The following is a 144,179-nucleotide window of genomic DNA, read 5'->3' as shown; positions in this document are numbered from 1 at the left end:
TTTTTAAAATTAATAGGCAAAATTACATCAGAAAAAAATGTAGGTCTAAATGGTCGTTATTTTTAAAACTCACAACTATAGAGTTAACATATGGAGTCCTCTAGGTTGTCTGTCTCTCTAATGTTTCCTGCCGGCTCTGTATCTGTTTACTTTTCTACTGAGATAAAACTCACTGCATATGGTATTCCAACCAAGATTTTTTTAAACTTTATTTCCATGTTTATTACATGTTTACAACTTGATGTTAAGTACATATTAGAATAGACATAACACACAACTTGGGAGAAAAGCTGACATTCTCCACTGAATGGGTTGAAAAGGAATGTAATACTACAAAATACTTAAGTGTGAGTTTCAAATTATAGCAAACAGAACAATGAATACCTTGTCATTTTTTAAATTTTCCAACATTAATTTCATTATAAAAATTGATAATTTAAGAAGGGAAAATAAGGGATACTCACAAAAGCCATTTTACTTTAGTTATAGGGCACAAATAAGAGTCTTAACACAGAAATCCTACCTCCAATTTAAAATGTAAATACTTGATGATATAATGAATTGAGGAGGATTAATTAATGTGAATTGAAAATCTAATGACTTAAATCCATAAATGCCATTTGTTTTTGTCTGAAAGAGTTAGGCTGATTTAAGGGTGACACACAGCAGAGTTCTATTTGACATTCGTGTTAACCATTTGGTGCTCAGAATGAAGATGGCCAAATACCAAGTGCTTAGTGACAGAAAGTCAGAATTAATCCGTTCCAAGTGACTGAGAGCCAGTAGAATTAATCTCCATCTCCTGATTTATGGTGAACAAATGGATAGCTTTTTTCACTGCAAGTTTCAAAATGAAACTCTGTTCTGCAGCTGGTGAAATTCACAGAACATAGAGAATACTGTCTGTAGTATAATTTCAATGTTTAAATGGTTTAAATACAAAATTATGGGTGATTATCAAAACTATTATTGGTAATAGTTTATTTTGATTCTGTACACACCCCTTAGCACATTTTGTGAAAAAATGTGTTTTTTAAAATACTACTTATGTTTACTCAAATACATTAAAAATCATTTTAAAATTATTTTCTACCATGGATTGCAGAAGACTCTTACTAAAAGTGAATAACGCTTATTGTTCTCACTGTTTATAGAGAATCATCTGAAAAACATATTCTTTCTAATACCACTTAGAAAAAACATTTAATGAAGATAACTCACTTCTAATTACATTATTCTAGCGATAAAACATTTCTTCATGTAGCTATTTGCAACACATGATTTATGGGTTTTCAATTTTTAAATTTCTCATTTAATGTCATGTTAAAACGTTTCTAAATCAGTGTTCCAGTATCAGATGCTTAAATGAGAAAAAAAGGACAAAAGAGAAAATTCCGTATCAATTATTTAGCCTCCTCCCTTCCCTAGAAAACATTTCCCTTTAAATGCAAGGCACACTCCATTTCTTAGAACAGAGATCAGGAAAATTTTGTGTGATTGTTTGTAAAGGGCCAGATGATAAACATTTTGGTCTTTGTGAATCTCATTCGGCTTCTATTGCAGCTGTTTACCTTTGGCTGGTGTAGTGGGAAAGCAGCTGTAGACAGACTGCACTTATTAAAAAAAAAAAAAATCCAAATTTGACCTTCGGGCCAACTGCTGCCTCAGAAGAACAGATCTGCATATATAAAAGAATCATTTGAAAGAAACTGGTCTCTAGTCAGATGCGATGTCTGATTCAGATTCAGAATCTAGTAGCTAATCACTCTAGAACATTTTGATGTCAAGCACTTTGAATTTAGCCAATTTTCTGTTTTAGTTAAGATTCTTCTATTGAAACACATGTCATGCTTTTCAGTGGAGATAATTTATCTTTATTTAAGAATGTGCTTAGGTATTATTTATTGAAGGGATTCTGTTTAAAATTAATAAATAGTGTCCATACAATTTAATATCCAATTTAATTTTTAAAGATAATAAAAATATAATAGAATCAAAACATTTAAAATAAGTACACTCAGTACCCACTCTGATAATTCATTTAAGTCACACCAACTATAGAATATGAAAAATAGGCCGGGCGCGGTGGCTCACGCCTGTAATCCCAGCACTTTGGGAGGCCGAGGTGGGCGGATCACGAGGTCAGGAGATTGAGACCATCCTGGCTAAGACGGTGAAACCCTGTCTCTACTAAAAATACAAAAAATTAGCTGGGCGTGGTGGCGAGTGCCTGTAATCCCAGCTTCTCAGGAGGCTGAGGCAGGAGAATGGTGTGAACCCAGGAGGCGGAGCTTGCAGTGAGCCGAGATCACGCCACTGCACTGCAGCCTGGGTGACAGCGAGACTCCGTCTCAAAAAATAAAAAAATAAAAAAAGGAATATGAAAAATGAATTCAGAAGTGTAATTACTTTAAAGTACACTACTTCCACTTTTGTCAGTATTTTACATTTATGTATATATTCTATAGTGGAAGCAGAAATTCTCTCTAAACACATTATCTCCTAAAAATCTTGAGGTGCCTATTAGAGCCACAGGCAATCTCTGACATACAAAATTGCAGTACAGGCCTTTCAAACTTGGCATTTCACTGATACAATACAACGACCAAGATATTTAATCACTGTAAAGTGCCTAGACATTCCAGTAAGAATCATTATTTTCTTTAATGTGGCATGATTAATATGTATTCCACAAGGGCCACTGCTGTTAGTAATTCTATAGGGTATGTCCTGATATAATTTTCAAATTGTACAATAACATAAACAACTTTGTTAAGGCCATGTTTTATTTGCTGATTAATGGACAAAAGGCAATGTAATTTATTTTCAACTATTTTCTTGAAAGTCTGTGCTCATAAAAATCATGAAATGTTGGAAGGACAGTTAAATTACTAAAACTTTAAATATATCTTACACAATCTTGTTTGTACAAAAATACAAGTTAAATATAAACAAAGCAATCATGAAAATTTTATGCAAATCTGTTTTATGTGAAACAGTTAAATATAAAAGTTATATATGTCAGTTATATATAAAAGTTTCTCAGTTCTGTTATTTGTGAAAAGATCAATACCAGATTGAATGACTATCTATTGGCAAAGGGCCCTAAAAAGCTTACTTTAGCACTAATCTTTTACATGGTTAAGGGCATTTCCTAATTTGAGATCACCTAAACATTGGGGAAAAAAATGAAAGGGCAGTATGTCCATAAACCAACAGATAATTTGGCTGGAGTGTGTCATAAAACACAAAGAAACCCCACACATCTGTACAATAAACATGTATTACACACACACACACGCAACACGCACCCAGTCATAAAACAAAGCCTAATGAGATGCTGCTTCCAGTTCCGTATTCACCTGTGCATTTTTTTTTTCATCAGTTGAGTAGCCTTTTGTCACCTTGCCATTCTTGAAGACAGTGTGGAGATCATGACCATATTCCTCACGGTCTACTTTTCTTTCCTCCAGTGTAGCAAAATTCTCTGCTGGCATCCTATGTAAAGATAACTGTCCCTTTGGGACTTTTGTTGGAATTCCACTCGCAGGAGCCTCAGGCTGTATCTACCTGGCCAAGTTCACCTCGATGGTGGAGGCAACCAGGCCTGCCTTGGGAACCCAGGTTCCTTAGCCTCAGTCTCTTCATATTTAGAAAAGGACTTTTCATATTTTGAAAAAACTGAACACAAGGAGACAGCAGCCCTTAGTGATGAATGAGGGCTGGAGCAGGTTTGGGGTGCAGCAGCTGTGTGCCAGGTGGGCGTGGGCAGGAACCTGTCAGACTCAGTTTCCTCATCCCTGAGTAACAACAAAAACAGTAACAATAAAAGTGTTGACATTTACAAGGTGTTCAAAAGATTATAGAATATTATGTGTAGAAATCAGCTGCACCATCCCTGATAAAGTCAGAACCCAAGAAATTCCAGCTCCTACTTCTTCCATCATCATCTCTAGGAAGTAAGGTTATGAGAGTTTTACTGAGCAACACTTTTTCCTCATTTCTCTTAGCAACATCACTAGTAACTTTTAAACACCAGCAAGCCAAATGTCCGATGCAAATGAAATCCTGCCCTTAAAGAACCATGGCTGGGTAGATGGGCCCAGGTGTGGGCTCCATGATGGTCAGCGGAGGGCAGGAGGCTGGATGGCCCTGGGCACTCTGCCCGGTGGGAAATTGAGCCCTCTCCTCCCAGAGACTCAGACAGGCCAGAAGAAGGCACTGAGGTGGCCTTCCAGGAAGCAGAAGGCTAGAAGGCCTTGCAGGGGACCCTGACTAGCCTTCAGGGCAGCTGAGAGAGCCGGGCCTGTGCCAGCTTCCCTCACTTCCCCCTCTCCACAGGAGAACCTGGCAGCAGGTGGCAGTTGGGTCTGAGGCTGCCAGTCACTCACCAGAGGCTGTGGGTACCTTCAATATGGCCTGTTTTGAAGAAGTGGCTCAAGTAGGAGCTTGCAGTGAGCCGAGATCACGCCACTGCACTGCAGCCTGGGTGAGAGCGAGACTCCGTCTCAAAAAATGAAAAAATAAAAAAAGGAATATGAAAAATGAATTCAGAAGTGTAATTACTTTAAAGTACACTACTTCCACTTTTGTCAGTATTTTACATTTATGTATATATTCTATAGTGGGGAGCAACTTTCTCATTATCTGGAACGTCTCACTCCAGGCCCAGGTGTGGAGGGGAGTGACAGAGGGAGACACGGGCTTGCCTGTGCTTGGGACCTCATCTGTGATGTGTTTTCTTCCACCTCCCCATGGACAGGCCCAGATGCCCTAACGATCAGCCCAGTATGGAGCCTACAGGAGTGTGAACAGAACCATCTGGCACCCAGGAAGGAAGCGGGTGCCTGGTGAACACAGGGCCAGGCCCCAGTCCCCTGTCCAGAAATGTGCTCCTTGCGGCCCAGTCTCGAGGTGGAGGTGTCTTGTGTGCACACGCAGTCCATGGTGTGTTCTCCCTGGGGGTCATCCAGCTGCACATCTAGGACAAGGTGGCCATTACTCTGGACACTGTGACAGGCAGGGGATGGGGAGATGGGGTAGCCCACGAAGCTCAGTGCCCTGCCTTGGGCCCCTTCTGCTCCGAGGCCTCCCTACTCTGGGTTCTCTGCACCCTGAGACACTGCCCTGAAGTCAGACAGAAGCAAATGAGCTCCTCTGCCAAGGCTGCCCTCTCCCATGCTGACTGATGACTCCCTAGAGGGAGACTCAGGCACCAGGGGCTGGGGACAGTTTCTTTGGGTGGATGCCCTGGAGTTCAGGCTGGCCGGTGCATCCCATTCCTCCATGTGCATGAGACAAGGCACGGCAGAAATGACACAGGCACCACCTTTTCTTCTGCATTCCTGTAAAGTGGTTTCTGCAGGTCCTGCTGATACGGTTAAGTAGCTCCACTAGGGAAGGGCTTTGGAAGCGGTGCTGGTAGGTTTGGGGTTGCGGTGAGAGGAACTACAAGGTGTCCAAAAGGTACAAGGTGTCCTACAAGTTTCCAGGGTACACCATGGAACTACAAGGAGAGGGTGGTCACTGAGCAGATGGCTGGGTGTCTGCCTACAGACCCAGAACCGATGACTTATCAGGGAGTCATGGCTGGCTGGCAGGGACTCACTGATTCAGGTGAAAGCCCGGTGTGTATGCGGTGATGCAGCCTTGCAGGTCCTCAGCCATGATCACAAACAAGCAGGTGAGGTTTCCGTGCCTCCTGCAATCTTCAGAAGGTGGGTTTTGGCTGCTTATGGTGAGCACTTTCAAGCACTGCAAGGGATGCAGAAATGGCCCAGGGCGAATGCACCAGGAGTCCTAGAGTGTGGCCCTCCACCCCACCAAAGAGCCTCTTTCTTGCTCCCCCTGGCAGTCCTACATTCCAGTCACAGTTCTGGGACTGCAGGGGACACCATGGCTGCTCCTGGCTCTGTGGATGGATGGATGTACTCAGGTGGTGTGCCACTGAGGGGCTCCATCTTCAAGCCCTTCTGAGGGCCCCAAGGGCACTGTTCAGCACAAGATAAGGACATTCAGGGCCAGCTGTCTTTCTCCCCAAATGTGGTCCTGGACTTGGTACCTCCCCACACCACTCCAGTGGGAAGCCCTGGTCCTCAGCCCCTTCGTCAGTCGCTGGCCTCCATGCTCCCTGCTCTTCTGTCCAATTCCCAGCCCCAGTGCCTCGTTCACCTCCCATGTCACCCCCAGTGAAAATGCTCAGGAAGGACAAAAAGCTACCCTCAGCCCTGTTGGAGGCATCAGATGGGTCCACGTTTGTGCTCTTGTGCAGGTCTCCACCCTGGTCCACTTGGAGGTGGGCCTCACACAGAGTGTTGGGCTCTGTCGGGAAGTGGGGGGTTCCCAGGGCCCTGCACTCTGGAACAACCACCTAGCACAGAGCAGTGTTCAGGTGTGTTATCATGTGTGCTTCAATTTTCAGCTTTAGGCTTTCATTTTCACATTCCACCATGAACACTGAAATCCTGCTTTACACACACACACACACACACACACACACACCCCTGCCTGTAGGTGAGCAGGGATGTTGTTTGCAAAGATCCTTCTATCAAATGCCTTTGGAGGACACCCAGGCCTTGGGAAGCCCACAAGGCCACCTCCTCTGTGTGGGCCCGTGTCTCAGGTGGGCAGGGCCATCAGAGCTTCAGGCCTCCACACCCTCGCCCTGCTCTCCTGGGGCAGCCCCCCATGCAGCGGTGGCCTGAAGACTTCCCAGGGTCCCCAGCTTGAGCACTGCCCCTGCATGTGTTTTGTGGGAATTGGAATGGCAGTTATTTAGGGGGAGGAGAGAGGATCTATGATCAATTGTGTGTGCCGTGGAACTACAGACCTTTTCCACAATTGCTGTTAACAAGCAGAGAGAACCTGGGATCCTGAGTGGCTTCTTCCTGAAAAACCTGACTCCAGTAAGAGCAGAGTTTACAACCAATGCAGTCTCACCAAACCCGCTGACGGTGCTGGATCAGGCTGACTTCTGCGCCAGGAGCTGCGGGGCTTTTTGGTTTTCTTAGGTGACTTGTCATTTGTCTTTACAGAATTCCATCGGGCTGATTTCCAGCCTGGCTTGGTACTCCCTGATATTTTTAGCATCAGGACTGTTTTTTAACCCGTGGGCCATGAATTTGGAAGGGGCAGGTGTGATGGCCTGAGAGGCAGAGCTGTGCTCCAATCCTGCCCCCACGTGCTCATCTGTGACACAGAGACCCCAGCAGGGCGGGGACCTCCAGGAGCCCTCCCCTGAGCAGGCCACCCAACTTCCAGACCAACCGCCACCTTGCACAGCACTGAGCCCTCCTGCAGCTCCTGGACACTGTGCGGAACTGAGAAGTGCTCCAGTGTGTTGTCTTCTGGGTGCAGCAAGAAGCAGGTGTAATGACACGGGACTCCGTGGCCCATGAACGCCTGGTGGATCTCCTGCTTCATCTCCTGGGGGAAGACTTCTGCCAGTGATAAGGCCCCTAGTACCTTGAGGAAGAGGCCATGTGGCAGGGAGAAAGGACATGCTCCCTTGTCCCCAGCCCAAAATACCCAGATCCCAAGAATCAATGCCCAACATACTCAGTTTCCCAGTTTTTGGCTTACATTCCAGGTCTTGGAGGTTCACACCATGCCCACCTGCTCGTGTGTGTGTGCTGGATGGAGCCTGGCCCAGCTGGCTATTCCTGAGGCCAAGTGTAACCTCTGAGCAGAGTAGGGGACATGGAAGAACAAAGGGAGGGAAAAGAACAGCCTTATCTCCTCCCTAGCCCAGTACTCACGGCCCCAGGCAAAATGGCTTTCACCTTCCATTAGAGGAGCTCCAAGGCCCACCCCTGGAGACACAGAGGATATGAGAGGTCTTTGTCTAGTTCCCCTTTGAGTCAAAAGCATGCAAGACCTCTGGGCTGGCTCTGCCCTTGAAGACCACCCAACACCACCTCCCCTCTGGCAGATGGTGAAGTCATGGCCCAGAGAAAGGTGACTTCCCTGAAGGCAAAGAGCAAGAGTCTGGGGAGTCCTGGGACCCCTATCCCACCAGCCAGCCACTCCCACTCCTTTCCCCAAACAGGCCTGGCAGGTCCAGATGGTAGCTGTCCTCTAGCAGTGGGGCAGTGACTTAAGTCTGGACCCCATTCCCAGGTCCAGCACACTGGCTGAATGACCCTGGGCAAGGCACAGGACTCTCAGTTTCCTGCCTTTGATATGGGGTCAGAAGGATCATGGGTAAGACTGGGTATTTTAGCCTCATCCTCCCCAGCAGACTCAGGCCTGGTCTCCAGCATCCCTTCCTCCACCTCACTTGTGAGAGAAGGGCTGTATCCTGAAGGCCAGGGTCTTCACAGAAAAGCCCATGTTCTTAATGACAGTGACTTCCTGTCCTGGGCTCTTATCTCCCAACTTGACCTCATCCAGTCTACCTTTTCTGAGTGACTTGGCTGCCCCAGCCTCCTTCTTTGAGTTCTCTGGGCAGTCCCTGTTCAAAAGCATGACTGATGGTGGCTCTGGGGGTGACAGGGATAGAGCTGAGTCAGATGGGCTTAGTTGGTGAGGGAAGGCAGTCCACCTGTCTCCCCCTCGGGGGGCATGTGCTTTATGGAACAGTGTCTGCATGCCCTCCTGAGTCTCTGCCCCAGAGTCCCACCCCACCCTTCACACCCCTGCAGTCCACTGCCTCCTCCCTCCCACATCCTGAGCCCTCCCTTCCCATCTGCTTCTCCTCCGCGCACCACAGCATGGCTGCCACCTCAGCACACTGCCCAAAGCACTCTCCCCAGGGTCACCAATGCCAGTGTTAGGGCCCAGCCCAAAGCTCTTCTCCAGCCCTGATGTGTGTGACTTCTCAGCAGCACCCCACGCCACTGCACACTCCCTCCTCCTCTTTCCTGACCAATGCAACACCCCTGTCCCTCCCTCTCTGGTTCCATCTCCTTACACCAGTCCTGAGCAGGGGATGGAAGGAGACAGCTGCCTCCCAGGCATCACATGTGGCTGGCATTTACGCATCACTGAAGACTCATCTTGTGGGGATGGGATTTACCTTCCTCCACAAACTGGCCGCTGCTCTGTGTGGGTCCCCCTTCCCTGTTGAATCACTCACCCTAAATCTCCCAAACGACTGATGGGCACCAACCTCTGTGGCCACAGCCCTGGGATGGGCATTTCTCCTGTTTTAAGAGTGCCGCTTGGAACCCCTCTAATAAGCCCACTGCTCTCTAGGTCAAGCTTGTTAAGCCAGCACTCTCAGGCACCAACCTAAAGCCAGCCTCAGTTCCTACCTGCTTCCCACCTAGCTTTAGATGCACCAAAGCACAGAAACCTGAGGACCCTGCCCCTGCCCTCCCACCTCTGTACTTCTGTCCAGGCTGCCCCTTATGTCCCATTCTTTCAGGCACACACACTCATCCTTCTAGGCCTATGGGAAATACTCCCTCTTCTCAAAAGTCCACCCGTATGACCACTGATGGCAGAATTACACCTCATCCCCCAACTTATAGACTGTGAGGAGAACTGGGAGTAGGTGACAAAGCCTTCCAATCTTACCTAGGCACCAGGGGAACAATGACAGCCCCTCCATGCCCTTGGGACTGGGACCTCCTCTCAGAAACCCTCCAGCAAACACAGGCCTGCCTGAATGCCCACTGGGCAAATGGGGACCTGAGCCCCAGGCTGTGCCCGTCAGTCAGGCAGGCCTGCTTGGCTCGGCTGGGAGCTTAAAGTTCCGAGCTCTGAGCAGGGTCCGGGCTTCCTTCCAGACAGAACAGCTCACCTAGCTCCACCCATCCCAGCCAGCCCCACCTCCTCTTCCCTACCCAGCTCTCAGCAGTGGGGTTAGGGTGCTCTTCCCAGAACTGTGTGGGCCCAAACCAGACCCATTGGAAGCATGGAGCAGGAGCCTCGGACAAGGGATTCGCCAGTACAGAAAGGCACACCAGGGACTTGAAGAGAAGCCACTCTCCCTCCGCTGTATCCCATGACATAGAAGAACTAGGACCTCCAGGAGCTCAGATATGGTCCCCTCCCCTCCTCCTCACTCCATAAAAGCGTATTTGAGGCCCAGAAAGGTTCAGAGCCTGGCCCAAGGTCACCGGGCAGAAGAAACCCCAGATTCCCCCCCACAGCCACACCCCCACACTGCTGCACTGCCGGAAACCCTGGCCACTGCGGACCTTCAATAACTGCATCTGCTGTCACCCCTCCATGAAACTCCCAAGAACCAGGAGGATGCACAAGGGACTTCCTCTCCCTTCCGGCGACCGGACAGCCCCAGGCAGGGTAACCCCAAGCTCTTGGCAAGTGAGCAGCCCTGGCCAACAGTGAAAACCTGCCTGACTCTAATGACTGAGCAGACAGGAGGAGAAGGGGCAGCGACAGAACAGACGGGAGGAGGAGGGGCAGCGACAGATCAGACGGGAGGAGTAGGGGCAGCGACAGAGCAGACCGGCGGAGGAGGGGCAGTGACAGGGCAGACGGGAGGAGGAGGGGCAGAGACAGGGCAGACGGAGGAGGAGGGGCAGCGACAGGGCAGACGGGAGGAGGAGGGGCAGCGACAGGGCAGACGGGAGGAGGAGGGGCAGAGACAGGGCAGACACCAGGAGGAGGGGCAGAGACAGGGCAGACGGGAGGAGGAGGGGCAGTGACAGGGCAGACACCAGGAGGAGGGGCAGAGATCGGTTGGCTTTCAAGAAGCAGCAAGAAGAAGGGTAGATAGGAGGAGGAACTTCCCCTACCGGGTCCCCGAGAAAGGCTGCCTGACTGGCACACCCCTGGAACAAAGGGAGAAGCAGGAAGGGCCCCTTCCTGCTTGCAGCAGCGGTTTTGAGCTCTGAGATCCCGGAAGTAGGGAGGCAGAGACCTGGCCCTAGAGAAGCAGCCTGTGCTCCTTGGCCTGTCTAAAATGGGAGGCACAGAGGAGGGGAGGGAAGACAAGGCCAGGTGGCCACAGGCTCCATCCTCCCTCCCCAGGCCTGGGATCCTACCACCTGCAGAGGGCATCCATCCCCTGATCAGATTTCAGAGGCCTCCTTTTGCCCATGAGGGTCTGTGCCGCCTGTCCTCCTTACTTGGAGAGCCCTGAAGGTCTCCTCATCTCTGGGTGAAGGCCTGCGGGCCTCCTCAGTGAGAGAGTAGCCAACTTGTTCAGGAGGCCTCCACTGCTCACCTGGTAGGACCCTCTCCTGGGCCCTGGGGTCTCAGGATGGCCATAGTAGCAAAGTAGCCAGCTCTGTGGCCCAGGACTGGTACCACCTGTGTTCCTCACTACTGTCTCTGCTGCTACCCTTGCCCTAATGCAGCTGGTGGGCCTGGGCTGGAGCTCGAGCTGGCTTTGCGCTTCAGTGGGATCCCACCTGCCAGGACAGCCCCAGGAAGGGTGCACTCCCCTTGCCTTGCATCCAGCTCTAGGTTGGCTAGAAGGATGGCTGTGGGCCAGGAGGCCACAGTGGCTCCAGGATACCAGGAAGGACAGCTATCTGCATTCGGGCCCATCTCCCTATACCCCCAGAAAGGAGCCACTGCTGGCAAGGCCACTGGGGGACAGGAGAACCCAGCGTTTGTGGTACCTGGACCCCTCAAGATTGAGGCCTAGGAGACTGATTGACAGGGCAGGTCCCAGTAGTGGGGTCTTCTGCTCAGCTTCCAACCCAGAGGGTCGGGCAGAACTGCTTTGGCAACAGTTCATGCAGACTGTGGCTCAGGCCCTGAGGGGCTGCCCCAGTCTGCCAGTCACAGGCACTGAGCATCTCCTCTGCCTTATGGGCCTAGTGGCTGACTGGGACCTCTGGTTCCTGCTGCCTCCTGCAGGTGCCCTGACAGTCACCTCCTTCCTGAGAGTCACTGGTGCTGGTGAGAGGGAGGGGGATGGAACCCCCCATCCCTGTCTCCCAGAGGACAACTGCACTGGTCCCCCAGGCCACTGAGCTCCAACTGAGAAGCTGGTGGCTCCACCTTCCCATCTTCGCAGCCCCTTCCCCACCAGGAGGGAACCAAGTCTCTCCCAGGGGGACCACAGCTGGTAGCAAGAGACCAAGGGCAGCTCAGCTGTAGAGAGGGAGCATGCCCAGCTCACCAGGGTGCCTCGCCTGTCCCTCTACTGTGCTGCCAAGCCCCCATCAGGACAGCTCTGGCATTCATCCTAACCAGGTGAAGTGGGAGCCAGGCTCTCCCTCCATCCCTGCCCCTCCAGGCCCAGGGACCCAGGGTCCTCTCTACACTCCCACCAAGGGTTCTGGGCCTCATACAATGACCAGATGGGAAGAAGGGCCAGGCCTAGGCAGAACCCCTTTCCTACCCCTTCCCCAGATTGAAAAAGAAATAGGTCATTTCACATGTCATAATTTTGTATAAATATGTGTAAGAAATTTATTGAAAACCCATATGAATTAATAAGTTAATCAGATACAATCAGATACAACATCAAGATACAAAGTTAAATTGTACTATTGCATAAAATCAGTTATTCTAAACATTAAATGAAGACAAAATTTCCATTGATAAAAGCATCAGAAAGGAAGAAATACTCAGAAATAAATGTAGCAAAATAAATGCAATGACTTTATGGTGAAAAATTATTCCAAAATGCTAAAAGTAATCAAAGAACTGAATATGTTGAGTGACATCAATATTCAAGAATAACAATACTTACTATTAACATCAAAATACTAAAAGCTGCTTCTATAGATTCAATGCAAATTCCCTAGTTTTGTCAATAAAAATTGTAAAGCTTTTCCTAAAATGCATGTGGATATGCAACCAAAATAAAATAAATGCAATTTTTAAAAAAAGAAAACAAAATTTAATGACTTGCCCTGCCAATATCTTTTTATTTTCGTTTTTTAGCAACAGGGTCTTGCTCTGTCACCTTGACTGGAGTTCAGTGACACAATCACAGCTCACTGCATCCTGGAACTCCTGGGCTCAAGCGAGCTTCCCACCTCAGCCTCAGGAGTAGCTGGGACTACAAGTGCATGCCACTCATTCTGCTAACGTTGTTTTTTCTTGTAGAGATGGGATCTTGGTGTGTTGCCCAGGCTAGTCTCAAACTCCTGGGATCAAGCAATTATCCTGCTTCGGCCTCGCAAAATGCTTGGATTACAAGTGTGAGCCACCATGCCTACACAACCAATATCAATCTTTATTGTAGTGTTATAGTCTGGTACTAACATGAGTATAGATTCATGTAGGCGAATAGGACAGAAGGGCAACTAATAAACATTAATTTATGATAAATTGATTGTGTCACAGATGCCAAGAAATTGTAATAGGAAAATAAATATAATTTCAAAAAATTTTGCTGGGAAAACTAAATATTCACTTTGCAATAGGATAAGGTGGACCCCTAACTCAAACCGCAGCTGCCCAAAAATACTCAAAAAGGATAATCTATCAAAATGTAAGAGGTAAAACACAAAATTCTTTGGAGAAATCATACAGTTAATATTTGTATTCTTGGATTACATAAATATGTCTAGATATTATACCAAAGACACATTTTTTTTAAAAAAGATGAATTACACTTTATTGAATGGGAAACTTTTGTTTTTAGAACATCAAAAAGAAGATGAAAAGCTATGCTGCTTAATGGGAGAAAATATTTTAAATTGTATATGTGATTTGGGTATATTAGAGTTTATAAAGAATATTTTTAATACATATATATAATCTCATTTATATATGGAATCTTTTTTTTTTTTTTTTTTTTTTGAGACGGAGTCTCGCTCTGTCACCCAGGCTGGAGTGCAGTGGCACGATCTCGGCTCACTGCAAGCTCCGCCTCCTGGGTTTACGCCATTCTCCTGCCTCAGCCTCCTGAGTAGCTGGGACTACAGGCGCCCGCCACCGCGCCCGGCTAATTTTTTGTATTTTTAGTAGAGACGGGGTTTCACCGTGGTCTCGATCTCCTGACCTTGTGATCCGCCCGCCTCGGCCTCCCAAAGTGCTGGGATTACAGGCGTGAGCCACCGCGCCCGGCCTATATATGGAATCTTAAAAACTAAACCCAGAGAAGCTAGTGTGTCGAGTATATAAAAAACTCTTATTAGTCAACAATGAAACAACTATTGACCAACTAAAAATGGACAAAATATTTGAATAGACATTTTCCATAGAAGATACAAAATTTGCCAATTTGCTCTATTTCATGAATTGCTAAAAAAAATACAAGTCATACCACAATTAATACTAATTGGGACCCACTAGACAGGCTATAGCAAAGATACAATGACAAATGTTAGAAAAGAAGTGGAGAACATGGAACTCACATATGCTCTAAATAGGAATATAAAATATTCTGCCACCTTGAAAACAAAACAATACGAAATGAAATTGTGGCTATCCCTCAAAATGTTGCACATGAAATCACTATGGGACACAGAAATTCTAACCCAAAGTAAGTGTGCAAAGCAAATGAAATTCCTATAATCATACAAAGACTCTTATATGAATGATCATAACATGTGGTTATGTCCATGCAATAGAACGCTACTTGCCATCCAAGAAGAATGATATGATGCAAGCTACAACAGAAGTGAAACCCAAAAATATTAGGCTAAGTGAAGGAAACCAGACCCAAAAGACCACATAATTCATGATCCTGGCTATTAGAAACTCTGATAATAGGCTCATCTATAGAGACATAAAATTGATTGTTGTCTAGATCTGACACAGCAAAGGTGAATGCAAATAGGATGCATTTTCCTCTTAAAAGATACAAATATTCTAAACTTAGGTGGTAATTAAGCTCGGATGGCTCTATAAGTATACTAAACAGCTTGGAGTTGTACTTAAAATATGTGATCATATTATATAAAATGTACCTCAGTAAAGCGTTTTAAAAAATCAACACTAAGGTTGTTTTAGACTTTCAGAAACCCCAATCACAGATTGTGAAAATGAAATCTCTTTCTTGTCCATTTCAAAGCATAATAAAAGGGAGGCAGCAAGCTAACACGCAAAGGTTTGGTCACCGATGCAGGGGTATTAATGGGCAGGAACCATGTGATTCGTTTAACCAGGTCAGAGAAGCAAAATAAATGATAGTAATTTAATGAAGACCACTCTGACTCGCAGATTGTTAGCAATGTAAAAGCTGTACTCATAGGGCTGGGCATATTTCTTATCAAACACAGCTCAAAAGAGCCTTCTCACAGAAAGGTTATCAACGACTCTCCTCTCCGCAGGTGCCTGGAGTTTTACAGTTGTCTACCGCCAGTCCTAAAACTGCATCTAGTCATTCATTCGAAACCCAATGTAACACTCAAATCCAACACCAAACCCCACATTTCATGACTATCACATTCAATAATTTGCCTCTTTTTTTCTTCAATTTTTGGCCAGCCCTCTGCATTCCCTCTGTTTGTAGCCCTACCTGGCGCCGCTGGTTCTGGAGCAAAATTGTCCACCTCGGGAGCTCGGGCTGCTGGTCCGTGTTCTGCACCGGGCGCCCTCGTTGGCCCGCGCAGGAGCTGTGGGGCTGGCTTGGCCCTCGCAGGGACCTCGCAGGGATGGTCCCTGACAGTCCCAGGAGCCCACGGTCGCGCCCCAGGGGCTCGGATCTGCGCGGAAACTGCGCTTGGCAGAGAAGGAGGAGGGGGACGCCCATCCCACCCTCCGCTCTGCACTGTCGGCCAAGAAAACCCAATTCCAATTCCGAAATAAAAGGATGCAGAGGTGTGCCACTAGCTCTGTCCCTTCCTGCTGCAGGCCCTAAAGGGGTGGCCCCGCTATCCCCAAGGCTCTAGGAGCTTCCCCACCCAGGAGTCCCGAGACTCCCCCAAACTGCATTTGCCAAGCTCCAGGTGAGGCAGGCGGGAGCCCAGGCCTCCTGGCCGAGTGGAGCATGGCGGTGGAGAGCGGGGAGCCGGTTTCATTTCCTTCCTCCGGGACCCAGGAAGGTCTGGCGCCAGGAGAATACCCGGCCCCGGGTAGAGGCGACCTCAGGAGCTCCAAGCATCTGTCTCCCAGAAGCCCTACAGAAGGGCCCTGCAAGACCTGACCTGCTGAGGTCCCTTCCTTCCACCCTTTACCCTTCGGGGGACCCGTTATTCCCCCGCGAGCCCCACTAGGTTATTCCTGGGCACCCCGCATTGGCCTCCGGCCTTAGAGCACCCTCGAGTTTTCCCAGCCCAGAACGTGGGGACTCCACAATTATTCCCCTCCAAAGACTCCTCCCATACCTGTCTCCTGGCATCAGCGACGCTGACACACCACGGAGACCGCCCAGGCTGCCCCCTTCCCGGCCCCAGCCACCTCGGAGTCTCCACAATGACTTCCCCAGGTCAAGGACTGTGCTGAGACCCTGCACAGCGACCCCGACGCAGAGGATAACCCTCCAGCACTCCCTCAGACATCCCGCCCACCCTACAGGGGAGACCAGGCCCCACCCTCCACTCAGGCGATGGCTTCCCCCAACCACCCCTACAAAAATGCTTTTCCGGAGACCCCGCACAGGGCGGGTCACACAGGGGCGACCCTATGAATCCCTCCCCAGACATCCTCGGGCCCTCTCCACAGGGAGACCGCACAAGCGGAGAACTCCCCTGGAGAGGATCCCCAGACACCGTCCTCACAGCCACCACAACCAGAAAGACCCAAGGGAGAATCGTGGCCACCAAACCCGTGTCCACACACGCACTCCTCAAGGCCGCCATCTCCAGGACCCCCACTCATGGCCACCTCACCCCATGGTGACCTCAAAATGCTCTCCCTGCATTGCAGGGAAAAGAAAGGGAGAGTCCAGCCAAACTTCTCAAAGGAGAATCTATTTTCCTTTCATTTGTTATGCGCTGGAGCTCAAGTGCAGAGCAAGAAGGGTTTCATAGAAAATTTCAAGTTCTTATGTATAGGTTTGCATGGAAATTTAAACATTTAATGATAGGGATAATAGATAATAAACCCATCCTAAACACATTATCACCAGGCTTCAGTAATTCTTATTTTGCCATTTATTTTCAACTATCAACTCCAAATATCCTAGCAGTACTTTAAATCATATCATTAATTTTGGAAGAATTAAAGTAAGTATATCTAACAGGTGAAGATAAGCAAGAAAATATCATTATCACATCTAATACAATTTTTAACAGATCAATTTGTGTATTCACCAAAGAGTAGACTCTACAATCACTGAAGGCTTTGCATGAAGTGTTTTCATAGGTTTAGTCTAATATTTCATCTTCAGAGACAAAATGTCAATATATGAAAATATTCAATTACATATAAAGGGCCATAGATTATGGTTGGAAGAGGAAGTCACAAATCGATAGTGGGATATTCCAAACCACTGCACTGTGAAAGTAAACACAAGAAAGAAAATAAGGATTCCTATTGTTCCTGATAAAAGGAAAGGAAAGGTAACTCCCAGAGAGCCACTCCCTCACTTTGCCATATTCAAAAGTCTAGAACAAGCCACAGGTTTGGCCGTACCCAAGGAAAGATGAGGATTCAGGTTGTAACAAAAGACAGCAGGGATCATGGGGCATCTTAGATTTCTGCCCCCAACATCTACCCTTGCACTAAAACTTGATCTAACATCTCACATTGGTGGGGATCTGGTGTTCTTGTAAGAAAAAAAAATAGTCTCAGAAAGTGTTTCCCTTGTAGTCTCTGAGGCAGTTGATCCTCAGCACTTTCTATTTTGGAAGCCAGAAAATTCTTTCTTGATTGAAAAGGGGGGCAGTCCTTTGCACCACAGGATTCCCATTGTGGACTGCATGTCAGTGGGTGCCACCAGTTATTACAACCAATGTCTGGGCAAACTTCCTCAGGATGCAGAAGCCACTCCCATGAGAACCGCTGCTCCTCTCCATATTTGAACTGACTGACAGATGCAGGCAGCACCAGCAATCTCTTGAACCACTGTGGTGCACTGGAAAATGTGAGTTGTGGTGTTTCCCTGTGTTAAAATTATTGAGGGGCTTTTGTTTTGTTGACAAGTGCTGAGACCATACAATGCACCAGGGCAAGATTAGCTGGGAAAATGATCTTCTGATAACATTTTGAACCCAGATGCTCCTCCTCCTTTGTTGTTTTCCTGGAACTGGGTAAATTCGGTTTTCACTTCCGTAGCTCCCCTAACAATCCCAAGGTCAGGTCTTCTGCTGCTTCCCTAGGTGGTGTGACCATTATCGGCCTGGGGGAAGACGAGCTGATTTCATCTCTTCCTTCATAACCATGATATGGGGGCCTCATTTCACACACACAGATTCCCTCCAAAGACTAGATGAGCAGGCCTGAGCTACCCTGGTGCTTGGCATAATGAGAGCCTTGCCCCGATGCCATTCTCTCTTCCCACAATTGTTTTTTGGGCCCTCATGCATTCAGTGCCTCAGTGGACAGAGAACCAAACCCAGGTACTTTCACAAATGTGGAGCCAATTCTAAAGTTTTTTGAGCTCCAGCTCAGCTCAGACCACTGACACCTGCTTGAGACTGTGGGTGACTGTGGACACCACTGGCACCTGCTTAAGACTGTGGGTGACTGTAGACTCTGAGCTGGGATGTGCTGTGTCCATGTGACACTCTTCCTCCCCAAGAGTTGTTCAGGAAGGTGGTGCCCTAGGAATGCCATCTGGAACCAGTGGAAGAGGAAGGGCAGGAAGCACCTGGCACCCACTGTTCATACCACCATGACCCATCCACACTGTGGTAACTGAGAGATGTTTCCTCTTGATGGAAGATGTTTCCTCTTGATGAAAATCCTAAACACTAACAATAACAACAAAAAACAAAAAAGAAAAAAAATAAAATCCTAATTTTTTTTTTTCTGGCAGGACAAGTATTTTCTCGTCTTTATAGTTGAGAAGTTCAGGATCTTATAAGGCTAATTTCTCTCTTTAAGATAAGATGGCATTAGGGCACCGAATACCAATGAAATTCATGCTGACAGCCCTTTTCATAGCAGCGGCATCTTGATGTAAGTCTTTGTATTCACATGGCGGTGACATAGCCTAGGAAAGTCATTCAAAGAGAAAACAGGTACAATGTTAAAAAGGGTTCCAACATGTTTTAAAAGGCATTGCTGATGAGAAGCCACACATACAGATTTCTTTAGATGCTTCCTTCACAGCTGCTTTGGCTGAGGTTTACACTGCCAGGTCCTGAGGATGCTACTCCCTGCCCATTCACTAAGGTGAGCTCCTTTAAGGGCTATGAATAGATTGCCAGAACCAAGAGGAATTTATTTTATTAAGTTATTTTAAAATTGTGCTCATCGCTTGATGACACTGTCACAAAAAAATAAAATAGGACTCCCAAAGATTTCAAGAGTATTGTGACAAGCACCTAACAACAATATCTTCTGTTACCTGTGCACTTGTTCCTTCGACATAATAAACATGCACTTGTGCCTAAACATCCATTTACTCAGCGATTCAAAATCTACCCAATCCTGATTAGTTACCAAATACTCAAAGCAAATTTTTTTTTTTTTTTTTTTTGAAACGGAGTCTCGCTCTGTCACCCGAGCTGGAGTACAGTGGCCGGATCTCAGCTCACTGCAAGCTCCGCCTCCCGGGTTTATGCCATTCTCCTGCCTCAGTCTCCCAAGTAGCTGGGACTACAGGCGCCCGCCACCTCGCCCGGCTAGTTTTTTGTATTTTTTAGTAGAGACGGGGTTCAAAGCAAATTTTAATGAGGCAGGTGTGCTCTGGGCTGTCTTGGAACATCTAAGAAGTCTCATGAGTGGAACACCAAAAGGTGCTACTTTACTTGCACATTGTGGTAGAAAAGTGTATTATTCTAAAGTACCACCAAGATACCAGAGAAAGTGGCAATTTTAAATGTGTCGATTTCAGTGGTAATTTTCCTGTATACTCACCAAGAGTCATAAGCCATAAATCATATGTTGCCCCATGAAAGTTACCATTTTCATTAAAAACCTATGTCCTTCCTACCCAGTATTTGAAACACTGGCACCTTATACAGTCTCAGTACAAGTCTCTCAGCCACTTCTGCTTTGTCTAATAAACTCATGGGACTGCACTGTGCTATATACAGTAGATGATAACATGAATTTGCAAACTGCATAAGTAAAAGACAGTCAAGAGTGGTTAAGTGTACTGTGTATGTAGATATAATTAGGAATACAATTGCATTTATTCACATATTGTTATGTGAATGGGTAGAGGTTAAAAATAAAACCCATTAAGAACAGACTAAATTTAATTAACAATGTGGTCACAGCAGAAAGGATATCAATAAATTTTTAAGAATATGGATCCTTGACTGGGCCTGGTGGCTCATGCCTGTATTCCCAGCACTTTGGGAGACTGATGCGGGTGAATCACCTGAGGTCAGAAGTTAGAGACCAGCCTGACCAACATGGAGAAACCCTGTCTCTACTAAAAATACAAAATTAGCCAGTGGTGGCACATGCCTGTAACCCCAGCTACTCAGGAGGCTGAGGCAGGAGAATCACTGGAACCTGGGAGGCGGAGGTTGCAGTGAGCTGAGATCTCACCATTGCACTCCAGCTTGGGCAACAAAAGTGAAACTCTGTCTCAATAAACAAACAAATAAATAAAAGAATATGGATCCTTGTATAAACCATAAAAGGAAAGAAATATGTTGCCTAAGAAATAAGTTTTTTGGTCTGTTAATTTTAAGCCTTTCATTTTCCTAAACGCTACTTAATATGATTTTGTCACAGATGTTGGCTTCTGTGGCTGATGGTAAACTCTGCTAAGTGACTTCACATCCTTACCTTCAGTCTCTGGGCTTTATCTTTGTGAAGAAAATGAAATAGAAAATACACGTCATGGTCATTTGCCAAGGCACGCAGGTCAAAGTAATATTTTACATAAACACTGGCAGACACATGAATATTAAACTCAAGTAGCTCCAAAAAACACTTCTCCATCTTGCTCCTGGGGTAGAAGAAACACAATTAAACCAACATAGGACAGTTCTAGTCAAGCGGGTTATCTTTAAAAATATCCTTCTGAGCTACTGGGATGCTCTAAATTCTGTTTTGAAACAAACAAAGGCTGCCTGGTTGGGTTCCCACACTAATGTCCAAGCAAGACACAGCTGCTTGGGGTCTCTTCTGCCTCCCAGCACCCCAAGTTTGGGATGAGGGAAAGGTGGAAGCCTCTTCTGCATTCATGCTGCAGACTCGGGGCTCATTCTTCAGAGTTCCCTTAGGGCAGCTGCACAACTCAAACTCCGTGCTCAATCACAAGCCCCGCAATAGCAATCCCATGACAGGAATGACGGGTGCCATTTATCAGCTCTGAAGGACCTCCAGGCATTTTTACCAGGATGACAACAGGAAGGGGCTTACTGAAGAAGAGAAGCACCAACAAGAGGACTGGGCACATCTCCATGGCCACAAGTGGACCCATGGAGAACCAGCCTATTATTTCAGAGGGGGAAAAAATCTAAGGCTACAGGGAGGATTCATCCCAAATACATACATAAGCAAGCTACATTCCATGGCAACAAGAATCCCCTTCCCTCTGCTCCAGCACACAAGGCTATGTCAAGGGGGCATAACGCAAGATTTTGCTCATCTTAGTACTATGAAGAGGTGAAACTGCCACTATGACGGGGCAAGGATAATCTTTAATCTTCAAAGTCTGAAAGGCAGAAAAATCAAGGAGAGACATTTTGGCTAGACTAAACCCATTTTATGATGTGATTTCTAGTAGGGCCCTGGCCTTGTACACGCAGTGTTGCTCCTGAGTTGGGAATGCAACCCTGAAGTGCTCAGCATCTGTCACCCCTGGACAGAATGGGTTGTGGGGAGTTGAATGCAGTGGGAGAGGAAAGGGTTGGGAGCCGTCCTCTGCCATATGGTCATCCAGCCATCCTCACCAAGGCTAAATTAATAGGCACACAGAGTAAATCTGGTTGCTTTCAGAGTAACCTGTGTCATGAGTTAATTGCTTAAAAATAATCAGTATCTGAATAATACATTTAGTTTCTTGGTTTGAAAGCTTTGATATTTTACCCACTGGCTAAGTCAACAAATGCCTGATGTTTTCCTGTAAGGGGGACAGTTAGACCATGAGCCAAGATGTGGTGATCTCATTTGCTGAACTTAAAACCCAGCTGAACCTAATTCCAAAATTAATTTCCTGTTCACATGTCCATAAGTCTATAGAAATGTAAATCAAATAATACTTGAATAGACAGCTGATCAGGATCTGACTTACTACAGGAATTAATAGCACTTCATAATTCCTTTTTATTTTCTCCACCAGTACATTGTAACTGTGTAGAAATACAGTACTTTACAGAATTAACATGTCTCTTAATAGAGGTTTACTCACTGAAGAAAAGCATTCTGTACATAGAACATGCATCTTCTGGGCTTTGTGGTTTTTTATAATGGCTAGATGATTGAAGAGCATAACCTTTACAGACACAGCAAACTTTCTGAATAATGGCTACTCAGTTTAACTTACTCTTTAGAAAGGAAACATATTCTAGGAAGACATATAGATGTTGGAAATTTTTAAGAAAAATCTGACAGACACCAATTTTTAACTACTAAATTTACACTCAAAATGGGACCATTGCAAACAGTCAACAGCAGGGGCTGAGACAAATGTCTATTAAATGCTTTGACATATGCTTTTCTATGTCCTAAGATCATAAACAGAAGCAGCCTGCTCGAAGCATAGCTCCTGGTGTTTCTCCATTCACACAGCAACAGCACTGTTGGGAACTGGTCTTCTTGGAGCTGGGCTCTGCCCCCACTGCTCCTGGAGCTCACTTCTGTGGAAACCTGCACAGATCCCTGCATGCGCTCTGATCCTGTGACTAGAACTCAGAGCCCCAGCCGGCTGAGGTGCAGGTTTTGAGAACAATTCAGCTGTTCATGATTATAAATTTGAAACCACCTTTGCAAAAATTGTAACTGAGAAAATCATGACAGTGAAAGAGAGCTGATTTAACTGACTTTATCTTGCTTCTAACCTCCAAGCTGTCCTTGTTCATTCCTAGGCAGAGGCCAAACTAACTTCAGGAGAAACATAGTTTATAGTTTAGCTTGGAAACAAAGACAGTAACACCCCTTTCCCAAAACAAATCTGCTTCCTGCCTGGGGACTGGACTGCCTTTCCAGAACTAACAAATTAGCCACAAGATTAGAAAGTATGGTTGAGGAGTCATGCAGCTGAAGCCTGCAAGAGTCTGAACCTCCCCATATTGCTCCTGGGAATCACATCACTATTGTGAAACCTAAGACCAGAACTTGAGATATTTTGCAGAACCTGCACTGGGATCAGGTGGCACCACCTCAATCAATAAACTTGGCCCATCCGGTTTTGTGGCCCCCACCCAGGAGCCGACTCAGTGCAGGAGGACAGCTTCAACTCCCTCTGATTCCATCTCTGATCTGACCAATCAGCACTCCCCTCTTTCTGACCCCCTACCCACCAAATTATTCTTTAACAAAACATCCCAGAGTTTCTAGGAGACTAATTTGAGTAATAGTAGAATGCTGGACTCCCATACAGCTGCCTCTGTGTGAATTAAACTATTTATTGCAATTCCCTTGTCTTAATCAGTTCTGGCTAGGCAGCAGGCAAGGAGAACTCAGGCAGTCACAAATCTTGCTTTCTTCAAGGGACCAGTTTACAAAAGGATGACTATGATCAAAGCCACTTTAGCGTTTGGAACTTCCAAAGTACTTCTGTTTGTTTCAAATTCATTTGCTGTCACACTCTTTGTTAAAACGGCTATCAGAAATATCACCATGATCACTTGGTTTACACTATTAGCAAAGTGGTGGCAAAAATGGTTTTTTGATTTTCTTTTTGAGACAAGGTCTGGCTCCTTCACCCAGGGCTAGAGTGCCGTGATGTGAACACAGTTAACTACAGCCTCAACTTCCCAGGCTCAGGCAATTCTCCTGCCTCAGACTCCCAAGTAGCTGGGACTACTACAGGAGCCTGCCGCCATGCCCAGCTAATTTTTTAAAAAAACATTTGGTACAGACAGGGTTCACTGTGTCACCCAGCAGGACTTCAACTCCTGAGCTTAAGTGATCCACTCACCTCAGCCTCACGAAGTGCTGGGATTACAGGCATGAGCCACTGAGCTCAGCCGCAAAGGGGTGATTTTTAAACATAGATATACCCTGAGGTATATCTACAATAGACACCATATCTTCAATTGTAGACGTACACTGAGGTGATTGTGAATGACAGTCTTATCTGGAGTCATAAGTAAAAGTCACAACACTAACTCGTGCCAATACCTGGCATGATCTTGATCTGCTGCTGCTGCTCAATGTAAACAAAACTGCTCCCTTGTCTTGCACAGATGCAGCCCACACAGCTGACTTGACTGTTTAGTGGGCATCCACGAAGGCTCTGCTAGAAATGCCTCCCTGCTCACCCTGCCTCCCAGCTCCAGGGCCCTTCCCTTCACAGCAGTCATGAGGCCGGATTGGAAGGGAGCCCTGGTGAAGCTGTGTTTCAGTGTCATGTTGGTGCATCTGGGAGGAACCCCATGACTCTGCAAGGCTCCTCACATGGTCATGGGCAATTCCAGGCCCAAAGAGTGCTGCTGCAGATGTCTGAGTACCCATGGAGACTTGAGAGTGTGGTGGGCATGTGGTGATGCCCCAGAATGCTTCTCAAGCTGCGTGGCGAACGCTGGAGCTTCTAACTCATCAGATCAATTTCAAAACACATGTAACACTCTCAATGGGTAGGGGCCAGGGCACAGGAATCTGTGGCTATTTAACTTCATATCTCAAAGATCCTATGAAAATAGATCTTCAGATAAAAGGGGGAAGAAAGGACCAGCAAAAGCAAATACCCAATGGGTGATTGAAGTTGAAGCCATAACTTCCCCATAGTCCAGAGGCCATATGACCTTAACAGTGGCCAATTATTTCAAAGGCCAGATGTTTTCCCCTTAAAAAGGGACTGAAACTAGCAGGCAGCTTCTCAAAAGCTATAAAGATATTTACTCTACCTTATCATTCTGATAGTACACTTGTAAGAGGTTTGCCAAAAAACAACCAGAAAAATACTTTTCAGTTTATCAAGCAGGTTATTACAACAATAACACATCAAGACCTACTCATTAATGCTGGAAAATGCAAACTGTTACACTAAAGCTGGATAGAGAGAAGTCTGTGGTCTTATGCTGATTTCATCTGCACAATGAAACCTATAAAGATATTTCTTAGAGTGTTAATTTGGAGAACAAACGAGGCATGGAAAATGGTTACAAAGATCGCCACAATCTGACAAACTCACATGTTCTCAACTGCAACGTCCTGGGGATTCTGGCTGTCATCCTCACTCCACAGACCACGGTTTCTCCAAACCTTGGAGGCAAGACGCATGGCTCCGAGGACAATCTTTTTCCAATTAGTAGGACAAAGATCGATGTTAGCACTAGTTAAAAGTCGTTCAATGTACACCTGCAAAATAAAGCACTGGTCTTTGATTTCAGTTCAGTGTAAGTGTGGTGATAAGAACATTTAAGAATGATAGATTTCTTCTGGTTTTGACCAGAAAGTAAGTGCCTTTTATTCTTATGTTCTGCAGAGACTTTGCTCAAAGTAAGAGGCCAAATCACAGTCATAATCAGATACCTCTGCAGCCTACTCTGCCCATAGACATTTCCAGGCCAACTTTGGTCACAGGGATGACTGGACATTCCTGGGCATGAAGAGAGGCACCATCAGCACCTTCACACTCATGAAAGGCAGCACAAACTCAGGCCCAGTGCAGATTAAGGTTGTTCAGGAAACGCTCCAGCGCCGTCTGTGTGCTGGGTCACACGTGGCTGGCAGGTAGATAGGAATTTTACAGGTGTGCCATGCTTGAATGTGTAACACCCAAGTGATACTGAGGACACTGCTGTCTTCTCCTTTTCACAATAACTAACCCACTCTTGGGACACCCACTGAGCAACGGTGGTCAAGAGCGCTTCCCAATGCCTGCTGTGCAGACAGCATGACAAGTGCAGGTCTCTGTGGCTGAGAAATAATCTCCATATTCAGTGCTTCATAAGGAACGCATGTGTATGAAAGGAGGGTCCTGCTCACAGCCCCTATTTTCCACATCTCTGCAATCATTTCTTGAAAACTCATTTCTTGTCCTACAGTAACTGCATTCAGTCAATTTGGTTGACTTGAAGGCAGAGACAGCTGTTGGCCTCTGCATCCCTGGAGTTCCTCTAAACCTGCAAGCAGTTTGTGAGACAATCTCAGGAAGTATTTTCTATCTATCCAATCTCTATCCTATAAAGAACTGGGTGAGGGACCAGCTGAGTGAAGGTGACAGAGGTGAGCTGGGAGGCGTTCCTATCCCAGAGGGTGCTCTGCAGAACAGTATGTCTCCATGCTACTTGACGTCTTTGTATCAAGACCAAAGGAAAACAGTTCATTTTAAGAGAGTTCATTTCTTGTCTGAAGGTTATCAGATTGACGGCTCAGATCTGGCAAAGTTCTCCGAACTCAACTGTGTTTTCAAAATCAAATGGATCTTGAACATGATACGTTCTTATGAGAGATTCTGCTCTCTTTCCTCCTAACTCTGCTCTATCGAGTATCCTGGGAATGACCCTCCCTCCCAGGGTTCAACTCCACAGCACTCACTAGAGAGCACTTAAACAGCATTGGCGAGCCCTCAACTTCCTGTCACCTTTACTGGTAAGCTGGACCTGCTGATACCGATACCACTTGTCCTCCTGGGTCAGTGAGGAATTTCATTTTTTAACACCAGCTCTTCTATCAGCATGGTGGATCCCATCCCACTATTGCAGAACACTGTTCCCCAAATCACCTCTTCTTGAAGACTTTCTCGCTCTCTGCCAGAGATTTCCCCCAATACAAATGTGTTTCCTGTTCCCATCCTGCTCCCCGCAGCTCCCCAGAGGCATCCTCTCATTTGCTCACAGCATCAGGCCCTGTTGCCAGCTCCTCACCTCCCATCTCTCCTTAACCCACCTCACCCACCCCCAACACTTGCCTGAGACTCCTTTTGCCAAGGTCCTCAGAGTCTTGACACCTACAAACCAGAGCCCTTCACCCCAAGGCTCCACTCCCCAAGCTGGCCCTCATCTTGTCCAGGGAATTGTCATTGGCCTAGCTCCTGGGGACTAATACTTACATGTGAGTTACCCTGCTCCAATCTGGGTGCAAACACTCTGTGCCCACCTTCACTGGTAGGCTGCCTGCTTCAGATTCTGAGCTGCCATGGGTCACGGCTCACCTGTATCACCCTAGTTGTTTCTTGGTCTTCTTCTCTGTCCCAACCTTCCTCCCACCGGTGGTCTACTCTCCCCAAAGCAGTCACCATAACCTCTTAAATTAAGAACACTGCACTCCGCTGCTCAAGATCTACCATGAGTCCCCTCATCAAACTGGAATAAAACCTGAACTTCTTCCCATGGCCTGCAAGCCAAAGGGCTCTGTGAGCTGTGGCACTGCCTGTGCGGCCTCACCTCTTCCATTCTTTCCTTCATTCGTGTCACCATGCGGGCCCCTGCTGTTTGTTCCTTGAACACCCATGAAACATGTTCCTATCTCAGTCTTCGCTCTCGTTCCACTGCCTGTCATGCCAGAACTCTTTATCATCCTCGCTTTATAGTCATGTCACTGTTCAAATGTGACCTCTCTAGAGAGGCTCTTCCTCATCATTCTCAATTAGTGAGCCCCTCCCATCCCTCTCTCTTTATCCTGCTTTATTGTTTTGCTATTTCCTATTACCTGAAAAAAATACTTTCCTCATTACAACATAAGCTCATAAAGACAAGGACCATTTTCAACCTGTCATCTTCTCCACTCCAGCACTTAGAAGAGTGGCACAGGGTCAGCATCCAGGGCATGTTTATGGAACAGACAACTTCTTGGCAGCATTTAGCACTGTGACCACAGCCTTTCCTATCTTGAACCCTTTGTTCTTCTTTTATTATTCTCTCCTGCTCGTCCTCCTCCCCCTCTAGCCACTTTACTGGGGGCTTGTCCCTTACATGCTGGTAGCCCTTACAGAGCTATGTTCTGTCCACCTTCTTTTCTTTTCCTTTTTAGAGATGGGGACTTGCTATGCTGCCCAGGCTAGACACAAACTCCTAATCTCAAGTGATTCTCTTGCCTCAGCCTCCCAAGTAGATGGGACTTTAGGTGTATCCCACCATGCCCGGCTTCTCCACTTTCATTCTTTTTTTTTTTTTTTTTTTGAGACGGAGTCTCGCTCTGTCGCCCAGGCTGGAGTGCAGTGGCCTGATCTCAGCTCACTGCAAGCTCCGCCTCCCGGGTTCACGCCATTCTCCTGCCTCAGCCTCCCGAGTAGCTGGGACTACAGGCGCCCGCCACCTCGCCCGGCTAGTTTTTTGTAGTTTTAGTAGAGACGGGGTTTCACTGTGTTCACCAGGATGGTCTCGATCTCCTGACCTCGTGATCCGCCCGTCTCGGCCTCCCAAAGTGCTGGGATTACAGGCTTGAGCCACCGCGCCCGGCCTTCTCCACTTTCATTCTAAACACTTTCTCTGCATTTGAGCAGCCACACTATTTTTTTTTTTTTTTTTTTTTGAGAGAGAGTTTCACTCTTGTTGTCCAGGCTGGAGTGCAGTGGTGTGATCTTGGCTCACTGCAATCTTCGCCTCCTGGGTTCAAGCAATTCTCCTGCCTCAGCCACCCAACTGGCTGGGATTATAGGTGTCCACCACCATGCCCACCTAATTTTTTAGTAGAGACAGGGTTTCACCATGTTGGTCAGGTTGGTCTTGAACTCCTGATCTCAGGTGATCCACCTGCTTTAGCCTCCCAGAGTGCTGAGATTACAGGTGTGAGCCACCATGCCTGGACTTGAGCAGCTACTCTTACTCCTCATTTCTTATTTCCAGCTCAGACTCATGCTCCAGTCCTATAGATCCAAATAATGACTGCACACGGCCACTCTCCTATCTCACAGGCACACCAAATTTAGCCTGTCTACAGGGAACTCCCCCTTCTTTCAATCCAGCTTTCCCTCCTCCATCAGCTCTCTCTCTCTCCAGCTGGAAGTTCCATTCCTGCTTCCCACCAGCATGTGCTGAGCATTCCAATGGGCCTGCAGCTCCGTGAAAAGGCCTGCCTCTGATCCACTGCCCACAGTGGGGTTTCCATGCAGGTGCCCAGCAAAAGCCTTCTCTTCAAAGTTCTAGCCAGATGCTAAAGGAGAGGGTACTGCTCTAAGTATCTTTTCTCTCCTGGCTGTATGGTTGACATTCCTCTACAGGTTAGTGTGGGGAGGGGTAAACCAATCCCAGCCATCTGAAGAGAACTTCATATTCAGAATGAGTCTCACCACAGGAATTCTGTGAGAACGATGTAGAGGTGAGGACACCGCTAAGGCCTAGCAGCTCACTAGCAAAGCCCATGTCCAAGTATTAACCGGTAGCACATTCCTGGGCAATTTCCTGAGCAGGCACAAGAGGTCAGCAGGAATAAGGAAACATTCAGAGCAGCAGCTCCCAGTCACAGCGTGCATCAGAAATGCCCGGGGAATATGGCCTCGGACTCAGCTTAGACCTACATTGGAATCTGTTGAAGGAGAAACCAGAAATCTCTCCTGCTGCCTTTAATAGTAATTATTCTGTGATAAGAAAAACAATGGCATCATTTTAAACCATACTGATGATTAAATTCAGATATGTGTATTTACTTTGCTTGCACAGGTTTCTCTTGAAAGATCTGATGATAATTTCAGGAATCTACTTTTGGTTAGAAACATGGCCATACCCTGAGTAGGAGACCAGTTGTTAAAGATGCTTTATAGATAAGAAATATCTTACCAAAGCTACGATTGCACATGGAGCTGTTAGTTTTGTGACTTGAAAAAGAGTACAGAAATATCTGAAAATACAGTTGCGTTTGGGATCATCCTCGAAGGATTTCCCTGGAGAATTTTGTTGCTGAAAGAACAAAAAAAAGGCAATATAAATATCCACACAAGAAAACTTTTTAAGTGCTCTTAAGATGGCAGTGTTCCCATTTGTGCCAACGTGCTCCTTAAAATAATTTTGATGGGATAAAATGTCTTTTAGTTTTCAAAAATATAAACAGCGGGATCTTAAAATATTTTTGGTTTCCTGTAAACAGAGATGCTAAGGTGGTCCTGTGGCTAGCATATGTCTGAAGAAGGAGATTTTAAATTTTTTATAGCATTTAAACTGATTTAAATTTAAACTGTTTTCTAATTCTATTCACAGAGATTGTGCATATTTGTCAGGACTATTTACAAACATTTATATGGTTTGCTGCTATAGAAAATTATCTTTTAAAATGACACATTTTGTTATCTGGATGGTATATTTACTCCCCTTAGCGCACTAATTAAACAAAGCTGCAAGTCAGCTCTTACTCCAGCATGCCCACTTGACAACACTCCTTATATAAGATGATTAGACACAACAGAGGCGAGACTTAAAGGTGGGTGATTTTGACTTCAGCATGAACTAAACACAACTCTATGAGACAAAAGTAGAACCTCAAAGAAAGTGTCACTTACTGAAAGTGGATGTATTGGTTCGTCAAAAATAGCCAGAGATCTATTTGCGTATCTATAAAATAAGAATGTGCATTTAAGAAATTAATTTGGGAATTGTCAACATCTTAGTAAAGTATCTGCTGGGAGTAGGGCATGGAGGGTGGAGGGAGATACATCTTGTTTGCTTTGGTGAAATTTGTTCACCAAAATAGTTTTTGCAAATTTTTCTCCCGGATCCTGGCCTTCAGAGGGTTTCTTGACCTCTTTTTCTTCAGCACATGATGTCCTGAACTGTGAAGTCTTTTCTACATTGATGATCCAGATTTGCCTTTAAATATTGACCCCCGCTAACAGGCAATGGTAATAAACTACATCTGTTTTGACCCCTCTACCCTCATGCTGGAACACAAGAACATTTTATAAAGCAGTAGTGGTTGGCAATAAAGTTTTAGAGCTTTTATTAAATGTGAATGAGATTCAGATTTCCCAACTATTTCTTTATTATACTTTTATCATGTTTGTTTAAGTAGTTTGAGTTACAGAATTAATTGCCTTTTTATTTTAAAAGAGGCCAGTCTTTAATGAACTTTAAAAATGTAATATATTGTGTGCTCACTTAGGAAACCAGTGGTTCTCCAAATGTGGTTTGTGGACCCTGAGATTCCCTAGGAGGCCCATGATGTCAAAACTTTTTTTTTTTTTTTTTTGAGACAAGGTTTTTCTCTTTCACCCAGGATGGAGCACAGAGGTACAAATATTGCTCACTGCAGGCTTGACTCCCTGGGCTCAAGCGATCCTCCTGCCTCAGCCTCCCAAGTAGCTGGAATGAAATGTGCACACCACGATGCTCAGCTAATTTTTAATTCTTTTTTGATACAGATGGGGTCTTGTCACATTACCCAGGCTAGTCTCAAACTCCTGGTCCCAAGTAATTCTCCCATCTTGGCTTCCCAAAGTGCTGGGGTTACAGGTGTCAACCACCACCTATGGCCCAAAATGTTCTTATAAGAATACTAATTAAACCTTAGAAGCTGCTTGAAAATAAAACATAAAAATAATTTATTACTTTCTAAAAGTAGTAAGACATCGCTTGCTTTCTCACTGTTCAACACTTGTAATAATTGCATAAAAGCAAAAGTGGGTAAAACTGCTGGTTTCTCAGTATGAATAAGGGCCGTGGTACTGAATTATACTAGTATTCATTCCACTCTTCACCGCCCCTTGCAGTTTTTATTAAAGTAGCCAGCTTCGCTTAAGAATGTCCTTGATGAAACAGTAAAAATTAATGGTGCTATTAAATCTTGACCTCTCTTTTTAGTACTCTAAGTAGAACGTTCACATAAAGCACTTCTGCATACTGAAGTATGGTTATGTTAAAGAAAAGCACTTGTGATTTAACTGCGAGCTGAACAAGCCAATTTTTCACAGAGCACAATTTCTATTGAAAGTATGACTGACTGTCATTCTCAAAAAGAAGCCAAGTGAGTCTGTCATTTCAAGAAAAATAACAAGTATTTGTTGTCCATAATAAATCTAATGCTTTCAAGCTAAAAATCAGGAGTTGGAAGACTTATACCTACTACTGTGAGCTTGGCAGCATCTCAATCTGTGAAGACGTGTTTATAATCGTGGTGATGCTAATGAAAGTGAGTTTTTACACTATACATAAACATGAATTAATATTTTCCAAATAGCCAACGCATAATATAAAAGCCAGCAAGGGGAAAGATCCATTCAGTGTACACGAAAGATCAGTGAGTATTAGTGGAATGAATTCATTGATAGGTACAATCCCACTATAGCTATTTTAATAAATCAGCACTTGTGGAGCTTTGGTGTGGTTAAAAATACTCACAATTACCTGAAAGCTTTAAAAATACATCTTTTTTGTACTATATATTTGCATGAGGCTAGGTCATCTTTTTATTGTTTCTTTACAATAATAAAGTGATGAGCTGGAGTAACAAGGTAGGTTTTCAAAGAGCTCACCTGTGCTTTATGTTGTAATATATTGCCAAAGTCACACTGTGGAGGGAAAAAAAAATATTTTTAACTACTGATTTTGTCACTTGTTTGGCCTGAAGATATGTTTTAAAAGGGGGAGGAAGGAACCTTCTCAGCAGCCCTGAAATCCTCTCATTCAAAGCAGTACTATAGGAGCACTTTTCTTTTGTTTTAGCTCTCTGGCTTTATAGCGAAAATAGGAGAACCAAAGTGCTAGGCAATGTGCTGTTAGAAGACGTTTCTGCTGATGGTTAGTACATATACATAATGACATATTTTCCCTGTCATTTGCTCTCCTACCCATAGAACCTGTAATCTTGTGCAAGTCACTTACATCCATGTGTACATATGCTTATATTTAGACCATACAGTAATGTTTTGCTTTTTAAGTGGCTAGGCCCTGCATTTCAACTGATTTAGTTCACCACCACCTACTTACCCGTTTGTCATTATTTCCCTAAAAGCACATCATCAGTGTGCTTTATACCAATTAAGGTAATTTAAAATCACCTATGCATAATTATTAGCAGGAAATTTATTAGTAAAGATAATGCACAAAAAAATGAATGACACTAGTAACTATCCTGAAATAAGTGGCACTAAACACACAGTGTAACACTGCATCATACAATATTTATGACAGATATTTCCATGTTAGTTTAAACAAAATATTAGTGAACAAATACAACTCTTCAGATGTATGTTACTGTGGTCCTAAGTCATCCTCAATGTTGTATGTCGGCAAACAGGAGCTTCTCCTGGATAAGTTCTGTGCTTCCATTTGCCCTCAGCATTTAAAATGAGGCTCAGAATAATTTGAGGAGGCAAACTTGAGTTGTAAAAAGTAGGCCCTACAACATTATTAGCATCTAAGATGGATATTTCTATAGTGCCTCAAACAGTTTCCTCTCCAAATTGATTTTAAAATCACAGAATTGGAAGTTACATGCTGAAAAGACCACTGAACCTTACATGACACTCCATGAATTATCACCCATTTTACAAATAAGAGAACTAAGGCTTCAAACTGATTTGCCCAAGGTCCCCACATAGTGTTTTTGTGAACTGCAGGTGTTCACAAAATCCTATGGTATGGTTTCAACTGAAGCATACACACACATACATAGAAATGACTCACACAGAAGAAAGGCTCTATGGTTAGAAAGAAGAGCAAATGACAGGGAAAACGTGTAATTTATATGTTAGAACCATCACTCCTCCATGCAAAGGAACCAGTGGCCCCCATGTTTGCTGCACACTGGATCACCCAAGGAGCTTTAAAAACAGCCTCACCACCAGATGGAGACATTGTGATTTAGTTGGCGTTGGACATGATTCGGGCATCAGGGTTGTTGGTAAAGTTCCCCAAGTGTGCAACAAAGTTTGGGAATGACTGAGTTAGGGTTAAGGTCAGAATCATCTGGGATGCTTTTATTCATATAATGATGCCTCACATACTTAAGCATTTTTCTAAAAGGCTTGTGAGTGCCCAGAGATGGAGGAGATGTGGAGCTGGGAAGACGCATGTGTTTGCAGACACATCTTTTGAAGAAACAGGTATACATGATTCTAATATGGCCCAATCATCCCTTTGAGAACAATGGACTAGTAACCATGAAAAACATTCTTCAGCCGGGCGCGGTGGCTCAAGCCTGTAATCCCAGCACTTTGGGAGGCTGAGACGGGCGGATCACAAGGTCAGGAGATCGAGACCATCCTGGCTAACACGGTGAAACCCCGTCTCTACTAAAAAATACAAAAAAAGCTAGCCGGGCAAGGTGGCGGGCGCCTGTAGTCCCAGCTACTCGGGAGGCTGAGGCAGGAGAATGGCGTGAACCCGGGAGGCGGAGCTTGCAGTGAGCTGAGATCCGGCCACTGCACTCCAGCCCGGGTGACAGAGCGAGACTCCGTCTCAAAAAAAAAAAAAAAAAAAAAAAATTCTTCAAAATCTTTCGAATAAGCCAATTTGCTGTATTAATTTGCTTAGTAAACCTTTATTTCATCAAAAGTAAATATACCAAATGATCCCTTCTAAAATTTGAGAGCAAATTAAAACTAACTGTACTTCAAAAATAGACTTCTAGGCCAGGTGTGGTAGCTCATGCCTGTAATCATAGGACTTTGGGAGGCTGAGTTGGGTGGATTGCTTGAGCCCAGGAGTTTGAAACCAGCCTGGTCAACACAGCAAAACCCTGTCTCTAAAAAAGAAAAGAAAATTCTATTTTAAAAACACTTGTAGGAATTAGGCTATGCTGGAAGAAAAAGCAGAACCTCTACTTGTTTGAGCAAGGTGAAGCTTAAAACTCCTTTTGAATGGCATACTGAAACATCAGAATCTTTTGAAATCAGAAGAAACCAGGGACTCTAGCCAAAACAGAGTGGGTTTTTACTTAAGGCTGAATACAAACATTAAGTGATGTTTTGGCCATAGAGGCCAAAGTTCAGGACTTTAGACATTGGTGGAGTCCAGTTCCTGCTGAAACACAATTTGATCTCAATAATTGTTATACATGAGAGAGGAAAGTGATATTATTATGAGTGTAAATTTACCATTTATAATTAAAGTAGAAGTTACTGACAAATTAGCTTAAAAAGGTAGTACAGTGGAAACAAAATTAAGCTTGTAAGCTAGTCATGGTTATAGACAGGAAATTTGCTAGGGATAAGGACATTAATATTCTGAGGGAGTACCTCTCAAACTGTTTTCCCAAAAATCAACACTCATAATCTAAGGAGATGTTAATAATGTTCCTTGGACACATCCAATGGAACTGGGCTTTGTTGTGGTTTTTTAAATAAACTCGAACCCTTCGTTCGAGGGTGCTTTGAAAAGACATGTCTGATTGTGGTCTATGAAGTGCTCATGCATGATGGGAACAGTTAAATGCAGATACACTGTGCACCACTGGAGGACAAGCCGTTCTTTCTTCCAAGAGTAGTTTCCAAAGTAGCACCCATGGTCTTAGGCCTGTAGCCCATAAAGAACTAATAATTTTTCCCAGAAACATCCAATAAAAGGCACCTCTCCTTCCCATTGCGTTCAACACTGTCATAACATAAATGCATCAAATGAATAGCTATGGATTTTCTGGGGTTGATTCTTTGGTAACTGGCTTTCTCTTCTACCACACAGTGTCTAAGATTAAAAGAGAAACAGAAAATTCATATTTAGGTCCTGGAAATCCATATATCATTGAAATCAGTTTCTTAAACTGCTTGCTGAAAAGGGCAACCAAATGGCTGAAATGATAGAGGATGGCCGGGATGCTTTTAGCATATGGGGGTTTGTCACTCAGTCCTCGGCAACCTCATTGTACTCACCTTTCCAGTGTGTGTCTAAGACCAGGTTTGCTGACTGTGCTGTTATCTAGCAATATGGTGGAACATGAGCTGTATTTTCTATCAAGATGCCATGGAGGTATCTGAAGGAGAAGGAAGATAGAGGAAAATGCTTACAGCAGGCTGAACCTACAAAAGTATGGGCTTTTTACCTTAGTAAAAATGTCAAACAATAAAGCATTAAGGTATTTCTTATGTCCTGTGACCTGCCTGAGTGTGGTATCATGAGCAGCTCTATGGGACACTCATTGGAGGTGCGTAACTTCTGCAGATGATGTTTGAGGACTGGGTTATGAAATTCTGCCCTTGTTATGATACCAATCATCAAATCTGGAAAGCCTCCATTATGAATTCCCTTTATAAATAATGGGAAAAGTTTAAAATAAGATTTCCTGCTTTTTTTTCTATTATGCAGTAAAAAGCAGCTATTTTCTATTTCTTTTATTCATTAACTACAATGAAATGTCGTACATTAAATAATACTGGCACAGGAGCATTTTTAGTGCAGTAAATAAAGACCTCATACTACATTCACTAAATTACTAATCCTAAGTCACTCATTCAAGAGACAGTGTGATGGAACCAGCGTTTTAGAGTCAGAGACTCTGTGTCCCAGGGCGGCTAGTGACCAAACAAGTCAGTGGCCATAGATTTCTCTGGGCCTGCTTCCTTGGCGGAAGATAGAAAAAATACTGCTTTAAGATGCTCTCACATCTAAAAATCAGATGATGGAAACAACTTTGAGAATTTAACTTTCACTTCATGTTTACATAAGACTGCTGTTACATTACTCGAATGAGAACTTCAGAGAATACTTTGCATTCATTTCAAAAGTTGATTAATTTTATTCTGTAAGTTATTTGACACACATCATGGCACTATCCTGCCTCACTCATGCTGCTCTCTGCCCAGAATGCCAATTTCTTTCCCCCTTGTCCCAGCAGGTTTCACCTCCTCTGCCTTCTGGGATCCCTCTGCCAGCAGCCACACCACAATATTTCCAATTTTGTGTACTCGTCGGTCTAATGCACTGTGTGTTACATGATCGCAATTGTCTGCAGAGCATCCTCCTGGTGAGAAAGTAAGCCTCTCCAGGGGAGGGAGAGCCCTTCCTCTCCTACCTGCAGCTGCTGAGCACAGGATGTGGGAGAAATTAAGGAGTTCAATAAGTGCTTGGCAAATTATTTAAATCAGTTACAATTTGGAAGGTAAATCTTCCTACAGTTACAAATCAATGAAAATTTATCTGCAGTGCTATCAGAGAGATGACAGTGAATCTTTTGAGCCTTCTAGAAAATAAACTATCTCTAAAACACTTTAAAAGTATCTATTCACTTGTCAAGAGTGCAATAGTCAATATGGAAACTGCCTCATCTATGTTAAGAAAATGCATTTCTTGGCCAGGCATGGTGGCTCACTCCTGTAATCCCAGGACTTTGGGAGGCTGAGGCGTGTGGACCATGAGGTCCAGAGTTCAAAACTAGCCTGGCCAAGATGATGAAATCCCGTCTCTACTAAAAATACAAAAATGAGCCAGGCATGGTGGTGGGCGTGCCTGCAATCCCAGCTACACAGGAGGTTGAGGCAGAGAATTGCTTGAACCCGGGAGGCAGGGTAGCAGTGACCCTAGATCATACCACTGCACTCCAGCCTGGGCAACAGAGCAAGACTCCATCTAAAAAGTAAAAAAATTAAAAAATAAAACTCTCTTAATAATAATACCAGTAACCAAATCCCAGGCACCAAATAGTTGAAAAGATCAACAGCATTATTTAAAACCACAAAATACCTATTATTTTAACTTAAAAAAAAAAAAACTCAGATGAGCCTTCTTCCCTCCTGGTGGGATATGCTTGTCTGCATCATGTTATCACCCTCTTCCGTCAGGGTCTCCCACAGGTACGTGAAAGACAGGGTAGGGAGAAAATCTAGTGGTTGTTTATAAAAGTACACAGCATTTGAAAACTGCCTGTAGCCAATAATCAGAAATATCCATACAGTCTAACACCATTTTGCTTGTTTCAGATGCTTCTTACTGTAAATTCACTTATTTCTTAACAAAAATTCCAGATGTTTTTGAGCAATATTACTATTTGAAGGACCAAATTCTCCTTCAAGGTAGAAATGTTTTAACTGTAGCTAAACTCTTGTGTCTCTTAAGCTACTCTATTAATGTATATACTTTATATTAACAGTGTATTTGTGTCAATGAATATACTTCGATTGTCTCAAAAAACAAATATAGCATGAAAAATGAAAATGGACTCATTCAGATACTTCTATTCAAAGTGAAAGAAGGTATCCCTTAAGGTCACTACTATTAGGGATAACAGAGCATAATACTACATGATAACAAAACTCAATTCTGAGAAAAAATCCATTTATGAGAATAAAAAGAAGAGCAAAATAATACATCAAAACACAAACTAATTGGTATAGCTTTAGGTGATATAGGTCCACATTTTCTTCTATTTAACATTTCTTACAATGAACGTATATTGAATTGTGGATTTTTTTGAGAGGAAGTCTTGCTCTGTTTCCTAGGCTGGAGTGCAGTGGCCTGATCTCAGCTCACTGCAACCTCTGCCTCCCACGTTCAAGCAATTCTCCTTCCTCGGCCTCCCGTGTAGCTGGAATTATAGGCATGTGCCACCATGCCAGGCTAATTTTTGTATTTTTAGTAGAGACAGGGTTTCACCATATCGGCCAGGCTGCTCTCAAACTCCTGGCCTCAAGTGATCCCCCAAAGTGCTGGGATTATAGGTATGAGCCACCGACATGGTGGCTCTCAAGATCACTTTTTTCTCCCCACTTTTTTACAAGACGTGTTTCAGGTATTTTTTAAATAATTAATGACTTTTAGCTAACTTAAAAATTTCTAACACTTTGTGCACTAACAAAAACAGCTCCATCTATGCTGCACAGCAATGGGACCACATGGCATGTATGGAGTTTGGATAGAATTCTTACACAAGGCCTGAGTGGAAAAGTGTAATATGCTTATTATAGGTATAAGCAGAAATTGTCTGAATTAATGTCATAATTGTGTCAAATTTAAACTTAGATTTACACTTATATATAGGTTCTAAATTTGGATTAAATATGATGTATTGACCAGAAATTTATTTTCTCTTCTTTCTGAAATCTCATTAGCATTAGTCATAAAATAAACATTATACACAGGACCAGGAGACAGGATTGACGGCAGATGATTCTGAGTCAATGCTGCAAGGTGAAAAGCAGACAGAGGAGTGGCAACTGACATGGAAGCACAACTTTGGAGCTGACAGGGAGTGACTTGAACAGAAACAAGCAATATTGTTTGTTTTAAAGAACACAACCCAGGCTCCAAACTCAGAGGCACATGGTACCTGGGAAGGTAGGGTGAAACATACAACAGAAGCCAGCAAGGTCAACTGTAAATCTGTGCTTAGAGCCATAAGTCCACCTCTCCTCTCATAAGGAATTTGGATGTGTATTATCTGGATATATTATACCTGAGGATATCTGGGCTCAGAGCTTTTATTCCCAGGACTAAAACCTGGGAAATGGGAACAAATTGCACACACAAAGTGAAACTGCACCTTCCTTCCCAAACCTGCTTCTGGAAAGCCAGCAGCCAGGCTTGCACTGCCAAGGCAGAAAATTGGGAGACCCTTCTTGGAAGAAAACTGAAACATCATACCCTCACATAATACACTGATGTCCCCCAAATGAAAAGCTGGCTCGACTTCCAAATCCCCACAGTGAGACCCCTCGGGGAACAAAGGTCCTGCTTCCAATTAGAGAAAGTCAAAGACCACCACACATTTGAGAGAAGCCTCCAGTGAGAGATCAAAACAATAGGAGAAAGGAATTCCTGGGACCAGTAAAAATTCAGGAGCAAAACTATTTTAAAAAATCTTAAAATGTCCTTAAGGAGTTAAAAAAAATCAATAGAACAGTTAGTGAAGAAAGTCAAAGAATCTCTAAGAAGCAGAACAAAAGACAAATTGGAAAATAGGAGGGGAAGAAATTAAAGATCAATACAGAAATACTGGACTAGGAGGCCCAACATCTGAATCATAAGAATACTAAAATAATAATAATAATAAAACAGAGAAAATAGGAAAATTCTCTAAAAGAGATAGTCTGCACACTTAGTGGCCACAATAAAATGTCCCCTCCAGGCTTTATTATACAATTTCAGAATCCCAGAGATAGAGAAGGTCCAAAAAAGCTTGAGAAATGTAAAACTTGGTTACGTATGATGTACCACACAATGGTAACATTTTCAAGAACAGTATAATGAAAACACAATAGAAAATTTCTTCTGAGCTATGAAATTTAGTTTTCACTCTAGAATTTTATACTCTATAACAAAGGAGGGGTTTTGAGAGAGGCTAGATCTCTATACATGTGTGTTCATGAGCCTTTCCTCGGAAACTGTGCTCCAGCATCACTGGGGAGTAACACAAGACAGAGGGCAAGGCACAGTCTAGGACTCAGTGATCCAACAAGAGTGGTGGCAGAAGAGTTTGTAGAGGGCTCCCAGGCAAACAGGCCCAGGACAGCCTAGGGAAACATAGACTATCCTGGAGGAGGATAACCAAAGGCCAAGGAAAGTTGCTTCAAGAAAAAACATGGAACATATGTTTTAGTAGGTAAAATATTATTTTTTGATAGGCATGTAACAAATGTCACAACACTTGGGGAAGAAAAGCTGTTTTTTAAAAACGGAAAAGGAACATATTCAGAAAATGAATTCCACACACAAAATAATGAAGGATGTGAAAACAAGGAGGCCAGTTGGGGTCTAATGGTCGCATTTGGCTTTATGAGCTGTCACGGGCTAGGAAAAAGGGGGTTATCTGGGAGAAGTGCAGAAGTGCTTGAATTTAAGAGAAAGAATGAAGCATGTACAAAGATGAGGCACAGTCAGAATACTCTATGACTCAGCAGTGAATAATATGTGCTTAGTCATAATCATGTAAATACCAATTAATTATTTAATAAAAAATGTGTTAGAGGTGGGAGAAAGAAACAGGGAGGTAAATAAGATTACAGTGGAGTGAGGAAGTTACGCTTTCACCTGCTATGACAAGAAGTCAGCAGAAAGTGTTGAAGAAAATGGACTCAGCTATTTTTTATTTGATTTGATTTAAAAAGATTAATTTTTTTTTGAGACAGAGTCTCACTCTGTCACCCAGGCTGGAGTGCAGTAGCACAATCTCAGCTCATTGAAACCTCCGCATCCTGGGTTCAAGCAATCCTTTTGCCTTAGCCTCCCAAGTAGCTGGGATTACAGGCATGCACCACCACACTTGGCTAATCTTTGTATTTTTAGTAGAGGCGGGGTTTCACCATCTTGGCCAGGCTGGTCTTGAACTCCTGACCTCGTGATCCACCAGCCTCGGCCTGCCAAGGTGCTCGGATTATAGGCGTGAGACACCGTGTCCAGCCAAAAGATTAAATATTTAAGGCAGATCTTTATATCACAACCAAATTATGTAACTTAAATGTCACATACCCTTAAAAATGGGCACAATAAACCAATGACTTTCCTGTATAAATCTGATGCTTAGGAAAATAGAAGAGATTTAGAAAATCCACCAAAAAAGGATCATGCTAACAGCACTGGCTCCCTGTTAAATTTTTAAGGAATCTTGACAGAATTTTAATTCAAACAAATGATTTCTTCACTTTTCAAAAGCTTACTTACATGATATAGGCGAGAGGTCCTCTTTTCTTGCACTAAGAATGAAAAAATAACAAATCAATTCTGGTGAAAATACCATAGAATAAACATAGTTGCTAATCATCTGATTATCACTATAGAAAATGCAACAAAATTCCATTTTAAAAAATTCTTACCAACAAAATTTATAATTTAAATAATGTAGCATGATTAATCTCATAAGGTAAAATCTAAAAACATAGTTTTATTTTTGACCTAACAGATATTCTATTACATAAAACTGAAAGAATCCCCATGTACACAAGGAAAGGCAAAACAAATTAGGCAACGTGTGTGCCCTGCAAATCTCATGTTGAAATGTAGTCTCCAGTGTTGGAGGTGAGGAAGTGTTTGGATCATGGGGGCAGATCCTTCATGAATGGCTTAGCGTCATCCCCTTGGTGATGAGTGAGTTCCTGCTCTGAATTCGTGCATAGTCTTCTTGGGTTTTTGTTGTTGTTGCTGTTGTTCTGAGACAGGGTCTCACTCTGATGCCCAGGCTGGCGTGATTATGGTTCACTGCAACCTTTACCTCCTGGGCTAAAGTAATCCTCTCACCTTAGGCTCAAGAATAGGAGGGCTGCAGGCATGCACCACCACACCTGGCTAATTTTTAAATTTTCTGTAGAGACAAGGTTTCACTATGTTGGCCCAGGCTGGTCTCAGACTCCAGCCTCAAGTGATCTGCCTGCCTCAGCCTCCCAAATACTGGGGTTACAGGCATGAGCTGCTGCACCAGCCTGATCTGCTTATTTAAAGCATGCAGCACCTCTCACTCTCTTTTGCTCCTTCTCTCACCGTGTGAAAAATGACTTCTTCACCTTCCACAGTGATTATTAGCTTCTTGAGGCCCTTGCCAGAAGCAGATGCTAGCACCACACTTTCTGTACAGCCTGTAGAACTGTGAGCCAATAAACCCTCTTTTCTTTGTAAATTATCCAGTCTCAAGTATTCCTTCACAGAAATGCCAAAATACAGGACAGATGAGAAATTCAGCTAATAAAAAATTTACCTATTGTACATCTGAACCCCTAAGTAGTAGTGTTTTCTGATTCTACATTTACACACAGTTTACTTTCATCACCAGGATCTAATAGCTGACAGCTCTAAGAACCAGTTTCTGACCAGGAGCCAATCTCCAGATGCACTAGAATCCCTGCAAGCATCCCAAATGACTTATCGCTCATCTATTAATGTGTTACTGAAAAAACAAATGGGTCTTTACATAACTGGAAAGTAGCCTATCTTAAACTCAAATGTTAAAATGAGTGTGTCAACCTAATTGAACACGGCATCCTTAGCACACAAAATCATTTTGTTCTAACACAGGTCCGAAGAATAAAAGCTACAAGGGGGAATTGGGCCACGCTTTGTTCCCTACAACGCCTCCTCCTTTGAAGTTGAACTGGTCTCACGGACACACATTTCTCACTGCTGAAGAGACGGCGACATGGGGTAGGTTTTCTTCCACTTCCATATACTCCATGTGTGAGAAGCCCATGGCTCTGGAAGAAACTGAGAAATACAACAATCCTAACCGGAAGTTACCAGCTCAAGACAAGCAAAGTCCACACAAACTATGAAAATGCAGGGGAGAAACCCATTTTTTATTGTGCGACATTCCTTCAGATGTTATTATAGAACCCCCACTTCTTCTATTCCTACTGTTGAAATTAACTGAAAAACATGGTGTATGGCTTTTTTGAAAATAAACTAAGATTTAGCAGAATGTTACAAAAATAAGCAGTAGTGCAGAAAAATCCTACAGTTCTAATTCTCTTCCTAAAACAAGTAGGATGTGGAAACTTTACACTACTTTCACACACTAAGGCTAACCTGGAAAACAGCACAGGCCATGTGTACATTTCCATTACATTCGAGTGAAAAAGTTCTGAGTAGTATGAACATGGATGTGATAGGCTCGTGCGGTTAGAGCATTGTGCAAAAAGGAGGCCAATAGCACAGATCCAATCTAGAACAACAAATTCTTTCGATTTGTTCAAGTGAAATCCAAGCTGTAGCCTAAATCCTATCACTCATCATCAAAATGTACTCTTTGGAACAAGGGAAAAACAGCAAAGACCTATGAAGAAAAAGGCATAAATCCATAACTACTACACTAAATCATGTGGCCAATTAATTGCATTGATAAAAATGTTGCCAACTGTGTAAACACAAAGTCTGCAAGTTTCCATGAACAGTGACAAGTAAATTATGTCACATATTAAAATAAGACAAGTAAATATATTAAACATTAAAAAATTGTAACTGCTATCTGAGTTCCTCTAAATACTTTCTGTAATACACAAAACAGAAAGTTTGTAGTTTTTTGCTTGGAGGAAGAAGCAATATTGTCTTACCACTCATTTGATATTTTCTCAGGAAGAGTGTGCTTTCCCTTGGATGGTCAGAAGCAAAATCTGTACAGGAAGAAGAAGGAGCAATGTAATAATTAGATGAGTAGAAAAGATTCTTTTTAAAGCTGCACATGCATTTTAATCACCTTTAACAGTCTTGAGAAAAGTTTTTAGTAATAAATGTAAAGAAAATAAATGCCACAATGTCCCAATTCTACTGGAGAATGCAAAAATCACAGAAGTTCTCCACATATGGGGAATAAAACCAGGCTGTGTCTGGGACTTCTTTTTAAAATTTGCACCTAAATAAACTGATGCAACTTATAGATGAATCATACACATGCCCTCCTCCTTCTTCTTATCAAATATGCCCACCCTCCTCTATGCTGCTATTACCAGTACATTTCAGGGAAAGTCTCAAGCAGCAAGTGAGGATGTGGTCAATTACTGTCAGACACTGGCTCAATATGTCAAATATGTCAAAACAAAGAGCTATTTTGGGCAAGAAACAGTTTTTTAAAGAGACAGGGTCTCACTCTGTTGCCCGGGCTGGCGATGGAGCCAGCACAGCTCACTGAAGCCTCACACTCCTGGGCTCAAGAGATCCTCTTGCAGCTGAGACTATTGGTGCAAGTTACCACATCTGGCTAATTTTTGACCATTTTTTTTTTTTTTTGTAGAGACAGAGTGAAATGAGACGTACATGGAAATGTGCTGTAATCCTAAAGAATGATATAGTCTATTTTGGACTCTCATCCAACACTACCCATCTATCACCTAGTGTGTAAAACCACTGAGAAGCTTACCTTACACCACCAAACAAGGAACAACATTCACAAGTACTTGCATGCTTTGTGTATAAAGGTACAATTCATTCACATACTATTTTTGTTCATTCTTTCACATTTTTTGAATATTCCGAGAGTACAGTACTTTCCAGTTACAAAGGCATATCTCTCATGAAGCTTAATTATTCTAACGTTTAAATTAAGAGGCCAACCAAAGTTGGAGAAGAGCTGTGAGACACTTACTCTACAGAAATGAAATCTGTAGCATACATTTTCTATTTTGAAAACTTAGTTTTCTGCCAGCCTGGGGGGATGAGAAAGGGGCCAGAACTGGGCACTGGGGCAGGGAGGAGGAGAGAAACCTCTAGATGCTGCAGGGAAAAAGAATGAGGGAGAGGGTGGGCAGGCACGAAGCAAGGCCAGTCCTCTTGCCTGGTCTCTGGGCCTAGGAAAGCTGGCTAGAGGCAGAAGGCAGGAGCCCAAGGCTGTGGATGCCTCTAGTGGGGACCTTGGGTCAGCAGCAGCCAGAGGCGCGCCTGAGGGCAAACAGTATCAGTCGCCTCCTTACCTTTGGGCATCTCCTGGTCGCCGATGTGCTGCAGGTCATGGCCCTCTTGGGCTCCGAAATCAGACCGGACAGGCTCCACAGCAGGGGGGTGTGGTGCTAGTGCCACCTCCGCCTCCGTGATGTTACAGCTGCAGGGCGGTTCTGTCCACTGCACCCGGGGCTGGCTTTGCTTGGGGCTGGCATTGGGGAACAGCAAGTTCCATCTGCTGTGCCTCCGCTCCTCTCTGCCTTGGCCTGCACCTCTGCTTGCCACCGCCTCATAGATGTCAGAACCGCAGTACAGCTCCGCAGACCCCCTGGACAGACCCTGCCTGGGGCTAGGGTTGGTGCCCAAGCAACAGCTCAGCGTGTTCCCCATGGGGTAGCCCCGCTCCTCTCCAGCAGCTTGGGCCTTCCCTTGCTTCCAAGTCTGCAGAGCTCAGCACTACCACCTCTTCCCAAAAACGGCACGCTGGCAGGGCCAGCCCCTGGCTATGGGGCTGCACCCCACTAGCAGCCCGCACCCCGCCTCTGCCGCCTCCCCTGAGCTGACTTGTCTGCAAGGGTCCTTTGGGAACCTGCTTGCTTTATTTAGAATGGGTCTAGATGCAACAAGCCTGAGAGCTGTGATTGCGAAGAGAGCACATAGGAAGCTCCTCCTCCTTCCACTGCTTCCCACCAACTGAACAAGGTTGCCCTGCCAACCGCCAGAGCTCCCTCCTGGTTCCCAGGAACCAATCAGGCCCAGAGTCCCCTCCACGCGCCCGCGCCCCCATTGTGATGTGGGAGCCTAGGCCCCTGGCTCACTAGGCCCCGCCCTGCTGGCAGCCCCGCCCCCACCTTTCATTCATTGCTGGCTGCTGGGAGCTTTCAGGTTGCTCCACTGTGAGGAAGTTCCTAGAGATCATCACTTTACAATGAATTACGCTAAAATTACTGTAACCAAATATGCTTCATGCATTATCTGGCATCCAAAGAACGCCCTTTCCCCTGTGGCCTGTGAGGTTTTTAGAAACTAGAGAGACCCAGGTGCTTTCAGAAAAAGCATTGCCATGAACTAAGTCTACTCTGTGATGTCAACTTATATTTTCAATACATATATGGATTCAACACATATATATTCAATTTACATTTTTGGAAAATAACACACATATTCAACCAAAGAAGAGTAATAGGGGAAATTTCCTAAAATTTATGCACTAAGTATATCACATTTTTCTAATTATCACTTTGATAGAACAACTTAGAATCTATGGTTTCAGCAAACGAAGAGGCTTATATAAAAGAAAACCAGGCCAGACGCGGTGGCTCATGCCTGTAATCCCAGCACTTTGGGAGGCTGAGGAGGGTAGATCATGAGGTCAGGAGATCGAGACCATCCTGACTAACATGGTGAAACCCTGTCCCTACTAAAAATACAAAAAATTAGCTGGATGTGGTGGCACATGCCTGTAGTTCCAGCGACTCGGGAGCTGAGGCAGGAGAATCTCTTGAACCCAGGAGGCGGAGGTTGCAATGAGCCCGGACTGCACCACTGCACTCCAGCCTGGGCAACAGAGTGAGATGCCATCTCAAAGAAAAGAAAAGAAAAGAAACGCACTACGTAATACAATCTTTTAAATGTCATTATCATTGCTAATTTTTTTTTTTTTTTTTGGACAGAATCTCACTCTTGTTGCCCAGGCTGGAGTGCAATGGCACCATCTTGGCTCACCACAACCTCCACCTCCTGGGTTCAAATGATTCCCCTGCCTCAGCCTCCTGAGTAGCTGGGGTTACAGGCATGTGCCACCATGCCCAACTAATTTTGTATTTTTAGTACAGACAGGGTTTATCCATGTTTGTTAGGCTGCTCTCCAACTCCTGACCTCAGGTGATCCACCTGCTTCGGCCTCCCAAAGTGCTGGGATTAAAGGCGTGAGCCACCGTGCCTGGCCATTGCTCCTTTTAATTAGCAATTATTAAGTAAATGTACTGGGGACTGCTTTGTGACTATGGTAATTTATGTAATCTTTCTCATCCTTGGTTGTTCTAAAAATATGAATAACACAAATTTTATAAACTTTCTCAAAAAATTAAATGAGGGGACTAGAATACTCCTCCCTCCATATATTGAACACTTACAAAATTACAGGCATTGTGTCTAGATTTATACACATGTACCATATGTAAGCCTCATAACAACCCCATCTTTTGTAGGTGAGAAAACTGAGACTCAGAGAAGTTGAAAACACATTCACGATAGTATATTAATGAGCGATGGAACTGGCATTCAATCCAGTTCTGTGTGACTCCAAAAGTGGTAGATCATCTTAACAAAGACCAAGTTATACTGGGCACATGTAGGTACTCAAAATATGTGGATTGCCTTTTTCTATCCCCTTATGTGTGAATTTCAGTGGCTTTCACAACCTCAGAACAACCCCACACACCCTCCCAGGTTGCCTTTCAGTGGCTCCCTTCTTCTTGGGGATGATTAGGAATCTGCATATTTTGACTACTTCTTCAATCATCTCCTTATAAACATGTGTGGATGAAGTAATGAAATTTTCCAGGCCTTAGGTTACTAACTGAATTAATTGTCTAGCTTATTCATTGCAAATTTGTTTGTAATACAATTTATTACATGAAAAAAATCACAGGATCCACTGAATTTGTGCAGAAAGATCCCAAACTAAACTGCAGGAACATCTTACTGATTACATAGGAAGACCAGCCCAAACACACAAAGCAAGAGTCCATCCAAAGGCCAGGTGTGGGTGGTTCTTGCCTGTAATCCCAGCAACTGAAAGGCCGAAGTTGTGGATCGCTTAAGGCCAGGAGTTCGAGTCCAGGCTGGCCAACACAGTGAGACCCTCTAGGGAAGAGTGAGGATTGCCTGGGCTCTTTGTGTTCCTGAGGCCACTTTCCAATCAACTTTTTTTTTTTTTTTTTTACTTAAAAGGTTGCAGAATTCTCAAGAACAGTCAGGTTCACTGTGGAAGGACCTGAGTCCCCTGTGTTCAGCCAGTTTAGACCATCTCCTTGTTCTTCTGGGTGACCTGGCCAATGGATACTGCCTGCTGTGCAGGCTGCTGCAGTGCTTTGTCCAGGCTGACAATGGGAGGACTATTTTGAGCTTTTTTGCATCCCAGGGTACCCAGAGGGGCGGTGCAGCAGCCAAAATTTCCTGGGATGTGGGAAAAGCCTGTGTTCTGAATGATGGAAATCTCATTCTTTACGGCAAGCTCCTGCGAGCAAGCAGCATGCTGGTTCCAAATATTGGGGTCGCCATTCATTATTCGGGCTGTCAGATCCTTCTGGAATGTTTCAGAGAACTTCAGGCCATCACTCCCTAGCAGAGCCATGGACTGTTCCACTGAGGCAACTCGCCTTGGGGGAGGATGTAGGGGTCATTATTCCACATGTGAGTGCCAAGTGTACCTGGAAGTTGCCTTTGCTGGTGCAAGCTCTGCTGCAGATGGCACCGCTGAATCGCTTCTCCCCAGTGTGGGTGCCCTCCTGGATCTGCAGGGCACCAGATCCAGACGGGTGAGGGGGCAGCACCGGCGCGAAGCCCGGGCCCACCCCTCTCTTAAGTCCAGCGGTGTCCTGGACTCCCCCCGCAGCAGCGGGTCCTGCCCGGCCTGATGGCCTTGCGGTGACCTTGAGTTCCATCTGTGATCATGGTGGGCGCGGCGCTGGAGACCCGGCGAGGGTCTGTGGAGGGCCCTCCTCTTCGCTGAGGAACTGCAAGCTGAAAGGGGACCGTCCCTGCCAACCGGCGGAGGTGGCCGGGACGGTGGTCAGGTCCCGGGCGCCTAGTGGCCAGCGGCGGGCGGGCAGGCTGTCCAGCCTGTGGGTCCTGAGCGCTATTCCCTGGGCTCCTCCAGGTTGCCCAGGCCGGGGACTTAAAGAACAAGCGCTTGCCCGGCACCAGGGCAGGTTCTGTGCCCAGGTCTTCCGCAGCGACAGGTTGGGCGCTGGCCCTTGCAGCGCTTCGCCAAGGAGACAGCTACAGCAGGCATTGGCTGTGGCGCGATGTCGAACAGCGGGCGAGGAAGACGTTGCCAGGAGAGCTGAGGAAGAAGAGGGCTTGGCGGGCTTGGCAAGCTTGGCGGCGAGCTCAAGAGGGACCCTGGCCCCAGCGCTGAGGCGCAGACGCCAAAGAGGCTGCAAAGAGGCGCGACCCGCGAGGTTGGAGGCAGGGGAGGGGGTCGGTTCCGCGCTGGAAGCAGCCAAGGCTAGAAGTAGGGAGGAGCCGCTGGGGAGTCGGGGGCGCTGGAGCAGGCGCAGGCTGGGACAGGAACCAGGATCGCGAGCCTGCGGGATCCACAGGGGCCCCTGCGGAGAGCCGGAGCGCCGGGCGCGGGTTCACTGGGGGCAGCTGGCTCGGCCAGGGCGGACGTGCTCAGGGCTGAGGGAGGGCGGCAGCGGCGGCGGTGCCTGAGGGCCCCGGGACTGTGGATCCCCTACACGAGCTGTCTCTGGGGACCCTGCCTGCGTGGGGCCAGGAGCCGCTCCAGGTTCCCGGCACAGCCACTCTGCCGCCTGCCTGCAGGCGCCCTGGAGGAACCGGGCCGTCATCTGGTGCTCAGCGCTGTCTCCAGCTCCTGCTGTGCTGGGCACTGGGGCCGCCGCCCCGCGCAGGTCCCCCTGAAGTCTCTGCTTCTACAGGCTAGGCATCCTTTTCCGCGGGCGTCGCCTTGCCTTCCTGCGCGGGCTCCTCAGAGACCACTCTGTTGGCCTGGTCGCTAGGCGAGCTGGTAGGAGAAGGTTCCGGATTCCTTGGCGAGTGGAGCCCTAGGCTGTGTGCAGTGAGATCATCAGGGGCGGGGTGCCCAGGCTCTTCTGCTCTAAGAAGTCCAGGGGCTGGAGCTCCGCACAGTTTCTCGCTGTAGTTCTTCTCTGGCCGGTTGCTGCTCGCCACCTGCTGTCTGGGCCCTGGGGCTTCCCCCAGTGGCCTACTGGGGAGTCCCCGCAGGGGGCAACAGCTCCTCCTCCATCTTGAGGAGTGGGGCTTGGCCTGTTTGCACCCAGACAGGCTGTCATTGGTGCCTCTCAGCCATCTACACACACACACATATGCACACACAACAGCTCACCCTGTGACATGTGCATGTGTCACACACACACACATATGTTCAGACACAAGCTGGTTGTCTGAAAGATTAAATGGCTCAGAAAACTACCAAGAAAAAAACAGTAGCCAGGGGACATCTCTGAGTTAACAGAAGGGAAGATAAGAAATCAGGTTGCTAGAATTGTTTACATAATAAATATAAACCAAAAGATACATATTGTAATACATCCAATGTTACAGCAAAATTCTACCTTATGCTCCAGCATCCCTGCCTGCAGGCCATCATTTAGAGCATAGTGACTCTCCGTTTACACTGAATTCCAATAGTACTGGAAATTTCTCATTCACGGCAAATTGGAAGCAGCGATCACAAATCTCTATCTATATTAGATAGTCACACTGTCAGGAGATTGACCTTCAGTAGAGACGGAACTATTTAATGTCAGAATATGGTATACTTCTGACATGATTTTAGTTTATAGTGTTTAAGAAGCAAAGAAAAGCCAACAGTTACAATTCTTTAAATTTGATTACTTCAAAAAATACATTCATCCTAGAAATTTCCCTTGTATGAGTTTCCTCAAAATGCTGAATATGTGAGACATTGCTTCATTTAATTCTCCTTCTTTCTCTATGTAATATATTTTAGAATTCTACCTGTTAATTTATTACTGTTTTATGTTTTTTAAATTACAAAGAGCTATCTGTAACCAGTATTAAAGAGTATTCCCCAAAAGGCTACAACGCCATCACTAATCTTTTAAAGAGCAATAATTCACTAACAGATGGTATTTTGACATTCCTGTTGTTCTATGATAAATACCTTAAAGATACATTTCTGGGCATCTCATTATCATCATGGATAAATAGTTCCAATTTTTAGTTGAATTACTCCACCTTATCAAAAAGTGAAAGATAAATGAGGAAAACTATTTCATTTTAAGAAGCGTACTGTCAATAATATTAATAAGAAAAGGAGTCAACCAAAGGTTAAAGAGGTTATTTGTATTTTTAAAGTCATTTGTGCTTTATATTCATATGTTGAAACCTAACACCCAGTGTGATGGTATTTGGAGGTGGGTATTATAAGGTGATTAAGTAATGAAGGTGGAGTTATCTAAAGTAATGAAGGTGGAGTTATCTAATGTTATATAACAAATTTCCCTAAAATTCAATAACTCAGTTGAATAATTTTATTATCTATCATGGTTGCCATGGGTCAGAAATTTGAGATCAATTTGGCTGTAGAATTATGGCTTGAGATCTCTCATGAGTTTTAAATCAGATATTAGTCAAGGGTGACATCACTGAAAGACTTGGCTGGGGTTGGAGGATCCCCTTGTAAGATGACTCAGTTACATGGCTGTTAGCAGGAGTTCCTTTCCACCTGGACCCCTCCACAGGACCGCTTGAGTATCCTGCCTGAATTTCCCCCAGAGCTGGGAACCCAACACTCCTACTCAATTTTTTGAAATAGTTTTAGTAGGAATCTTACTAGATCTTCTTTATACACCTGGTAAAATTTGGTTGTGAATTCATGTGGTCCTGGGCTTTTTCTAGTTGGTAGGCTTTTTATTACTGATCAATATCAGAACTCATTATAAGTCTGTGAAGGAATTCAATTTCTTCCTAGTTAAATCTTGAGAGGTTGTAGGCTTCCAAGAAATTTATCAAATTCTTCTATGTTTTCTAGTTATGTTTGCATAAGGGGTGTGTGTGTGTGTGTGTGTGTGTGTGTGTGTGTATGTTTTTAAATTTCAGGATTTTTGTATTTCTGTGGGGTAGGTGGTAATGTCCCCTTTGTCATTTCTTATCGTGTTTATTTAGATCTTCTTTTGAATCTTGGATTTTTTTCATTGGTCCAACTGGCAGTCTATTAATCTTATTTATTCTTTTAAATTATTTCCCGTTATTTTCAAAGATTTTCTAGATTTATTCCTTAATTTTATTCTTTACCCTAAAGTCATTCAGGAGCAGGTTGTTTAATTTCCATGTAATGGTATGGTTGTTAGAGATTTTCTTAGTACTCATTTCTGTTTTTATTGCACTATGTTTTCAGAGTGTGCTTTTGGTTTTTAAAAATTTACTAAGGATTGTTTTATGGCTGGATGTCTGTTCAATTTTAGATTATGTGCCATGTGCAGATGAGAAGAAGGTATATTCTGTTGTTTTGGGGTGGACAGATCTCTAGAAGTCTATTAGGACCATTAGGTAGGTGTTCAGGTCCCAAATATCTTTGTTAGCTTTCTGCCTCGATGATCTAATATTGTCAATGGGGTATTGAAGTCTCCCACTATTTTTGTGTGATTATCTAAGTCTCTTTGTAAGGCTGTAAGATCTTGGTTTATGAATCTGGGTGCTCCTGTGTTGGGTCCATATATATTAAGGATAGGTTTTTTTCATTATGTAATGTCCTTTTTTGTCTTTTTTGTTCTTTGTTGGTTTGAAGTCTGTTTTGATTGAAATTTGATTAGCAACTGATTTATTAGTTTTCCGTTTGCTAGGTAGATTTTTTTCTCCATCCCTTTATTTCAAGCCTATCGGTGTTATTGTATCTGAGATGGGTCTCTTGAAGATAGAGTTGGATCTTGCTTCTTTACCCAACTTGTTACTCTGCCTTTTAGTTGGGGGACATTTAGTCTGTTTATATTCAAGTCTGTTTTGTGAGGTTGAAAGTAACATCCAGCATTCTCAAGTTTAACATAGGAGGATTCACTTAGCCATGAGTTTGCTTATGTTTACAATTCAACCATTTTTCATTTACAATCACTGTGCGCACAAATACAAATGTAAATGTAAGTCATTTATGTGGAAAATAGCTCCTGTTAGCTATGCAGTCTGAAGCCAGTTATTCAAGCTGCCATACTTGAATTTTGTCATTGGTAATTTAGGAGCACAGTACCTACCCCCACTGGCTGCTGAGAGATTAAATGAGATGTGTCTAAACTGCCCAGCAGATGGGGAGTCTCAAATGATAGCTCTAAGACAGTAAGAGGAAAGAGAGTGGGAGGGACCCTGGTTGTGGTCCACTCACTCAGACGTGTGGGCAGGCTGCCTCCCACGACTCCCTCTCCCTCTGTACATCCCTGGCTGCAAGTGGTCCCCAGTTGGGTCCCTCTGCTTGTCCCCTGGGACCTGACTGCAGAGACTATTGTCCCTTGCCCCTTGTGAACTCTAGGAGTTTGGCAGATCTAATGAAGACCTGGTTTTCAGTTCTGCCAGCTCTAAACCTTGATTTCCTTGCATGATGTAAACCTTGATTTACCACAAGTTAAAACTGAGTCATCAAATCTGAAGCTGTGCTGTGACTGCCAGCCAGAGTTCTTAGAAGATTTCACAGCAACGTGAAAGCTCTTCCAACCTACTCCTGCTTCTTAAAGTGTCTGCTAGACACAGTGACTTCCTTTCAAAGTCCATGCCACATTCTGCTTTTCCCTGCACAGCCAGCCAGAAAAACCCAAATTAAAAGACCCTCAGGAGAACGACAGTGTGGATACATCGCTGTTTGGGGAACATGGTCAATCTGCCCTATTCACAGAGTGGCACATTCAGCATGTCAGACACACACGTGCTGCTGCGTTCACTTGATGATGATTACATGAGGAGCAGCATTCTGAAGGAAGGGTCTGCCCAGCCACCTGCAGCTTATTTATATACAATTAAAGGTCAGGGTTCAAATGGATGCTGGCATATGGGAAAAGTCATTATTCATGTACAGATCAGACTGAATATTTGTCATTTCTCTGGTAACTTCACATACTACCTGTGGCTTGAGACTCAAATTATATTAAGCAGAAGAGATGCTTTAACTCTTTTATTTAGTTTAATTGTTGATCTTATTCCACTTTTTCAGATTATCTGAGCTCTTTTTAAATTAGCCCTTGCTTCTTCTTCATGTATTAAAATAGGAAAGGAGGGAAATTTCCTTTTAGAGCGTACTGCATGCTAAAGATGAATGCAAATGGTTCGACTATGATTCTTAATGACCCACTATTACCATAGTAGAAAACTCAGTACATTAATGCAATACCTCTTTTCACATCATTACTCCTAATGGAACTGTTACCAGGATAATAGCTTGACCTGTAGCTATAGATTTAGGTAGCAAAAATGCATTCTGTCTCCCCAGTACCTCTATTCACATAGCATATTGACTGCAGATCAATGCAATGACAGTCTTTTGGCCTTGTTCTTGAGGTCTCATCTGCTGTCATAATGGAGAGAATAAGATTTCGTCTTCAGTAGGTAAATTCCAGTTAAAAGTCTCTTTTACGTTTAGATGTAATCCATGAACTAGAATGTCAATTATGTGTCCGGTGGAAATATTTATTTGTATAGGTATGTTTTGAAAAGCCTATTGCTGCACCTTCAAAGATCTTAGACACAGACCCAGGAGACAGTGATTTTCTTGACTTCTTTCTATTGAAACTAAGTAAGTTTTCATTGAAACTAGAAAAAAATAAGCAGACATGGCTGCCCTTTTAGTGACTGAGAGAATATTTGAGCTCAAGGTTGGCGTAGAAAGGTCTGATCTGAACCTCCTCACGATGTAGGAGCAGAGAGCCCACAGTCTCCTTTGGCTTATCTTGAACTTGCTTGTCCACATGGGAATCATTCAGTGTGGTGTAGTACAAATCCACTTCATTAATTTGGAGCCACGACTTTCTAATGTGTGCTAATTTGGACACATGCATTTCACAACCCAAGAAAAGCAGGATTGCTATGGAAATTAACTATAAATAATATTACAAGGGGGGGGGGCAAGATGTTTACCTGCTAAGACAGTGGATTGAGCCACTTTGAAGCACACATTTTTATGTACATAAATAGGATGCTAAATGGAAATATTTTGTTCTGTTTATTAAAACATGACTTCAAGAACGTTTTGGAAATTATCTGATTAGTAAATGTTCTTGTGGACATTTGAAGTCAATAAGACCTTGCTTCTTTAAGTAGATCCTATTAATTAAATACTTCCCCCAATTAGTCAAAATTTGTAAGCTAATGTATTTGCTTCCATTAGAAACAAAACTGGAAAATATGTTTGCTTATTTATCAAATGCTTGAATTCTTCTTCAGAAAAAGGCACTATAGTAGGTGTTTGAGGGAGACAAAAGAGATGAAGACCCTGAAGTTACTTAGAATCTAGTGGCAGAGATTTGAAAGCATGCACACCCCCAGGGATAGCCTCTCCTCAGCACCTCCACACCTTGCTCTCCCGGTCCTCCCATATCATACATTGGGCAGCCTCGTTGATTTTCTCCCTAGTCATTAATTCTGCTTTCTAAGCATCACTGCCCCTCTTCTGCAGGTGGGGCTTCAATGGAACTTTTCCACTAAGACTCTTATCATAGCCCTACATCTTCATCTCTCTCCCCAGTCACACTGTCATCCTGATCACTTCTCTGTCCACATGACAGATGGCCTAGCCTATGTAGTCACTGGACCTCATCCACAGTGACATTCACCTCTGCTGCATTTCAGCCCTGCACTGTTGGCCACATCTTAGCATCCTCACACGTGGCTGCTCCTCAGCTGCTGATGCTCCGGTATCTCAGGGGACAATTCTTCCAGCTCTGTGACCCCTGCTTGCCAACCCATTGACATCTGCATTCCCTGATCTCTATAGATATCTCCAAGTCCACAAGCCTTTTTCTGTCTTCACATCCTTCCATCCTTCCTAGATTTGGGGGGTGAAGGAGATGGGAGGGAGTGGAGAGGTGAGTTCATTCATGCTAGGTCACACCTTCAGCATCTTCAAGGGATTATATCTTTGTTCTTCTGCCAAAACTGCCCAGCAACATCCTGAGCCTAGACCAGCCCTGTCATCCATTGTCCTAAAGGAGCTGCAGGCGACCGAGGTGGAAAGCCTGTAGCCTGTGGCCACAATGCATAGCCCTACCCCATAGCTCATCTGCAGCTTGGCAGCCGTATTAGTTGTCTGTGGTCCGCTCCCTCTCCGATTCTTCTGAGAAGATCCCTCACCTCCCCCACACCCTCCATCCTCCAGAGCTCCTCACCCCTGAACCCACTGAGGCCTCAGGAGTGTTTGCTCCAGCCTAGAACCACTTCTGAATCGACCATCTTCCCTTCCCATGGGTTCAGAAAAGGACGTTTCCCTCCTTCTGTTAGAGGAAGCCCCTCCAGATCGATTCCAGATCCATCAGCCCCAGCCCCCCAGGCTGGTGCCTTTGACCATCTCCTCTTTTTCCCTTTATCCTGTTCTCTTCTGCCACACCGCTGCTCCCTCAGCCTGCACCCCACGCCCAAGTCCCCATCCCTCAGCACTCCTGTCTCCCCTCTTCTTCTGCCCTCCCCTCTGGGCCAGGTGTCCTGAGAGTGGCCACCCTTCCTGGCCCTTACTGACCTTCAGAGGGCACCAAGCCGTCTCTCCAACCCTCCTACCCCTCTTCTGCCCTGCAGCCTGCTGGTCCCTCCTTTTTATTAGAACCACTCACTGGCCTTCCCACCACTCTCCCCGCCCCTCCTGCCTGGCCAGCCACGCTTGAGCCCTTCAATGGACTCTTCTGCCTCCACCTTCTCCTTGGCAGCGTAGCATGCCCCAGGGTTCCCAACCCAGCCTATGCCCTTTCCACTCTCTGTGTTCTTGCTGGTGAGCATTCTCTCTCTCACTGTTTTGTTTTGTTGTTGCTGTTGTTGTTTTTTGAGTCAGAGCCTTGCTCTGTTGCCCAGGCTGGAGTTCAGTCGTGCAATTTTGGCTCACTGCAACCTCCTTCTCTCAGGTTCAAATGATTCTTCTACCTCAACCTCCTGAGTAGCTGGGACTGCAGACGCATGCCACCACGCCTGGGTAATGTTTTGTATTTTTGGCTGAGATGGGGTTTTATCATGTTGGCCTGGCTGGTATCAAACTCCTGACCTCAAGTGATCCACCCACCTTGGCCTCCCAAAGTACTGGGATTACAGGTGTGAGCCACCATGCCCAACCTCTCTCAGTTTTAACCACCACATGTATGTCTGTGCCTCTTAAAGCAGTGTGTTCAGTTTGGCCCCTTCTCTGAACTTTAGATTTCTCTGTCTAAATACACTTGGCCTCCTTGTCTGCAGGTTCCGCATCCACAGATTCAACCAGCTGCAGATTGAAAATGTTCAGAAAAAAAAAAAAATTCAATACAACAATAAAAAATAATGCAAATAGGCTGGGCACCCCTCCACTGCTGTTGTATGCTCCAGAGTCTCAGGGCACAATTGTACAAGTTGCTTAAGGTGTCGCTTGATTGTCCAGGCTGGAGTGTAATGGTGTGACCATAGCTCACTGCAGCCTTGAACTCCTAGGCTCAAGTGATCCTCCTGCCTCAGTCTCCTGAGTAGCTGGAACCACAGGCTTGTACCACCACTCCTGGATTTATCTATTTATTTATTGATTGATTGACTGGTTGATTGATTAGCTGAGACAGGGTCTCACTGTGTTGGCCAGGCTGGTCTCAAACTCCTGGCCTCAAGCAACCCTCACATTTTAACCTCCTAAAGTGTTGAAATTACAGGTATTACCCACCATGCCTGGCCTATATCAGGGATTTGAAGATCTGCAGGTTTTGGTACCTGCTGGGGGTCCTGTAACCAAGTCTATATCTGCCATCTCCATGTGGGTGCTCCACAGACACCCCAAACTCAGCATGCTCCAAACCAAGCCTGCGATGTTCTTTCAGCTCACATACCATCCGTTTCTTCTCTCTTTACCACATCATGTGATTAACCAAACAATGCCGGTTCTCTGAGAGGCCCTAGATGCTTCAGACTTTCACAGTAGCTTCCTGAAGGGGAGCCCCCACTTCACTCTGGGCTCCCTGAAATGTATCCGCCACACTACTGACATTGATCTTACTGCACAATTGGATTGTTTCCATGTGTTTGACAGTAGAGATCACATATAGCTGCTTTTCTTTTTCAAGTTATTTCCTTAAGATAAATTTCCAGGAGTAAGATTACCAGTCCAAAGGTATAATAGTTTTATGTCTTCCATTAAATATTACTTTTATTTCTCAAAAGAGTTTTGCCTGTTTGCATCAACAGTAATGTTTAAATGTACCAACTTTATCAGTATCAAGTATTAGCTTTCTAAATTGTTTTTCTAATTTTAGTAGGTATAAAATGTGTTTTGCAGTTCTTTGGTTTATGTATTAATTGGACATTTTTCCTAATATGTTTTATTAAATATTTTTTGCCCATTTATCTATAGGGACTTTTGAAGTTACTCTTTTATTTGAATGAGCTCTTTATCTGACAGTAGATAGTGAACCTTTCTGGTCACATTTAGTACAACTAGCTTTTCTCATTCTGACGAAATGTCTTATTTTTCATTCAATAGAAATTTTACCTTTTTCTGTAGTTGAATCTGTCAATATTTTCTTTTGCCTTTTTGTTTTCTAAGAGAAACTTTTTAAAACATTGAAATTACCAATATTTTAAATGCCAAGGAGGCAACGTGATGTGATGGCCTACCAGATCTTGACCTTACAAAAAACAAGTTGAAAAGACGAGTTGAAAAGTGCTCAGGAGTGAGTGTGAGGCAGAAATGTCAACCCCAGCGCTGCATGTGCAGCCACAGACTGTGCACAGCCTTCCCATGATCATCGTCCTGCCTCCCTTGTGTGCTACCATGGGGTTCTCCCTTAGTTCCCTTTGTGCTCAATCGGGTAGTTCTTTCCTGGGAGCTCATGTGATGTACAAGGGGTTGACATGAAGTAGAATTCGGACTTTCATCATGACACCAACTGCATTATTATTTGAGTACTGATTGAGTTAGTAGAAATCACCATGAGAAATATCATCTTTCCATGTAATTTTGCATGCAATTTTGAATTGACAACAAAAAAAGTGAACTCTCTTAATACATTTGCTAAACCTTGTCATAACATCAGTAGACCCTTAGGAAACATTTTCTTCTCTGCTTATAAGACACATACACATGGATGTAGAACCAGTAAAAAGAGCAGCTTCCTTACAAACTACTTAGTGATTATCACCAGTTTCATTTTGAAGCACAACGCATTGGACCTAGCCAGACCTGCCAATCTCCATCTTTACCAAAGAAATATAATAGAGACACTGAAGATATATCATGCAGAACTCACATCATTTAGAAATATACTTTTTTCTTTTTAGAATATGTTTGTTTCATATCTGCATGTTTTACTTGTTAAGGTATTTAACAATATTTTACATTTTGTTTTTCAGTCTTCACAGAAAGTACTGTAGAGCTAACCATGTGGATAAACTTCCTGGCCCAAGAGATTGGGCACAGATTCTACAGGATCAAATTGAACTGGCCACAAGGAGGTTTAAAACAGGCTCAGGTATGACTAAGGTGCAAAAAAACATTGGAGAAGCACTTATGAATTCTTAGACTTTATAAAGTATAATACTTGGCCTAGGTTATTTCAGTGTCCTGTCTTTTGAAGGAAATACTGTGTATAATATGCTGTGATTTGATCTCTTAACGTCTTATTCATATATGAAAAGATCTCTTTTATGGTTTGCTTCTGTTTGCCTATTGATTTTTATTTGTTTGGATCTGCATGACTTTATAAAAGTACAAGTTGCTTAAGGTTAAAAAAGAAGACGACGACGAAGAAGAAAGAATCTCTTCTACCAGCGACACCACATCAAGTAAAAGGGATTTTAAGGTGCGGGGGGAGGGGATGTGCATGCGTGCATGCACAGATTGTGTATGTGGCTTTAAAATTCTGGGCTTGGAGCTTCTGGGATTATTCTTCCAGGAAAAGTCAGCGCCAGTTGAATTGTGACTGTTCAGATTTGGTCATTGAAGTCTCAGCTTCCCCAAAGTGACAGTGGGGGCCAATGTACTAGTGAAGAATCCCTGTGTAGTCAGCTTTCTCCCATCAAATAAGAATGATTATATCTAAGAGGCCACAAATCTCTAATTTCATCTAAATTAGTGCAGCCATTATGAAAAGCAGTATGGAGCTTCCTCAAAAATTAAAAATAGTTGGGAGGTTGAGGCAGGAGGATTGCTTGAGTCCAGCAGTTCAAGACCAGCCTGGGCAACACCTCCAGATGTTTTGTGGAGATGGAGACCCTATCTACACACACACACACACACACACACACACACACACACACACACCCCTTAAAAATTAGCCAGGCAAGACGGCACACACCTGTTGTTCAACCTACTTGGGAGGCTAAGGTGGGACGATTGCTTGAGCCTAGGAGTTAGAGGCTGCAGTGAGCTGTGATTGGCCACTACACTGCAGTCTGGGTGACAGCGAGACACTGTTTCTTAAAAACAAAAATAATGGGGAAATTCTGTAGAAGGCTGTTCTCAGGGACCCAGAAAGACCTTGCTGGCAGTGGATCACATGACTAAGAAACACAGTTTAAATGTTGTTCTGGTGCCTTCATTATGCTGCATATTTTAGACATAAACACACCTTATTTTCCTTCTGTCATCAGATACTGAGAGCATTTATTTTGAGTTCTGGTCTCTATTCCCTTTCCCTGTCCCACCAGCAAAGAGGCACGCACCCAGTAGGGATATGCCGCCACATCCCTCTTCTCTTTTCCACAAGCAGACTGGCCAGGGAACACATCCCGTAACCACGTCACATTTCTATTAATAATTCATATCACAATGCCCATTCCTCCCCCACCCCGAGGTTTGTCCATTTCTACAGGATGAGATCCCAGCCATAGCCTGCTCCCCACCCCTCCCTGAGGAGCCTCCACTCACTTGGAAAACTGCCCATTCCTGCCCCTTAGACATCACAATATTTGATGTCGAACATTGTAACTGTTGACCGCTGGTTTAGATGATCCACCCAGATACTTGCGATTGGCACCTTGGCCCTTCTCTTCTGCGTTCCTAGCAAAAGTGTCACATAGATATTGCACAACTTCAACCTTATTTATCATATCTAGCTCCATTCCTGGAATGAGGTAGAGACTCTGACTCCACAAGCTAATTGGCTACCACTTAAGGAAGCCTGCACTGCCTCTAAAAAAAAAAAGAAGTGCCCCACACAGATTTGAAAGGCCATTAGTGACTCCAAATAGAAATTCATTTGGGGCTCTCATCACATGGAATAATCTTTATTCTATAACTCCAATGATTCCTTTCCTGGTATACATTTTTATCATTTTAATTAGATTTTTCTCACAGCTGAAATAATAATATATTAATTTTGTTAGATCTCAGAGTAAAGATGTCACTGCTGTTAAATGTTTACTGGACTTGCTCAATCTTTTCCAAACTTAACAACCTGATTGTCACCAGGGAAGAAGGTTGTGAGCTCGTTGTTGCAGATAGATGTTATAATTAACTTTGAATAATACAACAATGCTTTTCCTCCTTGACTCTCGGCCCCTATTCGTGCAGCTAGCATGTTCTAATTTATATAAAATCATCTATGTTTTTTGTTACATTTTTTTTCTTACTAAAGCACATAATAGCATAGGCCTGTTTTTTCAAAGGGAAGGTAGCTGAATTACAAATGGAAGATCAGTTTATACCCCAAACTGATCTTGTTATAACTAATGGAAAGCAATTATACATGTAAATAAAGTGGCTGAAATACAAAATGAACTAGAACTCGAAGATTTAAGAAATTAGCTCATATTCATGCATGTGGTATATTTGGACTATTAATAGCAAAGAGATGAATAGCCCAGACATTAACCCGATTCATGTCCTTGGCATTGTTATTTACTAGCTGTGTTACCTGGAGTGAGCTTCCTAACCTCTGTCTCATGCTCCTTATTTGTTAAGATGGGCAGAACAACAGACCCACTTTGTAGAGTTTCCTAAGGATTCAATGACACATTGCATGTCAAGTGCTCAGCAAGCATTTAATAAATGGTGGATATTTTCATGATGATGATGATTATTGAAGGATTTTTAAAATCCTAGGCAATGAGAGAACTACCATGCAGACCATCTGTCTATTCCAACCCACTCAAATCAATCAGAAGAAAATAATGTCTTCTAAATACAAACACGTTCATTATTGTCATATATAAAATAATTTCTAAAAGCCATAGAACAAAATTTAAAACTAAAGCCTTTCATCCAGAGGGAAACACAGTTCACATTTTAATATGGCCTGTATTTTTTTTTTGTAAACTTGTTCCCAGAATTTTAATCACACTATTTATCCCATGGTTTGACTGAATATTTTTATGTTATTAAATATTCACCTACAACATCATTTTTGGTGGTTGCTAATCTTCTTCAACCTAGATTGGTCTTGCATATTTCGTCCCTTCTTAGTGATTTCTTTTTGTGGTGGTTCTAGCAGGTCAGCAGACAAGGCATCTTTCACTAATGCCAGTGAGTGTTCATCTGAGGACAAGATGTTGGAGGATGAAGGAGACAGGGGAACTTTACAATGTTTCTAGCTATAGCTAAGCCCTGATTGTGTTTAAAGCAACAACAATAAAAACAAATATGTAGTACTGGTTTAGCCTTCTACCGACTCAGTGTTACAACATGGTGCCAAGACTGACGTCATTCAACAGCCTCACAAGGGCTGCCCACACACATTATGCAGTCAGCATGGGCCTTCCTGTGGGGACCACAGACAATGGGTCTTGGAGGGCACCACCAAAACTATCCCAGCGACCATAGTGTTTTCCCCTCTCCCCACATGTTAGGGGAAACTAACAAGCCCATCCATTATCAGGAGACACATGAGGAACTTATTATTATTATTTTTTTTAACAGAAGGTTTTGCGTGACTGAAGGATCTAATTTTGCATAACTACCAAGGAGATGGATACATCAGAGATGAGGGAAGGGTTGCATTTTAAGATGTAGAAATGGAGAATGTTCTGAAGCAACGCCTGTTCCTTTTTCATGACCACATTGATGCCAGAGTTAGATTGGCAGCTCTAGGATCTGAATCAGTCATCTCCAAAGAAAGGTTAATTTCAAGATTTCCTAAGCTGCCCCCCAGGAGTGGTTCCGGCGATGCCAAGTACATGTCTACAGCAGGAATTCACCGACACATCCCCTTGGCCACCCTATTTAGACAATTCACCCTACATGCTGGTTCGATATTTAAGCCTATGTAAATAAGTAAAAATAAACAGAAATCATCAGTGATTACTAGAATAAGGTTCATAAGATTAAAAAAATTGTAATACAGGAAAGTTTATTTTATATCACTATTATCAAAAAATATTGTATTCAAATAATGATATTAACATCTATAAAATAAACCAACGATAGCTGAAAAGGGAGAAGAATGGTGAAAACTTTCTAGCTGCGCTTCCCAAGTGCCCCACCGCCCTGGGCATCTGCACTGCCTGTCCTCCCCATGTCATGTGACACAGTGAGCTCTTATTTGAAAACCACTCCCTTTGAAGTTTATATTCACCTCAAGCGGTGAGTACAGAATGCCTTTGTATTTTCCTCTCTGAAGATGGAGATATGTTTCCAATGAGAAAACTGAGCACAGAGGGTGCTAGAAGAGCCTCATGGAACTGAAAAAAGAAGTCAAAGAATCTGAGAATGAGAAGGAACTTGAGAGATCATCTAGTCCCATCCCTTCCTTTTATCCAGTCCTTTTATTTTACAGGAAAAAAGCCTGAGGCCCAGAAACATTAAGTGACTTTCCCAAGGTCTCACAGCTGGTTGATGGCCTGGCCAGAACCCAGGTCCCTCGACTCCCAGCCATGATACCGTAGAGATTTCTCACACCTAAGCCAAAGCCAGCTTTTCTCTGCATATTTCTTAAGAGATCACAAGAGATGATGGATGTGCTAATGCCTTTAGGAGTCCACTTCACTGTCTCAGTCTTCACAGTTAAAATGTTCGTCGTCAGTTGGCCTGGTTCACTGCAGCTCAAACTCAGTTCTTCCAGTCTTTTCTCAAACTTTACCCAAGGCTGTGAGGTCATAATGAAGACAATAGTAAAACACAGTTGCAGGTCTTTTTACTAAACTATTGATAGATATTTGATACAAATCACTGAGCAGCATGATAGATAAAAACGTTTATCCCTTTAAGAATTCCACCTTTCTTGCACATGTGGTTTCATCCTTGAACTTGAGCCTCATTGGTCAGAACCACAGGAGTGACCAAGGGCTCTGATACAGATTCTCATTACCCAGTTTATCTGAGCTAGCAACAGTTAGTTCTTTCTAAAGATTCAACAATGCTTTCATTGCTTTTTTAAGGTTTTTTTTCCTCCTTCCAAATTTGTGTGTTTGGGGGAAGGGCAGGGAAAGGTGTTTAAGTCCTTAAGTGTTTCTATGAACCAGAAGTGACTAGGGCAGTGTTACAGGCAGAAAGTCAGATGACATTTGTTTGGATGCATTATATGTAAGCAACCTTCTATTCATCATGTTTTAACAAAAATGGATCCACTTCTATAGTGCATCCATTTTATTTTCCCTTAACCCTCTTCACTAAGCCTTTTGGAGCAACTACCAGGAATCAGCCTTGTGTTGGGTGCTGGTGTACAAATGCCCTCAGACTAGTGTGAGAGGCAGAAGGAATTACATAAATGCTATAGCACAGACGTGTGGAAAGGACCTGGGGCTCAAGAAAAGCCACCCAGGAGCTAGGGACAATTCACATAAAAAAACTATAGAGAAAGTGAAATCAAAACAATGCTTTCTAAAATTTAAAATGGGGCTTCCAAATTTGAAATGGGGGATGTTCATCTGGACTTAGCAATTGTCATAAATTGGCATTTTACATACTTTTCTTTTAAAAAGTTAATAAAAGTGTAAGGAAGAACATTTCAATTGCTGTTACCACCCACCGACAACCATTATTGGGTGATTTTTGGCAAATGTTTCTCCATTTTATTTATTTATATAGTGGAGATCAAACGTAAAATTTTGTTTCCTAAGTTTTTGTTTTTACTTAACAAGCATTTTCCACTTCAGGGCAAATCTTCATATGCATTATTATTACTATTATTACTACTACTATTTTGAGATGGAGTCTCGCTCTCACCCAGCCTGGACTGCAGTGGTGCCCTGTGCATTATTTTAATAGCTGCATGATACTCTGCTTTGTGGGTAAATTATATTTTATTAGGCAATTTTCTATTACTGGATAGCATGTGGATATACTCTAATAGTAACACACATTCATGGGCTTTCTCATAAAACATCATCATTACAAATTTCAAATTTCTACAATTTTTCATGGGAGGACAACTAAAGCCTTGGGTAGAAACTTAGCAACTTAACTGGGAAACACAGACACCTCCCCAGTAAGTTCTTTACTTGTCCAGAACACCCACCTCCAGCCATGTCACAGACACATGGACAACTCTTGCTTAGAGAAGCAGCTCTCCCCCTTCATTTTCTTGACTCTGTTGTGCTAATATATTTGACACCAGGGGAGAAAACACGGAAGACACAGAACCAGGTTTCATTGCCTAGACTTTGATTTTAGTGACATTGTTCAGTGGCATATGTAACTTCCGTTTGAAATTCCACAAAGATCCACGTAGCACTTCAGGCTCCTGCAAGGTGTGGGTGTTCTGTCAAGCTTACCTGTCATGTTTGAATCATTTCACATACTTTCTTTGTAATGTGTGATAATCAAGCCTCCAATTTGATATAAGATTTTAAAAATCATTTTTAGGTTTGATTCCTTACCCTTTAAAAGTTCAGCATACGATTCAGTTAGTTCATTGTCCATTAAAAAGAAGTAGTTCTCTCTTCCCCATTTTCATTCAGTACCTCAGTGTGAATAGAGTTTTGAAACGTATTTATTTTAATGTAAATTGTTTAGATGTAGTATAAGGGAACATGGCTCTTTCCAGTGCTGAGAGAGCAGTTGTGAAGGCCAAGATTAATTAGACCTTCATCATTTTAGAAGATGAAGAAGATGAAAAAGTGATTTTGGGAGAAGGATAGCTCTGACCCATTAGATGAAATCATTCATGACATCAGTGCCCCCCAGATAGACATTTGTAACTAAGTGCAAATGACCTATGAGTTCTTAGGAAAGAAAAACCTTTCACATAAGTTGCATCAATACAATGACAAAATAACTAATTAAAAGGTGAGAAAATTAATCAGTTATCTATATGATACCTAATAGCCATTTTAACAGATCGTTTCAACTGAGTGGTACAGGGTTTTGGCACCATGTGGCAACTAGCTAAAAATGTACTTAATATTATATCATTTATTTGGTTCCTAGTATACTTGTCCTTCACTTTATATAAAACTAATATATGAAAATCTGTATTTTAAAAAGATATCTTGTCACGAAAGTATTTGTTTTATAGATATATTTACCTCGATTTCTTTCTCTAATAAGATGGTGAATTTAAAATATTGTGTTATTTAGAAACATTGTATTTACACTTCATTTATTGTATAAAGAAAATTGCATTGAATCTTGCCACTTGACCCAAAGGCCAAAAATTGGCAGGAAAAGAGTTTGGACTGCAGATCACCAAACCCGGGGATCACACCTGCCTACTGGCAATTCCAATGTCTTCCCCTAGCCCTGGATTTAGGAAAGTGCAGAATGTTGAGAGCTAAAAGTTATTGTAGAGGCTACTCAGTCCCACCCCTCGTTCTGCAGGTGGGGCAACTGAGCATGAATGAGGGTAAGCGGTTGCCCAGTCTGTTAACCCCTCTGTAGTCAGGGCCCTGCCTAGAACCCAGATTTCCTGACTGCCCTGTCCAAAGTACTCATATCACATCACACTGAAATGCTAAACCTAGAGATAGGAGGGGCGCTCTGGGATAAATTCCTATTCCACCAAAGGCCTGCCAGTCATCAAAGATAAGATAAGGCATCCCTGTACTGTGACAAAAAGCTGGCTTTAGGCATGGCTCATGGAATCAACGTAACTACTACACAAGTTACATCTCGTATATGTCTGGCTAATTTTTCTTCTTTTTGGGGCTACAACGAAGGTTTGGAGAAATTATTTCCATCATACCTTTTTGTTAGCCTTTTTCCATTTCTGCCCAGTAAGTAATCCCTTACTGGGCAGAATGAATCCCTTACTGGGCAGTCCCTTACTGGGCAGGGACTGAAAACGGTCCCTTTGTTTTATCAAGTGGTCTCATGAAGTACTGCGAACCGTGGCTCTTGTGTTTTTTGCACCATGGGTTTTAGAATCTGTCCTCTGCCTCCAAGAAGGAAATATTACCCAAGGGAAGGGAAAAGATTAATTAGTGACCTTTCACTCTGTTAAAATAGGATGAGTATGTTGCTGGTAAAGGCAGAAACACTAACTTCCAACTGTGGTCTGTTAGAGATTCGCCGGGAGCCTTGAGAAGAACTGCCTTCCAAGGCGGGGCCACGGCTTGGAGTGTTTAGCACTTGGGGACAGGTGGGGCTTGTTCAACCCAAATATATGTGCGATGAATGGATCCACACATTGAAAATACGTTATCAAAACTGCAACGGTAAAATCATAGTGCAGGGCGTGATGACTCACGCCTGTAATCCCAGCACTTTGGAAGGCCAAGGCAGGCTGATCACGAGATCAGGAGTTTGAGACCAGCCTGGCCAATATGGTGAAACCCCGTCTCTACTAAAAATACAAAAATTAGCCAGGCGTGCTGGCATGCGCCTGTAGTCCCAGCTACTCAGGAGGCTGAGGCAGAAGAATTGCTTGAACCCTGGAGGCGGAGGTTGCAGTGAGCTGAGACTGGGCCACTGCACTCCAGCCTGGGCAACAGAGTGAGACTCCACCTTAAAAAAAAAAAAAACCTTATTTTATAAATTAAAATTTTGTTTACTTACTGTGACTACTGTTCAGACTTTATTTGGAAATCCTTTTCATACACTTCCTCAGCAAAAACAAAACAAAACAACTAGGGATAACATCTCAATCTTCCGTACATGTGTGTTATTAATATGTAAATATTTAATTTTTAAAAATTACTATGTTCTTTTAAAAAGAATTCAATACAAGCCTGATTTTGAAAATGATGTAAACACTGTGTTGTGATCTCAATTCCCAAGATGCTTTTTATGTCCGATCTGGAAGAACATAATAAATTGAAAGTGTGCAGATCTTGCCTGTGTGCCGGTCTTCCTGTGTTTATGAAGAGAAGTCAGTGCTCTTCACTAATTAAAAGGTATTATTAATACTCTGATGATCTCCCACAGAAGTTGTATTTCTTGATGAATTTCAAAAAATAAATAACCTAGATTGCTGCCGGAGTGAGAGCCTTCAGATGCTGGAAAGGCTGTGCCTGGCTGTTAGATGAATGGCTACAGCAAGTCCCACAGAAACACTTCAGCGTTGAGTACTGAGATGCTTGAAGCCTAATCCGAAATGAATTAGATAGCTTTTTAATCTTCACTTAAAAGGTTAAGCCCTGCTTCTATGGAAACAACACGTCAGATGGACAAATCAATCTTCTCTGATGCAGAGCGGCTCCTGCCACAGAATCGCTCGCTGCCCCTCTTGGGACACCGGATGGCGCCACTCCTCGTTGGGCATCTGCTCCCACAGCCTCCCTGCTCTGAGCTGGCTGCATCCACGGGTTGGACTCTGGCTCCACTGGAGGTTCAATTTAGGGTTTGATTCTGCGCCCCTGGTTTTAGAGGGGCCTGGAACAGCTGTGAGGAGAGGCAGGCGGGTAGGGGCAGAGCTGCTGCCTAGGAAGGCACCCACACTTGGGCTGGGAGCCCCAGGGCGAGCTGTTGCAAAAACAGATGTAGTCTCCAGCTCGCGAGTCTTGCCAATGTCCACGCTGCTCTGAAGCTGGAGCCTGGCTCCTGTCCTCGCCTCTGCCCTGACACCCCCAGCTTCCTGGGGTCCCTTGTGTCAGGAGCCTATGTCATATCTCTTGGCCTAAGGCCTCTGGGATGCCCCTGATCCCACAGGGCTGGCAGGGTGGGTGCTTGGTAGGTATCCTGGCAGAACAGCCCAAAGACCCCTCTAACCCAATAGCCAGGGGACCCCATTTCACCACAGTAGGCTCCCCTGGAATATGCTTGCACACCTGTCTCAGCTGTCACCTCTCCTGTCCTCTCTCCCCACAACTCCCCCCGACTCCCTCCAGAGATCTGGGGACACAGTTGGCTCATTTCCCAGCAGCACCTGAGATCAGCTGCACCATTTACTGAACACCAACTGGGCAGACACTGTGGGTGTTTAGGGCGACCGGTTTCAGGATAAAAGAGAAAAGGAGGTGAGAGGGGAGGCGGGGGCATGTCCTGGCACTGAACTGTTCCAGGCTTACACCATCCCGAGGGTCTGGGACAGCATGGGCAGCCGCGGAGCACCTGAAGAGAAAGGTCTTGATCGGAGTCCTATCTTATGTTGATCTGCCCGGCTGAAGCCGGAAGCATTCGCAAGAGAGAGCGAGCTGAAGACGGGATCCCATGAAGAGGCTGTTGGAAGAGGCCCAAAACCCACAAAGCCAGGCCTGAGAAAGAATCAGCTCAGGCTTGAGGAGGGAGAACGTGTCAGAGCTGACACCAGGTTTCTGGCTTGGGAACTGGAGGGTGTCACTTGCACTCACTAAGGTAAGGAACACAGGGGCCTGACGATTTGGAGGAGACGGGGGAACTACTCCATTTCTTCATTTGTTCGTTCATTCATTCATGCCACAGGTGCTTATGGTGGGCCCTGCACTGTTCTGCCCAGTGGAGTGCAGCGGTGAACCAAAGTCCCTACTCTTGCAGAGCTCACCTCAGACAATGTCACAAGAAAAGAGACAGATGGTAGAACCCTGGGAAGAGCAGCAGCTCGTGTTCCTGAACAACCTTACCAGGGAGAGAGCTGAAATGGGAGCTTTGTCCCAAACCAGCCAAGACTTCAAGCACCATCATTCCTCATAACTCAGGTCTCAGCTACACTTCATCATCAGAGAGGGATTCACAACTGTCCCACGCCAAGCTCAATTAAGTCACAGCCTCTGACTCTTCAGTCGCTTGGCTCTCTCTGAAATTATCTTGCTTATTTATGTGTGTGTTTCTCACCCATCTTTCCACTGGAATCTAAGCCTTGTGATGTCAGGTGTTAAGATTTCAGGCCCTGGTGAAAACATGTTCAGGATGCCCTTTCTCCCCTTTGCCCAGCAAGAGTGGACTGATTAAAGTTGGACCTGAGGTTTCTAGGAATATGAAACTGAGTTGTTCTGAATAGAGGGAGCCGTGGCCTCCCAGTGCTGCCAGTTACAGGAAGTGACTTCCCTTCTCCCATCAGCCCAAACCAGGAGCCTTCATCACAGAACCCAAGAGTGAGGGGAGGGTCAGTGGCCGTATCACAGGATGGATCAGGAACCTTTTGCTGCACTCTCCTTTCCCCTGTATCCCATTGTCTTAGATCACCTGGACTTGCCTTTTCCCCTAATGCCGCCCCCTCACCGCTCTTCATAATTGAAGAAATTGTGTCAATAAATCGACCAAAGAGATGCAGGTTGTGCTCCATGATAATTTAATAAATGCTAGTGATTCAGACCAAATTGAATTTACACGGATCAACTCCTACTGTGTTTTGTAACCTCAAATGCATGAAATTGATTATCTCCCCTAAAATTATATATACAGATATGTGTATATGCATATTTATTTCTATTTTGTTATTTGTGAAATTTAAAAAAGTTTAAATGAATCACAGTTTAAAAAATATGTTCTAGAAATGGAGCTTGGAGTGGGCAGTGCCCTACATGCTTTACACACATTGATATTCCAAATAGACCTAATAATTAAAGGCCTTTTTGTTTTATTTTTGGTCATTTTGGACTTTTGACTGAAAAATGGAAAGACATTTTAAACCTAAACTCTGAAACAAAGCTACTTTATCATTCCTTTAAAATGCTTTCCGAAAATGAAGCTGATGTAAGCACAATCAAGGGAGGAGTGGTCAGGAACCAGCTGTCTAGACTTCCATTTGAGCCTATCCTCTAACACGGTGCGGAAACATTCAAAACATGGAGAGCCCTCCCTGCGAACATGGAGTGAAAATCAATTTTACAAGGGAAATTAAGCATCCTGAGTTGTTTCAATGAAGTGGTGGCCCAGTTGCATATTCAGTTAGAAAAGCTATATTCTGTTATACTCTAGCAATGGAGGGAGAAAGAGAATACATTAAAATAGAGAACACTTACTCTGTATATTATTAAATTAAGTATCCTACACACACACACACACACACACACACACACACACACACACACACACACACACATATATATATTCATTAAGTATAAACTCACATGATCACAAGGTCCCACAATAGGCCATCTGCAAGCTGAGCAGCAAGGAAAGCCAGTTTGAGTCCCAAAACTGAAGAACCCGGAGTCTGATGTTCAAGGGCAAGCAGCATCCAGCACAGAAGAAAGAGGCTGGGAGGCCAGGCCAGTGTAGCCTTTTCACATTTTTCTGCCTGCTTTACATCCTGGCCATGCTGGCAGATGATTAGGTGGTGCCCACCCAGATTAAGGGCGGGTCTGCCTTTCCCAGCCCACAGACTCAAATGTTCATCTCCTTTGGCAACACCCTCACAGACACACCCAGGATCAATACTTTGCATCCCTCAGTCCAATCAAGTTGGCACTCAGTGTTAACCATCACACCATCCTATGATGCAGATACCACTGCTGTCCCCACTTAACAGATGAAAGAGGTGAGGCACCTTGTTCTAGCTCACATAAGGAGGTTTTTCACCAGGATTGAACCGAGGGAGTATGACTCCCACTCACATTCTTAGCATCTGTTTTGCCTGTCAAGTAGCCTTATTAGTGGAGAGAAGCATCCAGAATAACCCCAGTGGGGGCCCAGCCCACGGGATTTGCCTTTACAGTGATCTTTATACTTCAGTTTGCACAAAAGCATTGAACCAGGAATGATAGCCCATGTTGATTAAATGCTTATGAGCCAGGCATTGTCATAAGTATATTTTACAGATAATTCCATTATCCATTATAAGCCTGGCAGTACTGTTATCCCTATCCCCACTTCACAGGTGAGAAGACTGAGTTACAGAGAGCTTAAGTAACTTGCCCAAAGTCACATAGTTAACAAGTAGCAGAGCCAGGATCCAATCCCAGGCCTTCTGATCTGGAGCCTATACTGCTGATCTCTATGCTGTGGGTTGTACTTCTACGGAATTGTATTGTAAACTGGTTCTATGTCAGGACTTGTTTAAAGTGTGTTATTTGAATCATCTCATTGGAAATGTCCCTAATACACTGCCAGAAAGTGGCTGGGAAGTAATTTCTTCAACCTAACAGCTGGTTCTCTATTAAAATGTTATGGGGCTGAGTGCAGTGGCTCACCCCTGTAATCCCAGCACTTTGGAAGGCCAAGGCGGGTAGATCATGAAGTCAAGAGATCAAGACCATCTTGGCCAACATGGTAAAGCCCCGTCTCTACTAAAAATACAAAAAATTAGCTGGGCATGGTGGCGTACACCTGTAGTCCCAGCTACTCGGGAGGCTGAGGCAGGAGAATCACATGACCCTAGGAGGCAGAGACTGCAGTGAGCCAAGATTGAGCCACTGCACTCCAGCATGGCAACAGAGCAAGACTGTCTCAAAAAAAAAAAAAAAAAGTTTCCAAGGGAACCTAGTAGAATGATTCCAAGAGGGAGCTTTGTGATCAGAATGACTAGCATGCAAATAAATACCGGCTATACCTTTTTTTTTTTTTTTTTTTTTTTTTTAAAACAGGGTATTTATTGCTCTGTGGCCCAGGCTGGATTGCGGTGGTGCAATTTTGGCTCACTGCAACCTCCGTCTCCCCGGTTCAAGAGATTCTGCTGGCTCAGCCTCCCCAGTAGCTGGAATTACAGGCACACGCCACCATATCTGGCTAATTTTTGTATTTTTAGTAGAGACAGGGCTTAACTATGTTGGCCAGGCTGTTCTCAAACTCCTGACCTCGAGTGATCTGCCCACCTTGGCCTCTCAATCTACCATTTATTAATAAAGTTCTGGTGCCTTTTTTCCCTTCATCCTCACCCCTCACTTCCTACCCTCTCCATCATCCATCCATCCACCAAAAGAATTAGAGGAGATTGAAATGGCAAACTATTCCCAGAATGGTGAAAGCCACCAAAATCACTGGGAGCCCCCACTTTAGTGGGGAGACATTTGCTGCAGATGGCTGGGGTAGCAGGAAAGAGGTGAGGCTGCTGAATGGTGCGCCTTGAAATGGGATTCCCTAGACCAGCAACATCAGCGTCACCTGGAAACGTACTAGAAATGCAGTGTCTCCAGCCCCAGCCCAGACCATGAGCTCACAGGCTCTGGGAGTGGTGCTGGTGTGTTTCATGACGCCCTCCAGGTGATCCTGGTGCACATTCAAGTTTGGGAACCACAGCCTGAGGAGATGTGGAAGAAAAGACAAGGCCCCAACCTCAGAGCCCTGAGTGGGATACCAGTAACTTGGAAGTAGTAATAATCAGGTGGGAACGCTCTCCCTTAGTGAATTGAAGCAAGTTCAGTTTTCCCTGAAATAGCATCATTGTCCCTTTCCTTCTGATGGATGCATTTAGATGGCATGACAGAAGCATCTGGAAGAGCTAGTCCCCAGGGTGAACCTCTGGAGGTGGGTCAAGCCTGGGAGCACGGACGGTTGGTGTTGCTGTTGGGAAAAGTTTAACACTCGGTCCCCTCTTTTAGAGCTGTTGGAATTGAGGCCCACTAAGGGCAAGGAAGAGGGAGAGCTGGGACCTGACACCGGAACCTCTGGCCACATAATTTGCCTGTCAGCGCCCTTCCCCAACTCCTTCTTGGGCCCAGTTGTGTGTTCCTTGGACCTCGATCTCTCCCTTCCCCTGGCATGCATGCTCTGGAGTGTACGTGCCCACCTAACTCTGCTGGTCTTGACCTTCACTCTGCCCTCCAGAAGCACCCTGAGTCCCACAAACCTCATGCTCCAGAAGGCTTCAGTTCCCCTCGGTTCCTCTAGTAGCTCTGGAAGGGGCTCAGGGGAGACAGAGGCACTGAGGGGAGGTAGAAGTGCCAAAGGGAGGTGGAGCAGATGAACTTGGAAAGTTCTCCTGGAGAAGAGAGTAGGGAAGAGGATCATGGCTTGGCAGAGAAATGTGGGAAGGCAAGACATTTGAGACGACATAGAGGTGAAACCCACTGATACTTAGAAAGACTATTTCTTAATGCAGAGGAAAAGTACTAGCAATATAAATACAAAACTTTCACTAAAGCATATGGGCTATATGATCCCACTTTATTTTCCAAAGATGTTTAGATTTACATAAGAGTCTGGAAATCTGCATCAAAACATTTGCAGTGATTATCTCCGGATGCTGCAATTGCAATTTCTGTTTCCTTCTTTTTTTATTTTCTGCATTAAGCATTCGCTGACTTTTTTTTCAATATAATTCACATACCATAAAATTCACTACTTTATTTTAAAGCATGCAATTCACTGGTTTTTAGTTTAATCACAAAGTTGCACAACCGTCATCACCATCTAATTCCAGAACATTTTCATAACCCCAAGAAGAAACCCTGCACCCATGAGCAGTCACTCCCCAACATTGTTCCGTTCCCAGCCCGAGGCAACCACTAATTACTTTCTCTCCCTTTGGATTGGTCTCTTCTGGACATTTCATATAAATGGACTCATACAATGTGTGGTCTGTTGTGACTGGTCTCTCTCACTGAGCATGTTTTCAGGGTTCACCCAGGTTATACCAGGTATCAGCACTTCGTCACTTCTTATTGTCAAATCATATTCCATTACATGGGTAGACCACATTTTATTTATCCATTTATCAGGCGATAGAGCTTTGAGTTGTTTCCAGTTGGGGGCTATTATAAATAATGCTGCTCTAAACATTTGTGTACTAGTTTTTGTGAGACATATGTTCAGTTCTCGGGTATATGCCTGGGTGTGGGATTGCCTACATGTGGGGTAACTCTATGTTAATTTTTTTTTTGAGACGGTCTTGCTCTGTCACCCAGGCTGGAATGTAGTGGCACAATCATACCTCACTGCAGCCTTGACCTCCTGGGTTCATGCAATCCTCCCACCTTAACCCCCAGAGTAGTTGGGACTACAGACACATGCCACTCCCTTTTTCTTTTTTAGAGACTGAGTCTATGTTGCCCAGGCTAGTCTGACCCTTGGGGTCAGCCCATCCTCCTGCCCCAGCTCCCCAAACTGCTGGGATCACAGATGTGGGCCACCATGCCTGTCCTGTGTTGAACTTTTTGAGGAAACACCTGTTTTCCAAAGAATTTGAACCATTTTACATTCTTCCCAACAATGTGTGAAGGATCTGATGTTTCCACACACTTGCTAATACTTGTGATTGTGTGTTTTATTATAGCCGTCCTAGTGAGTGTGAAGTGGTATCTCATTGTGGTTGTAATGTGCATCTCTCTGATGATTAATAATGCTGAGCATCTTTTTAAAAATATATTTTTACATATTTTTTATTTCTGACAAATAACAATTGTATGTAACTATGGAGTATGATGTGGCATTTTGATATATGTGTACATTAGGGAATGATCAAATCTAGCTAATTTACCTATTTATCACCTCACACACATCATTTTCTGTGATGAGAATATTTGAAATACATTCTCTTAACAGTTTTGAAATATACTATATGTTATTTTTAACTACAGTCACCATGCTGTGCAATAGATCTCAAAAGATTATTCTTTCTATCTAACTGAAACTTTGTTTGTATCCTTTGACTAACATCTGATTCCCTCCCCACTCCACCACTCCCCATTCCCAGCCCCTGGCAACCACTATTCTACTTTCTAGGTCTAAGCGTTCAACGCTTTTAGGTTCCACATAGAAGTGAGATCACCCAGGGCTGGGCGAGGTGGCTTGTGCCTCTAATCTCAGCACTTTGGGAGGCCGAGGCGGGTGGATCTCCTGAGGTCAGGAGTTCGAGACTAGCCTGGCCAACATGGTGAAACCCTGTCTCTACTAAAAATACAAAAATTAGCCGGGCACAATGGAAAGGCTGAGCACAGTTCCAGGCTGAGCCTTAACATACTGAAGACAGGAGGAATCTGGGAGATCCTAGCCTCATCTCTTACTTTACTGCTGATCTCAATCAATAGAGGCCCGGCACAGTGGCTGACACCTGTAATCCCAACACTTTGGGAGGCTGAGGCAGGTGGGTCACTTGAGGCCAGGAGTTTGAGACCAACCTGGTCATCTCTACTAAAAACACACAAATTAGCTGGGCATGGTGGCAGGTGCCTGTAATCCCAGCTACTCAGGAGGCTGAGACACAAGAATCACTTGATCCCAGGAGGCAGAGGTTGCAGTAAGCCAACATCACATGACTGCACTCCAGCCTGGGTGACAGAACAAAATTTCATCTCAACAAAAAAAAAAAAAAAAAAAAAAAGAGAGAGAGAGGGAGAGAATTAACAGATTCTAATGTAGTTTTCCTTGCATTGCATAAATAAAGCAATGTTGTTATGAAGACACTGCAATCTTGTCTTCTCTTGTTGGTCTGAAAGCTTGTTTGTTGTTGTTGTTGATCAGTCTTTGGTCAGTCTGCCCTGAGAACTAATTTGCTTCGTTCTGCAGAAGTCAGTAGGGTTAGGGGCTGTTACAGACTGGATTATGTGCCCCCCTCAATCTCCTAGAATTCATATGTTGAAATTCCAAGTCCTAGTGCCTCAGAATGCAAGCAGGTTTAGACGTAGGGTCTTTGCAGAAATCATTAAGTTAAAATGAAGACCTTAGAGTGGGCCCTAATCCTAATTCTAAAACCTGGTGTTCCAATTACAAGAGGAAGATTTTGACACAGATACTCACGGAGGGAAGAGAATTGAGAAGTCACGGAGAAAAGACGGCCATCTGCAAGCCCAGGAGAGAGGCCTAGAGCAGACCCTTCCCCGACATCCTCAGAGGGATCAGCCCTGCAGACACCTTGACCTGGACTTCCAGCCTCCAGAACTGTGAGAAAATACATTCTGTTGCTTTAAGTGACTGCAGCCTGAACATACTAATACCTGGGCCATTGCAGCTCCCTTACCCATGATGATTCAGAGGCCTGAGGTGTCCTGATGCTGAGCTCTGCACCCCAAGATGGTGTGTCTGAAGCTAACAGTGCCAAATCCAGAAACCACAGGCTGACAAGTTGTTTGGTGGTCACACACCCCACATCTGTCCTAGATACCCTGAAGACACAGCACCAGGCTTCCTCTCCAGCAAATCTCAGTGGAAGGTGTGAAATTGGAGCCTTCTTGGCCAACTGGTCTGAGGTTGAGTTGACCTCCTGCCTTTCTCTCAACAATTCTCTGGCCGGGGGAAGGTTTTCCTAGGAAATCCTCACTCATGTATAGACTTGTGGAGGCTGTGCCCACCCAGACCCTCTGTTCTGACATTTTGTTCAAGAGGGCCACGTTGTTCTTATAAGACTCACAGCCATGCTGCCCTCTCCCCCAGAGTCCCACCTGTTCCCAGTGGCCCTAACTCAAGTCTTTTTGTGGACAAAGAGAAACAAAGAGTAACAAGGCGCTATGCTAAGCACTTTACAGGCATGATCGCATCTCACCTACACTGTCTCCCTGAGCGGAAGGCATCGTCCTCTCCATCTGCCAGATGGAGAAACTGAAGCACAGATGGGTTAGGAACTTGCCCCGAGTTCACACAGCTCACGAGTGAGGGGAATGGATTTGCTTTTGAGTTTCTAAGGCCTGCGCTTTGCTGCTACACAATGCAAGAGAAGCGACCAGATGGCCTTGAGCTCCTTTCCCTGCAAGGTAACCATGGGGAAAGGCCCAGCCAGGACCTAGCCAGGTTAGTGCTCCTGACATTTTGTCTCTGGGAGTATCAGAATCTGTCACTGCAGAGGCTGGCAGGGATGTGCCTTTTACAGGGCACAGTGGCTCATGCCCATAATTCCAGTGCTTTGGAAGGCCAAGGTGGGAGGATAGCTAGAGGCCACGAGTATGAGACCAGCCTGGACAACATAGCAAGACCCCATCTCTACAAAAAAATTAATTAAAAAAAAAACTGTGCCACTCAAAGAGATCCAAAAGATTGCTTCTGTCTCCATAATGAGGCAAACACAGAAAGTGAGAGTAAGCATTCAGGAGCATCCACACACATTTAACAGAGCAATGCTATGTTGCAAGAATCTAGTAATTAAAAAGAAACGAACTTGTATTGTGTATGTTTTTTAACATAAAAATTGCCATTTCCCATCATGTATTAGACTCCACTGCAAATAAAAACCTGGGTCCTTACCACTGATAGTTTGAGAAGCCCTGCTGAGACAGAGGCCTCAGTCACTGAGGATAAAAAGACATGGAAAAATCTGAAGCCCAGGAAATGCAGGAATTCTCTCCAGCTGCCACAGACACACGGGGGATGCCCAGCCACCAGGAAGTCCAATGTGAGCCCCTCAGCTACCAACTGTGCCCTCAGTAAGGGGCTTCCTGGAATAGTCAAACAGACAGTGGCCCGGAAGTTGAGAATTTGGCTTTCAGTCCTGGGTTTGGGTTTTTTGTTTGTTTTTGAGACAGGATCTGGCTCTGTCACTCAGGCTGGAGTGCAGAGGCATGGTCTTGGCTCACTGCAGCCTCAATCTGCCATAGCCCTGGTTTAGTGGTGTGACCTTGGGCCAATCATTTGTTCCTCTGTCCACTGATTTTCTGATCTGTAAGCTAGAGATCATAATACTACTGCCTGCCGCTTAGGGTTATTCTGTGGAATAAATGTGTTAATTTGTGAGCATTCAGAGCAGTGCCTGGCATACAGTAAGTGCTATGTATGTGTTCACCATTATTACAGTTAGGTAGAAGTCATTTTACCTTCTCTAGCCTGTGTTCTACTGAAACAGTTTTAAGCTACGTTTTTGGGAATATTCCTTTGCGGAGGAGGTATTTTAAGACTTTCATAAGCTTCTGATTTACATTTATTACTTTTTTTTTTTCTGAGAAAGAGTCTCGCTCTGGTGCCCAGGCTGGAGTGGAGTGGTGTGATCTCAGCTCACTGCAACCTCTGCCTCCTGGGTTCGAGCAATTCTCCTGCTTCAGCCTCCCAAGCAGGGAAGGTGCACACCAGCATGCCTGGCTAATTTTTGTATTTTTAGGAAAGACAGGGTTTTGCTATGTTGGCCAGTGTGGTCTCAAACTCCTGACTTCAAGTGACCCACCCACCTCCACCTCCCAAAGCGCTGGGATTACAGGCGTGAGCCGCTGTGACCAGGCTGTTCCGACTGTTTACCACAAAACTAAGCTTGCAGCTCCGGCCATTCATTTCTCAATTATCTGGGGAGACATAGGGATGAGGCTGGGGGTATAGGAGAAGGACCTCCTGACTGGACAGCAGGAAACCAGCCCTGCCATTAACCACCCACTGACCTCAGGCAAGTGCATGAACCTCCCTACTCTGAGGGTTTGGGGCTCTGCCACCCTCTGGATCTTGAGGCAGGTGCTTTTGAAAGCGGCTCCTGCTGTCCTTTAGATGAGTGGTTCCCAACTTTTTGGCACCAGGGACCAGTTTCAAGGAAGACAATTGTTCCATTGACCTGGTGTGGGGGAAGGTTTCAAGATGATTCAAGCATCTTACATTTATTGTTCACCTTATTTCTATTATCATTACGTTGTAATATATAATGAAATAATTATACAACTCACCATAATGTAGAATCTGTGGGAACCCTGAGCTTGCTTTCCTGCAACTAGACGGTCCCATCCAGGGTTGATGGGAGATAGTGACAGATCATCAGGCATTAGATTCTCATAAGGAGTGTGCAACCTACATCCCTGGCATACGCAGTTCACAATAGGGTTTGTGCTCCTATGAGAATCTAACGCTGCTGGGCCGGGCGCGGTGGCTCAAGCCTGTAATCCCAGCACTTTGGGAGGCCGAGGCGGGTGGATCACGAGGTCAGGAGATCGAGACTATCCTGGCTAACATGGTGAAACCCCGTCTCTACTAAAAATACAAAAAAAAAAAAAAAACTAGCCGGGCGTGGTGGCGGGCGCCTGTAGTCTCAGCTACTTGGGAGGCTGAGGCGGGAGAATGGCGTGAACCCGGGAGGCGGAGCTTGCAGTGAGCCGAGATCACGCCACTGCACTCCAGCCTGGGAGACACAGCGAGACTCCGTCTCAAAAAAAAAAAAAAAAAAAAAAAAAAAAAAAAGAATCTAACGCTGCTGCAGAACTGAGAGGAGGCAGAGCTTAGGCAGTAATGTGAACAATGGGGAGCAGCTGTAAATACAGATGAAGCTTTGCTTGCTCACCCGCCACTCACCTCTGGCTGTGCGGCCCGGTTCCTAACAGGCCACAGACCAGTACCAGTCCATGGCCCAGGTGTTGGGGAACCCCACTTTAGATAACCAAACAAGCAGCCAGGGCCTGAAATAGACTCATGTAGAGCCTCACCCTCTTCCCACTCCATTTTTAAGGCCATCCTAACCCAAAGACAGCAGAGAGAAGGAAGAGGCCCTGTGTGAACAGTCAGTCCCTAAAGAGGATGTCATCTTGGGGCCAGGCAAACTGTGGTTTTGGGCTCCTGTCATTTGCCTGGGAAGACTGAGTGTGTCTTTGTGGTTGTTCCCATCCACAGGCCTCTGTCCGACTGGCTTTCATCCCAGCCCACTTAACTTTCCTGCCCAACAAACACCTGTGGTTTCCACCAGCCGCATGCTACTCCCCTTCCTGAAATGCTCTTACTCCTTCCTGCCCTCAGGGACCAACCAGACCCAGCCTGAAGGCTCAGCTCAGTCCCTCATGCCTCCCTGCACAACCCTTCTCCCTGGCCCTGTTTCACTCCTGCCCCTGTGCTCTCCCACAGACCCGATATTTGCACAACATTCATGGTTGCCAGTGCTTCACTGAACCCTCAAAATACATTAATTTGTCAGCTTCTGAAACAAATCACCAGCTCTGGCATCTTAGGGCTACTATAACAAAATGTCATATGCTAGGTGGTTTCTCAATATAGAAATCGAGTAGTTCTGGAGGCTGGGAAGTCCAAGATCAAGGTGGATTTGGTGTCTGGTGAGGGTGTGCTCTCTGGTTCATACACAGTGCCTTTATGCTGTGTCCTCGCAATGTGGAAGGGGTGACAGGGTTCCCTTGGGCCCGTTTTATAAGGACACTAATTCCATTCACGAAGCCTCCACCCTTGTGACCTAATCACTTCCCAAAGACCCCACCTCCTAATACCATCACCTCAGGGGTTAAGATTTTAACACAGAAATTTGGAAGGGACACAAACATTCCAACCACACATCCGGGAGTGGAGTGGGATTTTTGCCCCCAGCTGCCTGTCCAGTGTCACTGGATAGCTGCCTGCAGTAGAAAGCTGGCTAGGGACTATTGTGCACTTTATGTACACACACCACCTCCTGTGAGCTTGGCATAACCCCCGTGAGGTGGGTGGCTGCTGCTTTTTTAGAAACTTCAAACGTGAAGCTCACTTTCAGTCTGGGCTCTGACTGGATATCTTGTATATCAAACTCTTATAAAGAAATAAGCACAAACTGATCACATGCTGAAGCTCAGAGCCAATGCAGAACTTGTAAGAGTCAAAGCTAGGTCCAGCCCTGGGTCTATATGATGCCAAAGCCCCTCTCCTCCACCTCAGTCTCAGCCAGGCCTTGCCAGTCTGCCCCTCTCCCTCCTCTACCACCCCAGACCTTGACCCTCAGTGGCTGAGGCTCTACAAAGCCCCTGGCAGTGAGGGAACATGGAACCCTAGAATCCTGCAAGGACGGTCTGGACAAGGCAAGTTAGCTGTCCACCTGGGAGGCATACAAGTCCTCCTCTCCACCTAGAGAGCAAATCAGAGGCGAGGCTATTGGGTATCAAGAGTGCATGTGTCCACTAGGAAATGTGCAGAGACACTGCTTTTGTGCAGAGACACTGCTTTTGTTTAGGGTTGGGTTTGATTAGTCAGCACAGTGGCCTGGATCCAGAGCCACTCATATTTGATGGGGTTGAGAACAGCACTGCCTGCCGAAAATCTTACACTGAGCAAATCAGTCCTGCAGAAGGAAGGTCTGCCCGAGTTACTAGTACAGTCCCATGAGGAATCACTGAGTCCCATCAGCTAGCTTTTCCGTTTGTATCCTCTCCTTATTGTTATCATCTTGACATTGACCCAAGGGGCTCAGTCCAGCACTCTGGACTCCATTGCCTGCTCTCAGGCTGCTGGAGGAGGCAGGCATCCAGAAACATGTGTCTGAGCCTCTGTGCACTCCAGATTTTTAATCTCCTTATTTGAAATTGATTGGCCTCTTGGCAGACAGCTCTGCATTGGCCCTCAGCTTCAGCATGTGATCAACTTTTGCTTATTTCTTTTAAAGACCAATTGACACACCATGGTATCCAATCTTCTCCCTCAACACCAGGTCTATTTGCCAACTAGAAGCAAAACCAGGAACACACACACTTACGAAAATAGCTCAGGAAACAAAAGCAAACAAAACCCGATAAAAATAAGGAGAGAAATATTCTGTCTCATGGCGACTTAGCATTATACAAAAGGTCAATCAAAACTTCATTACCAAGGAAAGATGAAATCACAAGAGAAAGGAGAAATTGGAGGGGCTGGGGGAAGAGTAAGCTGCCTGAAGCTTAGAAGATAAATAAGCTGGGCTGGAGTATATCTAAGAACTAGTTGCAAAAAAGACAAAAAGGGAAGAAAAGTGAAACACCTTTTTTTCTTTTCTTGGAGACAAAGTTTTTCTCTGTCACCCAGACTGGAGTGCAGTGGTGCAATCTTGGCTCACTGCAACCTCCACCTCCTGGGCTCAAGCTATTTTCCTGCCTCAGCCTCACGAGTAGCTGGGATTACAGGCAGGCACCCCCACGTCCAGCTAATTTTTGTATTTCTAGTAGAGACGGAGTTTCACCATGTTGTCCAGGTTGGTCTTGAACTCCTGACCTCAAGTGATCTGCCCACCTTGGCCTCCCAAAGTGCTGTGATTAAATTGAAAGAAAATCGAACATCAAGAGATTTGAGCACCCAGATTTGTGTTCATCTAGATACACCACGATCACTCTGAAGCAGCTAGAGCTGGTTTACAAACCAGCTTGGCGGGTCATATCTCTGAGTAAAGCCTCTGATAGGGCCCCTTACCTACCAGACTGATCATATATCCTGGACATGTCTCCCTGTGGGCTCTCCTGTGCAATGCTGGTGGGTCACTTCACCAACTGGACAGTGGGCTTCAAAAAAACAGTCCTAATTGGAGGGTGGGGCTGCCTTGTGACTTCCAAGTTCTTGGTTCTGTTTCTGCACCAGCTGCATGGGGGTAACACTAGGGTAAAAGAAGCAAGAAGCAGGACTGGCCAGGTGCAGTGGTTCATACCTGTAATCCCAGCACTTTGGGAGGCTAAGGTGGGCGGATCATGCGGTCAAGAGATCAAGACCATCCTGGCCAAGATGGTGAAACCCCATCTGTACTAAAACGTACAAAAACTAGCTGGGCATCATGGTGCACATGTGTAGTTCCAGCCACTCAAGAGGCTGAGGCAGGAGAATCGCTTGAACCCAGGAGGCGGGCGTTGCAGTGGGCTGAGGTTGCACCACTGCACTCTAGCCTAGTGACAGACCAAGACTCTGCCTCAAAAAAACAAACAAACAAACAAAAAAAACAACAAAAAAAAGAGGGGGCAGGACCGTAGAGGAAAGGAAGAACAGCACAGACAAGTCAATTGATCACTATTGTGCATGACAAACTCATTGCAAACACCTTGCTTCCTGACTTTCTAAAGATCAAGTCCAGAGTCCAGATTTTATAAGTGCAAAGATCCAGCTTTTTTGCTGTTGGAAAGCTCTACTTTCAAAGTAATTCAAGGAGAAAGTACTTCTTAATCTCCATGTTCCCTACACAGAGGAACAAAAACATTTTGTCTACTCTCTTATGTTCAGTTACTGAAACCTGCAAATTAAATGGACAAAAGCCAGATTAACAAGAGAAATACATAAAAATTGTATTTGATGCTAATATTTTTTCTTGCACAGGAGGCCTCACAGAAAAGACCTCAGGCTGGGCGCATTAGATTTCACCTGTAATCCCAGCACTTTGGAAGGCCAAGGCGGTGGATCACTTGAGGTCAGTTGTTCAAGACTAACCTGGCCAACATGGCAAAATCCTGTCTCTACTAAAAATGCAAAAATTAGCTGGGTGTGGTGACATGCATCTGTAAGTCCCAGCTACTTGACTTGGGAGGCTAAGGCAGGAGAATTGCTTGAACCTGGGAAGCAGAGGTTGCGGTGAGCCAAGATTGTGCCACTGCACTCCAACCTCGGCAACAGAGTGAGACTCTATCTCAAAATTAACAGAAAAAAGAAAAAAAAGACCCGTAAAAAGTGGTCAGACTCAGGGGCTTATATATCATTTTAACAAAGGGTGATAAATTGTGAAGTGACTAGACAAAGGAAAGCAGATCATCTGGGCTTCTAGGAGTGGTAAATTGTGGAACTATAACTAGGAAATATACAGTACATAAGGGATGAATAGCAGGATTTATCATGCAGACTCACCTTGGCACTGTCTCTAGTGATAAGTCATTTCTGTGATTCAGCATTATTCTCCTCTTCTGGTACTGGACAGAGGCATCCCTTCACAAATCCTTTACAAATGGAAATTCATGTTACCTTTACCAAGGGAAACATGGCCTGCTTTTAGGCAGAAAGGAGAAGGACAGAGAGCTTTTCCTGTGTCTGTATTTTCCCAATTGTCTTCAACTCAAAATAATTCTTAAACCAAAGTGGCATATTCTGGGCCCCTTAACCTAGCAGCAGGAAAGTGACATAATGATGGAGAGGGTGAATGCTATAAAGACAAGGGCTGTAACATTACCCATCATTACTGAACCAGGGTCTAAGGGTGCTGAACGCATAGTAGGCACTCAACAAATATATGTTGAATGAATAAATAAATCAGTGGATTGATGGATGGATTGGATATTGGATAAAATAGGATTGAAGCAACCACATAGTGTGGAAAAGAAAACTGCAGCTTATTGAATTCTGGCTCCCATAAAATACCACCAAGACAATATGTTGATAAAGGAAAGATCACGGCAGTAAGAGACAGCACTACCCTGGCAGTCATAATGTCTGAGTGGGACAGGTAAATTCAGGGTGTTTATGATGTTTAAGAGTCTGGTTTAAGGCAGCTCTTTAAGTGTGGGGCACACTAAGATTGAATAGGATAATGATATCATCCAGGATCATGGAGACAGCAAGGTGAGTTAAGTTATTGGATACAATCTACCACAGTTAAGCAGTTTTAAGTAAGTTTGAAGGAAATTCCTAAAACAAACACCAAAGTTATTTGCAATGTTTGTATTTCTGGGAAAGTGTTTCCTGCCATTGTGAAATCATGTTGGTTGATACAGTTTGGATCTGTGTCCCCACCCAAATCTCATGTCGAATTGTAATCCCCAGTGTTGGAAGTGGGCCCAATGGGAGGTGATTGAATCATGGGGTTGATCCTTCATGAATGGCTTAGCACCTTCCCCTCCATGCTGTTCTCATGATGGTGAGTTCTTACGAGATCTGGTTGTTTAAAAGTGTTTGGCAGCTCCTCCATCAGTTCCTCCTGCTCCAGTCATGTAAGAAGTGCCTGCTTCTCCTTCACCCTGCATCATGATTGTAAGTTTTCTGAGGCCTCCCCAGAAGCAGAAGCCACTAGGCTTCCTATACAGCCTGTGGAACCATGAACCAATTAAATATCTTTTCTTCATAAGTTGCCCCATCTCAGGCATTTTTTATAGCAATGTGAGAACAGACAAATACATTGGTAAAGACAGTGGAATAGTAAAGTCATGTTGTGAGGACTGCAGCATAGTAGTCATGTAATGCAGACATGAGGAAGCATATATAGGTTTCAGTGGCTTCAGTCCTCAAGCTAATGGCCTTAAGTAAACTCTTCTCCTTCCACAGTGTGGCACATACAGAAGAGTAAACCACATTTGTCCATAGAAAGCCAAGCAAACAAGCAGAGGTTACAGTGAGCTGAGATTGCGCCACTGCACTCTGGCCTAGGTGACAAGAGCGAGACTCCGTCTCAAAAAAAAAAACAAAAACAAACAAACAAACAAACAAAAACAAAAAACATATATTAGTAACAATGAGAGGTGGGGAAGGGAATGAAAAGGTAGGCAAGGCATAGCCCTGTCCCAAGAAACCTAATGAGATTGCTTGCCACCTTGGCCACTTGCACCTTTGGTGATCAACCCTTGATCTGGGCTTTACTGAGCAAAAAGAGTTGCAAGCCAAACCAAACCAGTGACCTCAAGATGAGCTTCCAGAGCCTGGAGTTACCTCTTGTTTGCAGCAAAAATATACACATTCACTTGTGGCGTTCAGCTCTTTCACCTCTGGGTTGTCACTCAACAGGAGGGTGGAGACTCTGCCTGCTGGCAGAGACCAGATCCCAAACAAAACATCCCCCATTAAAGTTGTAAGAAACAGTTCTCTAGCTCCATCCCTCTCTACCACTGTTGGTTTCCCCAGCCACCCAAAAGCTTCTCCCATCATTTCTGGGACATTTCATGGATATTTGTGATTCTCTCAACAACCCCATGGTATGCACTACTTCCTCCAATTCTAACACCGGTTTTCTGAAAGGACAGGCACTGCCCCTACCTCTGAAAGCCTGGAAGCCCCAGGAAGGTGCTTCACCCCAGTCCTGCCTCCTACGCACATGTCTGTGGCCAAGCAGGACAGCAATCCAGTCCCCTTGCTATGCACTTCTTCCCTAAAGAAGAGAGAAGCCTGAAGCACCCCCAGCACCCTAATGTGGGGGCATGGCCTAGGTTCTCAGGCACTGCTAAGATCCCAGAGGAAGGTCCGGGAGGATGACGTGTGGCCTTGCTACGCTAAAAGTTGCCTTTCAGGGTTGGTGCCAGGCCTGGAATCTGCCCCAACAGCCCTCCACGCAAACCCAGATGGGGCCTGAATCCTGGAGATTTCAGTTTGATCTGCAGTTCCTGACATACCTGAAGTGCATGGCCTGGGGTGCTGCAGCCAAGAAATCACCATATACTTCCAGTCCTGATCCCTTCTCCTCTAACATGCTAGGACTACTGATATCAGAGGCCTGAGCACCACCCCCAAGACTCAATTCCCCAGGAGATTCTCTGCCTCCCCAGCCCCCAAACTGCCCAATATAAGATATTCTACCCACTTCCACCTAAGCTGGGGCCAAAAAGGAAAAGGATTCGTCAGGCAGGAGCTCCTTGCCCACAGTTAATTACTCATTTCCTCAACCTCTGATTGTGGGCAAATAGCCCCAGATGCATTAACAAAACAGTTGACAAAACACTCATGATGACTAATGACTGAACAGATCCTGTCCTCGCCTGCGGGTTACAAGTGTGCAAAGGGACAGGAGATCAACAGTAGGACCTGTTTGGACTCAGGGTGAAGACGGGAGGGGGACAGAGGGGTGGCAAGAAAACCCAGAGATGAATAAAGTCAGACCAGGGTTGTCACAGCCACCAACCACCAGAGAGAAGAAATTTGAATACAGCACCATCATTCCCCTCCGCATCCTGGAGGCTGTGCTTTCAGTTTTGTAGCCCAGGGAGCCTCTTTCTTGTTTCAAAGGGGCTTTATGTGAGGAGGAGACCTGCAGGGAGAGTCCCCACAATGAGATACACACATGGGTGAAACAGGGTCCTTCTGGCACCCTATTCTGCAGCCCCAGACACAGATGGGGGAAGAAAATACACCTGGAGTGACACAGCCTTCCTCCATCCCTTACCCCCAGTGAGCTGCAGACCCAAGGGTGGCCCCCACCTAGGCTACACCAGCCCCTTACCTTCTGCTCTGCACATTGCAAAGGCACATGGCTGGGCTTTCCCCACTCAGAGACTGGGGAAGGAGGAATTCATTTCAAAGACAAGGGAAGGAACTTCTCTTCCCCCAGAGCCCTCTCCTCTCACTGTGGGTTTTGAGGAAATTATCAGGGGAAGAGGGCTCTGCACAGGCCCATATACACTCTGTACACAGGCCCAAAAACACCTGAGGACATGCTGCCTGCCCCATCTCACACGCTCACACTCACGCTCGCGTGTCAGACACTCATGCTCCTGCCTCTGCACGCCAGGTCTTGAAGACATAGTGGTCCCTGCCGACTTTGTGCCTCTGCAAGTCCACTTGGCATTGGGCCGGGGAGAGGAGGCCATGGAAGGCCCATGGCATCTTCCCAGCAGGAGTAGGGAGGGGCGGCCACCTAACGCAGATCCCAGAAACTGGGGGAGCTGGGGGTGCTACACACCCATAGACCCCAGGTGTCTTTGCTCTCCCCTCAGACCATGGCTTCTGGCTTCCTCTGAGGCTCAATGGGTCCCTAGAGACTGGGGGTGGGCTGGGGAAAAGGGGCTGCAAGAAAACGCCCTGTTCTCCTCCCCTTCCTGCAACTGTCCTACAATGAAGAAAGACGAACTTGACCCAAACTCTGCTTCCTGGTGCGCCCTTTGTTCACTGCAGGCCTGCGTGGGCAGGAGGCAGAATCAGGGAATGCGGGGAACTCACGGGGAGGGGAGGGAGCGTTCACCCCGCAGCAGGAGCCCCACGCTCCTGTCCTCGCCCTGGAAGAGGGAGGAGGTGGAGAGGGAGACCCCGGTGGGCCAGCAGCCCCCGCTTTGAGAACAGCAGAGCCCCTGGCACCGGTTCCTACACAACGTGGAGCCCCGTCCCCATCCCAGTGACAGGGAGTAGCTCCCACTGTGGGGACTATGTGGAGCCCCTGCCTGGGGGTCCTGGAGTCTCTGCCTCCCCCAGCCACGGCATGTGCGGATGTGTGAGGATCTGGGCGAGAGGATGTGAGGAGAGAAGGGAAGCATGGAGGCCGGGACAGGTCTCACATTCCAGCCCCCGAGAGGCCCAGGCCCCTCCATCAGGAGAGACACCCAAGGGGTCCGCCCAAGACCAAGGGTTAGCCTCCGGGGAAGGAACTCCAAGGTGGCAGAAGACGGCTTCCGTCAGCAAAAGCAGCTGGAGCAGGGAACGGATCTCAAGATGTGGCAGAATTTAAAGAACAGAGGCACCGAGGACCGGCGGGGGCGCCCGGGCCCCGAGGCCTGCATGCTCTCGGCAGCCGTCCCCCCCGGGTTTCCAGTGCGCACCCTGCCCGCACTTGTGGCCACGGGGATCGGCTGCAGGGCAGCCCCCTCCTGAGGGAGCGCGGTCCTTGCAGGCGGCGCTGCAGTCGCGAGGGGTCGCGCTGCCTGGAGAGCAGGGCTGCGGCTCCAGCCAGCCAGTCAGGCCTAGACCCCCTGCTGCTGCGGGCTGTGGCGAGGCTGCCTTTCTGGGAACCTCGGTGCTCTGGATCGCGCCCTGCGCCGCTGGACCACCCAGTCCTCCCCTGCTCTTCCCGGCGTCCTGGCTCCGGACCCCCTGCTGGTTAGTCACTCTCGGAACTCCGGGCGTGTCCCTGCCGCGCCTGAGCCTCTGCCTGGCTGTCAGAAGCCCGAGGCCGCCGACCACTGAGCGCACTGGGCTGCTGGAGGCTCCGCCACGCCCGTTCACAGCTCCCAGGAGGCCAGCTGGAGTTCCTTCCCGTCCGCCTGCGCCTGTCCGCGCTTGCCCGACTTTATTCCACACTTTAGTTTTAAACTTAGAGCTTTTCCAAAAAATATTCTCTCCCATTCTGTGGAGTTTTTTTGTTTTGAGACAGGGTCTCACCCTGTCGCCCAAGTTGCAGTGCAGTGGCGCGATCTCGGCTCACTCACTGCAACCTCCACCTCCCAGGTTCACGCGATTCTCCTGCCTCAGCCTCCCGAGTAGCTGGGATTACAGGCACCCACCACCACGCCCGGCAAATTTTTTTTTTATTTTTTGTAGGGATGGGGTCTCCCTATGTTACCCAGGCTGGTCTCAAGTTATCCTGGGCTCAAGCAATCCTCCCGCCTTGACCTTTCAAAGTGCTGAGGTTACAGGTGACAGCCACTGCGCCCAGCCTCATTTCTGAAATAAAAGATCCTCTTCTCACTGAAGTATATCCAGTCCCTTGTCCATCATTAATGACCCATTTTAATCCTGTGATTTGTTTATTTCAGTTCATCTCTTCCACGGATGTGTCCCATATGCGTTTCACATAAGTATTTTAAAATACTCACTCTTACGTTTTCCTTCCTGTCATATATACATATATGAAAAAAAGAATGCAGCAGTATCTGGCGTTCCATAAGAAAGAAAATTAAGCCATAAATTTTACTTCTTAGTATGTTATATAGGTTAAATAAAATATTTTAGAAAGGAAATGCTTTTGCAAAAAATTACTTTATGATCCTAAACCTTTGAAAACAGGTGTAGCACAATTACATTAATCTTGGAGAAGTGCTCAGTTAGATGCATCTCTATAGACATGCGTAGATATATAGGCACAGAGAAATACCAACTTTTCTTACAGCATGAAAAGGGAAGACATTTCAACAATGGTGAAACCAAGGAAAACATATCTCATTTAAACTGCTTAGACTAATAAAAATTTAAATGAATATTTAATATGATGATGAATACAGACAGAATTCTCATACATTCCATATTAGGATTATAAAGTGTTCCACATTTAGGAGTTGGCAACCAGACAATATCTATTAACATTTAAAACACAGAAAAGGGGCCGTGCGCGGTGGCTCACACCTGTAATCCCAGCACTTTGGGAGGCTGAGGCAGGCAGATCACGACGGCAGGAGTTTGAGAGCAGCCTGGCAAGCATGGTGGAACCCTGTCTCTACTAAAAATACATTTAAAAAGAAGTCAGGCATGGTGGCATGTGCCTGTAATTTCAGATACCCAGGAGGCCAAGGCAAGAGAATTGCTTGAACCCGGCAGGCGGAGGTTGCAGTAAACCAAGATTGTGCCACTGCACTCCAGCCTGGGCAACAGAGCGAGACTCCATCTCAAATAAATAAATAAATAAATAAATAAATAAATAAATAAATAAAATACAGAAAAGCAGCAAGTAGTAATGCTAGTCCTGAGAATCTCCCCTCAGGGCCAAAAATGCAGGCGATAAGACAAGAGCACAGTGCTGGACCCCAGTGCTTCCACAGGGTGGCCTGTATCTGCCAGGATTTACAGAGGTTCCCCCCCTTTCATGTATGCACTTTTTGTACATTTTCTGAGATTCCAACTTTATAATAAAATCAACAGTAAAACAAATTTAATTTTGATATATCATTTTTCAAAATAAGATGTTCCAAAAGAGACCCTTTTTTGTTTTTTGTTTTTGTTTTTTTTTTGAGACAAAGTCTCACTCTGTCACCCGTGCTGGAGTGCAGTGGCACAATCACAGCTCACTGCAACCTATGACTCCTGGGTTCAAGCAATTCTCCTGACTCAGCCTCCCGAGTAACTGGGATTACAGGCACCTGCCACCATGCCTGGCTAATTTTTTGTATTTTTTTTTTTCTTTTTTTTTTTTTTTAATTTATTTATTATTATTATACTTTAAGTTGTAGGGTACATGTGCATAACGTGCAGGTTTGTTACATATGTATACTTGTGCCATGTTGCTGTGCTGCACCCATCAACTCGTCATTTACATCAGGTATAACTCCCAATGCAATCCCTCCCCCCTCCCCCCTCCCCATGATAGGCCCCGGTGTGTGATGTTCCCCTTCCTGAGTCCGAGTGATCTCATTGTTCAGTTCCCACCTATGAGTGAGAACATGCGGTGTTTGGTTTTCTGTTCTTGTGATAGTTTGCTAAGAATGATGGATTCCAGCTGCATCCAAGTCCCTACAAAGGACTCAAACTCATCCTTTTTTATGGCTGCATAGTATTCCATGGTGTATATGTGCCACATTTTCTTAATCCAATCTGTCACTGATGGACATTTGGGTTGATTCCAAGTCTTTGCTATTGTGAATAGTGCTGCAATAAACATACGTGTGCATGTGTCTTTATAGCAGCATAATTTATAATCCTTTGGGTATATACCCAGTAATGGGATGGCTGGGTCATATGGTACATCTAGTTCTAGATCCTTGAGGAATCGCCATACTGTTTTCCATAATGGTTGAACTAGTTTACAATCCCACCAACAGTGTAAAAGTGTTCCTATTTCTCCACATCCTCTCCAGCACCTGTTGTTTCCTGACTTTTTAATGATTGCCATTCTAACTGGTGTGAGATGGTATCTCATTGTGGTTTTGATTTGCATTTCTCTGATGGCCAGTGATGATGAGCATTTTTTCATGTGTCTGTTGGCTGTATGAATGTCTTCTTTTGAGAAATGTCTGTTCATATCCTTTGCCCACTTTTTGATGGGGTTGTTTGTTTTTTTCTTGTAAATTTGTTTGAGTTCTTTGTAGGTTCTGGATATTAGCCCTTTGTCAGATGAGTAGATTGCAAAAATTTTCTCCCATTCTGTAGGTTGCCTGTTCACTCTGATGGTAGTTTCTTTTGCTGTGCAGAAGCTCTTTAATTTAATGAGATCCCATTTGTCAATTTTGGTTTTTGCTGCCGTTGCTTTTGGTGTTTTAGACATGAAGTCTTTGCCCATGCCTATGTCCTGAATGGTACTACCTAGGTTTTCCTCTAGGATTTTTATGGTATTAGGTCTAACATTTAAGTCTCTAATCCATCTTGAATTAATTTTCGTATAAGGAGTAAGGAAAGGATCCAGTTTCAGCTTTCTACTTATGGCTAGCCAATTTTCCCAGCACCATTTATTAAATAGGGAATCCTTTCCCCATTTCTTGTTTCTCTCAGGTTTGTCAAAGATCAAATGGCTGTAGATGTGTGGTATTATTTCTGAGGACTCTGTTCTGTTCCATTGGTCTATATCTCTGTTTTGGTACCAGTACCATGCTGTTTTGGTTACTGTAGCCTTGTAGTATAGTTTGAAGTCAGGTAGCGTGATGCCTTCAGCTTTGTTCTTTTGACTTAGGATTGTCTTGGAGATGTGGGCTCTTTTTTGGTTCCATATGAACTTTAAAGCAGTTTTTTCCAATTCTGTGAAGAAACTCATTGGTAGCTTGATGGGGATGGCATTGAATCTATAAATTACCTTGGGCAGTATGGCCATTTTCACAATATTGATTCTTCCTATCCATGAGCATGGTATGTTCTTCCATTTGTTTGTGTCCTCTTTGATTTCACTGAGCAGTGGTTTGTAGTTCTCCTTGAAGAGGTCCTTTACATCCCTTGTAAGTTGGATTCCTAGGTATTTGATTCTCTTTGAAGCAATTGTGAATGGAAGTTCATTCCTGATTTGGCTCTCTGTTTGTCTGTTACTGGTGTATAAGAATGCTTGTGATTTTTGCACATTAATTTTGTATCCTGAGACTTTGCTGAAGTTGCTTATCAGCTTAAGGAGATTTTGGGCTGAGACAATGGGGTTTTCTAAATATACAATCATGTCATCTGCAAACAGGGACAATTTGACTTCTTCTTTTCCTAACTGAATACCCTTGATTTCTTTCTCTTGCCTGATTGCCCTAGCCAGAACTTCCAACACTATGTTGAATAGGAGTGGTGAGAGAGGGCATCCCTGTCTTGTGCCAGTTTTCAAAGGGAATTTTTCCAGTTTTTGCCCATTCAGTATGATATTGGCTGTGGGTTTGTCATAAATAGCTCTTATTATTTTGAGGTTCGTTCCATCAATACCGAATTTATTGAGCGTTTTTAGCATGAAGGGCTGTTGAATTTTGTCAAAAGCCTTTTCTGCATCTATTGAGATAATCATGTGGTTCTTGTCTTTGGTTCTGTTTATATGCTGGATTATGTTTATTGATTTGCGAATGTTGAACCAGCCTTGCATCCCAGGGATGAAGCCCACTTGATCATGGTGGATAAGCTTTTTGATGTGTTGCTGAATCCGGTTTGCCAGTATTTTATTGAGGATTTTTGCATCGATGTTCATCAGGGATATTGGTCTAAAATTCTCTTTTTTTGTTGTGTCTCTGCCAGGCTTTGGTATCAGGATGATGTTGGCCTCATAAAATGAGTTAGGGAGGATTCCCTCTTTTTCTATTGATTGGAATAGTTTCAGAAGGAATGGTACCAACTCCTCTTTGTACCTCTGGTAGAATTCAGCTGTGAATCCATCTGGTCCTGGACTTTTTTTGGTTGGTAGGCTATTAATTGTTGCCTCAATTTCAGAGCCTGCTATTGGTCTATTCAGGGATTCAACTTCTTCCTGGTTTAGTCTTGGAAGAGTGTAAGTGTCCAGGAAATTATCCATTTCTTCTAGATTTTCCAGTTTATTTGCGTAGAGGTGTTTATAGTATTCTCTGATGGTAGTTTGTATTTCTGTGGGGTCGGTGGTGATATCCCCTTGATCATTTTTAATTGCGTCAATTTGATTCTTCTCTCTTTTCTTCTTTATTAGTCTTGCTAGTGGTCTGTCAATTTTGTTGATCTTTTCAAAAAACCAACTCCTGGATTCATTGATTTTTTGGAGGGTTTTTTGTGTTTCATTCTCCTTCAGTTCTGCTCTGATCTTAGTTATTTCTTGCCTTCTGCTAGCTTTCGAATGTGTTTGCTCTTGCTTCTCTAGTTCTTTTAATTGCGATGTTAGAGTGTCAATTTTACATCTTTCCTGCTTTCTCTTGTGGGCATTTAGTGCTATAAATTTCCCTCTACACACTGCTTTAAATGTGTCCCAGAGATTCTGGTATGTTGTATCTTTGTTCTCATTGGTTTCAAAGAACATCTTTATTTCTGCCTTCATTTCGTTATGTACCCAGTAGTCATTCAGGAGCAGGTTGTTCAGTTTCCATGTAGTTGAGCGGTTTTGATTGAGTTTCTTAGTCCTGAGTTCTAGTTTGATTGCACTGTGGTCTGAGAGACAGTTTGTTATAATTTCTGTTCTTGTACATTTGCTGAGGAGTGCTTTACTTCCAATTACGTGGTCAATTTTGGAGTAAGTATGATGTGGTGCTGAGAAGAATGTATATTCTGTTGATTTGGGGTGCAGAGTTCTATAGATGTCTATTAGGTCTGCTTGCTGCAGAGATGAGTTCAATTCCTGGATATCCTTGTTAACTTTCTGTCTCGTTGATCTGTCTAATGTTGACAGTGGAGTGTTGAAGTCTCCCATTATTATTGTATGGGAGTCTAAGTCTCTTTGTAAGTCTCTAAGGACTTTCTTTATGAATCTGGGTGCTCCTGTATTGGGTGCATATATATTTAGGATAGTTAGCTCTTCCTGTTGAATTGATCCCTTTACCATTATGTAATGGCTTTCTTTGTCTCTTTTGATCTTTGGTGGTTTAAAGTCTGTTTTATCAGAGACTAGTATTGCAACCCCTGCTTTTTTTTGTTCTCCATTTGCTTGGTAAATCTTCCTCCATCCCTTTATTTTGAGCCTATGTATGTCTCTGCGTGTGAGATGGGTCTCCTGAATACAGCAGACTGATGGGTCTTGACTCTTTATCCAGTTTGCCAGTCTGTGTCTTTTAATTGGAGCATTTAGTCCATTTACATTTAAGGTTAATATTGTTATGTGTGAACTTGATCCTGCCATTATGATATTAACTGGTTATTTTGCTCATTAGTTGATGCAGTTTCTTCCTAGCCTCAATGGTCTTTACATTTTGGCATGTTTTTGCAATGGCTGGTACCGGTTGTTCCTTTCCATGTTTAGTGCTTCCTTCAGGATCTCTTGTAAGGCAGGCCTAGTGGTGACAAAATCTCTAAGCATTTGCTTATCTGTAAAGGATTTTATTTCTCCTTCACTTATGAAACTTAGTTTGGCTGGATATGAAATTCTGGGTTTAAAATTCTTTTCTTTAAGATTGTTGAATATTGGCCCCCACTCTCTTCTGGCTTGGAGAGTTTCTGCCGAGAGATCTGCTGTGAGTCTGATGGGCTTCCCTTTGTGGGTAACCCGACCTTTCTCTCTGGCTGCCCTTAAGATTTTTTCCTTCATTTCAACTTTGGTGAATCTGGCAATTTGTGTCTTGGAGTTGCTCTTCTCGAGGAGTATCTTTGTGGCGTTCTCTGTATTTCCTGGATTTGAATGTTGGCCTGCCCTACTAGGTTGGGGAAGTTCTCCTGGATGATATCCTGAAGAGTGTTTTCCAACTTGGTTCCATCTTCCCCCTCACTTTCAGGCACCCCAATCAGACGTAGATTTGGTCTTTTTACATAATCCCATACTTCTTGCAGGCTTTGTTCATTTCTTTTTCTTCTTTGTTCTTTTGGTTTCTCTTCTCGCTTCATTTCATTCATTTGATCCTCAATGGCTGATACTCTTTCTTCCAGTTGATCGAGTCAGTTACTGAAGCTTGTGCATTTGTCACGTATTTCTCGTGTCATGGTTTTCATCTCTTTCATTTCGTTTATGACCTTCTCTGCATTAATTACTCTAGCCATCAATTCTTCCACCTTTTTTCAAGATTTTTAGTTTCTTTGCGCTGGGTACGTAATTCCTCCTTTAGCTCTGAGAAGTTTGATGGACTGAAGCCTTCTTCTCTCATCTCGTCAAAGTCATTCTCCGTCCAGCTTTGATCCATTGCTGGCGATGAGCTGCGCTCCTTTTCCGGGGGAGATGCGCTCTTATTTTTTGAATTTCCAGCTTTTCTGCCCTGCTTTTTCCTCATCTTTGTGGTTTTATCTGCCTCTGGTCTTTGATGATGGTGATGTACTGATGGGGTTTTGGTGTAGGTGTCCTTCCTGTTTGATAGGTTTCCTTCTAACAGTCAGGACCCTCAGCTGTAGGTCTCTTGGAGATTGCTTGAGGTCCACTCCAGACCCTGTTTGCCTGGGTATCAGCAGCAGAGGCTGCAGAAGATAGAATATTTCTGAACAGCGAGTGTACCTGTCTGATTCTTGCTTTGGAAGCTTCCTCTCAGGGGTGTACTCCACCCTGTGAGGTGTGGGGTGTCAGACTGCCCCTAGTGGGGGATGTCTCCCAGTTAGGCTACTCAGGGGTCAGGGACCCGCTTGAGCAGGGAGTCTGTCCCTTCTCAGATCTCAACCTCCGTGTTGGGAGATCCACTGCTCTCTTCAAAGCTGTCAGACAGAGTCGTTTGCGTCTGTGCAGAGGTGTCTGTGTGTCTTAGTTTACTGTGCCCTGTCCCCAGAGGTGGAGTCTACAGAGACAGGCAGGTTTCCTTGAGCTGCTGTGAGCTCCACCCAGTTCGAGCTTCCCAGCAGCTTTGTTTACCTACTTAAGCCTCAGCAATGGCGGGCGCCCCTCCCCCAGCCTCGCTGCTGCCTTGCCGGTAGATCACAGACTGCTGCGCTAGCAACGAGGGAGGCTCCGTGGGTGTGGGACCCTCCCGGCCAGGTGTGGGATATGATCTCCTGGTGTGCCTGTTTCCTAAAGCGCAGTATTGGGGTGGGAGTTACCCGATTTTCCAGGTGTTGTGTGTCTCAGTTCCCCTGGCTAGGAAAAGGGACTCCCTTCCCCCTTGCGCTTCCCAGGTGAGGCAATGCCTCGCCCTGCTTCAGCTCTCGCTGGTCGGGCTGCAGCAGCTGACCAGCTCTGATCGTCTGGCACTCCCCAGTGAGATGAACCCAGTACCTCAGTTGAAAATGCAGAAATCACCGGTCTTCTGTGTCGCTGGCGCTGGGAGTTGGAGACTGGAGCTGCTCCTATTCGGCCATCTTGCTCCGCCCCTAATTTTTTGTATTTTTAGTAGTGACGGGGTTTCTCCATGTTGGCCAGGCTGGTCTTGAACTCCTGACCTCATAAACCGCCCACCTTGACCTCCCAAGGTGCTGGGATTACAGGCATGAGCCACACGCCCAGCTGAGGCCCTTTCAAGTCTCTGTGCAGCTGAAGGGTATTCCTGAGGCCACCCAGGAAAAAAGTCATTAATAAAGGCATGGCAAAGCACTACTCTGTTTTTTTTGGTCTGTTTACACCACAGTGGAGAAATAGCCTGAGCTGAGCCCTGCTGACTTCTTCCCCAGCAGTGAGCCGGACCTTAAAGCAGCATTGTTCCGTCCTCTCCACCAACACCTCCCAATCTGCCAGGCTGTGTTCACTGACCCCAACTGCATCTGAGGGTCACTGAGGCCAGTGGATCTAGGGGAGCTTTCTGCTGGGCCAGAATTCTTCCACTGTCACATGCTGGACACAGCAGTGGACACAGCAGTCGGCTCCTACACAGTTGATTCTTACACATTAAAAGAATATTAAGAGATTTGGAAACACACCAAGAAACATGGGACTTAATGTAACAGTGAAACAGCAAAATAATTCACATAACTAATTTCATTTCCATTTAAGGTGCCTTCTTCTATTCCTGCATGTAGGCGAGGATAATTTTACAGCACTGAGATAAAATGATAAGTAGCAATCATATAGTTTTTGAAACTAACTCTTAGCTAAGTTAAAGGAGAAGTATATAAACAACTATGCTTTGGTGGAGATTTATAGGAACATTGTGACCTGGCCAAGGACAAGGAAGTTCCCAACCTCCTCAGACCCTCGCTGGCTCCCAGATGTCTGCCAGCCTCAGCCCCCTCTGCATCTCAACCCCTTCCCCTTTGCCAGCCCTTTACATAAAAAGAGCCTGACATTTGTACTGACTTAAGCTGCTTCTTTAGAACATTAGTCCACCATCTTCTTCGTTTTCTGGCTCTTCAAACTAAAGTCACCTTCCTTGCCCTAACTCCTTGTCTCCTGACGTATTGAATGGTGTGTGGGAGCAGAATGAGGTTGGACTTGGTTACATTATTTTCTCTTCACAGAAAGTTTGGATTTTCTTTTGCAATGAAAGTACTGCTGTACTTGAGCGCTTCATTTTTTCTTCTAATTGAAACACTATCAAACTACATTTCTCAAAACAATTCACTGTAAATATCATTTATATGTTAATGTAAGTGAATAAACTGATATTTTATTCTCTACGTGCTAATTATACTTTGAAAATATATGTACTTTACAGTAAAGACTTTCAGTACTCTGTAGCAATAGTTTTTGTAGAGTTATATTCCAATAGTCATAAATTAAACCCACCATTTTTTGCTTGAATATGTATACATTAAAAAACAAAAGGCGACTGTGTGTGATGGCTCACGCCTATAATTCTGAGGCTGAGGCCAGCGATCACTTCAGGTCAGGAAGTCGAGACCAGCCTGGCCTACATGGTGAAACCCCATCTGTACTAAATACACAAATGTAAGCCGGGTGTGGTGGCACATGCCTGTAACCCCAGCTACTCGGGAGGCTGAGGCAGGAGAATCAGTAAACGTAATCCATCATATAAACAGAACCAAAGACAAAAACCACGATTATCTCATAGATGCAGAAAAGGCCTTTGACAAAATTCAACGCTCTTCACATGAAAAATTCTCAATAAACTAGGTATTGATGGGATGTATCTCAAAATAATAAGAGCTATTTATGACAAACCCACAGCCAATATCATACTGAATGGGCAAAAACTGGAAACACTCCCTTTGAAAACTGGCACAAGACAGGGATGCCCTTTCTCACCACTCCTATTCAACATAGTGTTGGAAGTTCTGGCCAGGGCAATCACGCAGGAGAAAGAAATAGAGGGTATTCGATTAGGAAAAGAGGAAGTCAAATTGTCCCTGTTTGCAGATGACATGATTGGATATTTAGAAAAACCCATTGTCACAGCCCAAAATCTCCTTAAGCTGATAAGCAACTTCAGCAAAGTCTTAGGATACAAAATCAATTAAAGACTTAAATGTTAGACCTAAAACCATAAAAATCCTAGAAAAAAACCTAGGCAATACCATTCAGGACATAGGCATGGGCAAGGACTTCATGACTAAAACACCAAAAGCAATGGCAACAAAAGCCAAAAGTGACAAATGAGATTTAATTAAACTAAAGGGCTTCCGCACAGCAAAAGAAACTACCATCAAAGTGAACAGGCAACCTACAGAATGGGAGAAAATTTTTACAATCTATCCATCTGACAATGGACTAATATCCAGAATCTACAAAGAACTTAAATTTAGAAGAAAAAATGAAACCACCCCATCAAAAAGTGGGCAAAGGATATGAACAGGCACTTCTCAAAAGAAGACATTCATGCAGCCAATGGACACATGAAAAAATGCTCATCACCACCGGCCGTCAGAGAAATGCACAGAGACCACAATAAGATACCATCTCACACCAGTTAGAATGGCAATCACTAAAAAGTCAGGAAACAAGGGCTGGAGAGGATGTGGAGAAATAGGACAACTTTTACACTGTTGGTGGGACTGTAAACTAGTTCAACCATTGTGGAAGAAAGTGTGGCAATTCCTCAAGGATCTAGAACTAGAGATAGCATTTGACCCAGCCATCCCTTTACTGGGTATATACCCAAAGGATTATAAATCATGCTGCTATAAAGACACATGCACACGTATGTTTATTGTGGCACTATTCACAATAGCAAAGACTTTGAACCAACCAAAATGTCCATCAATAATAGACTGGATTAAGAAAATGTGGCACATATGCACCATGGAATACTATGCAGCCATAAAAAAGGATGAGTTAATATCCTTTTTAGGGACATGGAAGAAGCTGGAAACCATCATTCTGAGCAAACTATCGCAAGGAAAGAAAACCAACACTGCATGTTCTTACTCATAGGTGGGAATTGAACAATGAGATCACTTGTACACAGGGTGAGGAACATCACACACCGGGGCTTGTTGTGGGGTTGGGGGAGGGGGGAGGAATAGCATTAGGAGATATACCTAATGTAAATGATGAGTTAATGTGTGCAACACACCAACATGGCACATGTATATGTATGTAACAAACATGCACGCTGTGCACATGTACCCTAGAATTTAAAGTATAATTAAACAAATAGAAAAAGGCGTATTATGTGAACAATAATCAAAGGAAAAGCAAGTGTGGCTATATTAATATCAGATAAAGTAGACTTTGGAGCAAAAAAATTACCAGAGACAGACATAAAGTAATCATAAACATGCTGACTCACCAAAAAGACACAGCAATCCTAAATGAGCATACACCAAATAACAGAATTGCAAAATATGTGAAGCAAAAACTAATAGTACTGAAAAGCAAACAAACAAATTCAGTTATAGTTAGAGACTTCAACACCCCTCTCTCAACAACTGACAGAAGAAAAAATTAGAAAGAAGACAAAAAAACTCAACACCACCAACCAATTTGAACTAGTTGACATTTTATAGAATATACCACCCAGTGACAGCAGAATACAGATTCTTTTCATTTGCTCACAGAATATGTATCCAGATAGACCATATCCTGAGCCATAAAAGAAACCTCTAGAAATTTAAAAGAATTAAAATCATATAGTGTGTTTTCTATTCAATGGAATGAAACTGGAAATAAACAACAGAAAGATAATAGTAAAACTCCAAATATTTAGAAACTAAACAACACACTTCTAAATTCTGCATGAACTGAAGGATGAAAATAAAATACATCACAACTTACAAAACAGCTACAGCAATGCTGAGAGACAAGTTTATACCATTAAATGCTTACATTACAAAAGAGAAAAAGTCTCAAATCAATAATCTAATCTCTCAGGTGGAAAACCCAAAACAAGTAAAATAAACCCAATACAAGCAGAAGGAATGAAATCATAAAAAGAACATAAAAAAGTAAAACTAAAAATTAAAATTAAATTAAAAAAAAGATCTAAAATAAATGAAATTCAAAACAGAACAATTATCAAAAAGAAAAAAAAACACAGAACAATGAAACAAAGAGTTAGTTGTTAAAAGAGAGAAGACACAAACTGCCATCATCAAGTATGAAACAGGGATCATTACCATATACCCTATAGATATCAGAAGAATAAGGAAATACTACAAACAATTCTATACATATAAATCTGACAACTTAGAAGTAGTAGTTCAGTATCACAAAAAGCACAAACTACCAAAATATACTCAGTATGAAATAGGTCATTTGAATACCCTTTTAAAACTATTAATGAAATTGAATTCATAATTTTAAAAATTCCAAAAGAGCAATCTCCAGGCCCAGGTGATTGCATTGGAGAAATCCATCAAACATCTGAATAATAAACAGCAATTCTCCACAATCTCCTCTACAAAATGGAAGAAAAGGGAACACCTCAGTATTCATTTTATGACGCTATTATCATCAATAATAAAACCACACAAAGACAGTGGTACAGAAAACCAAAACTAGAGTCCAATATTCATGAATATAGATGCAAAATTTCCCAACAAAAGATTAGCAAATATAATCTTTATGCCACAGAGGGAGGCTGGCTCAAAATCTGAAAATCAACCAATGTAACCCACCATTTTCTGTTTTCCAATAAGAAAAATCATCTGATCATATCAATCTATCCAGAAAAACATTAGAAGTCAGCCTATTCCTGAGACAGGAACTCAGAAAAAAAGAAGTCAAAATCCACTTATGATAAAAATTCTCAAAAAAGAGCAGAAATTCTTCAACTTCATAAAGATGATCTAAAAACCTGATCAACCTTGTTCTTTTTGATGGAACACTAAATATATTCTCTCTAATATCAAAACCAAGGTAAGGATGTCTACTTTCATAGTGCTGGAAATTCTAGCCAGCACAATAAGGCAAGGGGGGAAAAGTCATAAAGATTAGAAAAGAAAAAAAAGAACCTGCCTTTATTTGCAGATAACGTTACTCTGTATGTAGAAAATCCCAAGGAATCTACAAAAACGTTCCTGTAAGTACAGTTCAACAAAGTCATAGGATATAGCGTAAACATATAAAAATAAATTATATTTCTATATACTAGCAATGAACATACGGATACTGAAATAAAAAATACCACTTACAATCACTCAAAAAAGTGAAATAATTAGGTACAAATCTAACAAAACACATACATTTGTATACTGCAGAGTACACAATGCTGATGAAAGAAAACAAAGATTTGGCTGGGTGTGGTGGCTCATGTTTATAATTCCAGCACTTCGGGAGACTGAAGCAGGGGCACTGTTTGAGCCCAGGAGTTGGAGAACAGCCTGGGCAACATGGCAAGACCCCATCTCTACAAAAAATAAAGTAAAAAATATTAGCTCGGTGTAGTGGCATGCACCCGTGGTCCCAGCTACTTGAGAGGCAGAGTGGGAAGATGACTTGAGCCCAGGAGACTGAAGCTATGCCATGAACCATGTTCATGCCACTGTACTCCAGCCTGGGCGCCAGAACAAGACCTTATCTCAAAAAAAAAAAAAAAAAAAAAAAAAAAAAGAAAAAAGAAATCAGGAGTTTTAAATAAATGGAGAAATACATTGTGTTCAAAGATTGGAAGGCGTTAGTCCTTCCCAAATTGACATAGGGGTTTAATTCCTACCAAAATCTCAGCATGATCTTTTGTGGATATAGACAAAATTATTTTAACATTTGTATTAAAAAGTGAAGGAACAAGAGTAGCTGAAACAATTTTGAAAAAAGCAAACTAGGCGAAATCACTCTACCTGATTTTAAGACTTAAAGTATAGCTACAGGTATTGGTGGAAGGATGGCTACACAGATTAGTGAAACAGAATAGGAAAATAAATGAACCTAAACCTCACACCTTATGCCAAAATTAACTAGAAAATGGATGACAACCTTATGTAATATATAAAGCTGTAAAAGTTTTAGAAAAAAAAATAGAAGAAAAGCAGGATCTGTGGCTAGGCAAAGAGTTCTTATCACCAAAACCTCGACTCATAAAAGGAAAAATTGATCCACTGGGCTTCATCAAAATTAAATACTTTGCTCCATAAAAGCCCATATGAAGAAGGCGAAAAGACAAGCTACGGAGTGGCAAAAAATGTCTCCAAACCACATACCTGACAACGGACTAGTATCTAAAATATACAGAGAACTCTCAAACCTCTACAGTAAAGAATAAACAATCCAATTAGAAAATGGGGCAAAAGTCACAGATATTTCAATACAGAAGATATAAGGATGGTAAATAAGCATATGAGAAAATGCTCGACAGCAGTAACAAGTGGGGAAATGGCAATTAAAACCACAATGAGATATCACCACACACTTACCAGAATGGCTAAAACAAAAATAGTCAAAACACCAAATGCTCTTGAGGACATGGAGAAACTGGACCACTCAAACATTGCTAGTGGGAATGTAAAACGGTACAACTATTCTGAAAAACATTTTAGCAGTTTCTTAAAAAAAAAAAAAAAACACAAAAAACTAAACGTGCAACTACTATATGACCTACAATTGCATCCATTGGCATTTATTGCTTAAAAAATGAAAACTGTGTTCACACAAAAACCTGTACCCGAACGTTTACAGCAACTTTACCGACAATAGGCAAAAACCAGAGACAATCTAGACATCCTCCCACAAGTTCTACACGAACTGTGGAACAATCACACATTGGACTATTCCTCCACAGTAAAAAGGAGCAAGCTATCGGTACATAAAACGACCTAGGTGAAGCTCCACAGAACCGCACTAAGTGAGAAAAGCCAATCCCAAAAGAGCCACGTACTGTGTGATTCCATTTCTACATTTTTGAAATGATGAAATAAATAGAAATGAACAACAGCTTAATAGGTGTGCCTGCAGTTAAGGAAGAGGTTGGTGGGAGAGGCAGGTGAGTTTGGCTCTAGGAGGGCAGCATGAGGGGTCCCTGTGGTGATGGGAATATTCTTCCACTTGACTGGATCGATGCCAGTATTCTGGTTGTGATGCACACGACAGTTTCACAAGATGTTACCATTAGGGGACACTGGTGAAGGGCATAATGCAGGACCTCTCCCTGTTATTTCTTACAACACTGTAAGAGATGGAGCTTCTCTCTGTTGCCTGGGCTGGAGTGCAGTGGTGTGATCTTGGCTCACGGCAACCTCTGCTTCCCGGGTTCAAGGAATTCTCCTGCCTCCGCTTCCAGAGTAGATGGGATCACAGGCATGTACCACCACACCTGGCTAATTTTTGTATTTTTAGTAGATTCGGGGTTCCACCATGTTCCACCATGTTCGCAAGGCTGGTCTCAACTCCTGACCTCAGGTGATCCACCCTTCTCCTTGGCCTCCCAAAGTACTCGGATTGCAGGCGGCAGCCACCATGCCCAGCTTCATAAATAATCAGCCTTCCATACACACTCATACCCCAGAGACATTGCAGTTTGAGTTCCAAACCACCACAATAAAGGAAATATCACAATTAAAGTGAGTCACACAATTTTTTTTGTTTCCCAGTGCATACAAAAGTTATGTTTATGGGAGTCTGAAGCAGGTGGGTCGCTTGAGGCAAGGCGTCTGAGACCAGCCTGGGCAACATGACGAAACCCCATCTCTACAAAATACAAAAATTAGCCAGATGTGGTGGCACACACCTGTAGTCCCAGCTACTTGCGGGGCAGAGACAGAATTGCTTGAGCCCAGGAGTTTGAGGCTACAGTGAGCTATGATCATGCTATTGCACTCTAGCCTACATGACAGTGAGACTGTCTCTAAAAACAAACAAAAAAAAATATAAGTTGTGTTTATACTAATGAGCATTTGAGTTTATACTAATAAATGCTATGTTTATAATACATCTATTAAGTATACAAAAGCATTATGTTTTTAAAAAAATGTATACATCTTAAAACACTTTATTTTGCTAAAACATGCTAACAATCCTCTGAGCCTTCAGCAAGATATAATCTTTTTGCTGGTGGAGGGTCTTACACCTCAGTGTTGATGGCTGCTTACTGATCAGAATGGTGTTTGCTGAAGGTTAAGGTGGCTGTGACAATTTTTAAAAATAAGACAACAATGACGTTTGCCACATTGACTGACTCTTCCTTTCATGAAAGGATTTCTCTGTAGCATGTGATTTTGTTTGATAGCACTTTACCCACAGTAGAAAGTTATTCAAAATTGGAGTCAATCCCTTCAAAGTCTGCCTCTGCTTTACCAAGTTTACATAATACTCTAAATCATTTGTTGTCATTCAACCATGTTCACAGCATCCTCCCCAGGAGATTCCATCTCAGGAACTCACCTTCTTCGCTCATCCATAAGAAGCAACTCCTTGTCTGTTCCAATTTTGTTATAAGATTGTAGCAATTCAGTCACACTTGAGGTTCTACTTGTTATTATCAGGCTCTAGTTCTCTTGCTATTTCCACATCTGCAGTTACTTCCTCCATTCAAGTCTTGAACCCCTCAATCATCCATGAGGGCTGGAATCAACCTCTCCAGAACCCAGGTTAATGTTGAAATTTTAACCTCCTCCCATGAATCATAAATGTTCTTAATGACATCTAGAATGATGATCTCTTCCCAGAAAGTTTTCAGTTGACTTTGCCCAGACCCATCAGAGGAATCACTATCAATAGCTGGTAGAGCCTTATGAAGTGTATTACTCAAATAGTAAGATTTGAAAGTCGAAATTACTCCTTGATCCATGGGCTGCAGAATGGATGTTATTAGCAGACATGAAAACAACATTAATCTCCTGGTACACCTCCATCATTAGTTCTCTGATGAACAGGTACATTGTCAATAAGTAATCATATTTTTAAATGAATCTTTTTTCTTTTTCAGTAGTAAATCTCAATAATGGGCCTAAAATATTCAGTAAACCACACTATAAACAGATGTGCTACCATTCAGGCTTTGTTGTTCCATTTCTAGGGCGCAGGCAGAGTAGATGTGGCATAATTCTTAAGGGCTCTAGGATTTTCAGAATGTTAAATGAGCACTAGCTTCAACTTAAAGTCGCTCCGAACAAGAGAGTCAGCCTGTCCTTTGAAGCTGTGAAGCCAAGCATTGACTTCTCCTCTCTAGCTATGAAAAGTACTAGATGGCATCTTCTTCCAATAGGAGGTTATTTCATCTACATTGAAAATGTGTTGTTTAGTGTATCCACCTTCATCAGTTACCTTAGCTAGATCTTCTGGTTAACTTGCTGTAGCTTGCATCAGCACCTGCTGCTTCACCTTGCACTTTCATGCTACAGAGATGGCTTCTTTCCTTAAACCTCATGAACCAACCTCTGCTAGCTTCAAACTCTTCTTCTACAGCTTTCTCACCTCCCTCTGCCTTCATAGAATTGAACGAAGTTAGGGCTCTGCTCTGCAATAGGCTCTGATTTAAGGAATGTGGTGGCTGATTTGATCTTCTATCCAAACTACAGAAACTTTCTCCATATGAACAATAAAGCTGTTTCATTTTCTTATCATTCATGTGTTCACTAGAGTAGTGCTTTTAATTTCCTTTATGAACTTTTCCTTTACATGCAAAACTTGGCCAAATGACCCAAGAGACCTAGGTGTCAGTCTGTCTCAGCTTTCTACATGCCTTCCTCACTAAGTTAAACATTTCTAGTTTTTAAATTTAACGTGAGAGACATGCCACTCTTCCTCTCACTTGAACACATAGATGCCATTGTAGGGTTATTAAGTGGCCTAATCTCAATATTGCTGTGTCTCAAGGAATAGGGTAGCCCAAAGAGAAGAAGAGAGATAGGAGAATGGCTGATTGGTGGAATAGTCAGAACCCATACAATTATCAGTTAAGTTCACCATATGGATGTGGTTCATGGCACCCCAAAACAATTACAGTAGTAACATCAAGATCACTGCTCACAAATCAGCATATTATCTATAGTTTTTTAAAAAAAGGCTTGCAATATTGTGAGAGTTACGAAAATGTGACACAGGCACACAAGGTGAGCACACGCTCTTGGGAAAATGGTGCCAACAGACTGGCTTGAAACAGGGTTGCCACAACCTTCAATCTGTAAAAAAGAAAACTCAGTATCTGTGAAGTGCAATAAAACAAGGTATGCCTGTACTCAAGAGTGACATTTCATTAAATTCTATCTTCCATAGAAAGTACAGTTTTCCTTCAAATCTTAGAACAAACGATAAACCAAACATTCAGATATTTACTTAAGATTCCCTCTACAGCATCGTGCTGAGCAAATTTTATGCCTGCGATTTTAATATCAGCACCGGTGCAGTCCACAAAAGTGTCCCCTTTGCCCCTCTTTTCTATCACAATGTCATCTGGTAGGCCCTATCATAAGGAAGAGAGAGCAAGAACACTCAAGATGGGTGAGGAAAAACATCTAAACATGAACACTCTAGAACACGTTTCTCTAGTTCAAATGTCTGCAGGTGATAATAAGACCAGTCAACCATGTTGCATTTAAATAAAATATATTTCCCCACATATCCTGTTTAATTTAAACCAGGGTATCCAACTTTTAATAACTCCTCTCTGACTAGTCCTTGTATCAGGAAGACTACCCTATCAACTATCCCACATCAGCTCAGCACTAAATTCACTTACAAAAGTGCTACAAAAAATAAATAATGTTCGAGACTAGTCCAGGTAACATAGTCAGACTCCATCTCTACAAAAAAACAAAAAAAAATTCATCAGGCATGGTGGCATGCACCAATCACTCACCTCACAAGGAGGCTAAGGTGGGAGGGTCACTTGACCCCAGAATTTTAAGGCTGCAGTAAGCTACGATCATGCCATTGCACGGCAGCCTTCATTCTTGGAGACAGAATGAGACCCCATCTCAAATAATAATAATAAGGACTTATGGTTGAGTCAAAGAACTTTAAAGCACTCACCCTTAGAAGTTTGTTTCTAACTCTAACATTCTATGATTCTAATATAAATTACATTTGAATAAACCTAAGCAGTTCTCAAGATGATCTAATTTTAATATTCTCTTAAACAGTTGGCTTAAAATCTGACAAACTGACTAGTTACTAGAAAAAAAAAACAAACAGTCCACCTCATTAGCAAATAAAAAGCATTAGATCAAGGCTGGGTGCAGTGGCTCATGCCTGTAATCCCAGCACTTTGGGAGGCTAAGGTCGGGGGATCACTTGAGGTCAGGAGGTCGATGGCAACCTGGCCAACATGGTGAAACTCTACCTTTACTAAAAATACAAAAATTAGCTGTGTATGGCATGTGCCTGTAATCCCAGCTTCTCAGGAGGCTGAGGTGGGAGAATTGCTTGAACCTGGGAGGCATAGATTGCAGTGAGCCAAGATCATGCCACTGCACTCCAGCCTGGGTGACGGAGTGAAACTCCATCTCAAAAATAAAGCATCAGATCTCAGGTGCAGTGGCTCACGCCTATAATCCCAGCACTTTCGGAGACCAAGGCAGGCAGATCACTTGAGGTCAGGAGTTTCAGACCAGCCTGGCCAACATGGAGAAAACCTGTCTCTACTAAAACTACAAAATTAGCCAGGCATGATGGCAGACACCAGTAATCCCAGCAACTCAGGAGGCTGAGCCAGGAGAATCGCTTGAACCCAGGAGGCAGAGGTTGCAATGAGCTGAGATCACACCACTCCACTCCATCCGGCGTGACAGAGCAGACTCTGTCTCAAAAAAAGCAAAAACAAAAAACCCATCACATTGGTATAAATCTTGCTCAAACCATTAATGCAAGTCAAACACCTGAGTGGGCTTACAAAAAACTGGAGTATCAGAAAACTAAAGAATTCACTTGACTTCCATTATAAAACAGAAGCACATAGACAAAGCTGTAAGAAGTAACTCTCATTGTCTAAAGACGAGTCTGAGTAAATGAAAGCAGCAGCTGTTTTTAACAAGCAAAGCCACTCACTGTATCTACACTGGAAGAGGACAAAGGCTTTGGGGGCCCTAGAGAATGCAAGGGGACTCCACACACTGGAATGCTACCAGGGGTGGACTCTGGATGCCTGAATTATGAATAATTTTGTTTCTGACTATTTTATGTATCTGCCTGTGCTTTGCAAATTTTCTACAATAACCATTGCTTTCTATCATCAGAAAAATTAAAAGTACAAAAAGAATTGCATATTGAGAAAAAAGATTTTGACACAAATTTTTATATAATGATGCATTTCTTTCCACTTAAAACATAAAACCATCACCTAAAGGAATGGATTTTCAAAACAAGAAAGAAAAACCCTATTGTAAGTACTACTGACACCCTGCACACAGTAGGTACTCAATATGTATCTCTTGTTATACGGGCTAACTACAGATCACTATCAGATGAGCTTGAATCTAACTCATGAACACTCCATACATGCACACTAGAGATACCATCTGATTCCCCAATTCTCCGACCTATACTGTTAGTCAATATACAGCCATTTTTATATCTAATCTATCAGCATTCTATATGTCTGTTTACAACACTCTAGCAATTACATTAAAATTTCCTCACCCATCTAGGAGGAATTCTTATCTACCTTACAAACTATAGTATCAGTGTATTTGGCATACAAACTATGCCAAAAAAAGTGTTTTTATCACAGTGATTTATCTTGCAGATGTGTTATTTATATACACATATATATTATACATCAAAAATTGGAGAGTAGAAAGAACAAAAATTACACACATAAAACAAAAAAGGGGGTAAGACGATGTACTAGGAACAAGAGAAAACTAAACTTCCAGCCTCGCTTCCGTTTAGAAGTTTTGACAAGATAAAGAGCATAGCTTAAGCAGTTTCTGAACAGCTGCACAAGTCCCAAAATGATATATGATTCTTTGCATTACAAGCTTCACTGCTAACTTGAAGCTATTTTGGTAAATAGTTGAACAGGTGTAACTAAATTTGACACATTATGAAAATATATAGGACCAAGATGAACAATTGTAAAGTAACCTAAATTTAGAAATCACTCTAAATGAACAATAAGATTATAACTGTCAAAAAGTTATTATTATTATTTTTTTTAGACAAAGTCTTGCTCTGTCGCCCAGGCTGGAGCATAGTGGTATCATCTTGACTCATTACAACCTTCTCCTCCCAGGTTCAAACAATTCCTCTGCCTCAGCCTCCCGAGTAGCTGGGATTACAGGGTGCAACAACACGCCCGGCTAATTTTTGTATTTTTAGTACAGACGGGGTTTCACCATGTTAGCCAGACTGGTCTCTAACTCCTGGCCTCAAGTGATCTGCCCACCTTGGCCTCCCAAAGTGCTGGGATTACAGGCATGAGCCACTGCACCTAGCCCAAAGAGTTATTTTTAATGGAATCTTTCAACATTAATCTTTTCTAAAGTATACTTTGGACAAGACACAAAGTGTAGCATTTGTGACATTCAGCAAGCATTTAGAGAATTAAGATAATTGGTACCAATTTCAAGTTAAGTGGCCTTCATTATACCTCTCACAAAAACAAGCTAAGTGTAAAGCAAAAAACAAAAAGCTATGTAGTAATATATCTGTAACATCTATGAGATAAGAGCAAGGAACAAATTTTTAAAATATTAAAAATTTTTTAAATATTGCTAGAATTTTTTTTTTAATTCTAAAAATTAGATTTCCTTTCCATAAACCACCTACAATCTGGAAAGTATGTTTCTTCCTAATGGTCTTTTTTCTATATGAGCCTGTGAATATCCCCCCAACATATACACTGCTACAAAGAACTACAACTCAAGTTGCTGAAACACTGGGTCAACCTCTTTCAAGCTTTCCCTGTCCTTAATGTTTCAAGGTAGCTAACTAGAAATCAAATGGGTTCAAATCATATTCTTGGAGTTTCAACAAGATCGGTGATTTATTGTTTACTTAAACATTTCAGGTGTGAGAGTTTGGCTGTGTGTCTTCCACATTCACCTTCCAACTCAATGGAGTGAGCAATGGAGAACGTGCCATGTACCACATAATGGCCAGGACAAACAGTAACAGTGTCACCTTCGAAGCAGACATTTATAGCAGACAGTGGATCACTACGGAACTAGAAAACAATAAGAATACATTTGTAAATATACACTCCCAAAAAACTAACCTGAGTATTAGTCTAGGTGCCTTCATGTCTAACTTTGAAAATGGAAGCCAAAAACCGCATATTGAAGCATCTCCTTTGATAGTGCACTGACCTAACACATGCCTGGTAAGTGACTACTGAGGACTAAAGGCAGGACTGTCACTACTTCCCACTGTACAGAAAACCATCTTGGGAAAGCTCCTGTAAATACTTTGTGGGATTTGTGAAAATCTGTGGTGAATGAGAAGAAAAAAAAAGCCACCTGGAGCGAGAAACTCTGTTTACCTGAATTTCTCTTCCTTCCTCACCAGGTTCCTGGCAAAGCCCGTCCATGAGCAGGGACTGCAGGATACCAGCCATCATAGTGGAGGAGACCACGTGAGTGATCTTCTGACCGCTGGAATGGACACCCTTTGCTGGGATATTAGAATTCTTCTGATAACCAAACACATACCTTAAAAAAACAAAACAGTCCTATCAATAAGACAACAAGTAAGAAAAGATGCTAAGAATTACAAAGACACACATACCTCAACATAGGATTCTCAATGAGTTTCAGCTTTTGTTTCAACTGTTTCATTTCTGAATAAAAGTTTAATCCTTCCACCACAGAGATATTTTCCTGCTGGGAATCAGAGTTACAATTTGACAAACTGCTTCTCAGATTAAAAAATTTCCTGTAACTCTCCTCACATTGAGACAACAGATAGCGGTAGTCAACATGAAGTCCTGATGAAACTTGGTCTTCAAGAATGTTATAATGCCTGAAAGTTTAAAAGCAAATTGAAATCCGCTGCCTTTCAGGCACATTTTCCTGTCATTAAAACAGCCCACTTAGCACTCCAAGAGCCAGTAAGAAAAGTGTTTTATAGTATATAACTCAGGTGTATGTTAAGTCTTTCTGAAGAGCACTCTAATAATAATAAGTGGAAGCTGTTGGAAGTTTAGAGCACCATTTCTGTAAGGTCACTAATTTTTCTTCTTTTGAGGAGTTGTTTGCTTTTTTTCTTGGATCCAAGCATTTGTGATTTAGAAAAAGTGAAAGTTCATGTTGCACAATTTGCAATTACTATTTGATAAGAAATTATTTTCTTCTCGTATATTAGATTCAAAAGCTTAGTAAGAAGGCTGCAGGGCGCAATTTTGGAGAGGGAGTAGGGAGCGCAGTACCTCAAATAGTTTCACAACAATGTTTAAGATTACTATATTTTTCATGGATCTGAATACGACTTTGAACATTTTTTAAAGGTTACTATATTTATAGGATCAAAAAGTAGAAATGACTCAATCTAGTCCTTCCTTCTGTTTAAAGCACTATGGCACAAAATTATGCTGAATATTCCCTAAGGAAGACTATTAAAGAATTTCAAAAAATAAGCCCTTGAGATTCTGAGGGGGAGAAAAACGTGCCATTACTAAACTAGAGAGTTACTGAAACAAAATAACCTTGTACTGGACAACCATACTGGCATTTCAAACGTATTAATTTATAAACTTTCTCAAATATAAAAACAGAACACAGAGTATTTCTAGATGCAATAAAGTAATGTGTAAATGTGCAATCAAGTTAACATATAAAATAATGGGTTTAAAAATAAAGTAAAATAGGCCAGGCACAGTGGCTCACACCTGTAATCCCAGCACTTTGGGTGGCCAAGGCAGGCAGCTGACTTGAGCCCAGGAGTCTGAGGTCAGCCTGGGCCAACATGGTAAAACCCTGTCACAAAAATACAAAAATGAGCCTGGCGTGGTGGCATGCACTTGTAGTCTCAGCTACTTGGGAGGCTGAGCTGGGAGGATGGCTTGAGCCCCAGGGGGAGATCTAATTATGCTACTGTACTCCATACTCCAGCCTGGGCGACAGGGCAAGACCCTGTCTCAAAAAACAAACAAACAAACAAACAGATGTTCAGGGCCCCATCCAGACCAATTAAATGAGTATCTGGACATAGAGGGGTATTTTTTAAGTTCCCTGGGGATGGTAATGTGTAGCCAAGAGTGAGAACTATTGCCTTAAATGGTGGTTTTTTTTGTTTTTGTTTTTTTTTGGTCATGCTTTGAATAAGATAGGGAAAAACAAAAACAAGATAGAACCATATCTTAAACAAACTTTTACAACAGATATGAACACTTAAACATAACTTTTCCCACTTTTCAAGTAAGTGAATTAGGCAAAGCTTGAAAAGCAAGGATTTTGTCTGGTTAATCCAAAAGAACGAGTGAACAGCTGTGAAAGAAAAGGAGAAACAAAGTTTTAAAATTTTAAAAATACAAAAAAGAAATTGAGGATGAAACCGTGGTCTGCTAAGTTGTGAAGTTCTGCTGTGGAAAGAAAGCACTGAAAATGAAACCAGCCATCTCCTAATCATTGCAGACTGGGCTATTAGTCCCTTTACCCTCTAGTGGAGTCTTTTTTCGTCGTTGTAATGAACTTAAGCATGCCTCTACTCAATTATAAAAACCTCTGCTGGCTCACTTTTAGCCCTCAAAAAGAAGTCCTGAACGTGGTACTATAAATAGATTCATAATCTTGCCATATTGCACTTCTCCTGCCTCAGAGTCATTGTTCATAAACTCTCAATTTCACAAGCTCTTTCAAACCTCCATGTAACTTGTTAGTCAAGCTGCCAGAAGTGCCTTCCACCTTTTCCACGTGGTAAACTTATAGTTCTATTCCGTGACTCAGCTCCAATGTCATCCTCACCAGTACCATGCCAAGCATTTACACATCATTCCTATCTGCACCTCCCCCAGTGTTGATTCTTTCAAGCCAGAAACATGTAAGTCAGCCTTGACTTCTCTCACCTCATTCACATCTTCTCATCTCCGATATTCACTTGACCACCAAGTCCCAGCCATTCTACTTTCTCAGTAAGCCTCCATCTGTCCTCTCCATATCCCCACTCTAGTCCTCTCTCTTGCCTCTTAACTGGTCTCTCTATTCCAACTCCCTCCATTTGAATGTTTTTTATACAGAAGCCACAATGAACCCTTGAAAACACAAAGCAGCATTTTAGGGGACTGAGGTGGGAGGACTGCTTGAGTCCAGGAGTTCGAGACCAGCTTGGGCAACACAAGGAGACCCCCATTTCTACGGAAAAATTTTATTACAAAATTAGCAGGGTGGCCAGGCGCGAAGGTTCATGCCTGAAATCTCAGCACTTTGGGAGGCTGAGACGGGAGGATCACGAGGTCAGGAGATTGAGACCATCCTGGCTAACATGGTGAAATCCTGTCTCTACTAAGAATACAAACAATTAGTCAGGCGTGGTGGCGGGCACCTGTAGTCCCAGCTACTCAGGAGGCTGAGGCAGGAGAATGGCATGAACCCAGGAGGCGCAGCTTGCAGTGAGCCAAGATCGTGCCACTGCACTCCAGCCTGGGCGACAGAACAAGACTCCGTCTCAGAAAAAAAAAAAAAAAAAAAATTAGCTGGGCAGTGGTGGCACATGCCTATAATCCCAGCTGATCCAGAGGCTGAGGCAAGAGGATGACTTGAGCCCCGCAGTTCGAGCCTGCATTGAACCATAACTGCACCACTGCACTCCAGCCTGGGCAACAGAATAAGACCCTGTTTCCAAAAACATTAAAAACACAAAACACAAAACTAGTCATATTTACCCAAGAATAAAAACCCTTCAGTGGCTTCCCACTGCTCTTAAAGATAAAAATCACTAACCAGCTAACAAAGCCCCACACTGTCTGGCCCCTGCCAACCTCTCTAATCTCGTTTCCTAGGTCTCGCCCAGCACTGTCTGTGTTCCAGCCATGCTGGCCTTTCAGCTCCTTCAACACACTGAGCGCCTAAATCTTTTCCCTTCCCTGCCCCTGCCTCCCCTTTCACCCAGCTAACCCAAGTTCAAATGTCATTATTCCAGGAAATAACCCTAGAACTGCAACTTGACCTAACCTTAGGACACTCTATAATTCTTCACAGCACTGACTGCTATTTCCAACCATGCAGACATCTGTATGTGATTATTTCATCAAGGCTCATCTCCCCCCTTTAGACTGACAGCTCCCTGATGATGGCGTGTCTCATGCACCAGACATACCCCACCCTTGACTAAGGACCTGGTACTCAAATACTTATTGAATCAATGAACAAATGAAATCCCTTACAATTTGACCTTCTCTGGGCACTGACCCAAATCTCAGCCCTCAAAATGCAGTGCACATTTAACCAGGTTCCTCTTCAAATAATACTACTAAATAACATTCCAGATACTTACTTTTCTATGAACTTCTATGCCAATAGAGATGAGTTCCCTGATTCCTAATTTCCTAAACTTATCAGGCATCCCTTTATCTTCAAATGCTTCAAATGACAGATTTTTTTAAAATGAGAAAAACAGAAGGGAGTTATTTGGGTTCTGGACAGAAACCGGTTCTTTAGATTCATTCTGCTTGGCCCAATACTCAACATCTAGGATTAAGTGTTCTTGCATACAATCGGAAACTGTCCTTAAGATGTTGGCAGCAGGGCCAGAAACATTCTGCTTCTTTGCAGAGCATTTGAGTTAAGCTCAGCAAAACCAAGTTAATTCACCAACGGTATAGAAAATGGAAGTACTTTTTATACTACAAAACACCAAGCAATATTATTTACATTATGGTCATTATATATTACTCAGTATTTTAGTTCCTAAAGGAATATAAGTCTATTTTTAAATGGTTAAAAGCAAGCCTTCTTTGGTGAATATACTTACCTACAGAAGATCCAAAATAACATCTGTAAAGGGAACTATACAATAAAAGATTGATCTGAAAAATTGTTTAAATCATACCCACTGATCCAGGTATGGGTTTTCTTTCCCATGGAAGGGACAAGGGGTGCGCTTGTGCAGTGGAAATAACTATGGCAAAAAATGCTGACAGGTATGAATACATCCCCTAAGGATCCTAGAGGCAGCCTAAGAAAACACTTGCTTTGAGCAGACATACGCTTAAAAAAAAAGTGTATTCGTCTTTTAGCAGTACACACAGCATGGTATATAACTTACTTCACTGTCTTTCTCTTCTTCTACTTTCTGTACTCTTGTATTGAAATACACCAACCATCAGCCTTAACATCTACAACTTTTTTTTTTAAATTTATTTATTATTATTATACTTTAAGTTGTAGGGTACATGTGCATAACGTGCAGGTTTGTTACATATGTATACTTGTGCCATGTTGGTGTGCTGCACCCATCAACTCGTCATTTACATCAGGTATAACTCCCAGTGCAATCCCTCCGCCCTCCCCCCTCCCCATGATAGGCCCCTGTGTGTGATGTTCCCCTTCCTGAGTCCAAGTGATCTCATTGTTCAGTACCCACCTATGGGTGAGAACATGCGGTGTTTGGTTTTCTGTTCTTGTGATAGTTTGCTAAGAATGATGGTTTCCAGCTGCATCCATGTCCCTACAAAGGACACAAACTCATCCTTTTTGATGGCTGCATAGTATTCCATGGTGTATATGTGCCACATTTTCTTAATCCAATCTGTCACTGATGGACATTTGGGTTGATTCCAAGTCTTTGCTATTGTGAATAGTGCTGCAATAAACATACGTGTGCATGTGTCTTTATAGCAGCATAATTTATAATCCTTTGGGTATATACCCAGTAATGGGATGGCTGGGTCATATGGTACATCTAGTTCTAGATCCTTGAGGAATCGCCATACTGTTTTCCATAACGGTTGAACTAGTTTACAATCCCACCAACAGTGTAAAAGTGTTCCTATTTCTCCACATCCTCTCCAGCACCTGTTGTTTCCTGACTTTTTAATGATTGCCATTCTAACTGGTGTGAGATGGTATCTCATTGTGGTTTTGATTTGCATTTCTCTGATGGCCAGTGATGATGAGCATTTTTTCATGTGTCTGTTGGCTGTATGAATGTCTTCTTTTGAGAAATGTCTGTTCATATCCTTTGCCCACTTTTTGATGGGGTTGTTTGTTTTTTTCTTGTAAATTTGTTTGAGTTCTTTGTAGGTTCTGGATATTAGCCCTTTGTCAGATGAGTAGATTGCAAAAATTTTCTCCCATTCTGTAGGTTGCCTGTTCACTCTGATGGTAGTTTCTTTTGCTGTGCAGAAGCTCTTTAATTTAATGAGATCCCATTTGTCAATTTTGGCTTTTGCTGCCGTTGCTTTTGGTGTTTTAGACATGAAGTCTTTGCCCATGCCTATGTCCTGAATGGTACTACCTAGGTTTTCCTCTAGGATTTTTATGGTATTAGGTCTAACATTTAAGTCTCTAATCCATCTTGAATTAATTTTCGTATAAGGAGTAAGGAAAGGATCCAGTTTCAGCTTTCTACTTATGGCTAGCCAATTTTCCCAGCACCATTTATTAAATAGGGAATCCTTTCCCCATTTCTTGTTTCTCGCAGGTTTGTCAAAAATCAGATGGCTGTAGATGTGTGGTATTATTTCTGAGGACTCTGTTTTGTTCCATTGGTCAATATCTCTGTTTTGGTAGCAGTACCATGCTGTTTTGGTTACTGTAGCCTTGTAGTATAGTTTGAAGTCAGGTAGCGTGATGCCTCCAGCTTTGTTCTTTTGACTTAGGATTGTCTTGGAGATGTGGGCTCTTTTTTGGTTCCATATGAACTTTAAAGCAGTTTTTTCCAATTCTGTGAAGAAACTCATTGGTAGCTTGATGGGGATGGCACTGAATCTATAAATTACCTTGGGCAGTATGGCCATTTTCACGATATTGATTCTTCCTATCCATGAGCATGGTATGTTCTTCCATTTGTTTGTGTCCTCTTTGATTTCACTGAGCAGTGGTTTGTAGTTCTCCTTGAAGAGGTCCTTTACATCCCTTGTAAGTTGGATTCCTAGGTATTTGATTCTCTTTGAAGCAATTGTGAATGGAAGTTCATTCCTGATTTGGCTCTCTGTTTGTCTGTTACTGGTGTATAAGAATGCTTGTGATTTTTGCACATTAATTTTGTATCCTGAGACTTTGCTGAAGTTGCTTATCAGCTTGAGGAGATTTTGGGCTGAGACAATGGGGTTTTCTAAATATACAATCATGTCATCTGCAAACAGGGACAGTTTGACTTCTTCTTTTCCTAACTGAATACCCTTGATTTCTTTCTCTTGCCTAATTGCCCTAGCCAGAACTTCCAACACTATGTTGAATAGGAGTGGTGAGAGAGGGCATCCCTGTCTTGTGCCAGTTTTCAAAGGGAATTTTTCCAGTTTTTGCCCATTCAGTATGATATTGGCTGTGGGTTTGTCATAAATAGCTCTTATTATTTTGAGGTACGTTCCATCAATACCGAATTTATTGTGCGTTTTTAGCATGAAGGGCTGTTGAATTTTGTCAAAAGCCTTTTCTGCATCTATTGAGATAATCATGTAGTTCTTGTCTTTGGTTCTGTTTATATGCTGGATTATGTTTATTGATTTGCGAATGTTGAACCAGCCTTGCATCCCAGGGATGAAGCCCACTTGATCATGGTGGATAAGCTTTTTGATGTGTTGCTGAATCCGGTTTGCCAGTATTTTATTGAGGATTTTTGCATCGATGTTCATCAGGGATATTGGTCTAAAATTCTCTTTTTTTGTTGTGTCTCTGCCAGGCTTTGGTATCAGGATGATGTTGGCCTCATAAAATGAGTTAGGGAGGATTCCCTCTTTTTCTATTGATTGGAATAGTTTCAGAAGGAATGGTACCAACTCCTCCTTGTACCTCTGGCAGAATTCAGCTGTGAATCCATCTGGTCCTGGACTTTTTTTGGTTGGTAGGCTATTAATTATTGCCTCAATTTCAGAGCCTGCTATTGGTCTATTCAGGGATTCAACTTCTTCCTGGTTTAGTCTTGGAAGAGTGTAAGTGTCCAGGAAATTATCCATTTCTTCTAGATTTTCCAGTTTATTTGCGTAGAGGTGTTTATAGTATTCTCTGATGGTAGTTTGTATTTCTGTGGGGTCGGTGGTGATATCCCCTTTATCATTTTTAATTGCGTCGATTTGATTCTTCTCTCTTTTCTTCTTTATTAGTCTTGCTAGTGGTCTGTCAATTTTGTTGATCTTTTCAAAAAACCAACTCCTGGATTCATTGATTTTTTGGAGGGTTTTTTGTGTTTCTATCTCCTTCAGTTCTGCTCTGATCTTAGTTATTTCTTGCCTTCTGCTAGCTTTCGAATGTGTTTGCTCTTGCTTCTCTAGTTCTTTTAATTGTGATGTTAGAGTGTCAATTTTAGATCTTTCCTGCTTTCTCTTGTGGGCATTTAGTGCTATAAATTTCCCTCTACACACTGCTTTAAATGTGTCCCAGAGATTCTGGTATGTTGTATCTTTGTTCTCATTGGTTTCAAAGAACATCTTTATTTCTGCCTTCATTTCGTTATGTACCCAGTAGTCATTCAGGAGCAGGTTGTTCAGTTTCCATGTAGTTGAGTGGTTTTGATTGAGTTTCTTAGTCCTGAGTTCTAGTTTGATTGCACTGTGGTCTGAGAGACAGTTTGTTATAATTTCTGTTCTTGTACATTTGCTGAGGAGTGCTTTACTTCCAATTACGTGGTCGATTTTGGAGTAAGTACGATGTGGTGCTGAGAAGAATGTATATTCTGTTGATTTGGGGTGGAGAGTTCTATAGATGTCTATTAGGTCTGCTTGCTGCAGAGATGAGTTCAATTCCTGGATATCCTTGTTAACTTTCTGTCTCGTTGATCTGTCTAATGTTGACAGTGGAGTGTTGAAGTCTCCCATTATTATTGTATGGGAGTCTAAGTCTCTTTGTAAGTCTCTAAGGACTTGCTTTATGAATCTGGGTGCTCCTGTATTGGGTGCATATATATTTAGGATAGTTAGCTCTTCCTGTTGAATTGATCCCTTTACCATTATGTAATGGCCTTCTTTGTCTCTTTTGATCTTTGATGGTTTAAAGTCTGTTTTATCAGAGACTAGTATTGCAACCCCTGCTTTTTTTTGTTCTCCATTTGCTTGGTAAATCTTTCTCCATCCCTTTATTTTGAGCCTATGTATGTCTCTCCATGTGAGATGGGTCTCCTGAATACAGCAGCCTGATGGGTCTTGACTCTTTATCCAGTTTGCGAGTCTGTGTCTTTTAATTGGAGCATTTAGTCCATTTACATTTAAGTTGAATATTGTTATGTGTGAACTTGATCCTGCCATTATGATATTAACTGGTTATTTTGCTCGTTAGTCGATGCAGTTTCTTCCTAGCCTCGATGGTCTTTACATTTTGGCATGTTTTTGCAATGGCTGGTACCGGTTGTTCCTTTCCATGTTGAGTGCTTCCTTCAGGGTCTCTTGTAAGGCAGGCCTAGTGGTGACAAAATCTCTAAGCATTTGCTTATCTGTAAAGGATTTTATTTCTCCTTCACTTATGAATCTTAGTTTGGCTGGATATGAAATTCTGGGTTTAAAATTCTTTTCTTTAAGAATGTTGAATATTGGCCCCCACTCTCTTCTGGCTTGGAGAGTTTCTGCCGAGAGATCTGCTGTGAGTCTGATGGGCTTCCCTTTGTGGGTAACCCGACCTTTCTCTCTGGCTGCCCTTAAGATTTTTTCCTTCATTTCAACTTTGGTGAATCTGGCAATTTGTGTCTTGGAGTTGCTCTTCTCGAGGAGTATCTTTGTGGCGTTCTCTATATTTCCTGGATTTGAATGTTGGCCTGCCCTACTAGGTTGGGGAAGTTCTCCTGGATGATATCCTGAAGAGTGTTTTCCAACTTGGTTCCATCTTCCCCCTCACTTTCAGGCACCCCAATCAGACGTAGATTTGGTCTTTTTACATAATCCCATACTTCTTGCAGGCTTTGTTCATTTCTTTTTCTTCTTTGTTCTTTTGGTTTCTCTTCTCGCTTCATTTCATTCATTTGATCCTCAATGGCTGATACTCTTTCTTCCAGTTGATCGAGTCAGTTACTGAAGCTTGTGCATTTGTCACATATTTCTCGTGTCATGGTTTTCATCTCTTTCATTTCGTTTATGACCTTCTCTGCATTAATTACTCTAGCCATCAATTCTTCCACCTTTTTTCAAGATTTTTAGTTTCTTTGCGCTGGGTACGTAATTCCTCCTTTAGCTCTGAGAAGTTTGATGGACTGAAGCCTTCTTCTCTCATCTCGTCAAAGTCATTCTCCGTCCAGCTTTGATCCATTGCTGGCGATGAGCTGTGCTCCTTTGCCGGGGGAGATGCACTCTTATTTTTTGAATTTCCAGCTTTTCTGCCCTGCTTTTTCCCCATCTTTGTGGTTTTATCTGCCTCTGGTCTTTGATGATGGTGATGTACTGATGGGGTTTTGGTGTAGGTGTCCTTCCTGTTTGATAGTTTTCCTTCTAACAGTCAGGACCCTCAGCTGTAGGTCTGTTGGAGATTGCTTGAGGTCCACTCCAGACCCTGTTTGCCTGGGTATCAGCAGCAGAGGCTGCAGAAGATAGAATATTTCTGAACAGCGAGTGTACCTGTCTGATTCTTGCTTTGGAAGCTTCCTCTCAGGGGTGTACTCCACCCTGTGAGGTGTGGGGTGTCAGACTGCCCCTAGTGGGGGATGTCTCCCAGTTAGGCTACTCAGGGGTCAGGGACCCACTTGAGCAGGGAGTCTGTCCCTTCTCAGATCTCAGTCTCCATGTTGGGAGATCCACTGCTCTCTTCAAAGCTGTCAGACAGAGTCGTTTGCGTCTGCAGAGGTTTCTGCTGTTTTTGTTATTGTTTACTGTGCCCTGTCCCCAGAGGTAGAGTCTACAGAGACAGGCAGGTTTCCTTGAGCTGCTGTGTGCTCCACCCAGTTCGAGCTTCCCAGCAGCTTTGTTTACCTACTTAAGCCTCAGCAATGGCGGGCGCCCCTCCCCCAGCCTCGCTGCTGCCTTGCTGTGATATCCAGACTGCTGTGCTAGCAATGAGGGAGGCTCCGTGGGCGTGGGACCCTCCTGGCCAGGTGTTGGATATGATCTCCTGGTGTGCCTGTTTGCTTAAAGCGCAGTATTGGGGTGGGAGTTACCCGATTTTCCAGGTATTGTGTGTCTCAGTTCCCCTGGCTAGGAAAAGGGATTCCCTTGCCCCTTGCGCTTCCCAGGTGAGGCGATGCCTCACCCTGCTTCAGCTCTCGCTGGTCGGGCTGCAGCAACTGACCAGCACCGATTGTCCAGCACTCCCCAGTGAGATGAACCCGGTACCTCAGTTGAAAATGCAGAAATCACCGGTCTTCTGTGTCGCTCGCGCTGCGAGCTGGAGACTGGAGCTGTTCCTATTTGGCCATCTTGCTCCGCCCCCCCCACATTAAATTCTTTTATATTAAGTCTATATGTGTAAATTGCTTGGAATTGTGCCTAAGAGGTTATTAATTCTATCTAATCATTCCAGTTCATCAGATTTTGACCTCTTTTAACCATTTTTTGTTTACTGTTATTTTGTGTTTATTCAAATTTATTATTTCTTCCTCTTATTTATTTATTTATTTTTTTAGAGACAGAGTCTCGCTCTGTCACCCAGGCTGGAGGGTGGTGGCATGATCTCGGCTCACTGAAACCTCCACTTCCCAGGTTTAGGCAATTCTCCTCTCTCAGCCTCCTGAGTAGCTGGGACTACAGATGCATGCCACCACTCCCAGCTAATTTTTATATTTTTAGTAGAGATGGGGTTTCACCATATTGGTCAGGTTGGTCTTGAACTCCTGACCTCAGGTGATCCACCTGGCTTGGCCTCCCAAAGTGCTGGGATTACAGGCGTGAGCCACTGTGCCAGGCCCCTATTTCTTCCTATGTTAATATTGATGTTTAGAAGGTAGTCTCAGTTTGTCATTTTGTCAAAATCAAGCCAAATGGCAGAGTTCCCTAATGCATTTTATTTTGTGTTAGTCATTTATACTGTTTAAATATAATGTGTCTATTGTTTTATATATTAATCACTACAGTTAAACATTTTAACATATTCATCAACTCATGTAGTTATCTATTTTGTGGTAAAAAAAAAAGCACTGAAAATTTACTCTTTTTGGAAATTTTTCATACACAATAAAAAATATTAGCTATAGTTCTTAACCTGTACTTCAGTTCTCTAGTCTTATTCATTTTTTGCGATTGTAACTTTGCATCCTTCTATCATCATCTCTCCCTCACCAACCCCCTTTCGATTCTGTTTTTATGTATTTCACTTTTTAAAAATCTTTTATATATAACAAATCACGCAGTATTTTCTTCTCTCTTTAGCTTTTTTTACTGAGTGTAATATTCTCCACATCTACTCATGTGATCACAAATGGCAATTTCTTATTTTTAAAAGCTGAATAATATTTATATGTATGCATTTGTATGTGTAGGTATGAACATATATATACATGTGTGTATACAGACATACAGGTGTTTGTGTGTGTGTTCCCCATTTTTTAATCTAGGCATCACTTAACACAAATTTAGGTTGATTCCATATCTTGGCTATGGTGAATAATGCTTCAGTAAATATGGGGAACAGGGCAGTGAAGATAACTCTGTAAGCTACTGATTTTATTTTACTTGGGTATATACCCAGAAGAGGGATTGCTGACACATGTGGTTGTTCTAATTTTAAATTTTAGAGGAACCTCCATACAGCTTTTCATAATGGCTATATCAATTTACATTTCCACCAGCAGTGTATAAGGGTTTCTTTTTCTATACATGCTCACCAACCAAGAGATTTGCGATCTCTTGTCTTTTTTATAATAGCTATTATAACAGGTGTATGGTAATATCCCATTGTAATTTAACCTGAAACTGTAAAACTCCTAGAATAAACTATAGGAAAAATCTCCTTGATATTGGGCTACACAGTACATTTTTGGATAGGACATTAACAACACAGGCAACAAAAGAAAAAATAAATAATACTACATCAAAATGAAAAGTTTCTGTGCAGAAAAGATACCAATTAATGACATTAAAGAGCAGCCTATAGATTGAGAGAAAATATTTGCTGGTCATGTATATGACAAAGAGTTCATATCAAAATATATAAAAAACTTACATAATAGCAAAAAACAAAAATACCCAACTAAACCTAATAATCTCATTGAAAAAAGAGCAAAGCACCTGAGTAGACATTTCTGTAAAAAAATAAAAATAAAAATGGCTAACAGGTGCTCAACATGACTAATCATCATGGAAATGCAAGTAAAAAATTTTAATTTACTTTAGATTCTATAGTATACTTATCTCACACAGTAACTATGTGTATTCAGTATAACAGGTACATTAATCTCCACCCTACAAAACAGGACCATGAAACATTGGGTCATCATGGACTGCCAAAACCTTCATTTTTATTTCATTTTTAATTTTTCTCTTTTCTTCATCCAAACCACTGTACTAGTTCATTCTCATGTTTCTATGAAGAAATATCCAAGACTGGTTAATTTATAAATAAAAGAGGCATAATTGACTCACAGTTCCCCATGGCTGGGGAGGCCTCAGAAAGTCATGGCAGAAAGCACCTCTTCATAGGGTGACAGGAGAGAGAATGAGTGCTAAGTGAAGGGGGAAGCCCCTTATAAAACCATCAGATCTAACCACACCCATGATTTAATTATCTCCACCTGGTACCACCTTTGACATGTGAAGATTATTACCACTCAAGGTGAGATCTGGATGGAGACACAGAGCCAAACATCAACCACCACAAAAATCTAAAAACACAGAAGAGCAAAACTTAAAAATAAATTTATAGGTAGAAACAAATTATAAAAGTTAACTGAAGAAGAAATATATTAATAGACATATGTGAGGAAATATAATATATGAAAAGAATTCTAACAAAAAAGATATTTAATTAAGAATCTTTCCATAAAGAAAAGCACAGATACAGTTGTCTTCACTGATGAATTTTACCATAGAATGAAAAATTAATACCAACCATTCATGATCACTCCAAAAACATAGAAGAGAGAGTAGAATGGTGTTTACTAGGGGCCAGGGTAAGTAAGGTCAGAGAGATGTTGATCAAGGGATACAAAACTTGGGAGGAGTAGGTTCGAGAGCTCTATTGTATAAAATAATGACTACAGTTAATAACAATTAATCATATTCTTGAAAATCATTGAGAGAGTAGATTTTAAGTATTCTCACCACGGGAAAAATTAGTATGAGAGGTAATGCCTATCTTAACTAGTTTGACTTAGCTATTCCACAATAAAACCATATTTCAAAACATTTGCATGTAAATATATACAATTCTACTTTTTACTGAAAAATAAACTTAAAAATAGAAGAAAAGAAAAACCTTACCAGTTTATTTTATGAGGTCGGTATTACACAGACAAATTGACACAAAAGCATATGAAAGAATAAAACTATAGATCATTATCCCTTATGAACATAGACATATATTCTTAAAAGTACCAGCAAACTGAATGGAGCAGCATATAAAAATGTAGGACGTCATTACCAAGAGAGGTTATCTCACAAACACAAATATAATGTTTTTTATTTTTATCTCACAAATAAATAAATAAATAATGTTTTATGTTTTGGATTATAATATAATTCAAAATCAGTCAATATAATACAATACAAATTTTTTTAAAAAAATTATGTGATAGAAATAAATTCTTGACAAATCTGATGCTTGTTTAGGGTAAAACATAGAAAACCAGGCATAGAAGTAAACTTCCCAGACCTGCTAAAGGGCATCTATGATAAAACCTAAAGCTACTATCATAATTAATGGTGACACCTCAGAAATTTTATGCCTGAGTTTGGGAACAAGACAAGAATATGTGCTTTTACCACTTTTATTCAACATTATACTGAAGGTTTTACCTGGAATATTTTACAAGAAAGAGAAATAAATGGCCTCCAGATTGGAAGCCTATGAAGATAACATTCTCCTATATACATCAATTTCTAAGAAATTCAATTGCACACACACACAAACCCCAAAATGGAAGCAATAAATTAGCTCATCTAGGTTCCCTGTTATAAGGTCAATATAAACATATAATTTTATTCATTGGCAATGAAAAATCTCAAGACAAAATCAAGAAAAACTTCTATTCACCATAGCTCAATAATACATAGAAATAATTTTCAAAATTAAAAAAAACTTAGAAATAGGCCGGGCGCGGTGGCTCACGCCTGTAATCCCAGCACTTTGGGAGGCCGAGGCGGGCGGATCACAAGGTCAGGAGATCGAGACCACGGTGAAACCCCGCCTCTACTAAAAATACAAAAAATTAGCCGGGCGCGGTTGTGGGCGCCTGTAGTCCCAACTACTCGGGAGGCTGAGGCAGGAGAATGGCGTGAACCCGGGAGGCGGAGCTTGCAGTGAGCCGAGATCGCGCCACTGCACTCCAGCCTGGGCGACAGAGCGAGACTCCGTCTCAAAAAAAAAAAAAAAAACTTAGAAATAAATTTACCAAAAAAGTTTAAGACATGTCAACTGTAAAGCTAAAAACTTGAAAGAAGATCTAAGTAAATGGGAAGGGAACTAATAGCTAAGGATAAAACAACTTAATTTTGATAAAATCTCTAATTGTAAAAACAAATTTAAAGATTCAATGCAATTCTCTTCAAAATCCCTAGTCTTTTTATATAAATTGGCTCACTAATCCTAAAATTTATAAGAAAGTGCAAAGGAAATAAAACAAATAAGTATTAAAAGTATAATTGGATGACTTGCCCTGCAATTTATGTTGAAAGTATTATATGCTATATAGGATGGCATATACTAGGGGTAAATGTTTATTAAGGTTATCAATAAGCACAGCTTTTCCTCAGATAGGCCTTAGTGCAGAAGCTTTTGCTAATGTACACAAGAGTTAGGCTAGGATTAAAATTTGGTGCAGCAATAGCCTTCCGAGAAATTAGAGAATTTAAATTATTTTCATGATATTTTGCTAATATCTCCCAGGTTTGCTATGGCTTCCCTTTGTGCTACTTACCAGAGATGGTCTCTTGCACTTGACAGTAGCTATAGTCCACTGTATTTTTACTTCACACTTCTTGACCTGGTGGCAGGAGTGAGGGAGTAAGGGCATCCCAATGTTCTAATGAAGCCTCAGGCTTAGCACTGTTAAACAAGGTAGCAAGACATTAATCTTCCTAGAATTTTTTGCCCCTTCTGCGGACAATGCTGAGATCAAAGCACATCTCTGCCCCTCCCCTAGTGGTAGATGCTCTTTATCTGTTTCTCACTCCTAGTTGAAGTGGGTTTGCCACAGTGCCCTATAAATTAAGGCTTTACTTTCCTTATGGGAGATGCATCGGTGCAGAGATTTGGAGGTTGGCTGTGTTTTCTCACCCTCAACGGCAGTGAGTTTTTCCCCAAGTTCACTCTGACTCAGGTACTTAACGCTGTTTCCCTGCAGATGAAACCTTGTTCTCTGAAGGAGAGATGGGAGAGCTATGTCTCCACAGAGTTCTAGTAGTGGATGACGGTCCCACCCCATCAAAACCATGGGGGAGGCATTCTCGAGATTCTACCTCATTTTTTTCTGGTACACCTTGAAAAGTCCACAGAAGGGTGCAAACCCTATGGCTGCAGAGTGCAGGGTTTCAAATTCTTCTTAATTCATCCACACTTGGGCTTCAGAGACTTCATCAAAACTTCTGGTTTAATTTATCAGTTTGCATGGTCTTCAGGTTGCAAGCAAAAGCTTGGGGTGTGTGTCCTATGGGCCCCTGCATCCCCTGCTGCTGAGTGGGAACTGTCTGCCCTGAGACCTCAGTTCTCTGCAAGATTCAGAAAAACTACACGTTTATTTGTAGTTTCTTCAGTTTTTTTGTTTGTTTTTATAATAGACAGGAGCACCTTTTTTGTGTCAGCCCTCTACATTTACAAATTTAAATCAGAGACGAATTATATTTAAAATATATTTTCTCTTCTTCATAATTCAAATCAAAGTCACGTTATAACCCGATTAGTGCTCCTTGTACCTATGCTTATTGTACTTTAGTATGTTTTATATATGCATCTCTTTATCTCTCTGTTTTAAAGCGAGGCTTAATTCTTTCTTAATTCACTACTTCTGTATTTTCTTTTATTTCATTAATTTCACTATGTGACTTTAATTCTTTTCAGACATTAAAAACATTGTGGTGTGACTTGAGTGGAGAAGGTCAGATTATACCATGACATTTCTCTTTGACCACTGGGCGTAACACTTCAGCCCTTGTTATAATTATGTCTATAGCAAGGTCCACTTTCAACCTGTATGTACATTACTGTTCAATGAATAGTCACTAAATATGAACTCTATGTCATGATATTTGCAGGCTTCATAGACCTAAATAGACTGTAAACTAAATAAAAACTATATTACCTTGTCTCAGTGGGGTATAATTTCATGGTTGATTATATATTGTTTTCTGTTTTTGTTATTTGAAATCTTGAGTGATAACTTTGAAACAGAAACCTGAGTTGAGGCTAAAAGTAGGTATTCATGAGATTTTTATGGCTAAAAACTTTAGGCTATTTTTGTAATGGGAAGAAAAATAAGAACATTGTAACCAGTTCTATATGATTAGAATGTATTTGGAGCAATTACCTTTGTGGCCCTGTGATTACTGTATTTTGAGAGAGCAGAATTGAAGAGAAAATGACCAAGCATAAATCCGACTGAGTCTAAGTAGGATCTTTGTCTTTAACATATATCTGTAATACTCATACAGGCAGTGTATAAACAATTTGTCAGCAGTATTATTGATGCCCAGATTCTTTATTTCCCAGGGTTTAGTTTCTCCAGTAATGAGTGTGTTACAGAGCAAAAGAGGCTTGCTGGCCTACATGCTAGAAGTCAATACCATGACATCAAATTTTTGAGAAAATGAAAGTGTTTTATTGTAAGCCAACTCACAAGAAGACAAGAATCAAGCTCACATCTGTCTCCCTGATGCAGACTTCAAAGCAGTATTTTAATTAGAAAAGATTCAGGGAGTAAATTCTGAGATTAGCAGGTGGTTGGTAGATGGATATGGAATGTCTGGAAAGTATTTGGGCATGCATAGTTATCACTTCATGCTACCTCATGGGTTGCAAGTACAAATTCAGGGGTAGCAAGTATAAAACATGTGGTGAAAATTCAGGCCTTGATGTCAGCAAATGCGTTCTGCGCAAACTCATCTTGGTCCCAATAAATTTCAGCCCATTTCTTCTTAATGCAACAGGAAGAGGGAGTTTCAGCATTTTAGCAGATTGTTTCTTTTCTCATCTGCTATCATGTAAGGCCAATGTAGTCATTGCTTTCCTTAACTTTTGGGGGCATGGTTTCATCTGCAACTTCCCTGCCTTAGATAGAAAATCTGCCCACGATTCTGGACCTTACTGGAGCGGAGCCTGGCCTTGGAAGAGCCAGCAGCACAGGGCCTCTATTGACAGGGTGGGAGGTTTTCATCAGTCCAAGCCTGTGTCCTAAGATGGGTCCCAGCAGGAAGGGTTTCATCAACTCGGACTTTGGGTGTGGTCACTGATGGTCACTGTGGGACCCACCAGACGTGTGGGGTCTGCATTCTTGGAGTGCAGTAGGGAGGCTTCTGTCCTCAGGCAGCCATGAACAATGAAGGAGCCCTGGAAGAATTGCCAGCAGGTGCTGAGCCTTCCTCCCATGGGCTGGGGACAGGGGCTTTCCCTGCATGGCCCTCTATCTGTCCTGTCCTCCAGCAGCATCACCTTACCTCTGCCCTGAGTGTTCCCAGGACAGATGGTCCCTCTGGGTGTTCTCCAGAATGACATCTCCAGAGCTTACTTGTTTGTTTCTTTGTACCTAGGAAAATAAAGCTCCATTCCTGCACTGGCAACTCAGAATTGGGAAATCTGCTGCCTCTTCACCTAAGACATTGTCTCCATGAGCACAGAGGCTGCTTTGGAGTCTTTTCCTTACACCAAAAACCCTTCTGCTTGCCTGGTGTTATTCTTTAAGCTGCTTCACTGGCCACGGTGAGTTTTGAGTAGAACACAGCAGTTAAGAGATTTTTTTTTTTTTTACTTCCTATAGAAAAGTGGTAATCTCCATGAGCCCTTCACAATCCCAGGAGACTGATCATATAACTTCAGTTTCCTGTTTCCACTCTGCCTCCAGGTGCCCAGAACAGCTTATCACAGCCCTTCACCCTCAACAAGTTGATGCCATTTACTTTCAGTTGTCTCAAAATGCTCTGAAATGGGCACACACCTGCCCTAACAGGTCTCCCTGTTCTCATGTCTTCAGGCAGGAGCCAACCTGTGGCCAGAGGCATGGACTTAAAAGACCTGGGCAATAGAGGGACCACCTAGGTCTTGTTCCTTTGTTTCTTTGTCCTGGGTATAGTGGTAGAATGAGGCTCAACTGACCAGCATCTGAGACCCCCACAGAAGCAGTTTAGAGTCTTCTTAGAAGATCTCTGGTGCAGTGTAATCTTTGGATTATTTTGTCTTACAGGTTGGACATGGAGGAGGACATAAATATTCTGCTTGCATAGGAACAAGGGGACCTCATTTCCAACTATGAGCAGGAAGAGGTCAGGCAACTTCCTTAAAGAAGGTGGGAGCTCACCCATCCCTCTGTGCCCATGGTCAGAGAACTTGCCCACTTGGGACAGAGGGCAAAAAATGGTTGGCCATACCACTCAGCTTGGCCTCCCATCACTCTGACTCCTCTAAGTTACGAGAATGCTGAGCCTAATTTTCAACAAGGTAGAAAGATATTTCCACCTAGAAGATCACTGATCACCTCAAGATTTTGCTATGAGTTCTCCATCCCCCCAGAAATATCATCTAAAGGGATAGGTTTTGCTTTTAGAAAGGCCCACCTGAGGGAAAACACATCTCCTCAGCTTGGACTCACCTCCTTTCCATGGTTGGAACTCCTCCCTGGGTCCCCTGAAAATTCAGCCCATAGTCAGGATTAGACCACAGCTGACTGGCCTATCACAGGAACCCATAAAGCAGGTGAGGACAGAGGTAGGGCTGGGCCACGCCCCTGGGCTCTCAACAGTGCAGTCTCCATGTGAACACAGGAGGAGGCAGCAGAGTGAGAGTCCAGCTCTGTGCCCCTGGGGCATGCCCTGGTCTGATCTGCAGGACCTGGCCACAGGGCAAGGGGGCACCTGGCATGGCCTGTGGGCAGTCACCCAGTGTGTCTCTGAAGACTAAGGGATCCCAGCCCTGCCACCACACAAGGAGGAGCACAGAGGTATCAAGTGTTCTCACCCCGATGCCTTGAAGAGAAGTGCAGCAGGGCCCTAACTTAGACATCTCAGAGAGGCAGTAGAGCTTGTAGCTAAGGTGACCTGACCCCTGGGTCTGGAGCTGGGAGGGAATCTGGGGCCTGGTGAAAGAAGCTCAGCCTGGATTCTGTTTCTTCAGGAATCACAGGATGGACAGAAAGAGGAGCCTGGGGGAAGAGGGGTGGGATGGCCAGATGGAATGAGTGACACAAGGATGAATCTGGATGGAGCTGGCCTTGGGTGGCACCAACAGGGCTGGGAAGACAGCAGCTACAAGCCAGAGCCTAGAGCAGAAACTTACCTGCTACCTCTTAGTGGTGGGGCCTTGGTCACTCTCTCAGGTTCCATGGCACCCTCCAGAGACTGACTGCTCCCTTCTGATCAGTCAGAAGTACAGGTGGAGAATGAAGGGGAAAGGCCGACTCAGAGAAGGACAGTGGTAGAAGGACAGCCAGGTGCCCCATGCATGGCTACTACAGTGAAAGGGAGGTGAATGCTGGCTGATGTCCTGCGGAGCCAACTGAAGCTGAAGATGGGGGATGGCATCATCCCAGCTGCCAACAGGGCCTCCAGGACCCTCATTGCTCCTGGTGTCTCCAACAGTGATGAGCAGCCCAATTAGAATATGGACAAGGCAAGTGTGTAGTCGGATCTGGTGTGTCTTGCTTAGAAGTTCTGACAGGACATCATGGGTGAAAGAAGGGCCAGAGTGGCTGGAGGAAGGATCACAGTCTCTGGGCCAGGTAGAATAGAGGCAGGTGGATGCTTAACGGTCAGAATCTGTGATGCCCATGGGGCCCTCAAGCAGAATGGGCTTCAAACAATCTTCAGTGCACTCTGCAGTTCTCAGACCAGGCTCCTCAGATCCCAGCCTGGTGATGTGGTCACTTTCTGGGTGACTGCTGTCAGGGCCCACACACACATCCCTGGGTGTCACTGTCACATCTCAAGACTGGACTTTTCCAACAGAGGAGGCTGCCTGCATCTTAGGAAGGGCAGTCCCATTGTGCAGCTTGAACCCCCATGATACTGAGCAACACCTGCGTGGCCCTGAACGTCCCCTGCTGTCATGTCTTGGCTCCCTCTGAGTATCAGCCAGCAGGGAGCCTCCATCTTCCTTTCCTCATGTGTTCTCCTGGGCTGAGACTTGTGGGGAGATGGGGCTGTGGCTGGTCCTTCCCTAGGGCCCATGTGGGGAGGGGCTGGCTCTGGGCCTGGCCTAGGTCCTCAGTTATCCTCCATTGCCTTATAGTGAGACGAGCTATCCCCTATTAGAGCCTTGAAGGCTATGGTAAGAGCTTGTCCCTGCTGCATGGGAGGCTGGTCCATGGGCGGGTGGTCAGTGATACAGAAAGCACAGCCTGTGTGCACAAGTGGTGGTGAGTGGGAGCGACAGACCATCACTGGGAGGAACTACAGTTCTTGTTGTACCTGAGCCCAAGACCCATCCTAGCAGTTGTTTTAACAAACCCACCACTGAGAACCACAGTAGTGGCTCAGAGGTCACTGCCAGGACCCCACCTGTAAGCTGGGACCCAATCAAAGCCAAGGACAGCTGTGGCCTAAGGAGGTTGTGTCCTGTGGTCATGAGGCCAGGCCACCAACTTCCACTCATTCAGAGGGTCTCAGTCCCAGAGTCTGCCTTTTCCTTGTTTTTTCTAGTTCAGTTCCATGAGGTCTTCCAAGCACATGAACCAGAGTCCAAGAGCCACTCCGAGAAGCTTGGCAGCTCAGCTAACTTTATTTCTTATATACAGAAAAAAAAAAATCAGGACATCAGAGGTACAGATAAATGGCTACAAATGTTTGGTAAGTAGAATAAATATAGCGGCAACAAGAAGGTAAACTGGGAACTGAGGGTCCCCCATGACTGTTCACCACCAAGTTAGGGGGACGGGAGCCCATTGCTGTTGCCTGGTGCACCTGTCTCTCCAACAGTAGGTGGCAAATGGTTCTCACTCAAAGCAAAACAGGTCTGGACCCCAGCTTTCCTGCCCATTGCTACCAGGGTCACTTTGCTAGGAAAGGATCTGATGTCAGGGCCTAGGACACTCTTAAGTCAGAGAAAGGGGCACCTTCTGGTGACCTGGAGAAATGGAATAATCCAGACCAGAGTTCACAACCCAGAACACTCATCCACTCTTTAATCATGGAAGGGAAGGCCTGATCCTAGGTAGAACTAACCTCTCCCAAGAAAGCACAGAGCCAAAGTCTGGAATTTTCCAGAATACTTATCCTCTGATGTCCCCAACGTTTGCCCTAAGGCCTGTCTCACCAGGGCATTCTTGTTTGTAGATGCCTCAGCAGATCTACAAGGGAATCCTCCCACAGGGGCAAAGTCAGACCTGTTCACATCTGCTGGGTGTAGAGAAGATGAAGGCTGAGAATCCAAGGGAATACCAGGCATAAGCATTCCACACCTGGCCAGAGCAGGACAAACAAGCCAGGTCATGTCAAAAGCCAAGATCTTCAGCTATAGGAAAGTTGAACCTGGGGTTTGATTATCACACACCCTGGGCATAGAAGGTAACACGGGCACCACAGATGAACTGGGTTCTAGTGACATTATTTGGCTTTAAAAACAAGCAAGAGAATGAGTTTTCTGCAAGAAAGAAATATATTTTCTTTCCAGAAGTGCCGATTGTTTTATAATGGCTGTTCGTGGCATTCAGTCTCGTGCTTGTCCTGAGGCTGATTCCTCCCCTTGGTCCTGCCCTGCAGGAAATAAAGAAGCAGGTCAAGATGTCCTCAGTGAAAATGAACCAGACTGACCTGGATGCAAGCCATACCTTCAGAAACCATGTCATATTCAGGGAGTACTATGGCATCAAGTAAGCCCTATGGGGGATGAAGGGTTGCAGAGGAGATGAGAAAATCTGTAAGGGTGGAAGGGGTGTCCCAAAGAAAATAATGAGGTCCCAGGGGAGATTCAGCAGTCTCAGAGAGGGGACACCAGAACCACCAAGGGCTCTCCTGGTCCAGGGAGGTGCCAGCATTATGTACTAAGCACCTACTGGGCTCCAAGCCCTGGGTTGGGCTGGAGTTTGTGGGGCCAGGACCACAGGAGACCAACATCAACAAACAAATAATACCACGTGGTGAAAACTGAGGAGACAAACAGTGACAAACAAAACAATGCTGCATGGTGAAAACTGCTCTCCATGACTAGTGAGGGCCTGTGGTGTGGACCTCTGGGAGGACGGCAGGATGAGGGGCTTATGAGCATTCATAGGAAGCACGGACAACACCAAATTCTAGGGAGGATGTGGAGTCACAGGAACTCTCATTCACGGCTGATGGTAATATAAAATGTGCAGCGAGTTTGAAGCATAGCTTAGCAGTTGCTTACAAAACTAAGTGTACTGATATCACAAGACTGCAAAGTGCTCATAGATATTTATCTGACTGATTTGAAAACTTACATCCCCATGAAACCTTCATGTCACATTCACTGCTTTATTCATAATCACTAAAACCTGGAAGCTATCAAGATTATCTTCAGCAAGGGAATGGGTAGAGCAATGATGGTACACCCATAAAACAGAAGAGAGCTCAGTGATGAAAGGGAACAAACCATTGACCCCACAGTTACGTGGATAGATCTGAGGTGCATTTTGCTAAGTGACAGAAGCCAGACCCAAAAGGCTACCCATTGTATGATTCCAATTCATAGGCCATTCTGGAAAAGGCCAAATCCTATGGATTGAGAACAGATTAGTGGTTTCCAGGGGCTGACAGAGTTGGGAGAGGTTGGCTCCAAAAGGGACACACTGGGGACTGTGAGGATGAAGGAGCTTCTCCCAGGCGTGTTTGAGTGGTGAATGGGAGATGCTCCACATTGGTTCAGTCCTATGGAACTGCACCTCCTAAAGACTGAACTTTCATGTTTGCAAATTAAAAATTATAAAATAAGTCAACTAGAATGACAATAATAACTTATCAAAATGTACAGCTGAGATTTTTGCATTTCACCATATATAGATTTTATCAATACTTTTTTAACTGAGATGCCCTGAAGAGCTCACGGACTATTTGCTGAATAATCTTAACCTGGTCTTTGTTTCATTGTCAGTGTTTGTTAGAGAAAATTAAACTAACAGCATCAGCATGAAACAAAGAAAATCCTACTTTATTTCTTTCATAGGCAGCAGAATTTAGAATTTTCAGGACTCCTGAAGGGCACTGAAGGGGATGGACCCATATTGCAAGCCAACACCCACATCTGTGAGCACCGATAGCCCCAGAGAACAGCAGGGGCACCTCACTCCTCAGAACCCCTCCAGGGGTGTCAGGACAACAAGTCTTGAGGCATGCAGTGAAGCAAATCATTATCTTAGACCCAGAGAGGATTCAGGGAAAGGGCCTAGAGCCAGAACAGCATTGAGCTGAGTGTGGGAACAGTCCAGTCCTGGCATGGAGTGGACTAGTCTTGAAGGGCAAAGGGGGGCCCTGGTCCTGTGGGCATCTCATCCACTGTGAAGACAGATTCTCATTTTAGGTGGTAACGGCCAGGTGACAGATAAGGTCTCTCCCAGCTGAGTTCTGGGCCAGGGCTTAAGGCCAGACTGAGCAGCCCTGGGGTGAGGGTATGTGGCTGGGAGCCCTGAGTCAGCCTGAGTGTTGAGGAGCTGTCCCAGAAGCAACCTGAGGTGCCCCCAAAACACCCATGTCCCAGGCTGCACACACCCCTCATTCTGGAATCAACAGCCTGCAGGGGTGTCCTCACTGTTAGACAAGTGGGGGTCAGACAGGGACTCTAAGGACTATAGGAACACAGGCCTGTGGGCCAGGCCCTGCGAGGTTCAGATTGGCTCAGGAGAGAAACTTATCAAGTCTGTTTTTCTTTTAGCAAAATCTGAAGAGTTCCAGAAAGGCCCTGGGCCTGCACCCAGTGTCCCAGGCATCCAGGCCTCTGCAGGCATCTCTCAGCACCAAGACCTTCCCCAAGGGTGTGAGCTGGATCTCTCCTATTCACCAGCCCAGCTCCCACAGCTCATGGGAGAAGTCCCCTTAAAAGAAGAGCCTCTCCAAACTCGACTGGCTAAGAAGTCCCTGAAGCCAAAGCCCAGTAGAATCAGGGGGCTTCCACAGAGCCCAGAGATTCAGGCTGCTCTCTGGGGGACCAGGGGCTCAGAGTGTACCCAGATTTTCCCTGACTTGGGACAGACCATGAGTTGTTTGGTGATTACTACATTGGAATTTGCTCCCAAAGCTCCCCATGGACCTGAGCATTGGGTGGCTATGGTTTCTGCAATATAGTTTGGAGAAGGAATGCTTAGCCCTGTTTCTTCCACGTCTGTCCTGAACACATCTAGAACCATGGAATGGGTCCTGCTCCTAACCTGATTGGAAACCTGACATCAGACCCTGCCCAGCCCATTAAAATTTAGAGGTAAACTAGAGGTGTTCGCTTGCATTGTGGCACCTGCATCTAACCTTCTTCAGGGGCAGTGACCAGCACAGCTCAGAAGGAGCCAAGGCATTAGCTAGCAAGCTGTCTCCAGCTGTGAGATAGCTTCTTAGCCATGTGAAATTAATATCAAAGGGGAGCTGGGAACGTCAAGGCTGCTGGAGGGGAGGGTGAGTGTGGTGTCCCTGAAGTCCAGCCAACCAGCAGCATGCCCTGTGTACTCACACTGGCCAAACCATATGACAGAGCCTCTTTCACAGGACAAACATCCCAGACCTAGAGGGGCATGACTCAGCCTCAATCTAAGCCTTGAGACAGGAGAAGCAATGGGACACCATGGGCCCCCAGAAGTAGCCAGGATGACCATGCAGGGTACTGTGCTTTCTGTGGCCCTGGCCAGAACTAGAATTTGGCCAAATAGGCCAGGTGCAGTGACTCACGCCTGTAATCCCAGCACTTTGGGAGGCTGAGGTGGGTGGATCACCTGAGACCAGGAGTTCAAGACCAGCCTGGCCAACCTGGTGAAACCTCATCTCTACAAAAAAAACACATACACACACACACAAATTAGCCAGGCATGGTGGCCAGCACCTGTAGTTCCAGCTGCTCAGAGGCTGAGAGGCAGGAGAATCACTTGCACCCTGGAGGCAGAGGTTGCAGTGAGCTGAGATCATGCCATTGCACTTCAGCCTGGGCAACAAGAGTGAAGCTCCATCTCAAAAAAAAAAAAAAAAAAAAAAAAGAATTTGGCCAAAGGCAGGGAAACCCCCTTAAAGCAGTGTGTGGGTATCTGGCACCTATGCATACCAAGCAGGACCAAGCTGGTGACAATAACTAAGCTGAAAGAAAAACTGACCACCTCCGTGAGCATAGGGCAGGACTAGACAGAACACCTGCCAACTTTATCCACTGAAAGACACAGGGATGGCCAGGTCCCCATGACCTGAGTGGTTACCCCCTGACAACCAAAGGGAAAGAGGCCTGTGACCAAGCAGATGGCACTGGGGCCCTGGTTTATAGAATTCAATAACTTCTTCAGGTGATAGAACCAAAAATAAAAATAAAATAAAATAAAAACAAAAAAAAACCTGGGCAACTGAAGGTCAAGGGGGGGAGGTCCCTAAGTCTATCATCTTTGGCAGGTACATTTAATGGTCAAAATTGAGGAAAGGTAGCCTCACTCTGTACAAGGAGAATCTAAGGTGGGGAATAGAGCTGCAGGGGAAAAACAGCTCCTGACACTGATAAAATAGGCTCTGGCTTGACCCTAGAGTCTATGGATTCATCCTCCTTTGTCTTTCCTCGGAGTGCTGGTGATCTTCCCCATTTTACACTGAATCTGCAGCCATGGACAATCAATTTATTAAAGGAGTTCTCAGCAGCCACTTCTGCAGCCTGACCTGTGGAAATCTGAATGAAAGCATAATGTTCTCTTTGTACAACAGTGACTGTCCAGATCCCACCCAATGGGTAGAGATTATTTCTTAGATCTGACTCAGTAATGATATTCCCCATATCGCCAGCATGTAGTCTGTTAATAGTCTCGTCCTGTAGGGATTCCAGACAAGGCATGGCTGAAACCTGCTTTAGAAACTCATCTGCTACAGGGTCTGATCCAGATGAGTCCCTTTCTGATCAAAATCTTAAAGACTGATCAGCAAGGGGATCATCTGGATCTGCAAGCTTCTCATGTCTGTGTAGACGCTCCTCTTCTCTCTCACACTCTCCTTTCACCCAGAAGAAGCAAATGTGTGACTTATTCCTTAGGTAGTAGGTGTGATCTTGGCACTTCAAGCGGCATGTCACTGGTGGATGTGGCTTTCCCTGCAAGCCAACTGACCATATTCCATTAGAAAGAGAAATCCCTCTCACCATATTCTGCATATAGACTTGGCATGTATAAGAATAAGTACAAATAAAAAATAATAAATTTCCACAGTGAAAATGGGAAAATGCACCGTACATTTTTTTTTATTTCTGAGCACTTTTAAAAGAAAACTTGTCATTATGAATATCTTCCTGTTTCTTTGAGATCCACCGAAATCTCTTCAAAAACTAAATAAAACTCTTGACAACTCTCAACCCAGGATTATCTTTTTCAAGGACTTGGGAGGCTTTTCTTTGAACTGGACTAATAAAAGGTGATAGTTTTTATAAGAGAGCAAAAATCTAACTTCAGCAATTCCCTGGCTCTAAGTTACTAACGTACCTCCTGTCATAAACTATGAGAAATTGATTTTTTGTGATAAATACACGTAATACTCTTCATTGCCTTCTGACTGTGGCAAGACATCTTTTGAAGACAATTCTGCATCATAAACCTGGGCATGCAGTCCTACTCTAGGCCTGAAAGTCAGGTCTGGCCAACATTCCTCAATTTACTGCAGGTTTCATACACTTCAGTCTTCCTGAAACACATGTGCACCCCAGGGTACCAGGCAAACTATAGGAATGGCCTATCACAGATTTTCTATTATTTTTTCTTAGTTTTCTTTGGTCATTCCAATATATAAGTCTTCCACAAGACATGTCTGGCACAAAATGGAGAAGTCTGCATCCTCCCAGTTCTGCTTGTTTTTGCTATTGGAAACAAAAGAAGTTATTACCTTGTAAGGGTCTAGAGGCAGCAGAAACTTTCAGGTAGGAGCGAGGAACATCACCATCCCACCAGGCCCAACTCTTTTCTATGTCCCTGTTCTTCAGAACCTGGGAAAATGCTTTGACAGTATGTGATTCTCCTTTCTTGTCCCAAGGTAAACCTAGCTTCCAAGGAATTCTCATTCTTTCAGGGAACTCTGGATTTCCTGGGCTCTCTAAAGATTGACCCGGAAGAGAGACAGGCTGATCATAGACCCATCTTCCATGGAGTTGCCTCTAATGTCCATAATGAAAACTACCAAAACTGCCAGAGGTAACAGAGGCTAGACTATAAAGCTTAGGGACTGGTGGAAAGAAAGCTAATTTTAAAAGTTAAAGAAAAAAAGTATTCTATCATAAGGTAATCTCTTTAGGAATGTCTTTCCTGTGAATTAAGTGTGTGAAATCACAATAGTAAAAACAATAATCTGAAATTCTAACCCCCATGAACCAAGCTACAATATTGGCATTATTGTAAAGTAATAAAAAATTCATCTCAGCCCAAAATTAATAACCAATAATTCATTTCAAATTCAATTCAGAGCTTTGACCTTTGTGTATCCTGGAAGAACAAGATCCAGACCCCCTCCAACATTAAACAAGCAGAAAACAGACCAACTATGTGAACCAGATGTTTTCAGACACAGGAAAGTATCTTGAAGGAACACAGGACAGTGGCCTGGAGGCCAAAACCAGGGGAGGAGCCCCCTGGCTACACCAGCTCAAGGCCTGCAGAGACAGACAGAGCTCCCAGGAAGCAGTGCAGGGAGGTAGGATCCAGGCAGAGCATGGATGTCCCCTTGAGAAGACAAAAACAAAAACAAGAACAAAACAAACAAACAAAAAAACAGAATTGAGAATGCAGGGATAGAAAATCAGCTGAAAGACACAGGACTGAGTAACAGAGAGAAGGTGTGAGTGGCAAAGCTAAGGGTAATATTGGAGACTAGAAGACAATAGGGTCATTGAACCATTGGCAGGTAGGAGGATAAGTACAAATAAAAAATATAAATTTCTCCAGTGAAAATGGGAAAAGACACTCCACCTTTTTTTAAATAACATTTTTAAAAGAAAACTTTCCATCGTGAATGACTTCGTTGTTCCTTTGAGATGCACTGAAATCTCTTCAAAAACTAAGTAAGACTCTTGCCGGCTCTTAACCCAGGATTGTCTTTCTCAAGGACTTGGGAGGCTTTTCTCCAAAGTGGAATCATAAAAGGTTATAGCTTTTATAAGAAAGTAAAATTCTAACTTTACCAAGTGCTTGGCTGTAAGTTACTAGCCTACCTCCTGTAATAAACTATGAGAAGTGGATTTCTTGTGATAAGTGCAATTAGCAAATGCAAATGTCTACACTTGAAAGATATGTAAAATGGTACTTTCAAGTCTTTTCCTTGAAGATTAGTTATACTTTATCTTGATAATGTGTATATACTGGGTTGTAACAGCCTGGCTGAAGCTGGAATAGCTGGAAAAACAATGAAAATATTAATCAAAGAAAGCACGAGTAGTCACATTACTGTCAGACAGAGTAGACAACAGAGAAAAAATTTATTTGAGATGTAGCAATAAATTACGTATTGATAAAAATCTAAAATTCTTTCAGAAGGCACAGCAATGCTGGATATGTATGTACCAATCATGAAATTTCCTTCTTTCTTGCAATCTTTTTAATGATCATCTGTTTTCTGCATTGCAATGTGGTTTAATATTTTTTCGATGTGATTTTTTTTCCCTCACACATTTCTGGAGGGAGACTCTAGGTTGGCAGGAGACATTGTTTTAATTGTATACCTTATCATAGGCAGTGCATATCTCTCTGCTAGAGGGGAGCCCAAGATCTTGGTGTCAGTATTTCTCTCCCCTACAGCAGCCAAGTCCTTGGTGCCAAGGAAAAGAGGTCGACATCTGAAGTAAAATCTCAGATGGAGACTGATGTAAGTTACTCAATATCTCCACTTAAATAATGGGAAGACCAGAAACAGCTCAGATTAATCCATTCACAATCAAGTATTTCTACTCTACGGAAAACACACTATATGTACATGTCTTTATTCTTGCCAATAAATACAACTGAAACCCCTGGACATTATATGTAAAACAAAATGGAGAAAACTCTGAAAGGTGGAAGGAATAAACAAGACTGGCCATGAACCTCAAAAAGATGTGACAACAGAATGAGGGTGACAACATAGGAGTTCCGTGGAGTTTTTTGTCTCATATGCTGTAGTCTTAAAAGTAAAGGAGCTGACAAACCAGAAATGCCAGTGGGTATGCACACACACACACCAACAATGAGCTCCTGTGTTTAGCCAAAAGACTGAGAAAAAGACAGCCTATCAAACAGAAAACTTTTACCAAATGACTGCATTAATTCGGCAAAAAACATTGAAAAATCATGCTTCCATGCCCACATATCCTAACAAACGGCAAACGAAACTCTATTTTTTCAACAGGCTTTATTTCTCCTTTGTGTTTTACAAATTGTATTTATGTTTTAAGAACAAAGTATAATATTATCAACTATAATAATTTATATATATAATGTAATATCTTAAACATTAAAAGAAGCTATGATCACCCGATGTGGTGGCTCACACCTGTAATCCCAGTACATTGGGAGGCTGAGGCAGGTGGATCACCTGAGGTTAGGAGTCCTAAACCAGTCTAACCAACACAGTGAAACCCAATCTCTACCAAAAATACAAAATTAGCCAGGTGTGGTGGTGCATGTTTGTAGTCCCAGCTACTCGGGAGGCTGAAGCAGGAGAATCACTTGAACCTGGGAGGTGGAGGTTGCAGTGAGCTGAGATCACATCATTGCCCTCCAGCCTGGGCAACAAGAGCAAAACTCCATCTCAAAAAAACAAATAAATAAAAGAAGCTATAATCAAAACACTATAAATAACTCAAATGGAATTCTAGAACATGTTAAAAATGTACATGAAGATAGTATTAAAACACAAAGGAATAAAACAGAACAAACAGAAAACAAAAAAATAAAATATCAGACTAAAGTGAATGATAAGTACCTTAAATGGAAGTGTAAGTAGTCTTAAAATAACCAATTAGAGATAGAGATTGACAAAGTCGACTAACGAATATTATCATGCATATGTTCTCTAAAAGAAATTGAATTCCAATATTATAGGTAAATAATAAGAAGCTGGAAAGAAGATGGAAGTGATAATCAAGGAAAGCACGAGTAGTCACATTACTATCAGACAAAGTAGGCTTCACAGAAAAAAATGTATTTGAGATGTAGAGAGAAATCACATATTGATAAAAATCTGAAATTGTTTCAGAAGGCATAGTGATGCTGGATGTGTATGTACCAAACATCAGAGTTAAAAAACATAAAATAAAAACTAGAAGAAACTTAGAAGAGGAACAATTAGACAAATACAAATTTATAGTTGAGGAATTTGACATTTATTTCTAAAGAAAATAGAATAGAGAATGTTTCAGCAGCAAATATGCAAGAAAATAGAACAATTCAACATCATCATCAACCACCATGCAAATAGATAGGTGATATTTGTAGAATAATATAATCAACAACAGCAGAACATACATTCTTTCAAGTGCCCATGGAACATAAAGCAAGATAGTCCATCTCCTGGACCATGCAAGAAAGCTTACAAAAATTTAAGATTATGTTATACAGAGTGTAATTCCTAACCGTAATAAAATCAGACTCAAAGTCAACAACAACAACAAAACACAAACATCTCCAAGTCTTAGAAAATTTAAAAGAAATTCTCTAGAAAAAACAAAACTACACTGAACTTAAAAACAATAAAAAGACAACATATCTAAATTTGTGAAACACAGCAAAAGCAGTGCACAGAAGAAATTTATAGCTCCAAACTCTCATCTTGGAGAAAACAAGGTTCCAAATAATTTAGCTTCCCACATCAAGAACCTGGAAAAAAATAGTAAACAAAAAAAGGAGCATGAAGCAGGAAATAATAAAGATGTAAAAAGAAATAAAATTGAAAATATAAAATAATACAGAACGATTAATAAAATTGCCAATTACTTGAAAAGATCAATAATAGACAATCCTCAAGCAAGACTAAGAAATTTTTTTAAAATGAACAAAATGCAAATTACCATATCAGAAATAAAATAAGGGATGTAATTACAGACCCTGCAGACATCAATATTATAATAATGTACATTAGTCTGCTAGGACTGTCATAAGAAAATACCAGAGTCTGGGTGGTTTAATAAAAATA

This window comes from Macaca fascicularis, chromosome 20 (genome assembly GCF_037993035.2).
Source record: "Macaca fascicularis isolate 582-1 chromosome 20, T2T-MFA8v1.1".
Classification (NCBI taxonomy): domain Eukaryota; kingdom Metazoa; phylum Chordata; class Mammalia; order Primates; family Cercopithecidae; genus Macaca; species Macaca fascicularis.
The sequence above is the reverse complement of the archived record's forward strand: the minus strand, read 5'-3'. Positions refer to the sequence as shown.